At 35.0% G+C, this 122,823-nt stretch overlaps 3 protein-coding genes across 7 annotated transcripts; all 3 read left to right on the forward strand.

Annotated features, from left to right (window-relative positions):
- The first annotated feature begins 15,032 nt into the window (after nucleotides 1-15,032).
- Nucleotides 15,033-20,566, forward strand: LOC142349199 (rabenosyn-5-like). Its single transcript, XM_075400608.1, has 3 exons — nucleotides 15,033-15,657; nucleotides 15,864-16,153; nucleotides 19,914-20,566. The coding sequence occupies exons 1-3, from the start codon at nucleotides 15,108-15,110 to the stop codon at nucleotides 20,481-20,483; spliced, it is 1,410 nt and encodes a 469-aa protein (XP_075256723.1). The 5' UTR covers nucleotides 15,033-15,107; the 3' UTR covers nucleotides 20,484-20,566.
- Nucleotides 20,567-21,619: 1,053 nt separating this feature from the next.
- On the forward strand, nucleotides 21,620-90,833 carry LOC142349610 (spectrin beta chain, non-erythrocytic 1-like). Of its 3 annotated transcripts, XM_075401292.1 has the most exons (33): nucleotides 21,620-21,891; nucleotides 22,942-23,081; nucleotides 23,684-24,009; nucleotides 24,165-24,253; nucleotides 24,583-24,898; nucleotides 25,255-26,022; nucleotides 26,406-26,568; nucleotides 26,975-27,536; nucleotides 27,704-27,820; nucleotides 28,190-28,430; nucleotides 31,531-31,683; nucleotides 32,309-32,524; nucleotides 32,908-33,140; nucleotides 33,413-33,552; nucleotides 46,156-46,379; nucleotides 49,198-49,383; nucleotides 49,817-50,005; nucleotides 50,517-50,627; nucleotides 50,948-51,652; nucleotides 52,184-52,314; nucleotides 52,778-52,813; nucleotides 58,753-58,957; nucleotides 65,263-65,457; nucleotides 69,252-69,431; nucleotides 69,785-69,951; nucleotides 70,304-70,520; nucleotides 70,899-71,180; nucleotides 71,558-71,700; nucleotides 72,161-72,282; nucleotides 74,079-74,207; nucleotides 84,459-84,622; nucleotides 86,126-86,272; nucleotides 89,285-90,833. In XM_075401292.1, the coding sequence occupies exons 2-33, from the start codon at nucleotides 22,943-22,945 to the stop codon at nucleotides 89,432-89,434; spliced, it is 7,146 nt and encodes a 2,381-aa protein (XP_075257407.1). In that variant the 5' UTR covers nucleotides 21,620-21,891; nucleotide 22,942; the 3' UTR covers nucleotides 89,435-90,833. The 3 variants fall into 3 exon arrangements, with proteins under 3 accessions (XP_075257407.1, XP_075257409.1, XP_075257408.1); XM_075401294.1 differs by lacking the exon at nucleotides 74,079-74,207; XM_075401293.1 differs by lacking the exon at nucleotides 52,778-52,813.
- A 3,911-nt stretch (nucleotides 90,834-94,744) lies between these two features.
- On the forward strand, nucleotides 94,745-96,465 carry LOC142349767 (uncharacterized). Of its 3 annotated transcripts, none has more exons than XM_075401528.1 (3): nucleotides 94,745-94,965; nucleotides 95,715-95,896; nucleotides 96,360-96,465. In XM_075401528.1, exons 1-3 carry the CDS (start codon nucleotides 94,784-94,786, stop codon nucleotides 96,386-96,388), a joined length of 393 nt encoding a protein of 130 aa, XP_075257643.1. In that variant the 5' UTR covers nucleotides 94,745-94,783; the 3' UTR covers nucleotides 96,389-96,465. The 3 variants fall into 3 exon arrangements, with proteins under 3 accessions (XP_075257643.1, XP_075257644.1, XP_075257645.1); XM_075401529.1 differs by having other exon boundaries at nucleotides 95,715-95,867; XM_075401530.1 differs by lacking the exon at nucleotides 96,360-96,465 and having other exon boundaries at nucleotides 95,725-95,839.
- Nucleotides 96,466-122,823: the final 26,358 nt, after the last annotated feature.

A 122,823-nucleotide genomic window follows, 5' to 3' on the forward strand; every position in this document is an offset into this window, starting at 1 on the left:
CATTCTCTAGAGAATGTGTGCAAACTCACTCTCTCCTTCAGAATTTCGTTAGTCACACTCCGCAACAACCAAATGAAGATTGCTTTTAGTTTGACAAAAAAACTATAATCGAGCGCTAGTAAAGCATCATTGATGCACTTGCGGTATAAATTACACAAATATTTCAAAAATGTATCTACGCTCAGATGCTTATTCCCTTTCAAAGATTTTTGTTCGTATTCAATCATTTTTGAAAAAATTTTTTTTCCAAAGAACTACTTTTGATCCGATTGAAAAAAATTGGATAATATAAATATTTTCATACCACTATAAATTATCAGAAAAAAAAATTTAACTGGTTGAAAAAAATCCAATTCAGTTATAGAATTATTAATGGAGAGACTGCCATCTACTAATTTTTTTTTCTGATTGAATTAAGAAACGGTTACTAAGAAACCTTATGGAAAAAACATGTAACCATTAGAAATCACGAGTTTTTCATTTCAATTCTCGGAACTAATATTCAGTAGAGTGTTAACCCAAAATAGATGGTTTTTGGTTTTCAGTTGTTTTCTGATTTATTTCATATTGCATTCATACTAGTCCTCAACAAATCTGATGAAAAGAAGCGATTTGAAAGAATTATCTATCTGTACTTTGATCTATCAATATCCTTCTATATCAATCTAATTTTATCTCTTTTTTTTTCAAGCGAGCTCTTGAAATGCGTTTGTAGTTTACAACTTGTCATAGCTTATCTGCTGATTGTGATATAGGGTTCTGCAATGTTAGTGTTGGAGCTTTCTGTGCTTTGAGTTTATGTTTGTTGCAATTCCTAGAACATCCTTTAGGACAAAAAAATTTCAAAGCAACCTCTTTTAATATTTTGATCGAAAATAATTTAAGGCTATCTTTTTGTAGCTCAACTTTCAAAATTTCCCTGAATTTCATTTCACTCGAGCTCAAGTAACCATTTTCACCACATTTTGCCGGAATCTTCTAGATTCCTACCGAATTATAATTGTTCACTGAGGGAAGAGGATTCCCTCCTGACTTTTGGGCTGCAAAACATCTTGAATCGATGCTCACATAATTTTTTCGTCGTGTTGCATCACTTTTGGATCACAATTTTTCATACGATGTTGAAAAACTCTCATAAAGTTTGTGATTGAGAACAAAATCAGCAAATAGTATTTCAAGCACTCTTTCAAACAATATTGCCACAGAGAATAAATTAGTTTTCCTCTTATCAAGATTTTTTGCAGCACTGAAATGCACTTGAGCAATTTTTGTTGAAAAACACATAGGAAAATTAGAATAATGAGTATCATAATATTACAAAGAAGTAATAAGCAAGAAATTTGATTTAACCAAAAAATCAAATTCTGCATTTGCTTTTGTAGCTGAGAAACTATCATCAGTCAATCTCCGTTTGCTGTTTGCGTTAACAAAAGATCACTAAGCAGCCACATTGAAAAATGAAATTAAGTAGTAGAAATTGCAAATTTTGTTGGACAACCGATGGTTTACTGCTGTGTGAAATTGCACCGCGAATAAAGTTTTTGCTATTGAGAGTTTTTTCATTTATAGGGAATCAATAAATGTAAACTTTTAAAAAATTAGCTCTCAAAACCTGCATTTATCAAACAATTTTAAAATGGATTGAATAATTCCAGTTTTATGACCAAATGCTCATTAGAAGGATACTCGATAATAGAAGGTTTTTTTGTTTTCAGCTGTTTTTAATGACTATTGTATTCATGTCATTTTACAATAATCTAATGTAAAGAAGCGACTTTAAAAATCGTTTGACAAATCTAGTTCGGTTAATTTGGTCATTAGTGAATTACAAATTAAAAGCTCTTTTTCTCGAAATCTGGTCATTTTTTACACATTAAACATTATCTGGTTATCATTGTAACATGGTCTCCAATGGTAGTGCTGGAGGTTTCTGTACTCTGAGTTCTAATCTCTTTTTGGAGTTCACCTTTTCTGATCAAAAAACTTTTCAAATTAATCGTTTTTAAGCGCAACGTTCTTTAAATACCTTGATTTGTCCGTTACTGCAAATGAACTTTAAACTTCAACACATTTTCTCGGCATCCTCTTCAATTTTTCTCCAACATATTCGCTCAACGGGAGAGGAGAGTTGTTAAAGGACTAAGTAAATGAAGAAATTATCTTTAGAAACGGTTTCGCTATAAATAGCATCATCAAGTTAAAAGAAATCTAAAATCAAATATTAACATTTGAAATGGTTTCAATTCAATTAGGAAACAAAACAGTAATTTAAGAGCATCTTTAAAGACTGATTTTTGTTAAAGAAAAAATTTTGAATTTGTTTAGATGTTAAAACTAAATTCATGATTGAATTAGACTTCCATTCTCCGAACAAAAATTTTTAAGCCTTTGTACCGTTTCTGTAAGTGTTTGAAACATTTCAATTTTTTAATCGCTAAAAAATAATTTTCAAATGAAGCAACAAGACACTTTTTAAAAAACACTTTATTGTAAGCTGCAGATGTTGGTATTAACCCAGCTTGAACAGCATTGGCTTCAATTGTGCCAGATTTATTGTTTTGAGAGTGAAGAACGACTCTGGCGCAAGGAACCTATGAACTAAAGGCCGACCAAACGCGCGTGAGGTGCCAGAAAAGTCGTCTGTGGACCTATACGCTATTCTTTTTTGATACTCCGGCATCCGCGTGGCTGTTTTTTTGCAAGTTAGCTGAGCATAGGGGGATTGTTTTCAATAATTTTATTTCGTATACAATAGCAATTTTAAATGCTGATCAATAATAGACTTTGATGACAGTAATTAGTTTTTTTTACTTTCCTTGTAGTTTTTAAAATTTTAATATTTGTCATTTGTTGCAGCTTTTCTGTTAGTCTAATGATTAATTGTCCTCCACATGGTAGAAAAAGTGTGGTCACCTTCTTTCGATCTAGCATAACTTTATACTTGTTTTCCGCTGTAACTTTAGCGGTTTTTTAGAAACGCGTAAATTTTTCCTATTTGTCTGATTTACAATGACTGACGACCCATTTTCCGGATATTGATACCATACGTTTTCATCGATTTAAAGGGTTTCATCAATGTATTTCCAGTTGCTTGTCGATCACGATCCTATGGATAGTGTCAACTATAATGGTTTCATATGCTGGACCTGTGTGAAGCCACGGAAATTCAGACAATTATCTTTTATTGCATTTTAATACTATGTACAATAGATTTCTCTGTTCGTCCACATAGACTGCCATACCGAAGAAAACTAGTTAATTTCTACTATGAACTCCATAAATTCAACCAAATTATATTCTACTTGAGGAAATTTTATGGGGTAGTCTTTTACTGTGCAAAAATTGTCATCTACATATCTTTTAAATTGTTATCGGTTACTAGTATTTTTTTCAGTTGGTGTCGTTCTAAATTGAAAACAATTCCAAACAAAAAAAGGCAATTTTTGGTTTTGCTCCTTACATATATTTTGACTTTTTATGTGATTCCAGTTTTCATATTTTTTGCTTTCACGACTTTGCAAGAGCAAACCTTTTTTTTGACAGTCAGGGCTTCTTTGCTTTGCAGTTTTTTGTTTCTTCAGAGTTCATCTTGTTCTCCGCATTTAGTTTATCTTCAAAATTTTGCATCCCATTTGTTTGATGAATCCCAGGATAACTGACAGGGAAGCTACCATTTTTTAAACTTTTTGACAGTACCAGCTATAATTATTTTCAAATTAAGCATTTTTGACCGCCGGTTTTAGTAGAAGCATATGCGTTGATGTTTAAATAAAATGATTGTTGTCGCCGGCGTAAAAACAACGCGGGATGGACCCGATTTTTTTACCAAGACATGAACTTTAGTGTATTAACATTATTATCTTGTGCCACAGTTTGTTCATTCGCCTCAAGCTCAAGAGTTGCAAATTTTTGTCTGGCTATTAGACTTGATGTTTAGATGTTAACTTCTGGCACCATTTCAAAAAATGAGATCAAAAAATTGTTAAAGTTGTGATATGGACTTCCTGAAATAGATAAAATGCGGCTCTTTGGTGTGTCTTCTTCTGATTTTTTGCAAGCCCATAAATTCCGCCAGTTATGCGACTGTTGTTCGCAGTTTTTGTTAATTTTTATCTATAACGAGACTTCGTTTTTTCATTTGAAGTAAAATTCCATTTGTATCTTCTACTTTTAATTTTATGCAGTTATTTGTTGTCTCTACCAGCGAAGAGAATAAAGGAAGATGATAAAAATGGTACTCTGCGAGATATTGAATTGCAAGCGACACAATTGATATGCTTCGCTCTTGAATCAAAATTTGTCACACATTTTTAATAAAATATTGTTTAACACCAAGATGTATTTCAAGCACCAAACCGTAAAAAATTGTTTCAAAATTACTCTTTTTAATAATCTAGCCTGGTTTTGTCAACGGCTTTCCTTAAGAAGTCCAAATTTTACGCCCTTTAGAACGCGAGCCCTGTTTTTAATGTAGAAAAAACTAATTTGTCAATTTAAAATCATTTTTGATATTTAAAACAAACGTTCATCTTCAAGTTAAAAATGTTTCACAAGTTGTTAAAGTATAAAATGAGTATAAATTACATTTGCCGAAGATCACTATTTAAACAATTGTAGAAACCATCCTTAAACGTCTTATTGAAAATTTTCCATTTGTACAATATTTAGCCTACGAACAACGCATATTTACATCTGCTATCGATTTCCATAACAACATTCCTATTCTGGATTTTTCGATTTTGACCATGTTTTTGTATTTCTGGGGTAATTCTGAAATTGTCCTAACCCTAAGTATCCCTCTTGTGAGGTTTTGCAATTTTCGCTCTGTCAAGCACAATAATTTTTTTACCCTATTTTCTTTGCGAAGTCAAAAAATTGATTTGAACTAATATTTTAGCTTGTGTTCCCGTCTCTATATTCGTCGAGTTTGTTTAGTCCCGGCTTCAACTTGCTGATGTACATAGCTTGTCTGGTCATGAGTTTCCCTATTGTGCGACAGGCATCTAGAGTTTTCCATTCAAGGCGATTTGTTGAGCCACTACATTCATAAAGGTTCTGATATCCTACTGGTAGCATGCTGGCTTATCTTCCCTGCATTGATAGATCTGCATCCAATAGATTTTTTCTCACATGGGGTTTCATGTTTCTATAACCGATGACTTTATCGAGAGAGACGTGATCTTAATTTTCGCGTTATGAATACCACTCCACTTGAATCTGCTCTCAAAATTTCTAGTTAGGTTGCCTTTTTCATTGTGGATTAATTTTTGGTTTATCATGAGATACAGTCTTGCTTCTTATCCTCTTTTTGTGTTGCTTTCAATTGATCTTTACTGCCAACATTTTTCTTTTCTATTGTCTGGTTTACGATTTTTAAAGGCTATTCGTCTGGATATAGATTTTGGTCCAGCATGTCTTGTTCTTTTCCAGCGCCTGATCGAAGGACAATCAATTAGATGGTGCGTTCAAATTGCTGTGAACCGTCCCTTGAATCACTTTTTTCATAAACTGACGCGTTGAACAGCAGCGAAAATTCAGTAGTGTTCCTGTTTCAGTTGGTTTGTGATACCAATGGCAGGTACTTTTATATTTGCTGCTCACCTTTGCGTTGATACCATTAAAAGCCAAATCCCGTTCTGTGTTCACTTTTTCTAATGTAAATTGCAGGTTTTTGTGTATTGATTTTGTAATTTTTCAGGCAAAGGATTTTTTTGTTTTCAGTGTTTTTGATGACTATTGTATTCATGTCATTTTCCAATAATCTAATGCAAAAAAGCGAATTTCAATTTCTTTTGAAATATCTAGTTCGGCTCCTTTGGCCCTCAGTCAATTACATTTTAAAAGCAAATTTTCTCGAATTCTGATCATTTTTTAGACTTCATACTTTATCTGGTGATCAATGTATCATGGTCAACAATGGTAGTGCTGGAAGTTTCCGTACTCTAAGTTCTGATCTGATTTTGGAATTCACCATTTCTGATAAAAAACTCTTCAAATTAATCGTATTTAAGCGCAACTTTCTCTAAATACCTTGATTTGTCCGTTTCTGCAAGTGAACTTTACACTTCAACACATTTTCGCGGCATCCTTTTCAGTTTCAGTTTTTCTCCAACATATTCGCTCAACGGGAGAGGAGAGTTGTTAAAGGACTAAGTAAATGAAGAAATTATCTTTAGAAACGGTTTCGCTATAAATAGCATCATCATGTTAAAAAAAATTTAAAATCAAACTGTTTACAATTGAATTGGTTTCAATTCAATTATGAAACAAAACCTTAATTTAAAAGCATCTCTAAATACTGTTTTTTGTTATAATAAAAATTTTGATTTTGTTTAGATCTCAAAAATTAAATTCATGTTTCTATTGGGCTTCCATCATTTAAATACATTTTCTAAAACTTTCTATCATTTTGATAAGGGTATAAAAGAAATCAAATTTTTTAATCGCTAAAATATAAATTTTTTGTTGCTAAAAAGTAATTCAATTAGGAAACAAAACAGTAATTTAAGAGTTACTCCAAAGACTGTTTTTTGTTTGGGAATTTTGGGAAATCAAAGGAAAAAATTTTGATTTTGTTTAGATTTTAAAATTGAATTCATGATTCAATTAGGCTCCCATTTTCCAAACCAAAATTTTTAAGTCTTTCCACCATTTCTGTAAGTGTTTGAAATATTTCAATTTTTTAATCGCTGAAATATGATTTTCAAATGAAGCAACAAGACACTTTTTAAAAAACACTTTATTGTAAGCTGCAGATGTTGGTATTAACCCAGCTTGAACAGCATTGGCTTCAATTGTGCCAGATTTATTGTTTTGAGAGTGAAGAACGACTCTGGCACAAGGAACCTATGAACTAAAGGCCAAACAAACGCGCGTGAGGTGCCAGAAAAGTCGTCTGCGGACCTATACGCTATTCTTTTTTAATACTCCGGCATCCGCGTGGCTGTTTGTTTGCAAGTTAGCTGAACATAGGGAGACTGTTTTCAATAAAATTTTTTTCTTATACCATAGCAATTTTAAATGCTGATCAATAATAGAATTTGATGACGGTAATTAGTTTTTTAATTTCCTTGTAGTTTATAAAATTTCATTAATTGTCATTTGTTGCAGTTTTTCTCTTAGCCTAATGATTAATTGTCCTCTACATGGTAGAAAAAGTGTGGTCACCTCCTTTTGATCTAGCATAACTTTTTACTTGTTTTCCGCTGTAACTTCAGCGGTTTTTTAGAGTCGCGTAAATTTTTCCTATTTGTCTGATTTACAATGACTGACGACCAATTTTCGGGATATTGATTCTTCTGCCATACGTTTTCATTGATATAAAGGGTTTAATCAATGTGCTGCCAGTTGCTTGTTGATCAAAAACCTATGGATAGTGCCAACTATAATAGTTTCATATGCTGGAGTGGAGCGAAGCCACGGAAATTCAGACAATCAATTCTTTTTCTATTGGATTTTATTACCTTCTACAATAGATTTCCTTGTTCGTCCACAGAGACTGCCATATCAAAAAAAAAAAATATTTAACGTTCGTCAATTATGTTTTCCAATATGAACTTAGAAATTTTAAGCAAATTAATTTCTAGTTGAGGAAAGTTTTGGGGTAGTGCTTTGCTGTGCAAAAATTGTAATCTACATATTTTTTATTTTGTTTTCAGTTACTAATACTTTTTTTCAGTTGGTGCAGTTTCACATTAAAAACATTTTCAAACAAAATAAGGCAGGTTTTGATTTTGCTCATTTCTTATTGTTTGACTTTTTTTGCGATACCAGTTCTCATATTTTTCACGTTTAACGGTTTTAAAAGAGCAAACCACATTTTTATGACAGTCAGGGCTTCTTTGATTCGCAGTTTTTTGGTTCTCAAGAGTTCACCTTGTTCTCCGCATTAAATTTATCTTCAAAAGTTTGCATCCCATTTTTATAATGCAACCCAGGATAACTGACAGGGAAGCCACCATTCCTAAATTTTTTTGACAGTACCAGCTATAATTACTTTCAATTTAAAAGTTTGTGACCCCAGCTTTAGTAGAAGCTTCTGCCTTGATTTTTAAATATTGGGATGATTGTCACGGGATTGAAGACAACGCGGGGCAGCACCAAAATTTTTCCGAGACATGAACATTAGTATATAAACATTATTATCTAGTGCTAGAGTTTGTTCACAAGTTTTTGTCTTGCTATTAGACTTGAAGTTTCGATGTTAACTCCAGGCACCTTTTCAAAAATTGAGATCAAAAATTTGTTAAACTTGAGATATGGACTTCTTGAAATAGATTAAATGGGGCGCATTAGTGTGTCTTCTTCTGATTTTTGACAGGTCCATAAATTGCGCCGAATGTGCGGCTGTTATTCGCAGTTTATGGTAATTTTTATATATAACGAGACTTCTTTTTTTATTTGAAGTAAAGTTCTATTTGTATCTTTTACTTTTAGAATTATGCAGTTGTTTGTTGTCTCTACCAGAGACGAGAATGGATGACAGAGAATTAATGAACCAGAAGAGAATGAATTAGCCATAAAAAATTGTTTCATAAAAGTATCTTCTTGATTATCTAGCAGAGTTTCTTCAACGGTTTTGCTTGAAAAGTTCAAATTTCATGCCCTCTAGTAAGCGAGTCATCTTTCTAATGTAGAAGAAACTATTTTGTTGATTTAGATTCAGTTATGATTTTTAAAACAAACGTTTTCGAACTTAACGTTCATCGTCAGGTTAGAACTGTTTCACAAGTTGTCAAAGTTTATAAAGAGCATGCGATTGCGTTTGTTGAACATTACTAATTAAACAATTCTAGGAACCATTCGTACCCATTTTATCGAAAATATTCCTATTATACAGTATTTAGCCTACTTACAACGCAATCTGACCTCTGTAATCAAATTCAACAGCATTCATACTCTGGATTTTCCGATTTTGACCATGTTTTTGTATTTCTGGGGTAATAATGAGTTTGTCCTAACCCCAAGTGTCCACCGTGTGCGGGTTTTGCGAATTTCGTTTCGTCAAGCGCAAAAGTTTTTGCTGCCCTATTTTTCTCTGCGAACTCAAAATAATGATTTGAACTAGTATTTTAGCGTGAGTTCCCGCCTCTATATTCATCGAGTTTGTTTAGTCCCGGCTTCAACTTGCTGATGTACATAGCTTGTCTGGTCATGAGTTTCCCTATTGTGCGACAGGCATCTACAATTTTCCATTCAAAGCTTTTTGTCGAGCCACTACATTCAAAGAGGTTTTGACCCACCTGCGAGTCCTTCTTTTGTTGTTCTGATATCCTAGTGGTAGCATGTTGGCTTATATTCCCCACTTTGATGGATCTTCTCCCAATAGAAGCTTCCACATACACCACATGGGATTTCAGAATTCTATAAGAAGACGATTTTAGCGAGGGGAGACATGATCTTAATTTTCGCGTTATGAAAACCACTCCACTTGCTAGTCACACAGATTTTTCAATCTGCTCGCGAAATTTCTAGTTAGGTTGCCTTTTTATTGTGGAAAAAGTTTTGGTTTGTCATGAGATACAGTCTTGCCTCTTATTCTCTTTTTGTGTTGCTTTCAATTGATCTTTACTGCCCACTTTTTTTTCTTTTCTAAGGTCTGGTTAACAATTTCTAAAGACCAAGACCATTCATTTTGATATAGACTTTGCTCCATCATGTCTTATTCTTTTCCAGCGCCTGATCGAAGGCCAATTAATTAGATGTTGCGTTCAAATTCCTGTGAATCATCCCTTGAATCACACTTTTTATAAGCTGAAGCGGTGAACTGAGCCAAATTCATTATTATTCCTGTGTCATTTGGTTTTTGATACCAATCACAGTTACTTCTATTTTCGCTGCTCACATTTACTTTGATTCCATGAAAAGCCAAATCCCGTTCCATGTTCACTTTTTCTTATGTAAATTGCAGGTTTTTTATGTAAAGATTTTGTGTATAATAAAAATGTATAATGAATTTGCGTACTTAATAAAAATTAAGTACTCGTTCGGGTCACAAAGAACTGACCAGATATTGTCATACACATACCTTTTGAACAATTCAATAACCTAGACCTGTCCCGATGTCTGTTGATTGGTGCAATACAGACAATTCCTGACAGCATCCAACATGTTGGCATAATCGTCTTTTATTATCTTTTGGCATTTTGCATATCACCAGTTTTTGCATGACTCACATTCTACTCCTTTTCTTCGGAAAGTCACTCTCCGGTTGCAGGTTTGCACTTTGCGTTTTGATCAGAGTAAGAGATTTTTTCTCTGATCTGTTGTTTTTGTAGTCATGCCTCAAACGATTTCATCCACACGTTTGCTAGTACTACAGCCAGTGATGGACCAATACCTAGACCATCTGATTGTTCATACCAGATCCAGTTACATGTAAAATGAACATTTGTCACCGCTTCCTTTAATAAAGTTATCATTGCGGACCTTCGGATCTCTGCTTGAATAGAGTTCTTCTTAGAGTAGTCTTAATTCTTGTCTCATTGATGAAGACGTTAAGATTGTTTGTCCTAAAAATTGAACGTTACTGCATTAATCTCATTTGTTTTGTTCATATTATTCAAAAATTTTCTGGCTAATACTTAGATGGGTTATATATGTAATTAAGAATTTCTGATATCTGTCTGACAAATGTTTAACCCAAATGAAGTCAAACTTATCTTTATCGAACAGATTTATAAAAAGTTTCTACCGCAGCAGCAATTTGCGTACTGGAGACCATGAGAAATCTTCTTGCTTTCCAATACCAGAACTGAAAAGAAGAGCAATGAATTCTCGTTCAGATCATCCCGTGTACCCAACAAAGTAAACCAATAATTAATTTTCAAGGAACCGTTCGGACTAAAGAGAGGACTGATCGAGCTGTTTTGGAGAGTTGTAGATGTTACTTAGGGCAAATTCAACTCCAGTACCTGGTTGATTGCATGCAACTGCCACAACTGCAGCGAAACGCGAACAATTTTCTAAACTCAAACTTGGGATCAATTCAACTCTTTTAAATGCTGATCAAAAATAGACTTTGATGACAGTAACCAAGTTTTTTTTAAATTTCCCTGTCGATTATATAATTTTAATATCTGTTATTTGTTGCAGCTTTTCTTTTAGTCTAATTCTTAATTGTCCTCTACACGGTAGAAAAAGCGTGGTCACATCCTTCCGATCTAGCTTACCTTTATGCTTGTTTTTTTCTGTAACTTTAGCGCTTTTTTAGAGTCGCGCAAATTTTTCCCATTTGTCTGATATACAGTGACTGACGACCCATTTCCCAGATATTGATATTTCTGCTATACGTTTTTATTGATTTAAAGGGTTTCATCAATGTTTTTTCAGTTGCTTGTCGATCACGATCCTAATGAATATGTCAACTTTAATAGTTTCATATGCTGGAGTGGTGCAAAGCCACGGAAATTCAGACAATAAGTTCTATTTTTTTTGGATTTTAGTACCATCTACAATAGATTTCTCTGTTCGTCCACATAGACTGCCATATCGAAGAAACCTAATTAACGTTCTTCAGTTTTGTTTTCCATTATGAACTCCAAATTTTTAAGCAAATTAATTTTTAGTTGAGGAAATTTTTTGGTGTAGTCTTTTACTGTGCAAAAATTGTCATCTACATATCTTTTGAATTGTTAACAGTTACTAGTACTTTTTTCAGTTGGTGTAGTTCTACTTTGAAATCAATTCCGAACAAAATAAGCCAATTTTTAGTTTTGCTCCTTACATATTTTTTGAATTTTATGTGATATCAGATTTCATATTTTTTGCATTCACGGTTTTGCAGAGCAAACCACTTTTTTTGACAGTCAGGGCTTCTTTGTTTTGCAGTTTATTGTTTCTTCAGAGCTCATCTTGTTCTCCGCATTTAGTTTATCTTCAAAAGTTTGCATCCCATTTATTTAATGAACCCCAGGATAACTGACAGGGAATTTACCATTTTTTATAATTTTTTGACAGTACCAGCCTTAATTTATCTTAAATTAAGTATTTGTGACCGCCAGTTTTAGTAGAAGCATATGCGTTGATGTTTAAATAATATGGTGGTCGTCACTGGAGTAAAAACAACGCTGGGCAGACCAGTTTTTTTCCGAGACATGAACATTAATGTATAAACATTATTATCTAGTGCCACAATTTGTTCATTCGCCTCAAGCTCAAAAGTTGCAAATTTTTGTCTTGCTATTAGACTTGAGGTTTCGATGTTAACTCTTGGCACCATTTCAAAAAATGAGATAAAAAAATTGTTAAAGTTGTGATATGGACTCCCTGAAAATGATGAAATGGGGCGCATTGGTGTGTCTTCTTCTGATTGTTAGAATTATGCATTCATTCGTTGTCTCTACCAGAGAAAAGAAAAATTATGAGAGCAAGAATGAACCCTAAGAGAATGAATGAACCATAAAAATCTGTTTGAAAAAAAATATCTTTTTGAATATCTAGCTGAGTTTTTTCAAAGGCTTTGCTTGAAAAGTTCAAATTTTATGCTCACTAGTTTGCGAGCCCTCTTTCTAACGTGGAAGGAACTATTTTGTCAATTTATATTCAGTTATAATTTTTAAAACAAACGTTTTCGAACTTAACGTTCATCGTCAGATTAAAAGTGTTTCACAAGTTGTCAAAGTATAGAAAGTATATGTAAATACATTTGTTGAAGATTACTTTTTAAACAAATCTAGGAACCATCCGTAATCATTTTTATCTAAAATTTAACTATTATACAATGTTTAGCCTAATTCAACGCATTTTGACATTTGTAATCAAATCCTTTAACAGCATTCCTACTTTGGATTTTTCGATATTGACCAAGTTTTTGTGTTTCTAGGGCAATACTAAATTTTCCTAACACTAAGTATCCCTCCTGCGGGGGTTTTGTAATGTGCGTTCTGTCAAGAACAAATTGATTGTTTTCACCCTATTTTTTGCGTTTTCACAATAATGATTTGAACTAATGTTTTAGCGTGAGTTCCCTCTATATTAATCGAAATTGTTTAGTCCCGGCTTCAACTTGCTGATGTACATAGCTTATCTGGTCATGAGTTTCTGTGCGACAGGCATCTAGAAGTCTCCATTCAAGGCTCTTTGTGGAGCCTTTACATTCAAAAACGTTTTGACCACCCTGCGAGTCCAACTTTTAAATGTTCCGATATCCTAGTGTTTGCATGCTGGCTTATCTTCCCCGCATTGACGGATCTGCATCCAATAGATTTATTCTCATATACCACATGGGATTTCAGGTTCCTATAAAAAGATGATTTTAGCGAGGGGAGACGTGACCTTATTTTTCGCGTTATGAAAACAACTCCACTTGCAAGTCACACAGAATCTTCAATCTGCTCTCAAAATTTCTAGTTAGGTTGCCTTTTTATTGTGGAATAATATTTAGTTTCTCATGAGATACAGTTTTGCTTCTTATTCTCTTTTTGTGTTGCTTTCAATTGACCTTTACTGCCAAATTATTCTTTTATAATGTCTGGTTTACGATTTTTAAAGGCTATTTGTCTGGATATAAGTTTTGGTCCGGCATGTCTTGTTCTTTTCCAGCGCCTGATCGAAGGCCAATCAATTAAATTTTGCGTTCAAATTCCAGTGAACCGTCCCTTGAATCACACTTTTTATAAGCTGAAGTGGTGAACTGAGCCAAATTCATTATTTTTCCTGTGTAATTTGGTTTTTGATACCAATCAGAGTTACTTCTATTTTCGCTGCTCACATTTACTTTGATTCCAGGAAAAGCCAAATCCCGTTCCATGTTCACTTTTTCTTATGTAAATTGCAGGTTTTTTATGTAAAGATATTGTGTATAATAAAATTATATAATGAATTTGCGTACTTAATAAAATTTAAGTACTCGTCCGGGTCACAAAGAACTGACCAAATATTGTCATCCACATACCTCTTGAACAATTCAATAACCTAGACCTGTCCCGATGTCTGTTGATTGGTGCAATACAGATAATTCCTGACAGCATCCTACATGTTGGCATAATCGTCTTTTATTATCTTTTGGCATTTTGCATAACACCAGTTTTTGCATGACTCACATTCTACTCCTTTTCTTCGGAAAGTCACTCTCCGGTTGCAGGTTTGCACTTTGCGTTTTGATCAGAGTAAGAGATTTTTTCTCTGATCTGTTGTTTTTGCAGTCATGCCTCAAACGATTTCATCCACACGTTTGCTAGTACTACAGCCAGTGATGCACCAATACCTAGACCATCTGATTGTTCATACCAGATCCAGTTACATTTAAAATGAACATTTGTCACCGCTTCCTTTAATAAAGTTATCATTGCGGACCTTCGGATCTCTGCTTGAATAGAGTTCTTCTTAGAGTAGTCTTAATTCTTGTCTCATTGTTGAAGACGTTAAGATTGTTTGTCCTAAAAATTGAACGTTACTGCATTAATCTCATTTGTTTTGTTCATATTATTCAAAAATTTTCTGGCTAATACTTAGATTGGTTATATATGTAATTGAAAATTTCTGAAATCTGTCTGACATTTAACCCAAATGAAGTCAAACCTATCTATCAAACAGATTTATAAAAAGTTTCTACGGTATCGGCAATTTGCGTCCTCAGGAACCAAAGAAATCTTCCCAATACCAGAACTGAAAAGATGAGCATTGAATTCTTGTTCAGAACATCCCGTGTGGCAAACAGAGTAAACCAACACGTAAACTTCAAGGAATCGTTCGGACTAAAAAGAAGACTGATCGAGCTATCTTGGAGAGTTGTAGATGCTACCTACGACAAACTCAACTCCTGCACCAGGCTGATTGCGTGCGACTGCCAGAACTGCAGGGAAACGTGGACAATTTTCTAAACTCGGGATCAACTCCCCTCAGTTTCTTACTGCAAAGCCAAAACAAGAATAATAATCCTGAGGAATGGAATAGACTAACTTTGAACTGAAGCTTGCCATACCGAATGAAAATGACAGTAGAATAAGAGCTGAAAACTTTTTTAACTGAAAAATTTCCGCGAGCCTTACCATTGGGAGAGTTCGTTTTCTTGAAGACCTCTTTGGGAAGACCGATCCACTTTTTGTTTCAGATTTGGAATCATGTGTTAATTTTCTTTGATTGGATTATCGTTGTGGGCTGTAAGGATGCAATCCACAGCTTTGGAGGGATTCATCTGTCCAGAATGTCTGAAAACACTTAGTTCTGTCGGCCACCTTGAAGCTCATTTTAACAGCAAACATTTAAAACTTCCCAAGGTAAACCCTGCGAGAAATGAAGCAAAATTCGAGCCTGTATTGGACTTAACTAATTCCTTAGCGATATACGAGTCCCCTTTCTGGAATCAAAATGATGAGGGTAGGCTGAAACCAGTGACGCGTAGTTATACAGACATGTTCAAAAAAACCAGAGCATCATTTGTCGGACCCAAGGCAATTGAGAGCAACAAAACACTTCTCCGCTTGGAAAAAATTATTGCCGTCGAAGATCCAAATAACGTGGATGGCCGAAAGGATTACGAGAAAAGTGTCGTTGCATGGGCTAAAGATGAGGATGTCCCCCTTTGTCCCTCTTGCGGAAAAGCTTTTAGCATGGTATTTATGCGGCGAAAGCATCACTGTCGCCTGTGTGGAGCAATTATGTGCCAAAACTGCTCAAGAATGATATCCTTCACATTTGCATCAGCGTTAATAAAAAGTAAGCTCTAAATCTTTTGGGACAGCATGGGAAAAATAGGTACAAAGCAGACGGTCAATTATTTGAACTCTTAAGTAACTCAATCACCAATTGACTAGCATAGGAATCAAAGGAATATAGATGCCAAAGACAGCTTCTGCGAAATTAAATGTAAATAAATGAAGGGCGAAATTAAATTAGGGGCTATTTTGTCTATTAAATTTCAGGTTTTCTTCACAAAAGCGATTCAACGGCAAAGCAAGATGATGACCATCTGAGGTTATTCGCAGCTTCAAACAACTTCCAAGTTCTTTCCCAACAATGTTCCACCGAGGATGAACCTCAGATCAAAATCTGCCTGTACTGTGTGGCCATATTAATGCGTGTTACTCAAGAAGTTACAAAGAAATTAGCGAATAGTGGAACTGAGATCTTGTACAAACAGTTAACTCGTAAAATGGGTGAAGTACAGGAGATGCGGCCATTGTTTTTACATGCAGCTTCTTGCTTGAGCAAGGTAATAAAAAAACACTTATTACCAAGTAGTTGTAACAATTTATTTACGGTAACAAGACTGCCCAGGACTGTATAGAGAGCAAATCAAAACGTTTTAAATTCATGTGACTTATTAGTATAAATTTTTAATTGCTCTCGGACGAAGTTTGAAGCAATTATTGTAAACATTTTGGTCTTTTTTCGTTTGACCGTTTTGACCTTTCGACTGACTTTTGCGCCCTTGACTTTTTGCGTTTTGAAGGGTCTGAATTTCTCTATCATTTAAAATTTTGAGCAGCTGAACTGAATTGGCGTTATTTCAATTTTGTCTAGTGTTTATAGTGGTATATAATGACCTCTAATGACGTTATTTGAAGCCCTCAAATAAGTTTAGTTACCCTCCCCCAACTGAAGCAGGCTGCAATAGATTCGTGCTCCCACTAATAGTTCAAGAGCAATTTTTCCGGCGTTAGTCGTTTTTTTGGCTAACTCGACCCAGAGCCAACAAAAATAAAGATAAGGACCTAATTAAGTTTTTTTTTAAAAAAAAATCTGATTTCCCACCAAAAGACGGGTGGTGTATATCAAGTTTTTTTCGCTGTCAAGTCTTACTTCTGCAAAACCCATAATCGCGCTTTTTTGTCGTAGATATCAATTCTGAAGCGATCCAGATATATGATAATAGATTATTAAAACATAACACTTCCCCTCACTGAGTCCCCTCAGTGAGGGGAAGTGTAAATAAATCAGTGATACTGGGTCCCCACACTACTCCCTCCTGCTCTAAATTTCCAACCAATGTGTGAGTTATAATTATTGAGTAGATTAAAGTGATAATGATTGGGTAGATTGAATGATGAGGTTGAGATTGGATAATGAGTGAAAGAATTGGGAATTGACGATGCTTTGGCTGGAAATTAATTACCGTATTATAGTTGTTGTCGCTAATATAAGACAACAAATAACTGCTCATAGATTCCCCAGCATGCAATCAAATACTAACTTTTTTTTCAAATATTAACGATTGTGCCCATTAACTCTCGAATCTGCCTGCTCACTCTTCAAAAAATTGTGATCAACGTCCTCGTTAAACACGTCGCAATTTTTAAAATTTACTGCAATTCATTATAAATTCTCATTCATTTTTAAACGCCTGTCCACACGTGAAAACTTATTAGCACTGTACTTAAAATGATTTTCACTGTTGCTGGCGTAACTAACTGGTATTTTATCAAGTTTTTGATGAGAATTAAATATTCGATTTGAGAAAAGGTAGCAAAAATGCTTAAAGTTGTTTCTAGTTTTTTTTAACAGAACTTTTCATCGCTATCTTTTTTTCAGCTCAACGTTCTGCGAATACCTTGGATCTTAGGCTACGTTACTGTAGGTTAACTTATCATTGCACGGCATCTTCTGGACTCTTTCTTTAATAAATTTGCTCACTTGAGGGAGGAAGATGACCTCCTGACTGTTGCGTTCTGAGATATTTTGAAACGCGGCTTGGTCCCGCGACTGCTGTTTTTGTTGATTTATTCATGTCGACATGTAAATTTATACCCAGAATTGTCGATAGACGGCAAAAGTTTTCAATTTTTCTCAAGTTTTTAGCTTTCATATGTTGTTTTGTCCTGCAATTTTTCGTTTTACCAAATTTTCGTATCTTCAACAAAGCTTGTATTTTTTTCTTGAGAAATGGGATAAACTAGTAAAACCCAATGACATTAAGTCAATGAGCAGATCTTGTGGTTCAGGCCTCGCACTTTATCCTAGTTTAGGACTCCTATCTTAGGATCTCATGACATTTTTCTGCCCCCATCATCTAGTAAAGATAAGCTCTCTCAGCTTAAAGTAGCGACTAATAAGGCCAACCCTTGCCAGTTGTTTGGGAGGAATTTGCCCTAAGTTAGTCGGCAATGCTTTAAGAGCTGCCGTTTTGCTTCTTTGCTACGCTACTCGAATGACTGATGTCTTAGAAAATTGATACAATGTGTCTTGCCATCAATTCAAATGCCGAACTTTAATGTTTCAAAGGTATTTTTCATTTCTCAATAGTAAAAGCAGTCCAGATTTTTTTCCATTTTGATAATCATTAGTTGCTCTTGAACTCAATTTGAAGCAATTATTGCAGTCATGTCTGTTTTTGTGCCAAATTTTTGCGTGTATTTTTGATCTAGAATGTCATTTAGGTCGCTATCTCTGAAGCATTGCGGCTGAACTATTTGCGCTTAGCACCGCGACTGTCGGTTATGTTATAACTTTGCACCAAATAAATTCGTTGTATTCCAAGATTCGAATTTTTTGGTGTTCACTCGATATAATCGTTGACCAAGTAAACGCTGATATCGTACAAGCGGATATTGCATCGAACCGAAAGCCATTAAATTTTCAATAGTTTACATGTTCAACATAATCTTTGAGCATAAAATTTACCTGTACGGCATGTACAACGCAATTTCGTTTATTTAAAATATCTATCTTTTATTTATTTTTTTTAAATGAAAAACGCAGCCCAGTTTGGAAAGTTATGTCTCAAGTAGCAATATTGTGTGATTTACAGGTATCAAATTGTGAGTGAGAGGTTGTTTAGAGATAGCTGTACGAAGTTATGATTTTGTGGAGTTAATTTAAACTTTATTTTACAATAGCAGAGTTATTTTCTGTTATGTGAAATTGAAAGATTTAGGTCGTTGTTTATTGGAATTTGTCTGGCCTGCTGAAGCTCTTCATTTGTGATAAGAACCAGATTATATGGTAATCGTGTTCTCAGTTATGATGCAGTTTGAATTTTTTCAATGGTATGGGATTTTTTCTGATCTAGTGTATTTGATGGACTTGTTTTAAGTTAAGTTGGTGCAATTAATATGCCTGAAAGTAATTCCATCAGATCTATCATGAAGACACTAAACGTGTTGATGAAGTTGATTCATTTTGTTCTGACTGTGAACCTTTTTGTTAACCTATCGACATTGTTTTACGAAGGAGAAACTCTACTTCACACATGTCTAACCTTTCAAAGCTAGTCTAACCTTCTCCAACCCTTTCTATGGTCTCCTGTGGTTTAATAAAAGAGTGCATGATAAGAAATATCATCATGTTACATGTATTTACCCAGTTCAAAAGAAATAAAAATCAGAGTAATTTTAACCCAATCGCTTCATTTTACTTTTTATTTTTAAAACAGTTCTTCATTCCTACCGTTTTCTGGTTCAGTTTCAGCCATAAATTCTACTAAAGGTTTTAATAACTTGATCTTGAACTAAAGTTACGACAATATTCATTCATCGTTCTTTGTATATTATGTATTATTCATTAATTTCACATCAAACATTTTCAACGGATTTTTGTGCCTCACTGCATTCGTTTCTAATTTTGATTTCCAGGCTTTAGATTTTGTTCTTGAGTTGTTTCAAACGAGCTGTTAGTAATACAGACGTCAAAAATTTGGACAACTTTTGGTAAATTATGATTTAGAAGAGCTTCACAGTTTTTTAAACACATTTTGATGTATGATCCTAAAATATTTAAGTCTTAATTTTTTCAGCGTGTTTTTCCGTAGGCCTTTGGACAATTTTCTAATACTGATCTGCCTTAATGCCAGAATACCCATTTTGATGTAACCCCCGAACAATAAGACTATTTGGATTAATGCTATTAATATATTTTAAAGCGACCTATTGTGCATAATGGCAGATAGCGTTAGCAGCATTGGCTTCTTTTGCTGTAGTTAGTATCATTCTCCTAAAAGTTTCTTGCTAGTTTGTGACCGAGTTTTTTAATTTAAGGGTGAATCGGATTACAGCTTTGGCGAGGCGACTGAAATGAGGCACGCGTTGCTTAAGAACTACGAGGTTATTGAAGGCATCAGTAAACGAATTGTCAATGGATCAACTTCATCCCCTCACGAGTACAAATTAGCTCAAGCTATTCGGAAACATTCCCAGCTATTCTTACAACAGAATCTATATGCTTTACAGTCTTTGCCAACCCAGGAACAGTATTTGATACAAAAGGAAAATAGAAAAACGGCCGTTTTGAAGAAATTAGAACAAGATAAATTAGAAGCACAATCTTTGAGTTTAGCCTCATCTGTACGGTCGACTCCCAGTTCAAGTCCAGTGGGGGCGAGAAAAGTTTACCAGAAGCGGGCAAATGGGTTTTTACCCTCAGCCTCAGTTACAGAATCCAAAGGTGCTAATGGTCAAGAAGATGACCCAATTTTGCTGCAGATTAGACAAGTTCAGGGGTACCTCACCCAGGCCAGAAATGCGGGCAGAAACGATGAAGTCCAGATGTTGACCGAGAATCTGAAACAACTTCAAACGATGTTAACAAATCCGCAATCAGCTTCATAGTCATTGTAGTTTCCAATTATTCTTTCGATGTTTATCCAAATTTAGTCAGTCTTAGATTTTAAATTAACTAATTTTGTACGTTTTTCGATTTTAAAAACATTTGAAGCCTAAGATTTTATGTTCTTCCATCAGAAATTGAATTTCAATCGGCGCCATTTGAGCATTTCACGCATGATGATTCCCAAAATAGCGCCTGGAACAAATAAAGATTCACGCTCTAATTTGATTTGACTAATTAGCGGGGGTGAATTTCCTCGAAGTTATTAAGCATTATTATGGAATAAGACGCCTGGTATTTCACTGTGTCCAGTTATCTATCAATTATCGAGCTGAATTTATGAAATTTGCTCAGGCAAAATATTCTTATCTCGAAAGTTGACAAGCATGTGGTTCCAACATAGCATTACTCTTGCTGTACTAGTTGTGGTGGTAGCATGTTGCAACGTAGACACAGAGACGAATAAGAGTTCGAAAGTGTTTGAAATAGATTAACCGTGTTAATAAAGTTGATCGGGGCTTTATTTGATAGTCCACTGTACTTGTGTGTTGTAAGGTTTAATGATGGTAATGTTACCACCACCAGCTGTTTGACCAGTGAGAAAGGCCCATCATGCTAATGTGATTACAGAATCGAGTCGGTTCGCTGCTCTGGAGATAGATTTATATTTGCAGAAATGGTAATGGTGGTTGTGATCATGAATGTTCTGCTGGCCGACATAGAAATTAGCCGACAAAAATGAGAACCACATTTTGTGATTATTATCCTAGCACTGTGCATGTATATAGGCCTCACTTCAAATTAGAGCAAAATTCAATTTGCTAAAAATTACATTTAATTAGAAATAGATGGAGTCAGCGATTCTAAAACTTTGATCGAATTGTATAATATTTTGAGTATTTTAATCCGATATCGCTTAAAATGCTTCCCTGTATATGTCAGTGTTGGGTTTAGATCCGATGAATTATTTCCTATTAATTTTTCCTTTTACCCTAAAATGTATGTCGGGGGAAAATCATAAATGTATGTCGGCCATCCTCATTTATGATGGCGGAGTTGTAATTTATAGTGATGTTGGTGGTGGTGTTTGTATGGTAATGAATAATGTGTTGAACTGTATTTAACTGATTTCAGATCTCGATTTGTCTTGTCTGCTCGTTTGGCTTTACATCTAAAACAAACTCAGCTCCAAACTGCTTGTGGTTGTTGTATACTTCGACTTGACTTGCTGTTTAACAACTAACCAACTCAAATCAAGTCAAACCAACTCGTTCGGTACAATTCTCTCTCGCTCTTTTGGACTGAAGTAGTCACCACTTTTACTGTTATTGCTATTGCGTGTTGGAGAGTAATCAATTCTAGTCAACTTACACCACACCGACACACACACTGAGTCGACTTTTCGATCGAGTTAGTTCATTTATAACCATTTTCATACTTTTTTTTTCTAGTTAGCACATTTTGTAATTTATCGAATCAGGTTTTCTTTCAGCAAAAAATTCTACTTTTTTAATCCGTTGTTACAGCTTTGTACATTTTGTTATTTAAAAAATCGTGTATGTTTTCAGCGCAAGATATAACTAATTTGTACGACCGTATATTGGTCAAATTGATCAGACTTTAATTGTTTTTATGAATTGTCTTGCAGAGTTCGCTTGAATTAGTTTGTGAGCGCGGTTACCTCGAGTTTTATGCACATTTTAATAGTTATTGTAAATATTACAACTTTGCAATATTCACGCAAAATCCATGAAAAAATCCATTAAAACTTGTGTTTTTTGACACCGCAATTTTCAGCTCCAGTTTGTTGGATTAAAATATATGATCTTGCTTTGAGATTTCGCTATTCTGAGCTGAGTGATAACTGTTTAAACTCTCTTCCAATTAAATATTTTTAGTCTCCACTTGGAGTTTTTGATCGTGAGAATAAGAGTAAGAAAATGGAGAAGCAAAATTCAAGAGTTAGAGCAGAGTTAGAACATGAAGTTGCCTAATCTGATGTGAAAAAATGATTCTGCCATTGAATAAAACTGAACTGGTTAAATCAGTATAGCGCCTTTAAAAAGATTGTTCAAAAGATAGCGTCTAATAAATGCTGCTGCAATAAAAGGTCTTTGAAATTGAACCACGATAATAACTTAATCAGGTGGGTTATTGTATTTTCCTTAGATTTTTTGGAAACTTGGATTTTGAAAATTGACTTATTTCAAAGAAAGATTGTTTATCCATCATATTTAAGTTTGAAATGTATCATCAAATATAGACATAAAATGCAAACTGCAAACTTTTTTCCATGGGTTGCAATAGAGCTTATGGGCACTATTAGAGAGCCCCAAAGGTCAACAAAGAAACAATATCGGAACAAAAAATTCTCCTCCTCATTAAGTAACTTGGAAAATCAAAGCCAAGTTATGTTTTGAATGCATTTGTGATGCTTAATGTGATTGTTTTTTGTTCTAGAATGACGACAGACCACATAGTGCGGAGTGGCTACCTCTCTGAGGACTTGGCCGACTCCGACGCGGAGAATGTGGATGACATGTATGACGAGAACAGCTCCGCTCGTCTATTCGAGAGACAGAGGATCAAAGCACTCTCAGGTAAAGTTGCTCATCTCTTAAAATCAATCAAGTAACGGTAAAAAGAGACTTTGAACTTTGAAGACCTGTTGAATTATTTTTTTAAGGTCACAGACCTGTCTGAGTCTTTTTTATCATAACTCAAGCCATCTCTCGATATCTATGTTGTTATAAGGTATATTAGTTTCGAAAGACATACTTAAACACTGAATGCGCTTTCTTTGAAATTAAGTGTCAATTAGAAAGAAATTATTAATTTCTCCAATGAAAAATGTACAAACAACATACAATATCATATTGCATTGGAGAGAACAGACAACGGGGTTATAGGCACCAGTTTTTCAGTCTACCCCAGAGTTGAGTATAAATAAAATAACAATTTGTATAATTCGAAAAGAAAAAAAATACAAAATAACAATGTTTGAGATATAGGCAATGTGACACAAAAATTCGGAGAAGGTCCCAACATTTGGGCGCAACAATACTGTAATGGGCAATTTTTTTGGATTTTTACTACAGTTCTCATCTGCAAATTCAATATTAGCGATTAAAATGCAATCAACATAAAGAGGAGTGTGCATCAGACGTAATTTTTGCATCATTAACAAAGTATCTTGTTTCAGACGAGCGTGAAGTAGTGCAAAAGAAGACATTCACAAAATGGGTCAATTCCCACTTAGCCCACATGTCCACTCGCTGCAACGACCTCTTCGTGGACTTACAGGATGGCAGATTGCTCATCAAACTCCTTCAGATCCTGTCGGGCGAACAACTCCCGAAACCCACTCGAGGTAGGATGAGGATTCACTGTCTTGAAAATGTGGATAAAGCGCTTACTTTCCTCAGCCAGAAGAGGGTCCACTTGGAGAACTTGGGAGCCCAGGATGTTGTGGATGGAAGTCCGAGGCTGACTCTCGGTTTGATCTGGACTATCATCTTGCGATTCCAGGTGTGTAATACTTTAAATACACTAAGATCAACCATATGAATCTTTGCAGTGATATGTTATCACAATTTGATTTTGCGAAATAAAGATGCCAGAATGATTTGGGAGGCATTAAAGCAAAGAGAAGTAATAAGCATTGTGATTTTCTGTGTGTTTAGATTCAAGATATCCAAATTGAAACGGAGACCCAGGACACCATCTCTGCTAAGGAAGCTTTACTCCTTTGGTGCCAGCTCAAAACTGCCGGGTAAGAGATATTCACATGAATTTGATATTGGTAGAAGTTGATAAATTGAAACTGGGTTCTTCAGCTTAGTTAGTAAATTGTTGCGTAATTTGGTTGAAACTGGAGGAGTTAGAGGAAAAATAGTGATTGACATTTGTGTCAGTTTTCTCGTCCATAATCAGTAATGTTAATAAAAGTCAGTTGAGGGAATCAGTCAGTAACAGTTCACTTCATTGCAACCCGCTCAATCATGTCTTCTAAGATAGTGCAGACGTTCGGAAGATCTTGGAAGATTTCGCTCAAAACTAAGATCAAACATCTTTTTGGATTGACACTTGTTACCGTTCTAGGTACCCTGGTGTGAGTGTCAGAAACTTCACCACCAGTTGGAGAGATGGTCTGGCATTCAGCGCCCTCCTCAACAAACACCGGGACGACATCGCTTACCCTCGTGAACACCCGAGGGAGAAGGAGGAGATGGACAAGTGTCTGGCTAAAGCGTTCAAAGAAGCAGAGCAAAAACTGGGCATCCAGAAGTTGTTGGATCCGGAGGATGTGAATGTTGAGTACCCGGATGAGAAGTCGATCATCACTTACGTGGTCACGCTCTACCACTACTTCTCCAAGGCCAGGGATGAGACTGTGTGCAGCAAACGTATCAGAAAGGTACGCGGAGTAACATCTCTTTTTTTCTCCACCCCAACAAGACGGCAGTAGTCATTTTGGCTGAAGTGCTTCAAGGAAAACAAAAGATTTCTGATCGGCTTAAGATAAAATAAAAACATTTTATTTCCGAAACAATAGAAAGATGGTATAAAATGAAGTAAATTAAGAGTTAAAAATTGAAAACATTACATATAGCAAAAATATTACACTGGTGCTATTACATTTAAAAAAAAATTGTGAAAGGCGATCATTTGTCAGAAATTTTCTTGAAGTTGTTAAACTCAAAGTGAAGTTAAACTTAAGCATGTGGATTATATGCCATAAGTGTTTGTGAACTTTGCCCTATTAATTTTTAGGTGATGCGCGCTCGAATTGACATTGAAAAGCTCATTCACAATTACTACAAACTCGTGACTGATCTGCTCAAATGGATCGAGGACCGTATTGTCCAACTGAATGACCGAGTGTTTGCTAACTCCCTCTATGGGGTACAGCAACAACTGCTTCGATTCCATAGCTACACCACAGTGGAAAAACCTCCCAAGTTCAACGAGAAAGGTGCCATCGAAATGATGTTCTTCCAAATCAGGAGTCAGCTGTCGGTACACAACATGAAAGCGTTCACTGCAGAGGAGGGAAAAACTGTGATGGAAATCAACAGCGCCTGGCAACGTCTTGAAAAAGCCGAGCATGGACGTGAAATTGCTCTGAGAGATGAACTGATCCGACAAGAACGTCTGGAGCATTTGGCTCTTCGATTTGATCGAAAGGCTGCGATGCGAGAGACTTGGCTCACTGAGAACCAGAGAATCGTCAAAACGGAGAACTTCGGAAGTGACTTGGCTCAGATTGAGGCCTCCATGAAGAAACATGAAGCAATTGAAACTGATATCCTAGCTTACAGAGAACGTGTAAATGTTATCCTGGAAGTGGCTTTGGACCTCGAGAGGGAAAATTACCACGAGTACAAGAGAATTAACAGCCGTAGAGACAATGTGCAGAAACTGTGGGATGATCTGTTTGCAATGTTAGACTCAAGAAGAGAGAAACTCAATTGTGCTCTTGGCTTGCACAGAGTCTTCAAAGAGATGGAACTTTGCTGCAGTGAGATGTCAGAGCTGAGAGTAAATTTTCTTTCTTTCTTTCTGAGAAGAAAATTTTTCTCTGAATATAAAATATCCGGATATATTTTTTTCTCGAATATTTTTCAGAATGTAAGATTAAAAATTCGTTTTCCCGAATTGTGTTCCAGTATTTAAGTGCGAATCAGTACACAAATTATAGAACTCTGGGTTGTGTTGGCATCGAGATTGGGCTTATAGGACTGAATTTTTACATCAAAAATGAATTTAATAAAATCTGAAAATGGCTAGAAATTAATTTTATGGATTTTTTGAAAGGCATTTTTTTGTTTCTAGTTGATCTTGTTTTGGCTAAAATGCTGTTTGAAAATGGTTCATTAAACCAATGGGATATTAACAGCTAATGCCATTGTGTGTTGTTATAGCAACCTCTGATGTCGGACGACTATGGCAAACATCTGATGGGGGTTGAGGATCTGCTGCAAAAACACGCTCTGTTGGAGGCCGCAGTTACTGCGCAGAATGAACGGATGAACGCTGTCAATCAGAAAGCGGATGATTACTACGCAAGAATTGAGGAACAATCAGGTACAAGATTGCACTTTTTTCGTATTTATTGCTTGTAACTATTGAAGTTTGAAATTAAGGAATTTGTCGTCTTCATCATTAAAAATCAAATTGAACCATGGGTCCTATAAATTGCATATAATTCGCTCTCTCAATTGAATACAGCGCGACAGCATTAGTTGATCATTTGACGGACACTCTTTGAAAAAGTGTTGTGCAGCTAAGATCTTCAACCAGACACGGAAGCCCCCATCCTCGTCTGTCGGGAATTGTTTACCACTATAGCTTTAAAAAGTTATACGACAACCTTTTTTCTGCCCACGTTGAATATCTTCGGATTCTCGTCCTGGGAAAATTTTAGATTTGTGAATCAACTATTTTACATTTATTTGTTGATTTCTTTGCTCTTGTATTGGTCTACTTTTAGGTGAGCCACCGTGCAAGAAGGAAGAAATTGAAGCTCACAAAGAGAAACTGCGACAGACCTACGATGAGCTCTGCGAAATGGCCTCCAGCCGACATGACAAGCTTGAGGAATCGAAACTCCTCTGGCAGTTCTTCTGGGACGTTGTTGATGAGGAATCCTGGATCAAGGAGAAGGCTCAGATCATCAACACCGTTGACATCGGCAACTCTCTCACATCTGTTCAGAATCTCCTGAACAAACACAAAGCTTTGAGAGACGACATTGACAGTCACCAGACTCAACTTGATGAAATGATCGCAGCCGGACAGGCTTTGATTGACCAGCAGCACTTTGGATCAGCCAAGATTCAAGCGAGAATTGACGAGATCAACGCTATGTGGCTGAAACTGAAGGAGTTTGTTGAACTGAGACAGAAGAGATTGGACGAGGCGACATCTCTGTACAGGTTCCATGCTGAGCATGAGGATGCGATGGCCTACATGATGGACTTCTTCCACATCTTCAGCATGACTGATTGTGGTCAAGACGAAAGCAGCAATCAAGCTCTCATTAAGAAGCACGAGTAAGATATTTCTCATACGTTTCCTTGAATTTAACTTTTAAAAAGTAAACAATTTGTGTCGAATACTGAATCTTTTCTTTGGATCTCGATAATGAGTATTGTGCCCAAGGAATATTTGAAATAAACTTGGGCGGGACTGCAGGTTCTATAGATTGAATATTTTGCAGGGACACGATGAGTGAATTCCGCAACTTCCAGTCAGTATTGGAGGACTTGCACAAGCATGCGCAGAACCTGGGAGAACACGAGAGGAACTCACCTGACGTACTCGAGAAACTCAGCCAGTAAGTAAACGATATCAATTGTTTTATCTGGGAAATTTGAAATACAGTATTCGATTTGAAATACTAGCTTTGCTCCTGAAGTACACTGTGGTTCAAAACCTACAGAAGTTTGATATCAAACTTGCAAGATTGTAAATTTTGATTTTCACCACTGCAATGAAGTGAGTCCATGTTCCCGATGGTTTCGACTGTGAGGACTTCAATGGGGTACTTGATCTTTATTTTCATCATAAATTTAGAACTCTTTTCATGAAATTCATACCACAGCTCTTCGCATTCAATTCGAAAGTGGCTCAATTCTTGACCTGCTGCTTTTAAATTTTGTCTCGTTTATCGAATATTACTAGCTAAAATATCTGGTTTGTTCAGGATGGACAAGAGGTACAAAGAACTACAAGTGTATGCAACCAACAGACAGGGTGCTCTAATGGACGCCTCTTCACTCTACAAGGTGTTCAACGAGTCAGAGCTGGTAGAGTCTTGGCTCGCAACCAAACTCAACTTCCTAGAGTCCCTCGTCATCCAGAATGCAGAGGATGTGGACGAAATTGAGATCCTCAAGCACAGATACGACCACTTCGAAAAGGAGTTCACCAACAATGACGAAAAGGTAAGACTTTAATAACAGTTAATATATTTTAAATAACATTTTCTGAAGTAACAATTGTTCTCGAAGGGAAACAATTGTTTTAGAAGGATAGATTGCATGTTGTATAATCCTTTATCATTTGGACGAATGTAGTGTTACAGCTAAAAATACTGATAGGATCATGCAGTCAAGTTTTACTCTGCAAATTGACATTCAAAGTTTTTGACTTTTTTTTAACGTAGCTGATCATTAGCTGTAACAAGGCATAAGGTCCAAGAGATAAGTAGATAAAAATTGGTGTATGCTGTGTGAAGCACAGCAACTGTTCCAATTCAGGCGTTGTGCACTTAAAGGTAAGCGATATCATGAAATAATCAAATCACTATAAGATCGATCTTCAGCTTGACACATGTTGCCGATCGTTGATACTATAAAATTGGTTTCGATTCTTCAGATCTCAAGAAGTTAAATGCTTTTAACTTTTCATATCGCTTTCACTTAAATTTGAGTAATAGGTTAAATTTGGAATAAAGGGCAAGGTTAAATTTAACAGCAGAAATAGGAAGTTTTGTATTGTGATTATAAAATTTAATTCACTTTTTTTGAAGAAACAAAGCGACTTTTGCACGAAACTTTATTTTCGACGAAGTTTTATTTGAATTAATTTATGGTCAAAGAGACTCACATGTGTGAAAAATGTCTCCAATGAAAATCCTTATATGGTAAAAAAAAAATGAACAAGCAAAAGTAATTTATTGATGAAAATTTGTTCATACTTTTTTTTCAATGTGGTGCCGATGACTTCAACTCTTTTCTGTGTCTGTTAGTCAATATATTGCGGCTTGCGAGTATTTTGCAGCTATTCCGTTAATGTTCCGGCTATGTTTTCGTTATTTCAGATAACCGGATATCACAAGTTTTTGTATCATAATTAGCTAAGAAGTTTAAACAGAAATAAAATAGACGAGAATTTTCACTAAAAAATATTTTTCTTTGTAATAGGCCAAATGATTAGATTGAGAGATGATTAGAACATAATTTGCCGTAAATACTATATGTGAGACAGTTTGATTTATTTTGCGGAAATTTGTAGGCTTTTTAATTTTTTCTTTTTTAATTAACTTCTGTTTCTAGCGTCAATGCTCAAATTGCAAGCATGTCTCATGGACTCTCCAATTTTTTCATTCCATTTATTTCAATTTCCTAAGTACGTTCGTTACAATTCATTTTTAATTGCTCTTGAACAAAGCCTGCGGCGATTGTTTTGGTTTTTATGCGATATTTTTGCTAAACCAATTTTTCTATCAATCGTAATTTTTCTATCAATAGTGATTTTAATCAGCTGAACACATTGGCGGAAGTACTGTACTTCAAATGAAAAAAAGCGACGAATTGGGTTTCTTTTCAAAAAAATTCAATTCAGCGTTCTATAAAAATTCAAATCAGCGTTCTATTCAAATCAGCGTTCTGCGCCTGTAGTAACGAATAAATAGCCATTCGTCTGACATTAGTCGGTTGTTTATGAATTGTTGCCGGTTAATGTCATGCCAAATTCGTTACAACGTCAAAGTGTTGAATTTGTCATGGGGAGATTTTTTTAAGTTTTTTAATAGTTTGATTGGATTCACCAGTTTATAAAAGTAAATCAGTCTATGATCTTGAACGTTTGAGCGAAATTGGTTTCTTGATTAATAGCCGCCGTCAGCCTCTCCAACGGCTATTATTTAGGCGCTCTCTTTTTTACAATTCAAAGATTTTGAATTTCAATGGGGAGCTGTCTTTTTTTAAAGATCTGTTCACACATTTTCATGATCTGTTCACACATTTTCACGATTTTTTGAAGATCTGTTCACACATTTTCACGCCGGAACAGGAAGTGGAGCGAAAAAGCGAGTGGTTATGCGGCGTGAAATTTTTCACTCAATTTTTAAAGTAGAGTGAGAAAACGGTGTTTGAACGAAAATTCGCTTTCTCGCTAGTGGTTTTCTGTTCACATGCGGCAATTTCACTTTGATTTGTAGTTTCGACTTTTTGGATTGGATTTATTCTAGATGGTTTTTGCAATCCATTCATAGTTCATTGGAGGCCTATTATTTTTAAACCGAATTGACATTTCTCGCTAGTGGTTTTTGGTTCACATGCGGCATTTTGACATCGATTTTCAGTTTTTTTAAACTTTTTTATCTGTTTTTAGATATGGTTTTCCCAATTCACTCATAGTCCGTTTTCGATCTTTTTTTGTTTAGTCCATGAAAATTTTTTGAATTGTACGCCAGGACTTGTCCTGCTATGTTTTTTAATTCGCTTTACCTTTTGATCACGTTTTTCGTTTTACATAAGTTACGATTTTCACGTTTGACTTCTGACTTACCTCACTCGCTGTTGCAACTGAATAGATTCTTAATTCTATTACGCATTGAATTACGCAATGTAGTGAATACGGTCGTTGTCAAAAGAGCAAAATCAAAATAAAAAGAAATTGGATAAACCGGTAAAGCCCTGTCATTCAGTCATAATGCATCAGGATATCAAAGTTCATTAGAGCGATTGTTAGCTGATATTAGAATTAAGCTTAATATCCTCCAATTTAGAAGCTGAAATAAGTATAGGTTTAGAATCTAACTGAAACTTTACACTGAATTAGAACAATTTTTGAAACATAGGAAAATTTTTTGTCAATTTCTATCATTTTTCTTTTTCTGTTTCAATCCTGATGTGCGTCTAGCGCGTCAGCGGCGGCTTTTTTTTCCGGCAATCTGCCGGCTATGTTTTCAATGTTTTTCAGTGGCCTTTTTACCTATCAGTGAAAACTGGTAAAACGCAAGAAATTGGAAAACTTTTAAACAGTCATATTTTGGGAACGCAAAATTCTGTTTGTTTCAACAGTTAATTCAGTTTTTAGAAGTATGTCAAATGATGCCTCCGTGATTTCTGAGGTAAAGGTAAAAGTTGGCGAAATTTGGCCTGCCGCGAAAGCCAGGCTGCTATAAAGCTCTTAAACCCTTTTTGCGTGAAGCTTTACTGACTAAGACCTATAGACTCTATCATACGTTTTTAAAGTCTTTATTTTGCAAACTGCTGAAGTGATAAAATTGAGACAGGTTTGGTTGTTTTGATATAGGTGAAACTTGTGAATGCACTGGCTAATGAGCTGATCAACCGACCGAACCCCCATCCAGACGCAGACAAGGTGGAGGCAAGACGAGACAAGCTGAATGAGACCTGGGAGAGGATCAGGCTGATGATGCAGGAGAAACGAAAGATCATCTACCAGGTTAGTTGGATTGTACAGTTATTATGGGGTAGGTTAAACCTGCACAATGAAACGAGTAAAGTTATTATATAAGTAGTAGTAGTAGTAGTAAAAGACTTCTATTACCTTTGATAGGATATTACAGCATCATAAATAGAGTAAGCATTGTTAACATGTCAAAAGAAAATAAGGTTAACAATTACAAAAAAATGAACTAAAACATTAAAATAATGCCTATCCTGCGCAAACACTACATCTACATTTTAGAGCCCAAGTACACGTATTATAAGCGGTCTGTTTTATAGTTAAGATCGACGAGTGAATTTATGCTGTCATAAAACTTATTTAGAATGAAGGGTTGATTGATCCGCAGACGTTTCCCCAAAAATTTTTGTAGAGTAGGCGCCTTCTAGAATTTATAATGAACAGTGACTGAGAATTAATGTAAGGCATATTCAAATTTTTAAATCCTCAGCTGTCATTAACTATTTCATTGTGGTAATATGACAGTCGCTGGCAAGAATGTATTGAAATCTTTGCAAAGTTCGTCGTTGTCATTGCAACAATGCATCTAGAATTGTCCCGAAATGGAGAAATTTGAAGGTTGTTTCGCAGCAGTAAACATGCAATTTTCCGTGTGTTTCAGGCATACGAGACTAAGCAGTTCGTGATTGAGTGTACGGAAACTATCACTTGGATCAAGGAGAAGGCTAAGCTGATCCAGGACACCGAGGCTCTGGGCAATGACTTGACAGCCGTGATTGCTCTCCAGAGACGTCTTGCTGGCATGGAGCGCGATTTGAGTGCCATCGAGGGCAAGATCAGAGGACTAACTGACGAAGCAGACAGACTGTGTGCTGAGGTGAGTGAACGGAAGATTGGTTCAGAATTCAGTAATAAGTATAAAAGATTGCGGAAGTTATTTAAACGCTCTTATGTGATGTCGGTTTAAAATTCTGGCCAAAGTCCAGAATATAGAAGGTTCATAAAACATTCTTCGATTATTTGACATCAGAATTTTCACCCGGTTTTTGTTCATCAGACTACAGTTTGGCACGTATTTGAATATGTATGAGCAAGTAGTGCGAGCAAATTGGGAGTTATCTAAAATCTAAACTGACGTCAGAAACTTTCGAAGAAACTAGGTAACTGCAATTGAAAATAAGTAACTGCAATTGATGTCATCAAAAAAATCTGAAGCACCGTATGAAAGAAGAAAGTAATTGCTGATAATTCATTTTGCAGCACCCTGGTGTGAGTGACGAGATCAAGCAACAGATCCATGACACATACTCAAGCTGGGCAGATCTGAGACAGATTCTGAAGGACAGAGACGAACAGCTGGACCAGAGCGGACACCTCCAGAGATTCATCCGAGATCTGGACGACTTCGAGAAATGGCTGCACGCCAAGATGAACGAAATCGTGAACGAGGAGACTCCTGAGACTGAGGCAGACGCCCGACAGCTCCAGATTAGGTACTGTCTAATTTAAATACATATATTGGGGTAATAGGGAAAATGGGTTCTCAACATTGGGGGTCACCAGAAGATTGGCCAGCATTTTTGCAAGCGTTGAATTTCGCGTTGGTCTTTCACGTCAATGATTTTTACTCAGGTTGTCGTCATAGTTGGTTAACATGCAATTTATCATTTCCAATAAGTTTCATTTTTATGTATTTAAAAAAATGTGTGTTCTAGGTAATTTGATAGTTTTTTAGATGAATGTAGAATGAGATGCTGTTTTTTAGACTGAACCTGATCAAGGGTGAGATAGACAACTATGAGGAGCAGTACGCACTGCTGAAGAAGACAGGCCAGGAGCTGACTGAGGGACAGGAGAACCCAGAATACAGACAGTTCAGACAGAGATTGGAGGCTGCTGACAAAGGCAAGATCACTCAACTTAACCAAGCTTTTTGTATGAAGAGAATTTAAAACACTCATGTGCACATTTTAAAATGCCGAAAGTCTGCAGTGCCAGAAGTTAAAATGTCAGAAGTTGCTACTTAGCCAGAAGTTGCCATCCGCATCCGCTATCTTTTGTCATTTTAAAACGTGCGCGTTTCGTGTTTTAAGCATGGTTAAGTGACTCTGCAGAAGTCACTTCGAAATTCTGATTTAATATCTCGAACCGCGTCGCGATTCTCGATAAACGCCAGAAGTTCTCAGCGAATTAAAGCAGAGTCAGATAACCATTACTTAAGTAGTGGTAATTTCTTTGTACTTGATCTCCAACACGTGCATGCAGCTGAAAAGTTAAGAGCTCAAACCAGTACACCAGCTTGTCGCAAGTTTGCCATCTTGGGGTTTTCGTTGGAAACCTGGTTTTTCTCAACGTTTATCTTCTAGAACAAGTAGATGTTCTACTCTTAATGCCAATATTTTGAGTGAAATTTACTCATAACCTAGCTCAGCAAAATTGGGTTTTTTAATTGCTCGCAAAATAAGTTTGTAGCAATTTTAATAGTCCTGTTGGTCTCTTTTAATGCGATTTTTCGCTTGACCGATTTTTCGTCTGACCCATGTGACTTTTCGTCCTCAAAAATGGGATAAACAAGTAGCGCCCAGCGGTCCTTAAGTGCTGTTAGAGCCTATCAGCTCACTAGTCTCCAAGTATGCGATCCACAGAAACTGTTTTGAAGGGTTTGGTGTGAAGGGCGGTTCTTAAAGGTTGACCCCAGCCCCCCCCCACATCAACCCCATCAGCCCCCACCCCCCACCTCACCCCCCAAATCCTCAATCCCCACCCCTGCACATCGTTCAGACCGTAAGGGCCCCGTGCAGCCAAATATCCCCTCCCACAGTTGCAATTCGCCTGACGTTAGTCGGTTATGTTTAATTAATTATCGCTTTCTCTAGTCAAATTCGTAGCTGCTTCGTCTTGGATTAAAAAGTCTGTTTGAGAGATATATTTCTGTGAGAGATGTTTGAGAGTTGTAACGACTTTATATTTCAGCGCTTTTTTTTCAAGCTGTAAGCTGACTGTAGCTCTTGGCTTTTCTGTTTTGTCGTCTGACGCTCTTTTTCGGTTTACATCTGTTATAGAACATTCTTTCGCTCGACTTTTTAAGTGACTTTTTTAACGCTTTCTTTCTGGCCTTTTGCGTGACTTTCATTGCTCGCTTTCAGAAATTACGTCTGTTGATAAAACATTTTTGATTTTAAAATAGATGGTGACATGGGCTTGATAGCCGATTGGTAAATGCTTTTGTTTTTTTTCTGCCGGGGACTGGCGTTCGAATGTCTCCGATGTCAAAACTTATTGCACCCAAAAGTATTCAATTGATGCACACTCTTTGAATTAAAGTTTCTAAGGCGTTTTTGCAACTCATTTCTGTATCTGTTTCTATCTGTGTTTTCCGGCAGGCAAGTATTTTTCGCGGCTATTCCGGCAGTTTGCCGGCTATATTTGTAGATTAAAATTAAGTTTTTTCTCTTGAATTGGGCATAGGCTTATTTGATAGCTTTGAATTTCTCAGAACACTTTGAAAAAAATCTGCTAATCAAATAGGAACACTTTGAAAAAAAATTGAGTATCGCCCCAACGCCCGAATCTGTGAGCGCTGAGACCCAGATGGGTACTACAGAAGCCAATTGCTCGCCGTTCAATTCGTCCGACGTTAGTCGGTTGTTTTAAGGCAGTGGAATTCAAGAGAGTCTACTGCATGCTCCGAGTTTTTGCAGATTTTTTCAGGGTTTGCCAGCGCTTTGATTGTTTGATAAAAGTTTTAGTTTATTACAAACTACTAATTGTAGGTGCTTTTTGGCTTGTAGCATCGCAATGTACGTTTTATGCGTCAATCAATTTTGCCGGCTTTTGTCTAATATGTGGATAATTCCATAATTTTGATCAATGAAAGGTAAAGAACAGCTGACCCTATATTAAGTTCTCAACAAGAGGGTTTGTGAGCTCAGTTGGGCGTGCGCTGTTTGCTCTGTTTGTTGAACGATCATTGTCAGCCATATCTTCAAAATATTTGATATTGTTTGAGTTGGAGATCAAACGGCATCTCAACATGACTATTCGCGTGAAGCGGCGATTTGTCAACAAAAACATGTTCGTTGATGCTCTCAAATGAACTGATGTTAACTAATTGAAAATACAATTACTGTTTATTCTGTCGCTCAGTAGCTGATCATCTGAATAAATGCAAACCTCAATTGGCGTTCCTTAAGACTAAAAAAATGTAGAAGATCCTGAGGTAGAATGCTAGAAAATTTTCCGGCTGAAACATGCCTAGCTCACGACGGGCACAGTTGCTATTAAGTTCTATTCAATCCTGTTTCATGTGTGAAATATCATGAGCTTAATATTAATATGCAAGAGATGAATAGCGAACTAAATGATAAGATACTACTATATCCCTTTCTACTAATAGTTCGTGTGATTGCAATGGTAATAGTCTGTATAGTGCAGTGGTTACCAATACTCTCTGATAAAGCAGTAGTATTGATTATACAGAAGTAACCAGCCTACAGGGGTAAATAAGCTTAAGTTGATCACAGAGCCTTTCTATCTAATCGATTCTCTTCAGTTCTGAATGAACATTAAACACAAATTGTGCCATGTCTTTGTATTGATCGTTGCCGATGAATTGAAAAGTAGATATAAAAATAGAAGATACTGTCCTGCGGTGTTGAGAAATTAAGAAAGAACGGGAACGGCGCTTGAGATGTTTTGAGGTTATTGGTTTATGAATTACGGGTAGATGAATAATGATTACTAATTTGGAGTCAATTTTGATGCTAGATTCTAACCTTGGCAGTCGTTTAGTCGCCATCAATGTTGGCTTTTGCTGTTTTGTATGCGCGTTTTGAAATACTGCTGATAGATTGTCTGACCATGTCTAAGTTCGATTTTAGTGTTCCGTTCGAATAAATATCAAAGTTTTCCTTATTCGTTTCACTGATTCACAAATTAATTAAAAGTTAAGCCGATTGCTCAAATTTACGGTTCCGTGTGTTTTAAGTCATCTCATGCTTGCAACGGTCTTTTTTATTGGCATGATTTTTACAGACATTATAGGAATTGAGTAATTTTTGTGAAATAGATCGAATTCAACATCGGATCTCTCTAAAAATTCAACATTTAAGTCATAAATCAAATTTTCGTTCATTGATGGTTTATTTAATTTTTTTAAGCAAGTCAAGATCTTTGGCAATCTCTTAATTAACAGTTATGCTAGATTGCTTTTTTGAGATGCTGCGAGGCTTTGCTCAGCAGAAGGTTGAATCTCGTCAATTGAAATCAGTCTATGCATAATGAGTTTCGGCCTCTGGTGTTTATATTGAACTACGGATGATTTTTCACATGGGACCAACCATACAACATGTGATTTAACAGAGGTAGATGAAGAGAATTCACGTTTAGTCTATATATAATATTTTTACTTTCAAATATCCTGTCTGCTTCCGCTTTCCTTTTAGGGGGGAGAGAGGGAAAAGAAAAGTGTAAATTTGAGACCACCCGGGTTCCATTTCACGGATGCTCAAAGGGAGCTTTTAAAAAGAATGCGATGAATAATATAGCCGAACCATAGGATAAATTTTTAGCAGGTTGATGTTTTTCCTTGGACTTAAGATGATATCACCGACATTAAGGAATATGTAAAGAAAAATGCTTTTCTGTATTTAATGGTTCGATTTATTAAATAATCGTTCAAAATCGCGGGAGCCTTTTACTGGGTTTTTATGTTTCCTGATCATGAGGTCGGTTGTATTTCGCCTCACCTTTCGGTTTGTTTTTGAAAATTAGCAGACTGTTCTGTGTGCTGGGATAAAAGGCAGTGGTAATTGCACCCGTGTATGTATATCTGCTCCGCAGACCCCACATTCCCCTTGGAACTGCTCTTCCCTTTTTCTGGACTATTTATCCCTGCTTTGAGCTCTACTTTTATACCCCACACTCATACTATGCTACTGTGTTTTCACAGACTCTTTGTATTGGTAGAGATATTTGGTGCGGGGACCTCTTTTAGAAATACAATCTACAAAACCATGCACTAGTACATTGTAAATCCATGCGTACTATTTCGTTTACATGTGTGTCTCAACTTCATGCTTTGCGCACTTGAGTTGCGCTATTTTGTGTTGATACAATGGCGTGTTTTGTTCGGTGGTGAGTCTATGGTTTAACATTTGAAGCGCATTTATTCGATTTCTCTCGAAGTCGAAGTGTATTTTCTGTCATAGCAATTTAAATATGAATACATTTTGGTAGATTTTTTCGGCTAAGCGCTTTTTTTTGCCTTTTTTCGGTTGATTAAAAGGTGCAGCGAGTCATCGGCTAGACTGCATTTTGAAGGAGAATTGTTTCCTCGTTTTTTTTTTCATATTCTCTCGTTTTCTCTTTTGGTGGTAGCTTACTCAACGTGTGTAATCTCTCTTCTCTCCTATGTTGCTAAATTGGAAGCAAAACGGAGCTGAACTAGTGTATATGTAAGCATGGTGTATATGCGAACGTGTCTATATAGCTAGCAAGCTAGCTAGCTGTGTTAAATGCACCAAGTTGCAAGCACTCAATGGAAATAAACTAGACGGGAGAGAGAGAGAGAGAAAGAGAGCTAGGAAATCTGAAGGGAATAAATAAGCAGGGAAATAATGGGAAGGAATTTTTGAATAGAAAGGGGGGATAGAAAAAGAGATTGAAATGAATTTTACATGCTCTAGCGGCTTGGTGTAAAGCGTAGTCTGAGGTGAACGCATCAGTAATATGTTTTGCTTTTTCCTTTTATCCTGTTTGTTTCAGTTTTAGCAGACATAGGTATTAAATTGTCTGCTTAAATATATGCAATCAAACCCTTATTTAAAAATGCAGTTGATGGCACACGGTTTAAAGCATATTAGCGACTGCATAGATGCTATTTTTTTTACTGTGCTGAAACTCAAAATTTGATTAGAAGATGATCTTTCTTATTGCTGACATGTATGTTTTGTAAAGTGACTAGTGTATTAGTGTCTTTAGTCGTTTTTTGTTTTCCATTTTTTTCGCTTTACTAATTTTATTTGTAATTGACAACCCACGTGTTGATTTTGTGGGATAGCTATTGATGTGTGATGTAATGAATTTTGTCTGGCTAGCTGATGGTGTTTATGTGATGCATGCATTCTATTCGTTTTTTACACGTATGATGCGCTTGTTGTCTGGATGTATTCATACATGAGAGGTGCAGACTAGGCTGGAATGTGTATTGCTTCCTGGCTGCTTTTAAGTTTAAAGAATACATGCCAGTGCGAAAAAGTCGCTAAATATAAACTCCGAAGATATATCGATGATGGTAGCGCTTGAGTAAGAATATCTATTTTGAAGAAAACAAATAGTTGGTTGCGTGGAGCTGAAATGCCTTTTAGTACTATTAAATTTGATAGCTTATAAATCTAGACGATTGAGGCAGTGTAATTAAAAGATAAGTGACTGACTCCACAAAAGAGCGGCTGAATATTTTAACAGCAGAAAAATACGCAGTCTTTTCCTAGCATTTTACCATAAAAGACGAGTATTTTTAAACAATGAGCTCAATAGTTTCTATGATTACAAAGAAAAGAAAAATGACAAATATTAACAAATGAGAAAGGAAAATTTCAGAAGCCGTAGTGTTTTCTTTCATTTTTAATTGCTCGAGAACTAAGCCTTTTAATACCAAATTTTCACTTGACCGACATTTCCAGTGACTTTTTCTGTTGCGTGATCCAAATTTCTTTTATTCTCAAGCATCGCCCGCTGAACTCTTTTGGCGGCAGTTCAGTGCTGCAAGTCAAATGAAAACTACGCCAAAATTGTGCGTAATTTTTTCTTTAAATTTTGTGTTTATAGTGTATATCATAACTTCTAATGACGTCTTCTGATCGAATTTAGTGAATTTAGTTAACCCTCCTCCTCGACTAAAGCAGGCTGCAATAGATTGGAGCTCCACCTAGTCGTTCGAGAGCAATGCTTCTGACGTTAGTTGGTTGTGTTGTAAGCACAGAAAGGGTGCTCATCAATTTTGATCAGTGCGCACGTCAAATCGAGTAATTATGCTAACATTCAGAAAACTACTTTTTTGGTAATTAAAAATAATTGCAGAAGTCTACTGTTTTCATTTTTCAGTAATAAGTTATTTGCAAAATGTGATGTAATATTTAAGTGCGATAGGTACGTTTTAACAATTTTTTTTTTTGCGTATAATATCATACCAATTCGGTGATAATAGTTTCTCTTGCTCTGGAGGTTTTCTTTGAAATATCCTTTGAATGAGAAAATTATTAGTCATTTAAAGGGTCCGCTCAGTGGCTATAGCACAACGTATTATGGAGCAGCTCTCGGCGAAAATGGTTATTGACACTTATCTTTTCAAGTGAATTGTCTTTTTTTTTCAAGCAAGTCTAAACAAATTTCATATACATAGTCAATGGCCGCTTGTTGTACTTAGGCAGCCATTTTTGTCCTCTTGTTTTTTAGTCATCTCTTGGATTATTAGTCCTCTGTCATCTTTTGTAAGATCAGTTCTTGATGATTTTTGAAGTCACTTCGCTGTCCATCTTGAATGATGATTTCTGTAGGCTCAAGTGGAGAAGACAATAAATTTGAGGCGTACCTTTTCTGGTCTGCTTTTGAAGTAAGGGATAATTTCTGATCTGATTCGGCAATGATTTCTTTCACCGGTTTGTCGGCTTTTCTGACCAAATTTTAAAAATGCTAGAAGGGGACATGTCTTCTAACTTTGCCTGGCTCCAATTATTTCAAGAACTTATTGGGTGAACTGTGATCTCAATTAATGACAGGTGTTACGCGCTCATGAGACATGAGTCAATGAGTGAAATGTTTCAGAAATATTCTTGCACTCGTCGTTTTTCTTTATTGTGTTTATCATAAGTTGTAGCATTTGCTTTCCAAAGGTAGTTTCAACGTTTAATCCTTTTGTAGCTACTGGTTTTGATCTGTTGCACATCGTTACTTCTCTAACAAAAGGAGTACTTTGAGATTTTTCCTGTTTCTTTAATGGAAGTTTGTATGTGTTGTTAATTTTCAACGGCCCATTTTGTACCGGCTAGCAGTGGCTAAGAAAAGCTACCTGAAATTTATGGAATCCTTGCAAAACATTAGAGATCAAGAAACGATAATGAATAATGTCCAGTTTTAATTGACCGTTGCTTGTCTCAATTCGTTCTACTAACCAGGTCTAATTCTAATTGGTATTGGCACTTGTACCTTTTTATTATCATTAGGAAACATGAATAGGCCTAACTTAGACGTAATCTAAACACGTACTTTGAAATTGGCTCCTAAGAAAACAATCAGTATTATCTCGTTCTTTGATTGTTCGGTATTTTCTTACTGTTTAAAACGAGGCTCTTTTCGTACAGTCTGCGGGGGTATATTTTAGACTTTTTAACAGACAGCTGTTCATAGCTGCTAAACATTTTCTCCTGGATTTTATGAGCAAGGCGTTTTGTCAATCAGTTGCATCAGAGGAGTAGCCGAATTATACGAAATAGTTTTACCAAGGCTGTTTGCTTCACACTTCGACCTCTATTTAATGTCAGAGCATCATTAAAATTAGATATTTGTACACTTCAAATTTCATTTGTTGTTCCGACCCCTCTTGAGGGGGGAGGAACTATATACTCAACTGGTTTTTTTTTGTTCAGTCAAATTTGGCCGATCGATATATTCATCGTAGAGAGTTGAGACTAGTATCATTAGAAAGCTTGTCCAGCGTAGAATATGAAATTCAAAAGATTTTTTTGAATTTTGTTTTTGACAGAGATATCGAGGTTTAAACTTTCGAGAAAATAGAGTGAATTCCGTTGATTTCATTCACCTTTTCTCGGAATTTTTGAGTAAAATTTCATCAATTTTGATAAATATTAACAAAATTTTTCATGACAATGTTGTTGATTTTACGTTTCAAGACAAAATACATTGTCGGCTATTTTCATTGAATTCTTTTTGTCTCAAATTCAGGCTAAAAATTTCACAAAATTCAGACTTTTTCATCAAAAACAGCACGAAATAAGTTTCTTTAGTCCATTCCGATTAAGTTTGCAGGAAGTGCACACCCAAACACCACTAACACAATCTTTGTAGACTGAAAAAGGGGCTAATTCCACTTCAACTTCCGTTGAGAGTGCTCTGTAAACAAAACGTTGCCGTTTTTTGCTATTTTTATTCGTTGATTATCGAAAACGCAGCATTTACTTTTGATTTTTTAACAAACGAAATATCTATATCAATGACATTCCATAAATTAAAATATCCCAAATGGACAATCAACATTAGCAGCACTATTTCTGTACCAATCTTGGGCCGTTGCACCAAAAAAATAATTCGGATTGTCATCTGTCGGTTTTTTTGAATTCTTTTTGTCTCAAATTCAGGCTAAAAATTTCACAAAATTCAGACTTTTTCATCAAAAACAGCACGAAATAAGTTTCTTTAGTCCATTCCGATTAAGTTTGCAGGAAGTGCACACCCAAACACCACTAACACAATCTTTGTAGACTGAAAAAGGGGCTAATTCCACTTCAACTTCCGTTGAGAGTGCTCTGTAAACAAAACTTTGCCGTTTTTTGCTATTTTTATTCGTTGATTATCGAAAACGCAGCATTTACTTTTGATTTTTTAACAAACGAAATATCTATATCAATGACATTCCATAAATTAAAATATTCCAAATGGACAATCAACATTAGCAGGACTATTTCTGTACCAATCTTGGGCCGTTGCACCAAAAAAATAATTCGGATTGTCATCTGTCGGTTTTTTATTAAAAAAATTCAATCTTTTTTATATTAATTAAATAACCGATTATTTCAAATCAAAGCTCACTAGTGATAGGTCCTATTGGCTTCCTAGTTAGCTGGAAATTAATTTATCTAGTTGATTGCTTGAAAGCTTATTGTCGTTTTGACTTTTAAAATATTTGATTTTTAAATAAAATATTGCTTATTGAACGTTGCCTCCATTTTTCTCTTACTTTGGTCAACTTGTAGCTTCGTGTCAGCAATCAAAGAGTGCTCCTTCTTTAAGCTGAATTCAAATTTAGTTTTTTTTTGCTGTTTTAGGCCTTAAGTTATGGTGTTCTGGCTTTGATACTACTAGATTTCACAATTTTTTTTTAGTTTTTAGGTATTTGTCCATTTTTCATGTTTTCTAATTTTGTCAAATTATCACGTAATTGTCAGTTCATGTATCACACTTTCGCGTTCAAAATAACGCATAATTGATAATATTTAAATCCTTAAAGATATAGATTGTGTTTTTTACCGCTTCGATAAAACTTTCTCGAAGAATTTAATTGAATTTTTTAATTTTGTCTTTTAACTGTCGTTTTTACTTTGTCTTTTTAGTCGTATGTAATTTCCTGTACAATGACCCGGTTTGATTGGCTTTTCCTGAAAGAGTAGATGAGCCGATGTCCCGATATTAGAAGATAGATAATGGCTTTCATGACTTTGAAAACAATTGTTTTCCAAATTGAAAAAAAGAAACATTTCAACTTTGCAATTTTGTTCCTTTTATTGTCTGTTTGTCACCTAAACTCGTTAATTAAAGGTTAAAGATGAAATTTTTTTTGTCAAGGTAAGGTTTCAAAAGGGATTGGTGTCACAAAATCTAATGTTTTTAAAGAATTCGTTATGAATTTACTGGCTTGGACACGGGTTTTTTTCCAAAAAATAAATTAATTTTTGATTTTTGTCATATTTGACGTTCTTTTTGTAGACGTAAGACATGTTCTGAATAATTGCAGGTCTCGAGGGCTTCCTTTAGAAGAATAAACGAATAATTTGTAATTAATGGCTTTCATGTCTTTGGAAAAGAATTTTTTTTTCCAAAATAAATTAATTTTTGATTTTTGTCATATTTGACGTTCTTTTTGTAGACGTAAGACATGTTCTGGATAATTGCAGGTCTCGAGGGCTTCCTTTGGAAGAATAAACGAATAATTTGTAATTAATGGCTTTCATGTCTTTGGAAAAAAAAATTTTTTTCGATAAAAACAAGTTTTAAATTATCTCGTTTTTTATGTTTGGTCTAATTGTTACCTGGTTTAATTACTGAGAGGTCACATAATACATTTCAAGCGAAAGTGTCAATAGGGATTGGTGTCACAAAATCTAATGTTTTAAGAGAGTTCGTTATGACTTTACTGGCTTCCACGCGGGTTTTTCACAAAAAAAAGAATGAATTTTTGATTTTTGTCATATTTGACGCTCTTTTTGTAGACGTAAGACATATTCTGGATAATTGCAGGTCTCAAAGGCTTCCTTTGGAAGAATGGACGAACCTATTCAACTTTTTCATTTTGTAATTAATGACTTTCATGTCTTTGGAAATAAATTTTTTACGAAAAAACATAATTTTGCATTTTTTTCTTCTTTGTCTAATTGTTGCTTATTGTCATTAATGAGCGGCCAAATAAAACATTGTCGGTGTTCGACGAAGGCGCAAGCGGACATATTTTGAGGGCCAAAGTATGGCTTTACGGCTTCCAAAGCAATTTCTGGCAAATTTTAATTGATTTTTAGTTTGTTGTCTATTTTTTGTTCTTTTTGTAACTGCATAAAAAATTGAATACCAAGAGTTGTTAACTGCCTTCTAAAAAACATTGTTAATTGTAAACCTATGGGATATTTTAGTTGATTCCTAATGGTTTTCATCACTTTGAAATAAATTTTTTTTTTTGAAAAAATTCGGCGAATTTTCTAACTGTGAAGTTTCTGTTCTTTTTTGTCTAATTGTTACCAAGCTTTATTATGAACTGGTGAATAACCATTTTTTCTGGTGAATTACAAGTTATTTTGTTTATTTTCAGTTTTATCTGACGCTATTTTGACTTTGTTTTTAAGTTTTGTTTTTTTTTAAAACGGACATAAACTTTTTGATGTAATTATTGTTTGTTGTTTTTGTTTGATTTTGCCGTTCGTCTTCGCTCGCTTTCTTTATATCGGCATGTCTCATCAATCTAATGCATCATTTTTTACTCCACTGAGTCATTTGCTTTGGAGGCTATCTTTTCGTTCATCTACCAAATTTTTTTTGAAAAATACTTGAATTTTTTGTGTTTTTCTATCTGTTCCTCATTTGGTAGACAATTATGCCAAAATTGTGGATGAACGGGGTCGGAACCTTATGTGCGATCTCACATTACCGAGCCGCCTTGTTCTGTTTGAAATAAAACAAGAGTAATTAGTTAAAATTTTTTGAGAAAAAATTCCGTAATATTGCTTTCTAGCTTTCTCTCAATTGGAAATTCGCCTTCTGTCTTCTAGTGGTTAAAAAATTTTAAATATTGGGATTGAGAGAGTCAGATCCTCCCTTTTTCCAAAAATGGTGATAACCGATTAATGTCCGACAATTAACTTGCTCGACAATTCTATTTCTTAGCTTCTTTGCGCCCCAAATTGTCTTGCACTGTGGCTTTATTAGTGCAGGTGTTCGCTCCTCTTTCTCTAGTCTAATCATTTTTAATGAACAATCATTTTTAAAACACCACCCTGTTCAAATTTGAGAGGCCATTTAAAATCGGGTAATTTGAAATCGCTCAAAACATTAGTGGGATATTCTTTGCAAACCTCAGTTCATTTCCAGTATAATTTGGTGTGGTAGGGAAGGAAAATATTTTCCAAATGTCTATGCAGTTCTTTCTGTTGGTTTTATTTTTGTGTTGGCATTCGTTCTGTGCTAAAATGGGCCCTGCTTGAAATGACACAAATAGTTGTATGTGGATAAATGGTAACCGATTGGAGTAAATATGTCAGTGTAGAATTCCACCACCGTATTTGAATGCACAACTAGTAGTCACGCAGCCTTAGGAGCTCCTACAAGTTTGATAGCGTTTATTTGCTCAAAATAGCCAACTAACTCAACTAGTTGGAACTACAATGACGGAATTGTGAACAAGTTCTGTATGCATACGTATGTATGTGTGAGGTATGTGGTATGCTGCAGAAAAGAGTTTGCACTTTTCATGCTCGAACTGCAGCATTTGGTAATGACGAGGTCAACTCGTTTACTATCAAATTCGCCATCTAAATTGCAGAGCTGCTTCACTGGAGAGCTTTTTTGTCTACTTGATTCTTTACAGCTAATAGTTTTAACTGAAATCTAATAGTTATACAATTTGAGATGTTATTTACGAAATGCAGACCTCAAGGGTTTATTCATAATATCCTATGACCATGTTTTTGAGATAGCCACAAAATTGGTGCAAAAATTGAGTTTTTTTACGCTTTTTGATGCACTCGTCCGTTTTCCGGACGATGGTTGAACTAGAGTACGGCAGATTTAAGCATTTGAGAGTTCAGTGTTCTTCTACGATGCGAGTGTTAAATGTAGTTCATCATCAAATATTAAAGAAGATTTGACTCAATCCTGGTTGAAAAAGAAAGATTTTATTCATTGCATTCATTTAATATGTGAGTGATGAATGCTAGAAAAAATCGATCATTAAGGTCATTTGTACATTTTTAGGATTTTAATGCAGTCTTAACCCATCTGCTGTTTCAGAATGGGACGAGCTGCACCAGATCTGGAACAGGGCAGACGATCGACTGAAGCAGCTGATCCAGTACATGCAACTGGAGAAGGAGGGCAGGGCAGTGGAGAGTCTGTTGAACAAACAGGATGCCTTCCTGGCCAAAGTGGAGAGACCTACAAACATCGAACAGTGCAACGAGCTTATTGGCAAGTACAAGGACCTCCTCAGTCAGATGGACAGACATGACGAGAAGGTCAGTTGGGAGAATAAAAGAACACTTGACAGGAATGGTTCTCGAAAATAAACCAACCCCCCACGGCAAATAACCCACAGTCTGATTCTTATAGCAAATAAACATCCAAGGATGTGATTTGTTTGGTTTTGATAGTTTTATATCAAGTCCCACGAGCCAATATCAAGTCCCAGTAGGCATGGCCATATGTGCAGCTCTTTAACAGCCAAGTGGGGTTTACGTGGGGTTTTACTCGGGGTTTTCCCATCCGAAGTTGGTGGGGGTTTTCCCCCGTGTTTTTTTATAGCTGCGAAGCTGTAAGCTGAGCGTAGCTATATTGCGGTGCTCTTGGTTTTTTACGACTCGAAGAGGAGTATTGGTTTTCTTAAGGTTTTTTTTTTACCGGAAGTACTATTCGTTCAGACGCTGTTTTGACCTAAAAGCGAAAGTGAGAAAAATTGCCGTGTGAACTAATTTTTTCTGAGCGAGAGAAGTTTTTTGATCATGCGCTGCGTTTAGTGAATGACTTTTTGACTTTGAAAAGTAGTTTTTGACTGAATGGCACATATAGATAACCGTTTTTAGCAGTTTTTTCGTCTAAGTGGCTCATTTTTTGCTTGTAATTTGGTTTTTTGTAGAAAATGGTTTTTACTCGATGCTGTATTCAAATTTAAACCTCGGAAATTAATAGAACAGTGTTTTGTAGAGCCTGAAAACAAGTTTCAAGTTCAAAATTGGCATAAATTTCTTGATTTTTTAATTAATTTTGGGCTTTTTTCCTATTATTTTCATTTTTGGATCTTTAGCCGTTTTTTTGTCAAAGATAAGTCAATATGACAACTTCCCGTTGACAATTCAAATACTCAATGCCTTTTTTTGCCTCGATGTATTTTGTTTTATAAAATTGTACATATGCTAATCCGATTTTGGTAGTTTTTTTTTCCTATTTTTCTCAGTTTTTTGTGTATTTTGGTTTTAACTACTAGAAATATTCTTTTTGTGCAACATGAGGGGCTCTAATTTCGTTTCAATAAAACGTTAATGATTTTTTTTGAGCGTTAAATTTTTGAAAAACAGTTAATTTTTTTTTATAAATGCAGTTCTAAAAGTTTTTTGACCTTTTTTTGCAAAATGTTTCAAAGTTTAGTATGTTTGATTTCTGCTTTTTCTTTTTTTGATCTGTTCAGGAGGATAGGTTTTTGTCTCTGATGAATCGTTGTCTTTTCTATGTCTCGAATGCTGCAAAATGAAATGGTGTTTGTTTTTCATGTTTTTTTAAATTTGAATTTTAAACTTTCAAAATTTGGATTTGAACTTTCAAAAATCAAGAATTAGTCTTTGTTACGGAGTTCCTTAAATTGTGTCCATATTGTTTACATTCTAATTTTTATTATTCTAGCTCTGTCCTGGCACATACATTTATACTTGTTATATTGAGTTTTTCAGTTATTAACAAATTCAATGATTCGGCTTTTTCTTAGATTTTCGTCATTTCTTTGTGTTGCAATTGATTTCATTCAACATAAGGCGGTACCAAGAGTTTACTAGATAGCCTTTTCCAGAATTTCCACTTATTACTTTTTATTTTATTTTTTTTCCGACTTTGGTTTTGTTCTTAATCATTTTTTGCCTTAAAATATTACTCTGTTGCTTTTCTATGATTATTGTAATTTTTGAATTAGTTTGAAATCATGTTGTCTAGCATGTATTCTAGAAGAAAGAAGTATATGATATTTTTTTTCCTTATTGCAGTGATGAGAAATCTAACTGTAGTAGTTTACTGATTCTTAACTTTGAGCATTATTTTTTGAAAAATTTAATTTAGTTTCTAAGTTATTATTATCTGCCGTTTGCTTTAATGATCTTTTTGAGATTAGAATCATGAATTATTTGAGGGCACTCGATAGCCTTGTCAGCTTTTTGAGACTATCAGTGTTTTGACTATCCTAATTATTTTGCACTTATCCTTACCAAACGTTTTCAATAATAAATTTTTGCGGCATTTTGTTTCTCTTGGTGACAGTGGTTTAAATTTCACCAATTTTTAGATCAGACCGGGGGTGGGGGGGGGGAATGAGTTTATGGTTTATTAAAAAAGGTAATGGTTTCAGCTGCAATTAACGTTTTTTGTCAAGTTTACGCTTCGAGTCGCTTCCGGAATTCTTCCGGCTATGTTTTTTGTTTCGTCGTCTGACGCTTCATTTTCGTTTTACATTTGTTCTAGAACATTCTGTCTCGTCACTCCTTAAATGGCTTTTTCGCGCCTGATTTCACGCTTTCTGCGTGACCTAAATTGCTGTTCCTAAAACAAAGTTGATTGTAAGAAAACAGATTGTATGGTCCGACAGCCGAGTGGTTGAGGCGACTGGCTGTTAATCCGGAGATCGCCGGTTCGAGACGCGACAGGGAGACTTTTTTTACACCCAAAAACAACCTCCTTTGAAATAACTTTTAGGTTTTATAGGCGGCGGCGATAACTATTATCAACTCACTTGTATCTTTTTCCATCTGTATTTTACGGCACGCAAGTCTATTTCGCAGCTATTCCGGCAATCTGCCGGCTATGTTTTTGAAACAGGACAAATATCTCAGAAACGGAGGCTATAGGGCGTATAATCAACATTTTAAAATCCAGAAACAGATCCATCTTTGTTGAGTGTGCAGCTGCTCGTTATGAGTTGGTTAGAATGGTAATAAGAGGTCCAAATTGAGGTGCATGAGTTTCTATACGGGAGATGATGTGATTAAGATATCAATTTTAGAAACTCTGCTGCTGTTTACTGTAAGATATGCTGTTCACTGTTTGGTAAATTTTGGCCAGCAATCAAATATGGTTTAGGTTGTGCAATTTCTGAAACTGGCAGATGACCTCTACGCTGCTGACAACGAGCACTCTCCCGCTGCAGTGGAGAAGGCCAATGAGATCCAAGAGAGACGGGACGAGAACAGGAAGAAGGCAGAGGATGACTTGAACAAACTCATCGACTCTCTCGACTGGCAGAAACTCAAGAGCGAGTTCCAGAGCGTAAGTTTAATTAAAGCCAGATTAATTAAAATGAATCATTTTTCAAATGGATTCATAAAGAGACTTTTCAAGAGACCTGAGCTGGCAGTTAAAACAGCTTATGTGCTTTCGACGATATCGTAATGCAAATTTTTGTTTCCAAGTTTTCTGTTTACATTGGTCGCATAAACTTCCAAAGTTTTATTTTTTTAAAATTTTGTTACTCCTTGAATTGAAAGAACAAAAACTATCGTTGAATGATAATAGTTAGAAATAATGCGACCAAATCTTGTAAACAGTTAGATTAGATTAGATTTGAATTTCCGAACGCTGCATAAAAAGTACAATGTATTAGTGCAATCAGCGTTTGAGAGGCATTCAAATAGGTTGGAACTTGTCGAGTGATGTCTCTTTTCTGTCATTATTGTCAACAGTTATTGTCTGGTGGTTTCAGTTGCACTTCTCAGTTGAGGACAAGAGTTACCTGGTGGATACTATTGTGGATAGTCCCCTGGAGGGTAAGAAGAAATTCACCAAGTCCACTGCTGTCCAACACGAGGTGGAGGCACTCGAGAAACAGCTGGATGACATGAAGGACCATGCTGAACAGGTCAAAGAGAAACACCCCGAGTTGGCCGATGAGGTACTGCGCACACTTACCTGTGTTCTCTGTTTAGTCACTGATGCTCATTGTCAAATGTGATATTTCATGCTCTCCATTTTGATCTCGGATGCTCAAATTTGCTATTAATTTATGGGAATTAATACTAATGATTCTACTTGATGATATGACCGCCGTTTGATAGTATTTTGCTGCAGTTAGGATCCTTTGCCGTTTAATTAAGATTCAAAGATTCATTAAAAGAACTCACTGCGAGATCGATTTCTTAATTGCGAGAAAATTGTCGTGATTTTAAAACAAAAACTTTCAAACGGTTTATCAGTATCAACATTTTTTGAGCTGAGAGTGAAGTTCTATTCGAAACAGTCATCTGGTTAAACTTAAATTTGGTACGCAATCATTTAAGTCTAATTATCTCAGTAAATGTAGCATTTGCAAAGTATTTGAAATATATTTAAAATTTAATATGGAGACTGTTTTTCCCCAATTTGATGGGAATTCATGATTGTTAATGATGGGTGGTGTTGTTAAGGTGGACGAGGCAATCACCTCCACAGAGAATCAGCTAGCAGAAACTAAACAGAAGGCGAAGGACCTGGTAGACAAACTATTCGACAAAGAGAAGGGATCCATCTTTATGTCGGTAAGTACCAACCCTATTTCGATCAGATGTTAGTCTTGCAAGATGATTATTTTTCTGTTGAGCTAGTTTGCACTGAAAAGTTTTCTTTTGTATTAGGATGTTATTGTTGCAAGATTTTACCACGCAAAAGTCGGACATCAATGTCTTGCAAGATAAGCGTCTTTATCATGAATCTCGCAAGATCGAATGCTATAAATAACTGATCTCGACTCTAGATCTCACAACTCATGAAATCTTTAATTGATATTTAGTTACTTGAGGACCTGTTGGCATCTCTTTAATGTATAGGTCACTAATTTCTATTTTAAAATGTTGTTTAGACCATTTCTGAATTGGACGAGAACATTGGCGAAGTGGAGGAGGATGAGATTGGCGAAGACTGTACCAACCTGGTGGAGGCCCAGATCAAAATGGACCAGTTCAACCAGATCCAGAAGAAACTGGCCGACACTCAGTCGTCTCTCAATGAGCTCGAGAACCAGCAAGGCAGAATGGCTGATCTTCCCGACACTGAACAGGAAGAGATCAAAGCTAAACAGGAGGATGTCAAGTCTCGATTCAACAAGGTCGCTCAACCTCTCCAAGCAAAGCAGAACAAAATGGCAATCGAAATCAAAAAGTTCAAGTTCTTCCAGGATGCTGCCGATGAGAAGACATGGATGAATGAAAAAATCCCATTGTGTGAAACCCGACCGGTTCCAGGAAGTTTGCAAGAGGCTGAACAACTTGAAAAGAGAAACGAGAGTTTGAAGAACGATATCGCCAGTCACAGACCAGTTTTGGACGCCGTAATTGAAGATGGTCATGCTTTGATCAATGAGCACAACTACCACGATCCCCAGGCAGTCAATGATAGAATTGATGAACTTGAGAGCATCTGGGCGTCTCTTGATGAGAAACTGAAAGAGAAGGTTGCGGAGCTGGACATCCTGAAGAACTCCCAGAAGTACTTTGAAGATGCAAAGGATGCCGAGGTCTGGATGTCTGACCAGGAATTCCATCTCATGTCTCAGGACAGAGGAAAGGTTGGAATCCATTTTAAGTAATGAATAATTATAGGACTCAGAAAAAACAAGAGCTCTTTATACTGCTGTAATTTTAATTTTTGAGGAATGAAATGAAATGGAAACTCGAAGATATTGTTCAACCGCATGTCCGTCTAATTGGTTCCTGCCACCTACTTTTTGGTAGTTGTTCTTGTGTATGTATATAAAAATCACATTGCAGTATTTTGACGATAAGCACCACGCGTGAAATCGTTTGAATGCTTTTCACATTTTAGCGGTTGTTAGAATCTTTGAAGGTAAACCACCGATCTGTTCAACGGACCTGCTTCCAGAAATGTTTTTACTTTTAAAAAAAGTTTCAAAACTTTCAAATTATGCGCTTTGTTGCAGCATGTTGGTTAAAATTCAGACCAGTAAATAGGAAGCAGGTCCATTTTAAGTTAATAGTCAAACCTACTCTACTCTATCACCAGAAAAACGTTCACTTTCTTTGAGTTGATTTAGTCTTTGATATGTGAGATTATGGTATTTGTACTAAATGATTTCTAGGACGAGCCCAGTGCGCAAGCTCTGCTGAAGAAGCACCAGACTCTGGAGAAGTCGATCGATGACTTCGAGGACACTATCAAGTCATGTGCAGACACTGCGAAGGAACTACTGGAAGCCAATCATCCAGACAGGTGAGAACGAGAGTCTTGTAGCTCATCATTGTATAGGAGACCCCCTTCCCCTCCCTCGCTCCTCACTGCCTTAATGGTCTTTCTCATGTGGATTTGTTAGACAACGACTGGGTTTGGGTAGGATGACTTATCCATGTTGATAATTATTTAGCAGAAGAGAACGACTGATCTTGTTGTTATTTGTCAATCGGGGTTTCGAGTAGTTTCCTTTCATGCACATTTGTTAACTATAATTCCTACAATTTGGTTGAAAGTTATCTGGCATGGCAAATAATAAAATTGATAAATTCACTTGGAAAGGGAACCGTGATCGTTATTGTGGTTGCGCATTTAATGTTTAAGCACCTTCTAATTATTGAGTGAAATTTTTACTAGCGTAATTCCTTTGGTGATCTGTTCTTGTACCACAATTTTGTTCATTTATTTTTTTAACCCTTCTTCACTGTTGTTGTGTTCATTTTAGCCCCATTTTGCAAAATGCATACTCCAAATTGGACCGGTAATTAGAGAAACATCTCAACATGAAATCCCTAAACCCCTCTTTCAAACCCTCTGTTCACGTGTTGATAAACTGAACATTAATCAGCCAATCAGTTCATGTATTTGAAAGTTCAGCGACCTGAACTTCATACGTACATCCAAAAGTATCTGTTGTTACTGCATCAACTATCATATCTACATCGGAAATTAGATATTTGGAACAACCAATTTTATCGTGAGCCTAAACGTTATCTCTCCAATGTAACATGTTCTGTGCGGTGCATAGAAAGTACCGACAATTTGTAGAGCGGATCAGATTTAGCGATGAGCCACTGAAAGAGTTGGTGTCCACAGAAACAGCAAACTGCACATCTTTATTTTCGTTTTTGATGTAATCATGTTATATATATTGACTTAATGCACGCAGTTATATTCCCACTAGTGGTCTGTCCGACGTACCTATTGTCCAGAAAAGGATTTGATTTTCATTTAGTGTCTATTGAGCGTAGCCGTATGGCTGTGAAAAATTGAATTTGCTGCGTTGATGTTCTACCTAAAGAGCACCTAATTCTGGAGAAATAGCCATTGTTTTAGACAGTTTTCGGCTCCGTCAGTTTTGTGCTATATCCACTTGTGTTATTAATAGCCGCCCTCATCTTCTCAGCCGGCTATTATTGCGCTCGTATTTTTTTTTACTTCGTCAAACTTTTTTTCGCTTTACCATTTTGCCGCTTTTTCGACATTTTGCGTGAAATCTTTTTGACTTCTCTAGGCTAGTTTCTCTCTTCTCTCATTCTGCTAAAAGTGAATTTGAACATCAGTTGCTAAGCAAAGCAATTCAAAATGAACAGAGTCGGTATAAAAAATTGAAGTCAGAAATAGAAACGGGATAAACCCATAAAGCCCAATTTTAGATGCCCGCTACTTGAACGTCATTCCTATAAGTCTTAGTTACCACCTCTAATGCTTATTAATAGCCGCCCTCATCTTCTCAGCCGGATATTATTGCGCTCGTATTTTTTTTTTACTTCGTCAAAGTTTTTTTCGCTTTACCATTTTGCCGCTTTTTCGACATTTTGCGTGAAATCTTTTTGACTTCTCTAGGCTAGTTTCTCTCTTCTCTCATTCTGCTAAAAGTGAATTTGAACATCAGTTGCTAAGCAAAGCAATTCAAAATGAACAGAGTCGGTATAAAAAATTGAAGTCAGAAATAGAAACGGGATAAACCCATAAAGCCCAATTTTAGATGCCCGCTACTTGAACGTCGTTCCTATAAGTCTTAGTTACCACCTCTAATGCTTATTAATAGCCGCCCTCATCTTCTCAGCCGGATATTATTGCGCTCGTATTTTTTTTTTTACTTCGTCAAAGTTTTTTTCGCTTTACCATTTTGCCGCTTTTTCGACATTTTGCGTGAAATCTTTTTGACTTCTCTAGGCTAGTTTCTCTCTTCTCTCATTCTGCTAAAAGTGATTTTGAACATCAGTTGCGCAGCAAAGCAATTCAAAATGAACAGGGTCAGTATAAAAAATTGAAGTCAAAGTAGAAACGGGATAAACCCATAAAGCCCAATTTTAGATGCCCGCTATTTGAACGTCGTTCCTATAAGTCTTATTTACCATCTCTAATGCTTATTGTTATTGGTAGGAGCCCCTGTAGCCTCTCTCTAAGAAACAGAAGTATGTTCAACTACGAAATGCCATCAAAATAAATCGGACTTAAAAAATATTTTTGTACAAAAATATTTTTTTTTCAATATATTCTATTCGTTCAATCCCAATCATGCTTATTGGAATCAACGGCGGCTATTTTCCGGCAATCTGCCGGGTATGTTATCTTTTTTTCTGTTTTTGAACAGTTGGTTTAATCACAGTCGACTGAAGGACTAGTTGTTTGGTTAACTCAATATTATTTCTGACTTTGATCATTGTATGTTGAGTGATTTTGACCTTATCTATGTTCTCTATTTAAATTGCATCGAATATTCAAAGCATTTTTTTCGAGCAGGTCGTCGGATATTGATAATTGTTGAGCTCAGGGGAGAATTATTGAAAGCTATCATACGCGTTTTTTTCTAATAGTACTTTACAGTCTTTCTGTTAGTCTTTTTGGTATACGATGAGCCACCTTTCCGCATTTTTTAAAAGGTATTCTCATTTTGTTCTGGAATATTTTTCCTCTTTCCTGCTATCTGACTTCCGCGTGATTCTCCGCGTGACTTCTTGAAATGTTCTTGATTAATTGCTCTCAAACTAAGTTTGTAGCAATTATATTAGTACACTGGTCTTCCTTTTATGCGATCTCACCCCCAGAGCACTCCTCGTTCACCCTCCTTCACCTGGCGATTTGCACCCCTCTCGTCCAGCCCTCGCCACCCTACCCCCTTGCTTGACCCCCACCCTTCGCTTGATGACTAGCTCTGCTCAACCCCTCCCCTTAATGCTAGCAGCCCTAAGCCCCCAGCTTGCTACTGCCAGCCAGCTTGCCGGTCGTTTGAGAGCAATTTGTGCGACGTTAGCCGATTGTTTCAAACTGCTATCGCATTTACATTTTTGATAGGTTGAACTCAATTGGCGGAAGTTCACTAGTGAATATCAAAAATAAAAGTGCGACAAAATTGATTTCAGTTTTCTTTTAAATCTTAAAAGGCGGTGGACTAAAATAACTCTAACATTGTACGAAGCCTTTTAGTGCATATATCTAGGCGTTTAACCCCTGCTCAATTGTACTACATTTAAATTGAACCCCCGCCTGACGTTCGACAGCATTTCTTCCTACTTAAAACGTTTTTTTTTCTGATTGGTTAATGAGGAAAACAGCTCTTTAGTAGCTTTTTCTGGCTTGATTTTCAATTATTATTCTAAGTGTTACGTAAACATCACGATTTAGCTCGGCATTTACTCAAATTTTTTTGGGTGTCTATCGGCTGCCAAGTTTTTTATAGCTGCGAAGCTGTAAGCTGAGCGAAGCTATATTGCGGTGCTCTTGGTTTTTTTTTGTTTCGTCGTCTGACGCTTCCTTTTCGTTTTACATTTGTTCTAGAACATTCTGTCTCGTCACTGCTTAAATGGCTTTTTCGCGCTTGATTTCACGCTTTCTGCGTGACCTAAATTGCGGTTATTCAGAAACAGAATCTGTTCCTAAAACAAAGTTGATTGTCAGAAAACAGATTGTATGGTCCGACAGCCGAGTGGTTAAGGCGACTGGCTGTTAATCCGGAGATCGGCGGTTCGAGACGCGACAGGGAAAATTTTTTTGCACCCAAAAACAACCTCCTTTGAAATAAACTTGTAAGTTTTATAGGCGGCTGCGATAACTATTATCAACTCACTTCCGTATCTTTTTCCATCTGTATTTTACGGCACGCAAGTCTATTTCGCAGCTATTCCGGCAATCTGCCGGCTATGTTTTTGGATTTTTGCATCTTCTGTGATCCTTTTTAGCTCTGTTACTTAGTCTCAAAGTGAACAGCGCTAAGTGATTCTCTTATCAGTCTCATTTTAATTAATTAAGGTTTTATGTCAAACAGTTTTTACTACTTTGGCACCACTTGCTTTCATTTTTGTCGGACTTAACCCTCTTTTGTATTTTCTTCTGTCATTCAATCTGATTAAGGATAGGTCTCATTGGCGTTTTTATTAGGCACACACCACTTTATTGAGTTTTTAGGATTCAAAGCTGCGGGGTTTAATGGCTTCGACACGTCTTGTTTTCAAAAATTGTTCGTTTTATTTTTTTTTGAATATGATCGTTTTAATTGCTCTTGAACGAAGTTCATAGCAATTATTGCAAACGTGTGTCTTTTTTTATGCAAAATTTTTGCTTGACAATTTTGACTTTTCGAGTGACTTCTACGCCCTTGACTTTTTGAATTCTTTTTTGAACACTATTGAATTTATTAGTCCCATTTAGGCTCCCCCTCCTTCCCTCCCCCCGACTGAAGCAGGCTGCAATTGATTAGAGCTCCCACTAGTCGTTCGAGAATAATTCTTCCGACGTTTAGTCGGTTATGTTTGTAATTGTTTTTGTTGTCTTGTCGGCTATTCTCATCAATGATTGGTGTCATTTGCTCTTTAGGATCACAATTGGATCTTTTTAATGGTTTTAGGTGCATTGCTGGTAATTTAATTGGCTCCGGCATCATTTGTTTTTGACTAATTTTGAACTTTTGGTTGTTGTTTGCATTTGTTGCTACTTTTGTTCCGTGTTTGAAGAATTCAAAATTTAGATGCATGTTTCATTAAATTTCGTTCCTCTTATTTTCGTAAAAATCGTTTTTTTGCCTAATGTCGGCCGTGTTGTCTTTTTGTTTTGTCGGCGGTGGTTCTGTGCAAAGTTGGTATTTGCCGTCTAAATTTCCAATGTATGAAACTCGTTCGACTTTGTGGGGAATTCGAACTTCGTTAACACTATTTTTCTAAAAGAAATGAATTAAAATAGTTTTTTTGAGTTTTGTAGTGTTTCGTTTCCTTTCGTAGACGTCTTTGTATGTTTTTTTTTGTTGTTTGTTATCGCTCGCTGTTCTTTTAAGGAGTCTGATATTGTTGTTTTCAGTTGCTTCAGTTCTTTGAATTGCGATTAAAGACTGGGCCTGCTATGCTTTTTTCTATACTTCTTCGAATAAAACATTGTTTCGATTTACCTCATTTTACCGTTTATTCTACATTTTGCAGAAAATCTTTTGGACATTTCTAGGCTTGTTTCAATCTTGATTTAGAGAACCAGAAATACTCCGTTAATGGAGGCGAATTTTCAACTACCTTCTAAACTCTGCCTATTTTTTTTTCTATTTTTGTTTGAGCTAACTCGATCTCATATTTATGTTTCGCACCAGTTTTGCCAGCGTCATTTAACGGCAAACTACTTGTGCCAAAATTCGAGTCACTAGTTTTGCTATAAATTCTTCTATCGCTTTTTAAATCAGCTAAGGGGGGCATAACTAGACTATTTTTTTTAAAAAAAAAACTCGACAGCCAGGTGACTATTGAATAATCAACCCAGACTGAAATTCTCGGCTTGTGTTGGTTGACAGAAATTTCTTGTTCGAGAGATGTGTTTCGCTACTTAAGTTGACTTTCCCCAACTTTTAAGCGCTTAGTCGAATTTCCCTGTCGGTACTAGCATAGAAAAGCCGTTTATGTTAATTGTTAGCTTTACCCCGATAGAATATCTTAGCACCTTGTAATTGAGTATTTACATGCACTACTTTGATCATGAACCTCTTAATTAATGTCCAAGAGAGTTTTCGACTTATTCGAGTTCTTCGACCATTTGTTCGAGATATTTGAGTTTAATTGACTGGCTTGCGAGCATTTTTAGTTTGAAAGCAATTGTATTCAAAAGCACAAAGCACGTATCGCCTCTAAGTTTGGCGTATAATTTCTGCTGTTCCTCAAACGTAGAATTCCTAGCGAAGTGAATTATAAGGAAAGTAAGACTCCCAAGTTCACTCACACATGACATGTTTCGCCCACCACGAGATATTAACACCGTTTCAAAACCCCATCACTATTAAAATCTTCTAAAGGACATCATTTTGCACAAACTATACTGTAGGTAAATTTGAACACGACGTTGGCGATGAGATATTCTTTATAAGAACATCGACTGATTACATGTTGACCTTTTATTTTCACGTTCACGTCAAATGCTAAGAATATCCGCGAGGATTCGTTCCATATTAAGCCGATGTCAGTCTGAAACTGTTTGCGAAATGTTTGAGTGATGCTCTTGTTTTGGACCAGCAATTGGTGCTTTTCTCGTTGGTGTATGGTCTAGTCTCAGTAACTTCTAAATGATGATGCAAAAATAATATTCTATATGCATAATTGCAGCAAAGAAATGTAAAGCTTAGTGAACGTTAATGGAACGGGTTGCTCTAACTAGACAGGATCTTTCATGTTGATCAACTTTCGCCATCGATTCTCGTTTGTAATCCAAGAAAGTATGTCGTTATAGTCCCAAGATCCAATCCGAACAGGAGAAGATTGAACACAGCTACGCGAATCTGAAGGGACTGTGTGAAGAGAGGAAGAACAGACTGGAACAGGCAGTTGAGCTGTTCAAATTGAACAGAGATGTGGACGATTTGGAGATCTGGATCAACGAGAGGGAGATTGTGGCTGGATCCCACGAAATGGGACAAGATCTGGAACATGTCATTGTAAGTAATGCCAAGGTTTAATCCTTTTGTTTGCTGCCATGGTTTTGTAACTGAAATCTTGCGTGAGAATTCTGTATGCAACATTTGGTTGCAATGGTCAGGTTTTAAGTAGAAAAATGAAAATTTACACAAGCAATGCCATTCAATGGCTTCGAAATATTATTCCTTTTGAAGAAATATTGTTATTAAGGCATTTGGACTAATTTTTCAGGTAACAATGTGATTTTTGAAAAAGTTGGTAAAATTTAAAATGAAATTTAAAATTAAGTTTTTAAATATATAAAAAATTGGCATTGTGAGACCGGAAGCAAGATAAACTAGTGAAGCCCTCGGTTTCCTGTTTAGTTGCTCTCCGATGTTCATGTATTGACAAATAGTTGTAATGAGTATATCGTCTGGGCACGCATCTTAGGCTTTACATTACTCTGACAGCATTTATTTATTTACAAGAATAATTGGTTATTTTTCCCCACGATTTTTTTTCTAATAGCTGTGATTGACAGAGCGGGCAGCTATCACTGACTTTATTTCATTTCGGGTTTGCGATCCAAAGAATATGGATTGTATTGGTCCTTCATTTTAATTTTAATATATTCACGCCTTTTGATTACTTTTGAAGATAACTTATAATGTTTTATGATTTTTGCTGCTATGATGCAATATAGTTCCTCCTTTTTCCTTACTGAATTCGGTTACAGATGCTTATAGCAGGCAGTATATGTCTTGTAATGGAGCCTAATTCCAATAACTTCTAGTGATTATCAGATAACTTTCGATTTTTATGACTTTATTAGACAATCTCAAAAAGGATAAGTGAATTTCTGAGTTTGTGAGCATTTCTTCTTACCTTGTCATTTGGACGCATTTATGAGAGGTAGCATGTGCGCTCTAATTATCCAGATCATATCTTGATCTGTTAAATTTTTCATTGTGTTGCTAGTGATTTCAATGAAATTTATAAACTTTCAAAGTTTATGTTTGAGTTTCCCGTTACTTAGGCTCAAAAGAAGACTGTGGCTATTATATGCCTGTGGTATTTTTTGCAGTTGTGCGCTTGATCGAATTTTCGTCTGAGGTTTTTGACATTTCGTCCTCAAAACGGGGTAAACAGTTAAATCCCGGTTGCCACTAAGTCTCTGAGCAGATCTCTAAGAGCTTTTCTAGTCTTTCTGTGTACAATGAAGGGCACTTTTTGGGGGTGTTTACCCCCTCTCCTTCCCTCCGCCTAATCGTCCGCCCCATCCAATCCTACACCACTCTAACCAGCCCGCTACCCTTGATTCTCTTCGCTTTACTCTCGCATGATCCTCGCTCCAATCAGCCCCACCAATAAAAAACCCTAATGCGTCTTTTCACTTCCTTTCCACTTTTTTAAAGCTTACGCTAGCTGATTTAAGGCAAGCCTAGCTGCGCCAACGCTAGCTACTATTGAAGCCAACTGCTCGTCAGTCATTTGAGAGCAATTCGATTGAAATTAGTCGGTACTGTTTTCTTGTTAGAAGCCGCAAAGCGATAGCTGGGGCTGTTATCAGCCTTCTCTTGTTTAATTGCTCTTGAACGCAGTTCAAAGCAATTATTGTAAACGTGTGTGTCTTTTTTTATGCAAAATTTTCGCTTGACGGTTTTGACTTTTCGAGTGACTTTTACGCCCTTGACTTTTTGCATTTCGCGTGATCTAAAATTCTCTCTCAATCACAATTTCATGCAGCTGAACTCAGTTGGCGGCAATTTAATACTAAAAGTCAAATAAAAAGTGCGCCGAAACTGGCGTCATTTTTTTACTTTAAATCTTAATAGTGGTATATGTTAACCTCTAATGTGGTTATTTGAAGCCCACCATAGAACTTCTTAGTCCCATTTAGGCTACCCCTCCCCCCCCCCCCGACTGAAGCAGGCTGCAATTGATTAGAGCTCCCACTAGTCGTTCAAGAGCAATTCTTCCGACGTTTAGTCGGTTATGTTTCTTTTTGTTATTCAGGTTTTTGTTATAACTATATGAGGTCACGATCACTTCATAACTTCTTTTGGTTTGCTTATTCATACAATTTCGACAGAATTCCGTGCGTTGACATCGTTTTACACTCTTGGTAGAGCCAGATTGTCCGTTCATTTGCACCCGTGACTTACCTCACTCTCGAAAATGACTTTTTTGACTAGCAAAAAGACTGTTCTTCAGTGTAGTTGAAGGAGATAAGGTCACTTGATTCTGTGCCACAGATTGACGGGTATTTACCAGCAGCTAATGGAAGCAGCGATGTTATAGATATGCTTAATCAAAAATATAACTTCTCTGTATAGTCAAAAGTACGAGTAGTCTTTTACGGTTGGTTTTTATTGTTTTGTGGCTGCGGATCTACGAAGCTAACTGGGCTATTTTTAGCAATCTGCCAGTTATGTTGTTATCGTTTCCTTAGGAGTCTCGTTAATTCTGTGGAAAGAAGTTGATTTACATCTAACCGAAAAATTTTCCGTACTTTTTCAATTCGTACAATAATCACAGAATTGTATATACTGCCTACTAATGATAATTAGTTCATTATGAGTTAGTGGTACATTTGGTTCATTTTAATTGCTCTCAAACAACTTTTGTAGCAATTATTTTAGTCCTTAGGCCATTTTTGAAGTTTTTTTTGCTTGACCAATTTTACTATTGAGATTAGGACCCTCGTCTCATTCCATCCCAAACCGCAAAAGCGTGACGCCTCCCGCGATGCACCAGCCCCACCTTATGGCCACCCGCTCGTTAGTCCTTCCAGAGCCATTTGCCCGGCTTTAATTAGTTATGTTGAAAGTTTCCGGTTAATGTTTGTATTATTTTCGAAAATGACTTTTTTGACTAGCAAAAAGACTGTTCTTCAGTGTAGTTGAAGGAGATAAGGTCACTTGATTCTGTGCCGCAGATTGACGGGTATTTACCAGCAGCTAATGGAAGCAGCGATGTTATAGATATGCTAAATCAAAAATATAACTTCTCTGTATAGTCAAAAATACGAGTAGTCTTTTACTGTTGGTTTTTATTGTTTTGTGGCTGCGGATCTACGAAGCTAACTGGGCTGTTTTGAGCAATCTGCCAGTTATGTTGTTATCGTTTCCTTAGGAGTCTCGTTAATTCTGTGGAAAGAAGTTGATGTACATCTAACCGAAAAATTTTCCGTACTTTTTCAATTCGTACAATAATCACAGAATTGTATATACTGCCTACTAATGATGCTTAGTTCGTTATGAGTTAGTGATACATTTGGTTCATTTTAATTAATTGCTCTCAAACAACTTTTGTAGCAATTATTTTAGTCCTTCGGCCATTTTTGAAGTTTTTGCTTGACCAATTTTACTATTGAGATTAGGACCCTCGTCTCATTCCATCCCAAACCGCAAAAGCGTGACGCCTCCCGCGATGCACCAGCCCCACCTTATGGCCACCCGCTCGTTAGTCCTTTCAGAGCCATTTGCCCGGCTTTAATTGGTTATGTTGAAAGTTTCCGGTTAATGTTTGTATTATTTTTGTCATTAAATGCTCTCAAACGAAGTTTGTAGCAAGTATATTAGTCCTTTTGGTCTTTTTTAATTTGATTTTTCGCTTGACCAATTTTTCGTCTGACCCATTTGACTTTTTGTCCTTAAAAACGGGATCAACAGGTAGCCCCCAGCGTGCATTAAGTTTCATTAGAAGCCTTTAGTTTCATTTAGTAGTCCTTCAAGCGCTTAGTCTGAGTAATCTACTGGGAAGGCCCTAGTTTAGGGTTAAACGGTCATTTTTAGGACTTTTTGAGCCCAAACTGTTGCAATTTTTCGTGTTCTTCGATATTTTTGTTGGACCAGTCTAAAATTGAATCTGGTTAAAGTTAATGAAGGTCTTTTGCAAGTTAAGTACTTTTTATGACCATTTTAAAAGTTATTTTTTTGGTACTCCAAAGAAAAACGCAAATTTTTACTAATTTTTACATTTCAATTTTTTTTTTGAAAATTTTGTCATCTTTCAGGTTTTTCCAACCTCAAGAGCCAAGTAATGTCCTCTAGGGTTTTGATAATAGGATACTGCATAGTTTATAGATGTAATGGAATGTTTTCAAGATTTTAATATCACGAATTTAGAAATTTTAAATGTTTGCATTTTTTTTAATGTTTTTGATTTTTTTCCGGCACCAGGGGCCCAGGGACCTCCTCCGAGGTTTGATAATAAGCTGTTGCATAGTTTGTAGATATAATGGACTGGTTATCAATATTTTAATGACTCGAGTTTTAGCAATTATTTTTAATATGATTTTAGTTTTTTTTTCAAGTTTTCGGAAACTCATTATGTTCCAAGTTTGTGGATCTATATGAGCCCGTGAAACTATTTTAGTGCTTGGAATAGGGTTACTGGATAGTCTATTGTTACAGTGAAATGGTTATGAAGATTTAAATACCACGAATTCTAGCAAGATTTTGATAAAATGTACAATAGTTTTTGAAATTTTCGAATATTTTTGTATTTTTCTGATTTTAACGATCAAACTTTTTTGGTCTTGCAGATGGGTTACCTGACAGATCTCCAGAGCTAAAAATGTTTTTTAAGATTTTTTCTGCTGCGAAATGTGGAAACTTTTCTTTTGAATTTTGCTTTTCAGTTTTTCTATATGGTTTAATTACTAACAAGGCTAGAAAACTGAAAGTTGCAGAGTCGAATCTCATCATGGAAAATATTCCTAGCTCTCTCCCTATCTCTGTCGGTTGGGAGAGTTCTACGCTTTATTTCTCTTAGTTTTCAATTTACCAAAACTGTTTTGTGGTGACAATTTTATGATGTGAAGGGCGGTTCTTAATCTTAAGGGTTTGACTTTCTCAGTCCCCCGGTCCGCCCTCCTCCACCTGACAATTTGAACCCCTTCTCGTCAGTCCTCCAACTCTGCCCCATCGCTTGACCCCCCATGCTAGGTAGAATCCGTGAGTTCCAGTGGGATACTACCAAAGCCAACCGCTCACTGGTCGCTTGAGAGCAATTCGCCCGACGTTAGTCTGTTATGTTTGAAGATTTAAGTATAAATTTACGTGTTTTTTGTTGCTCGGTTTTTTTGCGGAATGTTTCTTTGTTATTCATTAATTTGTACAAAGCATTCCCCCCATCACCTCCCCCGTCCACCGTCCGACACCTGATGACTCGTGTCCATTCTGGATTTATATCTGGCTGCATTTTCGAGAGAGCTCTTTGGCATGGGAAGTGTTCTTTGCTTCATCGGAAACTTATGTTTCCTGTGTTTACAGATGTATCTGGATCAATACGATTAGGCTGTTGCTCATCGGACGACCCATTGAGCATAACGCAAAATCAGCCATACATTAATATCCTCATCCTGTGCTAAATATCCATAAATATACTTATTTGGAAAGTGTGTTGTGTTGTTTTTGTATTTGCGAAAATTGTTTGGTGGGAGTTATGACTAAAGATGCTTTGAGTACTTACAGAATGAAAGGTTTACATTTGTTTTTAGAAAAGTAATCGATTTGCAAATTATCTTGTGCTGGAAAATTGCTCAGGGAATCCTTGTTTGGTGCGCTGTTTTAATAGAAAGTATTGAATACTTTGTTTTCTTTTGGCTGAGATACTTGGAACTGTTTCTTACTCTACCACTACCAACCAAACCTTTGTAATTTTTGGATAACAAAACACATGCTATTCATCTCTGAGAATGGAACTCAAGAAATTTTTTACGAGTTGGGCTTGTTACGAATTGTACAGTTGTTAATCAACGGCGGCTATTTTCCGGCAATCTCCTGGTTATGTTTAGATTGCTCTAGAAGTAGACACGAAGCGGCTTCAGATCTATTTTAACTATTATGGGATCTTTTCCGTTTGTGCACCCCCCCCCCCCCCCCACCCCCACCCTCCAGTACGCTATGCACCCCCCCCCCCCCCAAGATGCAGAGCACGTGCCATTACATAGTAAATCACTGTGTAAAAATATGATATGTGCGTCTGGGGGGGGGGGGGGTGGGGGTCTGCAAATAATATGCACCCACTAATAATAACAAAACACGTGCCTAATTTGAAACGCTGCTTGCAGAAATACCGTATTTAGCTATTCAGGACATGAATTAAGTATTTCAAGACCGAAATGGACAGTGAAAGAAATCGCCATATAGATGTAAACAAAAATGCGGTTAGTTCTGAACATCTCAGTTCACTCAGCGAGGTTAGTAGGACAGGCGATGTATAAGCGACAGTTTCGGTCAGAATTGATATAAAGGCCCTGTTGACATGAAATCGCTCAGAGAGTCCAATTGAAGTTGAGTGCATTGATTTATGATGTGGTTTGACTGCTTTGCAGATGTTGCTGGACAAGTTCAAGGTGTTCACAAAGGACACAACTGAAGTTGGACATGAGAGGGTGAGTCAGGTGTCAGATGCGTGTGACGCCATGATCGAACAGGGACATGGAGACGCAGTCCTCATTGCAGAGTGGAAGGAACACCTCAATGAGATATGGAATGACCTCTTGGAACTCATGGATACCAGAACTCAGGTCAGATAACGAAACAACGACCACCTTAAATGATGATTCTTAAATGTTCTTGTTTTGATGCACAGTTCTGAGTTTTGTGAACAGTCTGGTGATAACTGACCAAATGCTACCTTAATTTTTATCACTATCTTGAACTTTTTCGTTAAAATTTAACTTATGGTCTCGTATAATGTGTTGAAATGTAGGAAGCTTTTTGGCTTTCTACTGTTAAATTTGTAGTTCTCATGTTTAAAATTAGTTTTACTAAGTTTCATCAATTTCATTCATTGTCATAATTTTTTTCCAATTTTTGTTTATTATGATTTATGCTTATACCTTGATAATTGCAAACGCTAAGTATTAGTAATTCATGTATTTAGGGTAGAATTCTAGTGAGCATTATTGCTCCGTTATCTGTCCTTTCTGTGTGGTCTATTTTGTAATTATTTGATGTTTTTAACAAGGAGGCTCGGTAATGTGCGTTCGCACATTAAGTTCCGACCCCGCTCATCTACATTTTTCACTTAATTGTCTACCGAGGAAGAGATAGAAAAAATTAACATATCAACATATCGTTCAACAAACTACTAAAAGAATAAAACAATCTACTCTAGAGGGCCTATGGGACCTGTGGCTACCATAATATGACTACCAGAAAGGACGGCAATAAAAATCAAATTGTTACAAATGTTAATTACGACCAAAACTCCTTGTCCATATTTTGAAAACCACTAATAACCAAATCAAAATGGCATCAGATAAAAATTATACTAAGAGGATTAACTGGTAGTTTTTGGAACAAAATATAGGACTTTTCCTCAATGCGACTTGGCGACAGTGGCAAAAGTTTATTAAAACCTTGCTTTTTAAAAAAAAGAATTAAATTCGAACTGATTAGAAACATGACGCATCAAATGAAATCATTGAGAGAGTCTTTTATACCTCAATAGAGAGGGACTGAGGCCTTTCATTATCCAGGATATGTCATACGAATACAAAAAGAACGACAAATACAGACAAACAACGAAAAATTTGCACAAAAAATTATGCACGAAAACGATGTCCCCCCAATCAATTTAATTATAAGCTGATCACTAAAAGCAATAAAAATCTTCGTTTGCATTTTTTGCAGGTGACAACATTTGTAAGTCAAATGACGCCCATTATTGTGATACTGAAAAGAAACCAAAAACCTACAAAAAAGGGGGCAAATTTGCAAAAATCACGAAAATTGGTTTTATGAAAACTGGTTGCTCCAAGAAGAAAGACCATTTGAGGAAAATAAAACCGTTCCGTTATTGAGAGCAAATTGTATTTCAAAAGATAAATGATATGAATTGTATGAGATGCTTAGCTACAATTTAACAGAAATAAAATTGGCAGATCTCAAAAATCTTTTTTTTATTAAAAACAATTTTTTTTCAAAATTCATCGCCAACAAAAGCTTTCGACAGTTTGTCTTGCAACTACTTGGAAAACTAATTGCAACTGTTTTTAATGAGACTAAATCATAAGACTATAAAATAACATTAAATACAAGCTGAACTAATAAGTTTCACAAACAACTTTACGAAACCACAGTTTTGAAGCCATTAAATTTAACCGCGATTAACTATAAGATATTAACCGCGAGAATATAATATCTTTATTTGCGTCTCCTTTGATCATCATAACATCTTTTTGTAAAGCGACCATTACAAAATGACAACAAAAAGAACCACAAAAACTGAAAAGTATCTAAGCTTCACAAAATTCTTCTGAAACAAATTGTCTAAGCCCTGAAGACATCATTTAAAAAGTTTAAACAACAGAAAAATTATTATTTGATTCAACAAAACATTAAAAAGAGCTCTAAATAATGATGCTAATTTACGAAAATGATACAACATTGTAAAATACAAAAAAACAAGTTACCAATATCAGTTAATCAAGTTCACATGTTCATCTAGAGTTGGCCACTGAGACCTTTAATTACACAATATTTGGCATATTGCAAAAATTAACAACAAATAAAAGGCAAAAATTAAAAAATCTACCAATTTCTGCAAGAGAACGGTGTCGCAGCCCTTCAGACCATATGTTATGAAAACAAAAATTTTGTTCAGTTTCAAATAATGTCAAGTTTTTTTCAGTTAGATTGTTAAGTAATGTGACATTTTACTAAAGAAACAAAAACAACATCAAAATTGGGCAATTATGCACAAAAATCAGAAAATTTTGTATGAAAACTCGTAGAAAAAAGAGCAAGAAGACCTGTTAAAACAATCGGCCACACAATTAGTTTTTATTATATAGGGAGGAAAGATTGACCTGTACTTACTGAGAATAAGCAATATGTTTACTAAAGTAATATAAAAAAAACAAGTTAAAAAAATCACAGAAATTTCCTTAAAACTAATACATTCAATATGATAAGAGACATTAGGTAACAACCGAATGAATAGAAAACGTTCACTTGCACCTCTTGAGGAAGAGATTTAGATCTTCGAGTGGTTAAACTGAAAAATCAGACTAACAAAAGAATAACAATTTAAGGCAAAGACAAGAATTCAGTTAAATTTTACTAAAACTCTTCCTCAAAGCCATAAAAACCCTTTGGTTCTCTTGAAACAAACTGTATCTACATTTGGCCTCAATTTTACGTAAATCGGAGCTGTCGTCAACGGCGCCGTGAATAAAAAATATTTTCAGTAATTAGCGTTAAAAAAACAAAAGCAAAATATTTTGAAAAAAGGCAGCATCAAAATAAAAACCGAAAAGTCTTTGATTCTAAGAGCCCGTGATATTATCAATCCTGTCTCTGATTTTTTCGTGCGCCCAGCAAACCGACCACCAAGTGTTCCAGTTATTTGCGAATTAGACCAATTGTTGAATGGAATTCTTCAAATATTGAAAAAAAAAGATGCATTTTGTATAATTATTGAGTTAAATCTGTAAAAAACGGCAAAGTTTTAATTCCAGAAGGCTTTCATACGGCGCCTAATTGCAACTAGCGCTCTTTTTGAAATTAGTGAGTCTGTGTTAAGGTTTCTTGGTCACTAAGTCTGCCAAACTTTTACAAAGTGGACCAAAAAAGCATATTTTGTGCCATTTTTGATGAAAAAGGTTTGAATTTTGAAAATTTTATCAGAAATTTTAGCCAAAAAAACTTCAATCAAACAATTCAGCAACTCTCTTCTATCTCTAACGGTAACAACAACACGTTACCATTAAAAATTTTAACTTATTTTGAATTATAATAGCGAAATTGTGCCAAATTTTAGCAAAAATTACTGAAAATGTGAACAAAAACAGTCGAATGTTAACAAAACTTTAAACCTCGATAACTCCCTGTAAAACATGAAAATCAAAAAAATCTTTTTAATTCTGTATTCTACGCTGGACGGGCTTTACCACTCACAATTCTCTACGATGAATATATCGGTCGGCCAAAATTTACTGAACAAAAAAAACCAGTTGAGTATATAGTTCCTCCCTCCCCACTAAAGTGGGGGTCAGAACAATAAAGGTGTAAAACCACTCTTTCGTTAAGGATTCAATTCATAAACGATCTAAGCAAAACAACGTATAAGCATTGGTGATAGCAACAAGAGAGTTTAGACGGCAAGGTTATTTATTGATACCAATCAAATGTGACATCTGGGTTGAGTGGCTGCTGGGTTGCGAGTTTTGTCAAAAGTCTGGTAATAACTGGCCAAATGCTACCTTAATTTTTTTATCTTGAACTTTTTTTTCGTTAAAAATTAACTTTTGTTCTTTCTTATCTGATTGAATTGGGGTACTTTTGGCCTAATAACATCAGTAATGCGTTATAGCTGCTGATGGCCTCATACGACCTGCGCAAATTCTACAGTGACTGCAAAGACACTTTGGCCAGGATTAAGGACAAGATGAACAACCTGCCTGATGACCTTGGCAAGGACAAGAAACAGGTTGAGAACCTAGAGAGGAAACACGATTCATTCATCCTCGATGTTCAGTCACTCAGAGACCAGGTATACACTCTATTTCCTTTCGTTCTGTACTCTGATGCAACAGTTATCTGTTCTTACAGGTAAAGACTGCTGTAATGCGTGCAGAGGAGATAATTTCAAAATATCGAAAAAAGAATAAACGGGAAGCTTGGGCAATCCGAGAATAAATTAACTATGTGATTCCTTTTATACTAAGCTCAATTTTTACAGTACCGTATTCACCAGGTTTAAAAACTTGGAATCCAAAATACTCGATGCTGTTTTTGGTAGGGCTATGGCTTATAACCATAAGGCGTGAAGCAAAAAATCATTTGCAACAGAATAGAGATTTTTGGCTGCGTTTAGTATGTTGATTAAAATTGTTGTAAATGTAGGTGCACCGTATCACAGAGGAGGCTGGAAAGTTCCAACAGTCTTACGCGGGAGACAAGGCCAGAGAGATCCAGATGAGAGAGAAAGAGGTTGTGGATGCTTGGAACCAGCTGTTGCTTGCATGCGATGACAGGCGAATCAAACTGGCAGACACTGGCGACCTCTTCAGGTAAGTTCAAATCACTGGCATTAATTTAATTTCAGATAGTGATGAACCTCTAATGGAATGGCTTCAAAACTAAGCACAAAAAATGAATTGGACAACTTTTTTGGCATTTTTCAAGCTGTTTGAAAAAAGTGGCAATGATTGCTTGACAGTCACCTTAACTTCGGAATCTTGGGAAATTGAAATTTTTATATGGAGCTTTTATTTTTGAAAGCTTATTAAAATTGAGTGGGTTATCATTAGACACTTGTCACATCCGCTATATTGACCAATACGGTAGGTGTATGAATTTAAATTCGTGCACGATGAAACTTGTATTTTTGAGTTGTTGACTTGACTTGTTGAATGACTGCAGATTCTACACCATGGTGCGTGACCTGCTCAACTGGATGGATGACATCAACAGACAGATCAAGAACCAGGAGAAGCCCAGAGACGTATCTGGAGTGGAACTGCTGATGAACCTGCACCAGGCTATCAAATTGGAGATAGACGCGAGGGACGAGAGTTTCGCTGACTGTATCTCACTTGGCAAGGAACTCATCGCCAAAGGTCACTACGCTCTCAAAGAGGTCAGTTGCCACCAAACCAGCCGGTTTTGTTTTGTTTCCCGTGGAAAAAATTCGCATAAAATTGGTCGTTAAGTTTTTTTCTTCGGCGCCGTAAATAAGAAGCTCAAATACTGCATTCAATCGATTAAGTGAAAACTCGGGCGAACGTTTTTTTTACAGAAATTTCCTGCAAAGTTGAGATTAATTGTTGTAGGCTAGTTGATACGATCATGCAAAGCAGGCGTTGCATACTGTTAGCGCATGTGTTAGCTTAAACGGTAGAATCGGAAACGATTTACTGGATCTCAATTACCACTAGGCTTCTTCTTTGTTTCAACCGCAATTTGCGATTAGACATTTTGTCATACGTATCCATTAGAATGCATGTCTCTATTTCAGATCAAGAAAAAGCTGCTTGAGATTGGCTACAAACGGGCAGATCTCATTGCTGACTGGGAGCACAGGTGGGAGTACCTGCAGCTGATCCTGGAAGTGTATCAATATGTGAAGGATGCTCAGGCTGCTGAAGCATGGCTCAACTCACAGGAGAGTTATCTCAAGACTCAGGATCTGGGTGACTCCGTGGAGGCAGTCGAGAAGCTGCAGAAGAAACACGAGCTATTCGAGAAATCTCTCAACGCACAGACTGACAGATTCCACGATCTGGACAGAGTCACCACGGTTAGGCTCATTTTGTTAATTCTATGAGGTGAAATTAAACAACTATTGGAAAAGGTCATTGTAAAATTTATACTCAAGTCGCTACTGAAATCTAATGGAGAAGAGTCTTATTAGAATCTGATGACTTTTTGAAAATTTTGCCGTTGAAAGGCAGTTTTTAATGGCTAAAATTTTCAATATTGACCTTGAAAGGTGTATCACTGACTAATACTGCGTCATAAAGAGATTTAACTTTTTCTGATGAGATCTCTTCTGAGTACAAAAGGTGAAGCGACCAAACAGAACCAGGGATTATAATAATGAATGATGATTTTATAAATTTATTAGATGCTAATAATAGTTCGCGTGTGTATTTAAAAGTATGTGCGTGTTTGTAGATGGAGCAGCGTGAATTGAGGCGACAGAAGATTGCAGAGTACATAAAAGATCACCCTGACTTCGTGGATGAGCCCACTCCTATCAGCAAAAACAGAAAACAATTCATTGACGAATACGTCGCCATGCATCAGCTACAGGAGAAGTTAGCCATAGTCACACTAATCAGATTTTAGGTCTTTCTCATTATAGCCCCCCCCCCCCCAGCTTAGTGCTCAGATAACCTATAGCCCCCCAATCATGCTAATTATACCATAATGGGGGGCTATAATTCCATGAGGGGGGGGGGGGTCTATAATGGGAAAGATCTCAAATTTTTATAATTACTATTTTCTTTGGTTCGAAAGAACTTTTGTTCAAGCAGATTATTTCTTAGATCACACGCGTGAGATTAGCGTTTCTAAACGGTTACTTTGAAACATGATTTTGAACAGAATATTGTGAGAAATGAAAAAACGTGATCGCAAAGTAGTATCAAGTAATCACGGGTATGCTTTTAAGACCAATCCTGACCTATTGGAACCTTACTCGCAAAGAATTGATTGATGAACATAGATTTAATTTTACAAATTTCTGATAAAAAGTGTCCATACAACGTTTTGAAGGGAAGAGGAGGAAGAGGCTCAGCCTGTGGCGCCCAGACCAGTCTCGGACGAAGTGAGTGAACAAGTGCCCAGTGCAGCAGTCCAGCAACCTGTCCAGTCCTCCTCAGCACTCCCAGAAACAGGTAGGCTGTAAACTAATCAACTAAAGGCGCTTATTTTGTCCATACTTCTGAAACTTAAGAAACCAAGACTGCGGTACGGGTAACACAAACCTGCAAATACTAGGGAGGAGCTAACATTAGACGAGATTTGATGTATTATCCTCATCAGATTGACACTGTAAAATTAGAATTCTTAAGGGGCTGTTTAACGTGATACCGCTCAATCTCGTCGAATAAAGCCTAATGTCTGTGTATTTCTTTCACATTTTAATCAGAAGCTTTCGTCCCAAAGGCTTAAATTTGCTGTTATGCCGTAACGTTGATAGTAAACGTTGATGTGTTGCGCTTACCCCAATAAACTAACTTAACCCGAACATTTCAAAAAAATTGAAATTTTGAACAGCGATAATAATTCTATCAGATAGAAGCCAGAAATGTCAATGAGCTGCATTCTGTATAGATTTTACAGATTTTATGATAATTGCATAAGGGTGTTGTTGTTGTTAAATGTTATGACGTAATTTCACCTTTCATGCCTATTTTTTCAATGTTAACAATGAATACAACACAAACCAAACGAACATCAGCTATGCACCTCTCGCGAATTAACTTGACGCGAATGTCTTCACAAAATGATCTGGGTTTCCCAGAGTTTTAGTAAACTAGGCTTTCATTTGTTTATCCAATCAACTAACATTGCGTGACATAGAACAAAAGTGAGAACTGCAGTTGATTAAATTCAAATGGGAATTAGTGAACCTATTATTTTGGTGAACTTTTTCTCTCAAATACACTATGGTACCAAAAAGCTACGTACACCTAAAGATTTTTTAAAAAGCAACACAAACAGCAAATAATATTCAGTTCAAATGTTGTTCTCTGATAATGCTTCATTACACCTTTAGCTTTTTTGACGTTTAGCAGACGTTTGGTATAGTTTTCATACAGGTTTCTCACGACTTCTGGGTCAATTTCATTCCAAATTTCATACACTTTTTCTTCTAAATTTTTCCAAAAAATTGTCTGTTTTCGTAATCGTTGCTTCAAAATCGACCATAAATTTTCAATAGGATTCAGATCTGGACTATATGCTGGTCATTCCAGTACCTTCCACTCGTTTTCTTGGAAAAAATTGCCGATAATCTTTGATTTATGCACAGGAGCATTATCTTATTGAAAAATAATGTCCAGGAATTTTTTCCTCGTAAATTTTCTTCGAAAAACTCTAACAACTCTGTCGCTAGAGATGCTCACCCTTGTTTCATCGGTAAAAACAACATTCTGCCAGAAAGACAACGGCTTCTTTTACATATTGACACACCATTTTGAAGGAAAACACTTGCTTTTCAAACTGACTTTTTTGCAGCCTTTTTTGAAAAAACGCCATATGTTTTGAGATTTCGTCTAACTGTACCTCTGGAAATTGTATCGTAGCAAGAAAAAGCGTTATGAGCCACTCTAATGCTCTCCAGTGAGGTTTTTTTCAAGTAACGTTTGTATGCATACGGTGCACTGGATCTTGACTTCAAGTTGAGTTGCGTTTGTATTTTAGACCATGAAAATCCGACTTCTCGTAGCGTAATCCGGCATCTCGTAGCGGTTTAACCATCTTTTCTGTTTAAGCGGAGAAAAGGAGAACGAAATTTCTCTGAAAACTAAATTTCACGCCTTTTTCCACGCCTTAGCGCAACTCATGCTTTAAAAGCAGAAATCATGCTGTACGTAGCCTTTTGGTACCATAGTGTAGCAATCAAGGTATTAATCTGCACTTGCTAATTAACTAAGAGAGAGTGTGTTTGTGTGTTGCTAACTTGCAGCAGATGCTAGTGATTCGGGTGCTCAACCCGCTCCTGGCTCTTCTCAGCCTACACCGGCTGCCACTTCCGAAAGTGGACCAGCGGTGGCTCCGGCTCCTTCTGGACCGCCGGCTGTTAAGCCACCTGCGGGTAAGCTAGGCTGCATTTTTGTGTTAGCGATTGGCTGCGAACTTTCCTTTCTATATATTTGTGTGGGTCTCTACTTCAGTGTGGCAACGACGGAATGTAGATTTGAAGTGTTTGGCTTCAAATTGTGAATTTTTAAAGATTTAAAAGACAGGCGTGCTTGACAATGCTTCTGTTTCAAATGCAATAAATGGAATCCTAAAATAGTTGTTATATGCGGTCACATTTTAGTTCAATAGGTCACGTATTACACACAACTAATATGTCATTATAGCTCACCTCGGAAACACTGGCAGTCGAACGATCTAGATGAAAAAAAAAACGTTTCTGAGCAGTCGCTGCTTTCGTAGAAGACTTAGCTAATAGAACGATAATAAGAACGGTTATTTTCATAGCTGCATTTAAGATTTTTTGACGTGTTTATAGAGCTTTAGGATCTCTTCCGTTTGTGCCCTTCCCCCATTTACAGAGCATGTGCCATTACATAGTAGATCATTATGTAAAAGTATGGCACGTGCGTCTGTGGGGTGGGTGCAAATAATATGCGCCCACTAAGCTGGGGGGGGGGGGCACAAACGGAAAAGATGCGAGCTTTACTGTCAAATAAGCTTGCTTTTTCAGATGTAGGAAATCAAAGCCCCGCACAGCGTACAGAGTAGTACAATGTTTGTGGGTTTGATTTTCTACAGTATATAATGCAGCTGTCTGTGGATCTGTTTCAATATTATTTCTGCTTTTGCGAATGATAATTTGGGGTGGGTTTGCTTTGTTGATTGACGTGCGCATTAATAGCTAAAGGGGCTTTAAAAGGGTTTAGCTTTTCTTTGATTTTACCTGAGCAAAATGTATCCAGCTTTTCATTTAAAAATTTTTTGCATAGTTTGTAGTGATTATTCCTTGTGCAATTTTGGGATGCCGTTGATGAACTTGAATGGCTTCCATGCCTAATCCGGTGCACTTTTTCGTTCAAATGATGTTAATTTTGAATAATTGGCCTGCAAAAGTTGCGCCCAATTTCTTTAACTTGCCCCCCCCCCCTCGTTTTTCAAGTTAGCTTGGGGAGCGTCTTTCTACGATACAGAGAGGAATTATTGTGGGTAACCTTTAAAATCGATTAATTAAGTTTTCACGGTATTCAAATTAAAATGAGCGACGGGAAAAAGTTGATGCTCATGTGTTGAACTTAGTTGCGGAGACAGAGAGAGGAGGATGGTGCTATTAATAATAGCCGCTTCAGCTTCTCAGCCGGCTATTATAGCGCTCCTATTTTTTATCTTTTACTTCGTCGTACTAAAATTGTTTCGCTTTACCTTAGTTTACAGCTTGTTCAACATTTTGCCTGAAATGTTTTTGACTTCTCTAGGCTAGTTTAACTCTTCTCTCATTCTGCTAAAAGTTTCTTTAGACAGCAGTTGCTCAGCAAAGCAATTCAAAATGAACAGACAACATCAAAAACGAAATCAGAAATAGAAACGTGATAAACCCATAAAGCCCAATTTTAGATGCCCGTTACTCGAACTTTGTTCTTAGTTATCATCTCTATTGCTTTTCGGTATTGATACTAGCATCTGTGTCGTCGCTCTGCGAAACAGTTAGCACTTTTAAAATTGTTTGTGTACAAAAATCATTTTTTTTCTTTAGTTTTTCTCTTCTTTCAATCACAATCTTGGTTATGGGAATCAACGGCGGCTATTTTCCGACAATCTGCGGGTATGATTGTTGTTTATTATAGCTGCAAAGCTGTAAGCTGACCGTAGCTATATTGCGGTGTTCCCGGTTTTTTTATAAATCAAAAAGTTTGAATCGCATGTGTACAGTCTCTTTTTTCAAGATATGTTAACATTTTTTTCGACCTCTTGTCAATGAGAAATCAAATTGGAGTGGTGATTTTAATCACGCTGAAGTAGTCAGAGAAGCTTACTATGACGTTTTTTAATGACGTTTTTGTTAACTTTTTAAGTGAAGTGAACAATTGGGCGTTCAAAAAGATTTTCTTTTTCACGTGCGGGAATTTCACTTGTTTTCGCTGTTTTTCTCTTCGTTGTCTATATGAATACTTTTAAAGGCGATACGTGTGTTCTGATAAGGCAGAATTGCAGTTTTAAACCCCTCAAAAAGCAACTAATGTTTTCGCAAGACTTCATGTGTCTTCTTGAAAGTGGTTTTATGGATTCTACCTGTGTTTATTCTTCGTTGTTTAGTTATTTATTGTCTTTAATGATACGTCTTAAACGGCAATTGCTCTCTTTGGTAATCTATTGGTTTTTATCGGTTTTCACACTACTGGTTATAAAAAACGGGTTTTTAATAACCTCAAAGCGATAGCTGGGGCTGCTATTGGCCTGCGTGACGTAATTTCTCACTCTTCGTGGAGCGAATTTCGTTCATCGCAAGTTATTGGTCACAGGTGACTTACCTCACGCTCAAAAATGACTTCCTCACTCTTAAATTGACTTTTCCTTACTTTGAATTCTAAGAGATAAGGTCAACTGATTGTGTGTCACTCTTATTGAAGCTAATTTGAGAGCAGCTAATAGAAATAGACGCAAGGTAAACAATAAGGTAATCAAAATAAATTTTCAGCATTTAATAAAAAGAAATTTCATTTTTGGTCTGTTTCTTTCAATAACTTTTGGAGACTGCAGATCTACGAAGCTATTGCGGCTATTTTCTGGAAATCTGCCATAAGTCAGTTTATCTTTCTATCACTTATAGATTAGTGGACAAATGTAATTTGCTCTCTTGTGAGTCAAATTTTAATTAATTTGAAGGTTTTATATTAACGGTTTGCTCGACTTTGACACAACTTGTCTAAAAAATATGGGTTATTGACTTTGCCGCTTTTTGTCCTTTATTTGTGTAGTTATTTAGTTTAAATAATGATTCTCATTGGAGCTTTTATTATAATTTTTCAAGCTAAGGTTTAAAAGACATTGACACTTGTTTTCAGGAATTATTAATTTTTTGTTTTGCCGTTAGTTGTTTTTGTTGTTCTGTCAATTAGTCGAACTGTTGACAAGTATCTGGACTCTTTTGTGGGGTACATTTGAGTCTATTTAATTGTTTCTACTTATAATTAGCAGTTGTCACGACTTCGACATTACTTGTTTAAATTTTTCGATTTTTCCAGTTTTTGTAATTGTTTTTTGTCATGTCGCGTACTCATTAATGACAAGTCTCATTTTTTCTCTAATTGGGTTTATTTGAATCCTTTTAAATGTTTGAGTTTATTGAACTTTTTCTCACATCTTTTGTTATCAAAAATTTGAACTTTACAGCTATTTTCCAGATTTTTGATTTTCAGCCATTTTTGTCCATTGTTTCGGTTTCCTCCAGAATTGGAAAGCCTACTATTGGTTAAAAGACTGTTTAGTTGACAATCGAGTGCAGTTATGTTGGCAAAGCAATGTTTTGCAGAGAAATATGATTAAATTGAGAAAGTTGTAACTATGTTTTTGCCAATTTCTTTGTTTATATTTTATTATGCATTCATTGTTACGTTTGATACAAAGCTGTTCTTTTTATAGAGAAATAAATTTTTCAGCGGAGACGACTTTGATTTGTTTCCGGATTTCTTCCGGCTTTGTTTTCTGTTTCGTCTGACGTGTTTTTTTTTCGTTTTACTTTTGTTCATACAGCAAATCTGATAAAGCCAACTTTTCTGAACTACTTTTTCATCTTGCTAATACTATTCGCTCTTATGAAATCCTTTCTTACTCTCTGTAACAAAAGTATTCTGGTCATTTGTGTGATTTAAGTATGATCATACGTTACATATCTAATTCAACAATATGACTTGAATTTTGAACTACAAAATTTAGGTTTAACTGGAATGTATATAGGGTCAAATAAACTCTTATGTGTTAAAAATGTTCCTGCATAAAAAGGGCTCTGCGAAGAATTTTAAGAAGCCATATTTATCTATGGCTGGATTTTCAATTATTCTTTTTGTAGTTGCAACTTCCAATAATTGAAATAAATCAGGTTAACAGGATCGTTTATAATATCGGCCTAAACCAATTTATTTTATGTTTTGATTTCTTAGGAATCTGAACCAAAAGGCGAGTAGATTTTCAGCGTGAATGTTGTTCGCTCCAATTTCAAAGTAAGGTGAGGAAACGGTGTTCGAATAAAATTCTGCTTTCTCGATTGTGGTTTTTTGTCACATCCGGCAATCCGACTTCGATTTTTGCTATATTCAATTTTTTATCGCGTTTCTTCTAAGTGATTTTCCAAATCCATATTTTGTCCATTCTAGGTGCGGACTTTTGTTTAGTCAATCAAGATCCTTTGAATTGTGTCAGGACTTATCTCGCTAGGTTTTTTTGTTTCGTCCACTCTTTTTTCGTTCTCCATTTGTTCATGCTGCAACGCTGTCAAACTCAACTGTTTTGAACAACCTGCTCATCTTGCTAATATTATTTGTCCGCGTGACGTCGTTTCTCACTCTCTCTAGCAACCGTTTATATATCTCTTTTTCATACATGACTTATCTCACTAAATAAAATTATTTTTATGCGGTTTAAAGCTGTTTAATTTGAACTAGTTTAAGGTCACATCCAATCATTGGTGTAGTGTAGTAAAGGTGCATATTGGGAAGGCTCCTACGGAGGAAATGTTAACAGTGTTATTATTATGTCTTTGAATGGTTATTACATAGATTTTTGAGCGACGTCGATAACTTTTTCAACTTATCCTTATCTGTTGCTGTCTGTATTATACGGCATGCATGTCTTTCGCAGCTGTTTGGGCAATCTGGTGGCTATTTTTTCGGTTGCTTTATGGGCAAGAGTTCTTTATTGGGCGTTAATCTTAATTCGTGAGGCTTCTTCAAAGCAGGCTTCAAGACGCTATAGCGAAAGTATCTTTTAAGCCGGCTATTATAGCGGCCTTACTTTACCTATCAAAGAATGTGAATTGAATTGGAGCGCAATCTTTCTTAAAGATGTGTTCACACATTTTCAGAATTTTCGAAATCAAATTTGGTTAGGGATTTTGGTAATACCAAAGCAGGAAATTGAGCAAAAAAGTGAGTGGTTTTGTGACGTAAATTTTTACTATAATTTTAAAGTAGAGTGAGAAAACGGTGTTTGAACTAAAATTCGCTTTCTAAAATGTTTTCACGTGCGGCTTTTTCAAGCAAAGTTTTTTGTTTTGACCATTTTTTCTAAATCAAAAGATTTGGTTGGGCTAAAGTAATGCGTTCAATTTGTTTTGAAAGTCATTAGAAGTTTTTTGGTAATTGATACATGTATAATTGATACAGGTAATTTTACAGCATCTTTCCAGATTTTAGGCTTTTTAGCCATTTTTGTTCATTGTTTTTTGATCTCTTCCGCAATTGGAAAGCCTGCTATTGGTTAAAGGACTGTTTAGTTGACAATCGAGTGCAGTTTTGTTGGCAAAGCAATATTTTGTAGAGAAATGTGATTAAATTGAGAAAGTTTTGTAACCATTTTTTGCCATATTCTACTTTGAATTTGTAATAATTAATTTTTTTGAGGTTATTATGAATTTATTGTTATGTTTGTTACAAAGCTATGTTCTTTACAAAGATAAATAAATGTTTCAGCGGAGACTACTCCGAATCGTTTTCGGATTTCTTCCAGCTTTGTTTTTTTGTTTCGTCTTACGCGTTTTTTTGTTTTACATTTGATGCTGCAAATCTGATGAAGCCAACTTTTCCGAATTATTTTTTCATCTCGCTAATGGTATTTGCGGGTGTAAAATCATTTCTTACTCTCTGTAGCAAAAGTATTTGGGTCATCTATATATTAATTCAGTGTCGACATAAAAGGCACCATGTTTAAGCTCCTAATCTTTACATGTTTTAACAGCCACTAAACATGCTTTTCGGCAAACAGCGACTGGCAACAGTCGGATTCGAACCGGGGTCCGTGAGTTAAGAGGCAAAAGCGCAATGAGTTGAGCTAAGAAACAGATGAGCCGCGTATTTATCGGGATTTTTGTCCATTAACGTCGCATCCGTTTCTCTCCAATTCCCTCGTTTTTTCACAATTTTTTGTGCTTCATGCCTTTCTCCTGTCACTATCTATCTTGTATCAATCTACATATTAAAAATAATTCGAATACCTATACCACCACATTTAAGCTCCTAATCTTCACATGTTTTAAGGCCTCTTAAATATACATCAAAGCGTTTTGATTCGCATGTATTTTGAAAAAGGTCAATGACCGAAAACTTGACCTTGCCAAAAAGTAAATGACCGAAAAGTTATCTATGCCGTAACGGTCAATGACTGAATACTGAATGTAAAAATGGTTCATTGTTCGAAAAGCTGCCTATGACCGAAAAGCTGTCATCTATATCTATTTATTATTTCAGTGTCGACATAAAAGGCACCATGTTTAAGCTCCAAATCTTTACATGTTTTAACAGCCCCTAAACATGCTTTTCGGCAAACAGCGACTGGCAACAGTAGGATTCGAACAGGGGTCCGTGAGTTAAGAGGCAAAAGCGCAATGAGTTGAGCTAAGAAACAGATGAGCCGCGTATTTATCGGGATTTTTGTCCATTAACGTCGCATCCGTTTTCACTTTATCCAATTCCTTCCCTTTTTTAACATTTTTTTATGCTCCATGCCTTTCTTTTGTCACTATCTATCTTCTATCAATCTACATATTAAAAATAATTCGAATACCTATACCACCATGTTTAAGCTCCTAATCTTCACATGTTTTAAGGCCTCTTAAATATACATCAAAGCGTTTTGATTCGCATGTATTTTGAAAAAGGTGAATGACTGAAAACTTGACCTTGCCGAAAAAATTAAATGACCGAAAAGTTACCTATGCCGTAAAGGTCAATGACTGAATACTGAATGTAAAAATGGTTTATTTTTGGAAAAGCTGCCTATGGCCGAAGAGCTGTCATTGTCAAAAAGTCAGTGACCGAAAAGTAATTTATGCAATAAAGGTCAATGACTGGATAGCCGCGGATGTTTTTAATCGGACTTTTTTACGCTGACCAATTTTTAAACAATCTTTTGCTTCTTTTGTTTTCAGTTTTGCTTGATCTCAGTCTCATAAAAGTTTTGAACAACTGAAGTTTAATTAAATGAATCTTTTGTTGCCAGTTTATTTTCAAAAATTAGGCTGTGAAGATTTTGGTCTATTTTTCTTTTTTTTACTTTCGAGGTAAGATCTTTTCTCTTCCGTTTCTTTCTTTCTTTGCTCCTTCTTTTTATTTTCTCCTTCATTTGTTTTGTTTTTGGTTATATTTCTTTTTCTCTGTCTCTTCTGCTTTTTATCTTTCCTTTCACTTTCTTTTCTCTTTCTGTTTTCCTTTCTTTATCTCTCCTTTTCTTTTCCTTTTCTCTCTCTTTTCAGTCGTTCTGCTTTTTTTTCTGTCTTTTTCTGTACTTGTCTGCGTTTCTTTTCTCTTTTTTATTCTTTCTTTTCTCCTTTTAGCTTCTTAATGGTTTTTTTCTTTTTCGTTCCTCTCTTTAGCTTTCCTTTTCTCTCAATTCTCTCTGATAGTATTTTCTGCCTCTTTTCGTTTTTTGTTTTTCTTTTCTGTCTCTCGTTCTCTCTTTTTTTCTTTGTTCTTTCTGCTTTCTTCTCTTTTTTGCTTTCTGTCGTTTTCCTTTTTCTTTTCTGTATTTCATATCTCTCTTTTCTCCTTTGCTTTTTCTGTTTTCTGTTTTTTTCCTGCCTTTATTTGTTTTCATTCGTTTTCTCTTTCGTTCCTCTGTCGTTTCTCTTTATTTTCTCGTTCTTTTCTCTTCCTTTCTGTTTTTCTTTTTTCTACCGCTTTTTTGTGTTTTTTCTGTCTTTCTTTTCTCTCTTGATTCCTTTTTCTTTTATCTTGCGTTTCTCTTTCCTGTCTTTCAATTCTGTCTCTTTTCTCTCTTTCTTTTAACTCTTTCCTTTCTGTTCTTTTTTCCTTTCTTTTCTCATTTGTTTCTTTCTGCTCCCTCTTTCTCTTCTTTCTCTCCTTTCGCCTTTTCTCTCTCTCTCCTGTTTTTCTTAATACTTCTCTCTTGCTTTTCTCTTTTCTTGCTTTTCTGTCTTTTGTCTTTCTTTTCTGTCTTTCGTTTCCCAATTTATTTTCTCTCTTTTGCTTGTCTTTTTTTCTCTTTCTTTTCTGTCCTTTTTTTCTTTTCCCTCCTTTCTCTCTTGCTCTTTTTTTCATTTGTTTTTCTTTCTGTTTCATTTGTCTTTTTTGACATTTTCCTCTTTCGTCCACCCATCTTTTCTCTCTATTTTGTCTTTTTTTCGGTCATTTTTTCTCTCGTTTTATCTTGCTTTTCTCTTTTTCTTCCTTTCTTTTCTGTCTTTTCTCTTTCTTTTGTCTTTTCTGTCTTTCTTTTCTCTCTTTTTCTTCTGTTCTGTTTTGCTGCCCTTTTTCTTTTTTCTGTCTTTCCTTTGTCTTCTGTCTCGTTTCGCCCTTTCGTTTCTTTCTTTTCTCATTCCTTTCTGTCTTTTTCTTTTTTCTGTTTTTTCTCCCTCCATATCTTGTTTCTTCTTTTTTACGCTCCTTAAAAGTGCAGCATAACGTATTACATGCGTTACGCTACGACACCATGTAGAATTTCGTTATCTGTACAAGTGTTAGCGCTCCCTAATTATAAGGGTCAGCAAAGCCGAAAAAAGTTGAACACAAAATTGCTGGGACTTGGAGGTATTATACTAAACCAAACACATCGGTAACGTAACGTAATACCTATGGCTGTTGAACGAGGGGCATGTGTTCCAGCGCGAGGTGGTAGAAAAAAATGAATTTTAAAACTTCTATTTTTCAATTGATCTTGTTATACTTTTGCGGGCCTGCTAGTTTGTGTGATTTGAGCATGATCATACGTTACATACCTAATTCAACAATATGATTTGAATTTTGAACTACAAAATGTAGGTTTAAGTGGAATGATTTTCCTGTCAAATAAACTTTTATGTCTATTAAAGGTTCCAGTGGAAATTGATCTCTGCGGAGAGAATTTTAACAAGCCATATCTATTTATCGCTGAAAGTTTTATTCTGTTTGCAGTTGCAACTTCCAATATTTTGAATTAACTAAAACAGCTGTATAACATCGGTTATAAAATCCTCCTAAACCAATATATTTTCTGTTTTTTTATTTCGGCAGAACAGAAATTTGGTCTTGGCTTTCAGCAGATGCTAAAAAATTGGCAAAATTAATTTGTGCTTTCTGATCATATTTTCCAGATTTGTTTTCCCTTTACTCCCATTTATTTGCCGCATTGCTTGTAATGTTTAAATTGACCAAGTATTTTAATATTTTCTAGTTGCCAGACTTAGAACAGTACTTAGAATCCTAATAGAACGGATGTTTTGCATAGCTGGTGGTGACAGAATTAGTAGGCAAAGCATGCAGTCAGTCCAGCCTATCGAGCTAGATGTGAAACAGCACAGAGAGTTTGAAACTGCTGCTAGTAGTATGAGTCATAATGGTAATACATCACCTGGTAATTAAATATCTATCCTTTCTTGTAATCTATCTCAACTAAGCTTTTTTAATACGTACCATCTTTTGATAGTCTATCCATATACACATAGGAGCCCTTGAGCTTTTATTTCCTTGATATGCTGGCATCTGTTGGTTAATTTGGGGGTTTGCTTGTACCAATTTCAATCTGAAAACCGTTGGACAATTTTTGTTTCACTTTTGAAGCATTTAGTTGCAAATCTCGATGTCGAAGAGGAATAATTGAAAATGGGTTATATATTTGCACTTGATTTTGCAGCTACTTGTTTCATAGTGAAAGGCTTTGCGTTCTGTACCCTTCTGTAAATCTTCTATTCATGTACCTGTGGGCTTTTAGTTTTGACACTGCACAAATATAAACTATTTAGAACCTATTCTCCGTAGTTAGCAAAAAGTTATTTTCCTTAGATCACATGCTCATTAGCGTTTGGTCCTTCCAAACGTTATGGAATAGTCTTGAGATATTACCCTTAGCTAACAGACTCAACGGAGCAATTCTCAAAATTTTGAAAAAGAAAACACTTGAATGCTTTTGTGTTCTAGTGATCGAATAATAAACAAGCTATTTAGAGAACTACTTTTTGGTAAAAAAAATCTAAGTGCATTTGTTATTTTGGGCTTGGGGGAAAATTGCCATGGGGCGTTGATAATACAATGGTATAGCGTATCACCGAATCTTTAAATGCTGTGGTAGAAAGTTTTTATTTGCCTTTTGTAGATTACGATGTTATTTCAATTTTTTGGGAAAACTGTTGTGATATGATAGCTATTTGTGGGTGCGTTTTTAGCTCCAAAACCAGCGGATGACAGTGTGACTAAAGAGGGAGCTCTGCAGAAGAAGAAAGAGAATGATGAAGGTGGAGTGTCCTCCAAAGACAGAGGGTGGAAGGGAGTCTATGTTGTGCAGAAAGGCACTGCTCTCAACACATTCAAAGATCAGAAGACATTCAAGGTACCACCTCATTCATAGTATTAATAATGAATCGTTTCTGTGCCCTTATCATTTATTAATAGCCGCCCTCATCTATTCAACCGGCTATTATAGCGCTCCTATTTTTTTTTTACAATTCAAAGAATTTGAATTGTATTGGGGCGCTGTCTTTTTTTTTTTTAAGATCTGTTCACACATTTTCATGATTTTTGAAGTCAAATTGGAGTGGTGATTTTGGTCACGCCGAAACAGGAAATGGAGCGAAAAAGCGAGTGGTTTTGCGGCGTGAATTTTTTTCGCTCTAATTTTAAAGTAGAGTGAGAAAATGGTGTTTGAACAAAAATTCGATTTCTCGGTAGTGGTTTTTTGTTCACATGCGGCAATTCCACTCTGATTTTTACTGTTTTTTCGATTTTTTGGATCGGATTTTTTTCTAAATGGTTTTCCCAAGCCATTCACAGCTCATTCCAGGCCTAGTTTTTTGTTTGAATTGAATTTTCATTTCTCGCTAGTGGTTTTTTGTTCACATGCGGCATTTTGACATTGATTTTCTGTTTTTTTTTTCCTATTTTTTTATCTTATTTTTTTTAAAATGGTTTTCTCAATTCACTCATAGTCCATTCTTGGTCTAGTTTTTCTGTTTAGTCAATGAAAATTCTTTGAATTGTACGTCAGGACTTGTCCTGCTATGTTTTTTTACTTCGTCGAATAAAAAAATGTTTCGCTTTACCTCATTTTGCCGCCTTTTCAACATTTTGCGTGAAATCTTTTTGACTTCTCTAGGCTAGTTTCTCTCTTCTCTCATTCTGCTAAAAGTGATTTTGAACATCAGTTGCGCAGCAAAGCAATTCAAAATGAACAGGGTCATTATAAAAAATTGAAGTCAAAGTAGAAACGGGATAAACCCATAAAGCCCAATTTTAGATGCCCGCTATTTGAACGTCGTTCCTATAAGTCTTATTTACCATCTCTAATGCTTATTGTTATTGGTAGGAGCCCCTGTAGCCTCTCTCTAAGAAACAGAAGTATGTTCAACTACGAAATGCCTTCAAAATAAATCGGACTTAAAAAAATGTTTTTGTACAAAAATCTTTCTTTTTCAATATCTTCTGTTATTTCAATCCCAATCATGCTTATTGGAATCAACGGCGGCTATTTTCCGGCAATCTGCCGGGTATGTTTTCATTTCATCAATCCATTAAAAAAAGTATTAAATGAGAGCATCAGAGAGATCGCTTTTAGACCGTAAAGATCCGTTTTCAAACGTGTCATTCTGGAAGGGGAATCGTTTTCCTACTTCGGTTAATGTTTAATTCAGGGTGATGACGATAAGAGTATACAGAGGAAATGTACAAGTTAGAAACAGTTTGAGAGAGGCTATAGGATTATGCCAATCATGCAAACCTTTCAGTTACACTTTACATCTATTTGGGCAATGTTAACCGAATTTCGAAAAATTTATGCGATTTCTATAAAATTGTTAACTGTATCAATAAGTAAGATGTTATATCATGTGTTGTTTAGCAAAATGGGGCATCTCTCCCTGGACACGTAGCGATTGAGTTGACCACGTCCGAGTGTACGATTGCAAGTGACTACACGAAGAAGAAGAACGTCTTCAGAATCAGATCCGATAACGGAGCAGAGTGCCTCTTCATGGCAAAGGATGCGGTAAGGTTTCCGACTTTTTAAAGGTTTAAAGGTTTTTAGGACCTGAGAGAACTCAAAAATTTCGAGAAATGGAGCTAGCCATTTTCTGTTAACTGACGTTAAATTTAAAGGTTTTTAAAATTCGTCAGCGGAAAAATATCGGATAATATGAGATATTGGTCAGTATTGTTGGACACTTTTTTATTGTATGCCTACATTGTTGGACCGAAAAATCACGTGAATTTGTAAATTAACGTCTAATGAGATCAAACTATCAGTCATTTCCTGGCTAAGCTGTGTTGAATGAAATTTCATGCTTATTGCTCTTTGAACAAAATTTGAAGCAATTATTGTAAATGTGACGGTCTTTTTATGCAAAATTTTTGCTTGATCATTTTTGCGCTTTGTTCTGGAACATTCTGTGACTTTTCAGGAGAAATTTTCAAGCTTCACTTCATTTTGAGAGCGGTTTCAATTTCTCGCTTTCTGAAATTAAGTTTGTTCTAATGTAAAAGTGATTGTTGGCGTTTGAGTAGTAGAGTGGTTGTAGACTAATTGTAGAGATGTCTATCCTGGAGGTCGTGGGTTCGAACCTCTATCAGGATAGAGTTGTTTCAGGGTTGCGAGATCTTTTTTGTTTTTGCACCCTTGTAGCCGAGTTTTTTTAATAACAGTTTTGATTGGCGATGGGGAATTATTGAATTGTTGAAGCGGATTAAGTGAACCCAATCTTCTGATTGACATGGGCACTTTTTGTTTTCGAAAAAAATGATTTCTGCCCTGTGCCTTGTCACATTGAAAAAAAATTATATTACTTTGTTGATTTTTTTAAAGTTGTAGTGTAGCCAATAGATTTCACGAATTTGCTGCAATTTGTTTGGAATAATTTCAATAAATTAATTTCCCCTTATTTAAAGTTCTAATTGTTCCTCGTTAGATAATCGTAAATTTAACGGAACTCATGCTGTTTTCAATGATTCATATTGGGTGTCCTTGAAGCGAAATGAAGGCTATCTTTAGTCTCATCGTGGTTTTGCGAATTCGTTGTTCTTTTATTGTTGTGACCATTTGATCACGAGCCAAGAAGTCAATGCGACTCTCTAATTGATTTCGACTCCTCTGCAGTTGAGTGTGTGTGTGTGCGAAAATTATTTTTTCTCTTTGATGTGAATTTTATGTCTATCGTGAGAAAAATTATTCAGTCTTACGTCATTCAAGAAAATGACTGTGTTCATTTACCTTAGCGCAATTGAGAATGTAAACACGTATTGAAATTGAATAGAGGTAAACTGAACTAGATTAAAACGTTCTATTACTTAAAAGACATCGTTTTGTTTTTAATTTTTGTTATAAAATTAAGGATATTTGAAATCAGATTTTTCAAGTTCCCTTTTTGTTCATATTGATTGTCTGTGGTTCCAGTTTTTTTTTAAGCTAAAGGTCTCAACTGTCGATTTCGAGTTAATTGTTTGATTATCTGGCATCTTTGTGTTGCCGTGTTTCAGTGTTTTTAATCAAATTGTTTCAGTGACTGCGATTCCTTGTTTTTAATTGCTCTCAAACGAAGTTTGTAGCAATTATATTAGTCCTGTCGGTCTTTTTTTTATGCGATTTTTCGCTTGACCAATTTTTCGTCTGACGCTTTTGACTTTTCGTCCTCAAAAACGGGATAAACAGGTAGCGCCCAGCGGGCATTATGTGCTCTTAGAGCCTTTCAGGTCTGTTTCAGCTCAAACTGTCTTGGAGACTTATACTTATACTTATGGTGTGAGGGGCGGTTCTTAGAGGTTGACACCACACCCCCCCTTTGTTGACCCCCCACCCCCGCTATTGGCTCCACCCCCCCCCCTCCACCGCGCTTTTGCCCCCCCCCCCCACCCAGTGCTGCCCCCATCAGCCCCCGGTGCACCCCCCCCCCGTGGCTAGCTACTGACCAAGCCAACCGCTCGCCGGTCGTTTGAGAGCAATTCGCCCGACGTTAGTCGGTTATGTTCTAATGATTTGTAGCGCTTTTTAGTGGACATTTTCTTTTAGTGGTTTTAATTCAACATGGTAGCGCGTTTTAATGGTGGATTATTTACTTTATTGGAGGCTGTAATATGTAGTTACCTGTTTTATTGACTTCGACAACGCTGGTTTATTTTCCAAAATATTTGAATTTTATCAAATTTATTCAAAGCTCATTGGCAAGTTCGTTACTCTATAACTCATTGATTTTCATTCCGGTTGTGTGAACGGTTATTTAGCATTTAGTTGGACTCAGGTTTGTGATTTCAGTTTTTCATGTTTTTGTGAAGCGCCAAATGCTTTGCTGCCTTTAAAAAACTTCCTGTTGGAAGCGTAGTTAGGCCTTTAATGCATAAAATTCTGCCAATTGTTTTTCAGGACTTGTCCTTAGAATGTTTTGCAATTGAAATCAGCTTTGTACCTATGAGTTTAGTAATGTTCTTGAACGATGTTTTGAGCGATTGTTGTTAACAATTATTGAATCTTTTGTAATGAAAAATTTTTGCTTGACGGTTTTCACGCTTTTGTTCTTCCGGTTTCACTTCTGATGTAATTTTTTCACGCTTGAATTCTGTAGTCTTGTGTGATCTAATTTGCTCTTATTCAGAAGTTAAGTCTATTGCTAAAACAAAAGCGATTTTAAGGTAGGAATTTAGAAGGTCATGATGGGCGTCTGGGTATTAGAATCCAACTGAAACTGCACGTCGAATTAGAACACTTTTTGACACTGAGAAAAAAATAGAAAAGATTCGGTCAATTTGCTTTTTTCTTTTTCGGTTCAATCCCGATGTGCATCAAGCGCGTCAGCGGCGGCTATTTTTCGGCAATCTGCCGGCTATGTTTTCTGTTGCCGCTTTTTCTGTTTTTTTCATGATATTTTTCTCGACTGGTTGCGTTTTGCTCAAGCGCTGTATTCAAAGAGGAGCATATCTTTGTACAAAAATTTGTAGAATCGGTAGTCATGATCAGAAATGATGTCCAAAACAACAAACCGATAGGACCTTGGTTGGCATGACTCTGTTTTAGAACGACATGAATTCTTGGGTGCAAAGCATTAACACAGTCTGCCCCACTCGGGAGAGTGCAACCTTCCCTCGATCTGCGGGTGGAGATGCCGGGGACAGTGGGAAGAAGGGCAAGGACAAAAGAGCATCCACACTCAAACCCAAGAAATAAACCGATCATGCTTCAACTCACGTGAATTTACACATCTACCAGACAGACAGTCGAGTTAGAATGTTCTAGAATATAATTAATCACGTGTCGAATTTCAAAACAAAAAACTTCATTTCACAAAAAGCGTTTAGATATATTTTTGTTTGCGCTGTTTATTCAATGCTAAGCTGAGACAAGACAAAAAGAGCGTCCATGCGAGATTTGCCTGCATATTAATAAGAACATATTAATTACTTACGAGAAGATATAGATTTATTTAAAACCACTAGTACTACTTTGAAAGCTTTTAACTGTTTTTCCTGTTCATTTAATGCCTGTTATGAGTATGACATACATGCAAGGTGTTAGGTGTCGTCTGATTATTCACGGGCTCATTTTTAAGTTCAATATAACCTCGGCTGATAATGATAATGATGGTGGAAATTAAGATTGTCATTATTAATTGTGAAATACTATCATGATTTAACTTGCTATGTTTAGTGTCCTTAAAAGCAGCGTGATAAATCCTAATTTATAGCACCCAAAATATTTCTCCCTTAATGCTTGAAAATTCCTTAGAAATCGCAAAAAATATTCTATTTGTTCAAAATATATTCCGTGGCTGCTGCATTATAAGTTGATTGATTAAATTTTTTAAACGGAGCTGACGGAATATATTGGTTGATTTTTCTGAATTTGTAATTTTTGTAATCTTGAATTAATTTTGTGCTGTTGTACAACACTGGGAAGTATACTACTATTGTTATTAATATTCACTGCTTTGCTTTGATGGTTTAACTGTGGAAGAGACATGTGAATTTGGAAAGATAGGTCAGAGTTTCATTTTCGATTGTTCGAGCGAAATTTTATTTTGCCCAATTGCATTGACGAGTCGTGAAAAAAACCATTTCCAATTTCGCTGGAAGCTGAGCTGTATTTGGTTGTTGACTGGAACAGTTGCTAACTTGACTAATTACATAAATTTTATTAATTTTTACACGTCTTTGCATGTAGCTTTATATTACTACTGTCGGAATTAGTGTTGCTTTTAAGAAAAAATAAAGAATAAGCTCTATTTTCAGACGGTGTATTGAAATAATTGTCAAGTTTGTTGAGAAGCTTAGATATCTGCAAATGGAAGCCTAGATCCTGCTCTGAAAATGGACGATTAAGATTGTATTTCACTTTGTGCTACTGTTTAAGTTGGTGTTGTGGTTTAATTAAGAATGAATGAGTATTAAAATAATTAGCTGGGTTTAAATTGCGGAAAAGTTCCATCTAATTCAGCCCAGATAGAAGACAATTTGTTTGCTGATGATCAATGGATGTCTGAATTACTTATTGCTATTATTCAGCTGAGGTTTATCATTCAAATAATTACTTGTACATTTTCATTTCAAATTAAATTTTGATACTTTAACTTATTTTTCAGAAAATTCAAGTCTGGTTTTAAACTCCAGATGTCATTGTCAGATTGTTCAACGTTCAATAGCTGTATGAGATGCAGCATTATCATTCGTAGTGTAGCTTGATTATGCCTAACAGAGAGGTTATGTTGACCACGACATCCCTCGATCACGATCTCCCGCTGGTCGGTAGGACCAACTGCAATTTTGTAGTCGCCATATTGAACGTGAAGATCAAAAGAACGCAATTGTTTCTCAATTGACTTTATGGCTTTGAAGGGATTGGTGCATAATGAATCTTGGCAATACGTAATATAGCACACCCGAATGAAAGGATCGTCACTACTTTTAAAAAACAGCGGATACCTGTAATGGTACTATGATGACTGCGGTCTTCTAAGAGGAAAACATACATTTAGTAGAAATTGATTGTTTAGTGAAAAGGAATTGGGTACTGAATGTGTATCTGATGCGTTTTATTCAATTAGCCACGGAAGCAGAAGATAGTACCCCTAATGTACTATATCGGCATCGCCAAGTTCAATATTAGAGAGTTACTGGACGCTTCGAGTCTCCAGGGACAGGTGACAGGGGATTTTTAATGACCAATCGTTATTGACGATCGGCAACTACATTTTTTAGCATTAACTTGAGAATTGTCGATTGCTCTCAAACGAAGACTAAAGAAATTGCTGTAAAATTGCCCTATTTAAGGTAAAATTTTTGCTTGATCGTTTTGTACCACATTCGTTCGATTAAATTTCTCCCGTGAATTTTCCAGGCTTAACTTCCGATTTTTGAGTGATTTGAGCTGCCCGCGTTCAGAAACTAATGCTGTTGCTAAATAGCGATTGAGAGCTGACCGTATAACCCGCATAACGTGGTGGTTAATGTCTCCAACTATCACCAACTTGTACGAGAGTGCGAACACATTTCAAGTCAGTGTTTAATCCATAAGGTTTTCTCTAGCCTATGCCCCTCTTCTAAATTATTTGCCTCGCCAGTCGTTCGAGAGGACCAGTGGAAATTTGAAAACTGGAAATTGTCGAAATTAGAGCCTCGAATATGGCGCATTCTCATGTTACTTTCATTTGCGTAAGAGTTATATCTTTCTGAACTTAGCAATGAACTGTTAGGTCAGCTTTCATCATTATACGATACAGAAAAATACGGAAACAATGAAATTTGAAGAAGAAAAAGGGGAAGAGACAGATCGAATGAAATTATGTTCACCTTGGCGACTAGACCGCTTGTCCTGGTGCTATAGTTCCAATTGGTGACTTCTAAATCAAGATCTGTTATGAATTCAATTGAAGCTGTAGTTCGGTTTTTAAAAATTCTGTGACAACCCAAAATTAGTTTGCAGAAAGCAAAACTGAAGATTTGTTTAAAGGCTTAAGGAAGTACTGGAATCACAACTAAAGAACTTTTCAAGACTTGACTATGGGTTAAAATGAACAAAATTATACCTATACAAAATGAAAAAATATTTTTGGGCTAAAAACTATGACTTGTAAACAAAATTACCTATCTTTATGTACCTGACGATAGGAGGAGTACCTGACATGTGTCTGTTTTGTCCGCTTAAGCTTTTTATGCCCCCAATTATAATTTACGTATTCACTCCAAAATAGTCTTTTTGAGCGGACGACAAAAATTATCAGCACCATAGACAATGAAATGCAGCTGAAAAAATTTATTGAAAATGCTAATGTTTGGAGCAAGGAGGTTCAAAAATATGCAATTTTCCAGATATAATTGTTTTTGGCCCAGCCTTTGTTTTTACGCCCCCAGTTGCAAATGTGTTGTTATATAGCACGTTACCATGGAAAAAATAGCCCGTGTGCGTGGGGGGGGGGGGGGTAAAAGATATAAGCCCAATAAGCGGGGGGTGAACCAGAATAGGTCCAATTTTCCTAAAAGAAAACAAAACAAGCACATTTTGCTTCTTCCCACCAATGAAACCGTCTCACAGGGAAGACACTTCAAAAACCTGGGCATATTTTTTCCAGAAAATTTATTGTGGGGTTTACCTTTTTTGTAAAACAACAAGCAGAAGATAACCCCACGATAAATTTTTTGAAAAGTATATGTCCCGGTCTTTGAAATGTCTTCCCTGTGAGATGGTTTTGGTAGGAAGAAGCAAAAAGAAATCAGAATTTTGCACATCTAAAGAGATCAATTCCAAGTGGAACAAAAAAGTTGGTAAAATGCAATCTATTCAAAAGTGACATGATATCGGTCTTGTTTTATGGATCAAACATTTGGTTTGCCAGTAAAAACATCGCAAGGTAAATGGAAAAGCCTCAGAAAAAAAATTAAAATGGATACAAGGAAGCAGTCATTTTACTGATGAAGAATACAATTATTGTGTTCGAGCAGTAAATTTATTTCCAATTTCATACCAACTTGTTTTCATGGATCTCGTAGTTTTAAACAAAATTTTAAATAAATTGACAAGTAAATTTCCCATTCGAGGAAACTAATTTTGCCGAATGAGAAATGGATATCCCAAAACACGCTCTAACGAGAATTTTTTTTGTAATCAGACGATTACATAATAATATTTTTGTGATCAAACGAATGTAATCGTCAGCGTTGCCGATGTAATATTTTCTACCGAAATACAAGCTTCAACAATTCGTTTTCATTAGCGCTTGATTTTCCTGATTTAAGTTCACATTTATGTCCTCCCAAATTCAAAAAAAAGTGAAAGAATATCTATTTGATTTTGCTAAGAAGAAATTAAAGTACGAATCATACCATAATGAGAAATGTGAGAGAAATCAATTTCAAGCCTTGTTAGTGACTTACTTAGCTTGGTGAAACCAAGCTTAGTGAAATTTCGGGTCTTTTTTTTCCGTTTGTGCCCCCAGCTTAGCGGGCGCATATTATTTGCACCCCCCCGACGCACGTGTCATTTTTTTATGTAATGATTTACTATATAATGGCACGTGCTCTGTAACTGAGGGCTTATAACTGGGGGGGGGGCACTAACGGAAAAGATCTGAAATTTCTTATTACTATTATATTATAATATTGTTATATAGCACGCACGTTACTATATAAAAAATAGCGCGTGCGCTTGGTTACGTTAACTTATTTGCCCACTAAGATGGGGGTGGACATTGAGGAGGGAACAGAAATAGAGCCCAACAGAGAACAGGGATCTTTGTGAACACTTTTTCTCACCAATGGTGTTAGATAAACTGGGTCACCATGAGAATGACATGTTTAGCCATCTTGACTGTATTTTGGGATCTATTCTGTCCCCCCCCCCCCCCCCAGCTTAGTAAGCATAATTTTTTATGACCCCCAGGCACACGTGCTATTTTCTTACATAGTAACGTGCTATATAACAACATATAGATTGTAACTGGGGGTAAAAAAATGGGGGGGGGGGCGAAAGAGAGTAGATCCGTATTTTGTGTTGGATTTGATATTTTCACTTGTATACTTCAAGATAAATGCAATGGATCAAACTTCTACGCGTATCTTTCTTCAAAGGTATATGGGATCTTTTCCGTTTGTGCCCCCCCCCCCCCCCCCCCCAGTACGTTATGCGCCCCCCCAGTTACAGAGCTCGTGTCATTCTATAATAAACCATTATGTAAAAATAATGCACGTGCGTCTGGGGGGTGCAAATAATATGCGCCCACTAAGCTGGGGGGGGCACAAACGGAAAAGATCCGATATATGGAATTGAGGCTGCTGTGTTCTTTTTTACCCCTAGTTGCAGAATACGTTCAATTACATATAGTGATAACTCATTATGTTTCTACAGCTCGTGCACTCTGGGGCTACAAATAATATACTCAAATTAATCTGGGAGTACAAACGGAAAATGCAACCTTTTCGATCAAATATATAGTATCGAGACCAGTTGGATCAAAATAATCGAAAGATTAAGTAATCAGAATTCTGCACGTGCTGAATATCGAATTTGATAATATCAAAATTGGAAATGTCCACACCAGGCAATGCTGTAGTTGGGACTGCAACTGGTGGTGATAGTGTGGTCTTGTCGATAATTAAGTACGGAGAGCCCAAATGTGTGTCCAGTGGAACAGCACCCGCAGCCAGGTCCTCCCTCTTCACCCACCCACGCGAACTAGATGACCCCTCCAGTCACCCACTGGCCCGCAGGCAAGGCTGGCTCTACCTATTGCTCTCACTTCATTCACTACTCCAGAGAAAAATTGGATCTATTTTGTTTCACACCTCAATTCACACCTCAATCATTTCACCCCGATTTTAATCTCTATAAACTGGCCTAAATAGAATTGATTGAGGCTTAATTATCCTCAATTATAAGAAGCTTAAAATCGGGTTGAAACAATATGGGGTTAAATAATTGAGGGGGTAAATGATATAGGGGTTAATAAATTGCGGTTAAAGAATAGGGGGTTAAAAGAATAGGAGTGAAAAAAACAGGACATCTGTCAAACATACCATAAGGGGGCGGATATAACTTTGTGAGGGGGGGGGGGCTTTAATGGGAAAGACACGTTAAAATATCACGTGCATGAGTGGAGCGTAAACATTGGATATGTTTTGGCCACCTATACGGACATAAAGAGTAGCCATAAATGGCGTGGGGGCAGATAGGGAAAAATTATCCGACCTACTCCATTGTTGCCCCCCAACCCCAGTGCAACAACCAGCTTTAAACACACAAGGGGTTGGCACAAACTGAAAAGATCTTGGAATTCTATTCTGTTTCGGCCCCCCAGCTTAGTGAGCATAATTTTTTTATGACCTCCAGGCGCACGTGCTGTTTTCTTACATAGTAACGTGCTATATAACAACATATAATTTGTAAATGGGAGTCATAAAAACCCTTGGGGGGGGGGGGCAGAATATATCCAAAATATTAGTGAGTGAGAGTTATACAGGATGACGAAGCACGGGATTCCACGTGAGTTTGGGAGACGTCCCTCTGAGAAGAAGTCGCCCAGGAGACACTCGGAGATTGTGCCGACTGAGTGGGAGTTGCTGGCTCACCTGAACGAGATCTGTCCTCCCAAGGAGTGGACCGAGAACTCACGGTTAGTTCCCCCTTATAATCATGCAATATGTAAGTCTTGAGTTTAAAATCTAAAATCTAAGTTTTGAAAATCCTGTGAGCCATCGTCTTCGAAATATATTTCGGAACTATAAGCAAATTTGGCCTATTATAAAAGATTTTTTAGGTCACTCGTCGCGATAAGTATTTTTGGGTCTTTCCCATTAGGGGTCAGATAATCTTAGTGGTCAGACTAGTGATCAGATAATCTATAGCCCTCCCCCCTCCATAATAACCCCAGCTTAGTGGTCAGATAATCTGTAGCCCCCCAGCATGGTAAAAACCATAATGGGGGCTATAATATCATGGGGGGCTATAATGCGAAAGACCCCTATGCTTTGCGTAGTTAAACCAAAATTCTAACCACCCTAGCCGTTACTGTGAAATCAGATTTTTTCACTAACTTTTGGTGCATTTGCATCTTTCCATGACGTCGGTTACTAGAAGATGCTGTTTTTTGTTCTGTTTATTCCAGGTAATACTGTGGACAGGCACCGGCAGTAGTGGATAAAACAAGGATACCAACCAACAGCAAAATTTGTCCCTTTCTCCAAACGCTAATCGCGCATGTCGAATCGGGCCAAATTTTACTGCTTGTTGGTATCCTTGTTTTATCCTTGTACTACATATTACCTTTATATTCACTCAAAATCTATCATTTCTTGTCTCACTTAGTGCAAACCACTAGTGTCGAGTTAAGCTGGTAATTAACCGTTATCAGAGGGATAGTTCGGGTTCTATCCCCACTGACTCCAGTGTACGTCCCCAGATACTAGTATAAAATTAGTGAGACCGTGTAAAAAGCACGTAAAACCAACTTGCGAAAAAACTAGCTTAACTATTTTATAATTTTTTAAAAATTTTGCTAATATTTTGTGAATCACTCTTTAAGAGCGAAATCGCCCCTATCGGAGTGATGCCCCAGTACAAAATCACTATTTATGGCGCTTAAAGAGTGAAATCCCTCTTTTTTAAATAGTTTTTAAAATTATCTAAATTTTTCAATGAATTTTTTTTACTTTTCTATATTTTTTATTTTAAATTATCTATACTCTTCAATAAATTTATATTCTCTTTTAGTTTTTCTATATTTATTCCATTATTAATAAGAAATGATACAAAATTATAATATTTACACGAACAACTTTCCCCCGTTTGGTTAATAACTAAACTAGGATCTAATCTTGGATCTAATCTAGGATCTGATCTGAGATCTGATGGACTTCCAGTCATAGGACTTTGTCCATGCTTCACCCTGCTTTGCCATCTAGGTTTAACTATTCTCTCACTCAAATTTCTAGTAAATCCTTTAGGCATATCTACATCTGGATGTTGTCTTTTTACATGAGCTCTTATCCCATCATATCTCACAACAGAGGGACAATATGGACAATTAACTTTAGCTGAAGTACAATTTCTACCCGTATACTTACTCTCATCAAAATTAACTAGTGATTTTACATAATTACAATTATTACAACTTCTAGTTAAGACTTTGGTGTAAGAGTTAGAATTAGAATCAGTGAACGAACTTTGTTCGCGGTTTACCAAACTGCTTCGCGGATTATAGTCATAGATATAGTTAGAGTTAGAACTAGAGCTAGAGTTAGGGCTAGAGCTAGAACTAGAGTTAGAGCTAGAGTTAGGCTTAGAATCAGTGAAACTGCTTTGCAGATTAGAGTTAGAACTAGAGCTAGAGCTAGGGTTGGAGCTAGAGTTAATGTCGGGGTTAGGGCTAGAATCAGTGAAACTGCTTCGCAGATTAGAGTTAGAGTTAGAACTAGAGCTAGAGCTGGGGTTAGGGCTAGAATCAGTGAACGAACTTTGTTCGTGGTTTACCAAACTGCTTCGCAGATTAGAGTTAGAGTTAGAACTAGAGCTAGAGTTAGAGTTAGAGCTAGAGTTAGAGTTAGAGTTAGATTCATCTTTAAAAGAACAACCCCACGGAGAAAAATTATTGGCACAAATACCACTTAATGCTTTATCGCCACACACACACATTCACCAATTTTATCTTCATGCTGTAATGTACAATGAAATTTTAAACAACCAATGGTTGCAGATTTATGGATACACTCTAAACATTTTAAAAGCATTTATAATAGGGCAAAATTATAAATATTTGCCCATCAGGGAGCCTGCTTCGCAGATGTTTCACCATTGGTGTAGCCTTTTCGTGGATAGGGCAAATTTTAATCACTCTCATAAAATTTAGCCAAGATTTCAATTACATCTTTAGTATTATCTTTAGACAGGATACACTTAGCTAAATAATCCATTCCTGAGTTATTGAGTTTATTAGTTTTACATCTTCCATCTAAAATTTTTTTAAGGTCTAATTCTTTTTTATCTCTAACAAAATTTATAATTGAATCTCTAAATTCTTCATTTTTTTCATATAGCCCGGTTAAATACTCTAGTCCCTATTTATTTAAAACCCCTCTCTCTCTTCATCTATATATTCTTTTTGTATCGATGTAACCACTTTGCGCATTGCACTAACTAAACTATTTTTTAGATTGGGTTTTGCCCATGTTTCACTATTGGGGTAATCACTTCGTGGATTGGTGTAACCGCTTTGTGAATTAGCAAAGCTACTTCGTAGATTGGGCTTTGCCCATGTTTCATTTTCGCTGTAATCACTTCGTAGATCATTAGTGTAATCACTTGCTTCACCACATGCGGTGTCTGATCCCAAATCAGTGTAACTGGTTGGTTCACCACGAGCAGAGCTCGTTCCCAGATCTTCTCCATATTCAACGTTAACCAACGTTCTTGCCCTATTCAATATATTACTTGCACCCATTGCTATAGCCCCAGCAGTTTTTTTACTAATGTATCAGGATAAATATAATTAAATATAAAAAACCGAACTTATAATTCCAACAATAGCTGATGCTTGCCTCCAAAAATTTGCTTTAACCGTCTCTTTTGTTAAAACATCATTCTGACTTTTAATATTATTTAATACAAGAAGTTTATTAAAATAGAACTGAAACTTATCATGATTAATTGTTTTTCTATCTGTAGCATTTATCATGAGTGGTTTCATATATGCTATAAGTTTACTTATGTCTTCACTTTCTAATTTATCAGCTCTTAAGTCCATATGACCAACTCTCGAGTCATATATCGTAGTTCTATTACTATTAATAATAATAAAAGGATTCTCTTTCCTATTATATTTAATTATACCATAGCGAAGCTCATCTGATATTCCATCTGTACGATTATAATGGTTATTATTTAACTCACTAATTATTTTACTAAAGTTATGCTCACATTTATATATTTCATTAAAATTTTTAAATAGATCAGCTCCATTATAAGTTGTTAAATAATTAGTATCACAACTGAATCTTGCTGTATTATTTATTTGAGCTGGTTTATAACACATTACAATCATTTGAATTTTATAATGTCTTCCTTCTGTGAAATAATAAGCTATATCCTTATTTAACTAATCACCCATATCATCAAGAACAATTACACAATCTTTGAATTTAGACTTATTTTTTGATGTGATCATATTTATATCACATTTATTAAATCCAATATAAAACTCACCAGTCTCAGGATCTATCCAGTCTCTATCATCTTTACATACTATAACTATATTTTTAGGCTGGTTTCGGTCTTCGTCCAAGTATACTTTTAAATTTTGTCTAATAAAAATTGTTTTACCTGTTCCAGTTCCACCATAAACAATAGTATGTAATGGTGATTTTTCATATTCAAATCTAACTAGACTCCTATTCATAAATCCACCAAAACTTTTGTCTAGTTTTGTATATTTACTTGGTATTGAATCATATATCATGAAACAAATTCCAATTATTAAAATAAAAATTATAACTGCGCTATCTGTCTCCATTTTTATACCTAATAAAAATGCTTATCCTAACTTTTGAGGAATTCAATAATAAATTTAATATTGATAATAGTGCTATGAGTGATATCAGAATAAAAGATATAGGAAAAGATATAAGTCTAACACCAATTGAAATAGTGATGAGAGATCAAAGTCCTAAAACAATCTGTGAACCTAACTCCAACATCGTTGTAAATTTAGATCCAACTGTTGGTACACATTGGGTTTTAGTTATAAGAAGAGAAGGTGGTCCTGTGTTTTAATTTGATAGTTTTGGTGTTGAGACCCCATCATTAATTTTAGAAGAAAATTTTGATCTAGGCTGTAATGAAAGAATACAACAATATGATGAATCTTATTGTGCGGCTTATTGTTTATATATGATCTATCTTTTTGATCAAGGATTTAAAAATAAGAGTGTTTTGGATCTTCTCGTTAATCAAGTTAAATGTCCTGACGGATATAAAAAGTGTCAGTGTTTGAGTTGTAAAGTTAAAAGTAAAATTGAAGTTTATCAGGGAACCTGCTTGGCTTGCCACGAGCAGAGCTCGTTCGCAGATGATAATGATAATGTTAATGATCTACGAAGTAGCTTTGCTAATAGTGTTAATTATAAAGATAATGATAATGATAATGATAATGATAATGATCCACGAATTAGCTTTGCTAATAATGTTAATGGTAATGATAATGATCTACGAAGTAGCTTTGCTAATAAAGATAATGTCATTGATAATGATCTACAAATTAGGTTTGCTAATAATGTTAATGATAATTATAATGATAATGATAATAAGGATAATTTCATATATCTATTTGATGAAAAACATCAAAAGGGTAAACCTAATAATAGCCCTACTAACAATACTAACACTATCTCTGTTAATATAAGTGAAGATCTACAATCATGGCTAAATGATGATAATATAATTACTGAAGCTACATTCCCAGATAACTTTAGATGTATAATATCTGGTCCTAGTGAATGTGGAAAAACATTCGTATTAATGTATAGTATATACTTTGATAAGCTATACATCATTAGACCTACTGGTGATCCGTACAATGGATTAGAAAGAATAAACAAGTTATCCTGTTTATTAAAGATATAAAAGATTTACCATCTCCTGATAAACTACCAAAAGACTTAAAGAAACTAATGATATTCGATGATGTTAGAGCCAAAGAACCAGTTATTAATGAACACTTTTGTAGAGGTAGACATAATAATTGTAATATGATATATCTTAATCAAAATCTATTCACAATAGATAGACAGAGTGTCAGAGAGAATTGTAATCTATTTATTTTATTTGAACAAAGAGGTAAAGCCCTCATATCTATATATCAAGATTTCTTTAATAATGTTCAACTTAGTTATAATGATTTTGCTAATATATGTAATAAGGTATCGAAAGAGCCTTATAATTATTTTGTCATTGATATAACTAAAAAAAAAATATTAATGGTAAACTAAGAATTAATTGGGATCGGAGAGTTTTGTAGTTAAATTATTTCTATGTCCATGGCTATTATTACAGATAGAGATTGAACTATAACCATATCATTAACTATAAACATATTCTAAATTAAATGGGGGCTTCGCCCAGCTAGTTACACTAGAATTAAAGTAAAACTTAATACATCGCCATTAAAGTCTATAGGTCTTCCATGCTCATCTTTAATATGAGATTCAGTATATTCTATTCTATCTTTAGTTACATTTTGATATAAGATATTAGTTGGTATAATATTTATCAAGTAACTTGGTGGTTCTGTTAGAGTAAAAGTATGTAGTATGTCTGTTTTATTCTCATTATCTTTAACACCAGATATCACACTACAATGAAATTTAATAGTACTAAAACCCATAATATCAACAATTTTCTGAGATGTATATTTACCTTTTTTAACTATTTTTCTAAAGCCCAGTAATGGGGCTATTGAGTTTTCTACATCAAAAATGAGTGTTCCTTGTTTTATTTCCATTAACTTTTCATTGTATTCTTATCAGATTCTAACATTACCATTAGTTTCTCCTTTTATTAATTCTGCTGTGTCAGTTAACTCATATGCTCCTGGTGTAATAGTTGAATATAGCAACGGGATTCCTTTTTAATTATAATTAAGGACAGATGTAATGTTTGAGTCAGTGTTATTGTTTTTGTTAGAGCTAAGAGGTTCTGCTATTGGCGAAGCCGGTTCACGGATTGGCGAAGCCAGTTCCCGGATTTCTTCACATTCTATTACAGTACTAGCGTACAAGAAGTGATTACTTCTCCTATTCACATTAAACACCGAGTTATAAACTGATAATCTAATTAAACCTAATTTTGTTGTATTAAGTATAGGTTCATTAAAGTTAAACTTTTCTGTTGGCTTTATCATTCTAAAGTTAAGTATATGTTCTTCTTTAGTTTTAGTTAAAGCATCATGTATCTTTTGTAGTTCCCATAAGATTAAGCTATCCGTCATTTTCTGACTTTATTTTAATGGATACTAATTTGCATTTTAATTTGGATACAACTTATGGTTATAATAATGATATACATAAGAGTAAGATTATAAAATATAAACCAATTAATCTGGCAACAATGAATACAATCAATACTAACATTAATATCATACTCAATGAGAAGTGAATCATTTAAATATACATGATTTGTATCTAGAGATAGATTTTGTTGTATCAGATGATGCTGGTGGTGTATTTGCTAATGATTCTAATATCATATTTGTAAATTATGGTATGATGGCTTTGTTTGGTTCAGTTAAGCTTGAAACTAGTGGTGGTAGGACTATTGAATATATAGATCATTGTCATCCTAATCTTTTGATGTATAAGTTATTAACTAGTACTGTTGATGAGTATGAGAGTGGTTTTGTTAGAAATCAAGGTAATAGAGATAGTCAACTTAAAGGTGACCATATTGCTGCAGAACGAGGTCATATGTATATGATGATTAATATGAGTGATCTATTTGGTTTCGTAAATGATTTAGAACAGCTAAGGAAGGTTTGGGATTTAAACTAATATTAAAAAGAAATAATAATGATAGAGCTCTATATAGAATTAATGCTAATCCTGGTGCAGTTGCTAATGATGTTATAGAGAAATTAGAGATATATCATGGTGTGTGCCTAGTATTGATCCTAGTAATGATAATAGAATTATTGTGCAGAAAGGATTAAATAAAATGAATAATATTGATTTTAGTTACTATGAAAGGAATACATTTTATAAGAATGTACCCAATGCTATAAACTTCTTGTTTGATCTTGGTATAGAAAGTGGGATGGAAAGACCACAATATTTAATAATTGGTTTTCAAAATAATAATGCTAATGAACAAACTCATGATGCAAGTACATTTCATATAATGAATGTTACTGAATGTTATTGTAAGATTGGTAGCGAGTTTTATCCTGAGGATAGAATGAATATAACTTATGGTACCATTAATTATAATGAGGCTTTTAAAGAGATTGTTAGCTTTAAGAAAGATTATAATGGGTTACCACATAATATAAAACCATATATAAATCATAGAACATTCTATATACAAAAGTAGTTATAGAATATATGTATTCGATACTAGATATCAAAGTGATAATATAGGTCCAAACCAGTACAACTTAATTTTAAATTTAGTGCTGCAGTTGCCGATGTTATATGTCATGCATTAGTATTAACTAGAAAAATTATTAGTGTTAATAGTGATGGTAATAATATGGTTGATATAGTATCATAATTATATTATATTTATAATAATTGTTATAGTTATAGTTAATGACTAAATCAGTCATTAAATCAATGACTAAGCCAATGACTAAATTAGGGACTAAATAAGTGACTAAATCAATGACTAAATCAATGACTTAGCCAATGACTAAATCAATGTCTAAGCCAATGACTAAGCCAATGACTAACTCAATGTCTAAGCCAATGACTAAATCAATGTCTAAGCCAATGACTGAATCAAACTATTTCTTACATGTCTTAACAAAACCCTTAGCATAAATAATATCTAATTTTTTTTGTTCTCTTGAGATAGGACTCCGTCCATGCTACGCCATAGGCCCTTAGCTTCAAGCTTTGTCTTAGGCTTAGCTTTAGGTTGATGTTTATTCATAACAACAAAAGGGTTATACTTTTAAACTTCCATCATTTTTTTTATAGAATCAGGTAATCCTGTTCCTGTTAATGCAACTGATGTTGATGTTGCAGTTGTTGCTATAGATGATAATACTATTTCTGTTATCTCAGCTACGTTAATATAATTTTTATATCTACTTAACTTCTTATTATAGTTATTAGTTTCAGTTTCATTATATTTTCTAATATCTTTTATTTTGTTAATATTATTATTAAATTTTTTTATTGGCTTGAATCTTTTCATTTACCTGTTTCTCAGCCGCTTCGCGGATTAAGCGTTCTGATACTGATGACAAATCTGGATATAGTAATCTCACACTCGGTGCTGTTGGATTGGTCATGGACTCCGTGATAGCTTTGCTTATTTTCATTTGTAAAAAATCTTTCTATTTGTTTCATTATATCTTCTTGTTTAAAACCATAATGCATCTCAAGTCTTGCTTGCTCTTTATTATCAACTAATGTACTTTTTAAAAGTATAGCAATTATTTGTTGTACTATAATTTTCTAAGAGATTTATTGTATTCTTTCATTTCTCTCAGACCGTTAGTAAACATTTCATCTAGTTGTATGTTAGTTATATTCTGATTAAACTTATTATTATCAAATTCTTGCTTTAATTGATTATATTTAGAGATAGTATCTGCAGCAGCTTTATTACAAAACTTAACAGTATTTCTGACTTCATTTGTTGATTCAATAAACTCATTAATTAGTTCTTCATTAACTTGTGTTCATAGAGCTCTATCATTATCATCAAGAAATAATAATGATAGAGCTCTATATAGAATTAATGCTAATCCTGGTGCAGTTGCTAATGATGTTATAGAGAAATTAGAGATATATCATGGTGTGTGCCTAGTATTGATCCTAGTAATGATAATAGAATTATTGTGCAGAAAGGATTAAATAAAATGAATAATATTGATTTTAGTTACTATGAAAGGAATACATTTTATAAGAATGTACCCAATGCTATAAACTTCTTGTTTGATCTTGGTATAGAAAGTGGGATGGAAAGACCACAATATTTAATAATTGGTTTTCAAAATAATAATGTTAATGAACAAACTCATGATGCAAGTACATTTCATATAATGAATGTTACTGAATGTTATTGTAAGATTGGTAGCGAGTTTTATCCTGAGGATAGAATGAATATAACTTATGGTACCATTAATTATAATGAGGCTTTTAAAGAGATTGTTAGCTTTAAGAAAGATTATAATGGGTTACCACATAATATAAAACCATATATAAATCATAGAACATTCTATATACAAAAGTAGTTATAGAATATATGTATTCGATACTAGATATCAAAGTGATAATATAGGTCCAAACCAGTACAACTTAATTTTAAATTTAGTGCTGCAGTTGCCGATGTTATATGTCATGCATTAGTATTAACTAGAAAAATTATTAGTGTTAATAGTGATGGTAATAAGATGGTTGATATAGTATCATAATTATATTATATTTATAATAATTGTTATAGTTATAGTTAATGACTAAATCAGTCATTAAATCAATGACTAAGCCAATGACTAAATTAGGGACTAAATAAGTGACTAAATCAATGACTAAATCAATGACTTAGCCAATGACTAAATCAATGTCTAAGCCAATGTCTAAGCCAATGACTAAATCAATGTCTAAGCCAATGACTGAATCAAACTATTTCTTACATGTCTTAACAAAACCCTTAGCATAAATAATATCTATTTTTTTTTGTTCTCTTGAGATAGGACTCCGTCCATGCTACGCCATAGGCCCTTAGCTTCAAGCTTTGTCTTAGGCTTAGCTTTAGGTTGATGTTTATTCATAACAACAAAAGGGTTATACTTTTAAACTTCCATTATTTTTTTATAGAATCAGGTAATCCTGTTCCTGTTAATGCAACTGATGTTGATGTTGCAGTTGTTGCTATAGATGATAATACTATTTCTGTTATCTCAGCTACGTTAATATAATTTTTATATCTACTTAACTTCTTATTATAGTTATTAGTTTCAGTTTCATTATATTTTCTAATATCTTTTATTTTGTTAATATTATTATTAAATTTTTTTATTGGCTTGAATCTTTTCATTTACCTGTTTCTCAGCCGCTTCGCGGATTAATCGTTCTGATACTGATGACAAATCTGGATATAGTAATCTCACACTCGGTGCTGTTGGATTGGTCATGGACTCCGTGATAGCTTTGCTTATTTTCATTTGTAAAAAATCTTTCTATTTGTTTCATTATATCTTCTTGTTTAAAACCATAATGCATCTCAAGTCTTGCTTGCTCTTTATTATCAACTAATGTACTTTTTAAAAGTATAGCAATTATTTGTTGTACTATAATTTTCTAAGAGATTTATTGTATTCTTTCATTTCTCTCAGACCGTTAGTAAACATTTCATCTAGTTGTATGTTAGTTATATTCTGATTAAACTTATTATTATCAAATTCTTGCTTTAATTGATTATATTTAGAGATAGTATCTGCAGCAGCTTTATTACAAAACTTAACAGTATTTCTGACTTCATTTGTTGATTCAATAAACTCATTAATTAGTTCTTCATTAACTTGTGTTCATAGAGCTCTATCATTATCATCAAGAAATAATAATGATAGAGCTCTATATAGAATTAATGCTAATCCTGGTGCAGTTGCTAATGATGTTATAGAGAAATTAGAGATATATCATGGTGTGTGCCTAGTATTGATCCTAGTAATGATAATAGAATTATTGTGCAGAAAGGATTAAATAAAATGAATAATATTGATTTTAGATACTATGAAAGGAATACATTTTATAAGAATGTACCCAATGCTATAAACTTCTTGTTTGATCTTGGTATAGAAAGTGGGATGGAAAGACCACAATATTTAATAATTGGTTTTCAAAATAATAATGTTAATGAACAAACTCATGATGCAAGTACATTTCATATAATGAATGTTACTGAATGTTATTGTAAGATTGGTAGCGAGTTTTATCCTGAGGATAGAATGAATATAACTTATGGTACCATTAATTATAATGAGGCTTTTAAAGAGATTGTTAGCTTTAAGAAAGATTATAATGGGTTACCACATAATATAAAACCATATATAAATCATAGAACATTCCATATACAAAAGTAGTTATAGAATATATGTATTCGATACTAGATATCAAAGTGATAATATAGGTCCAAACCAGTACAACTTAATTTTAAATTTAGTGCTGCAGTTGCCGATGTTATATGTCATGCATTAGTATTAACTAGAAAAATTATTAGTGTTAATAGTGATGGTAATAAGATGGTTGATATAGTATCATAATTATATTATATTTATAATAATTGTTATAGTTATAGTTAATGACTAAATCAGTCATTAAATCAATGACTAAGCCAATGACTAAATTAGGGACTAAATAAGTGACTAAATCAATGACTAAATCAATGACTTAGCCAATGACTAAATCAATGTCTAAGCCAATGACTAAGCCAATGACTAACTCAATGTCTAAGCCAATGACTAAATCAATGTCTAAGCCAATGACTGAATCAAACTATTTCTTACATGTCTTAACAAAACCCTTAGCATAAATAATATCTAATTTTTTTTGTTCTCTTGAGATAGGACTCCGTCCATGCTACGCCATAGGCCCTTAGCTTCAAGCTTTGTCTTAGGCTTAGCTTTAGGTTGATGTTTATTCATAACAACAAAAGGGTTATACTTTTAAACTTCCATTATTTTTTTATAGAATCAGGTAATCCTGTTCCTGTTAATGCAACTGATGTTGATGTTGCAGTTGTTGCTATAGATGATAATACTATTTCTGTTATCTCAGCTACGTTAATATAATTTTTATATCTACTTAACTTCTTATTATAGTTATTAGTTTCAGTTTCATTATATTTTCTAATATCTTTTATTTTGTTAATATTATTATTAAATTTTTTTATTGGCTTGAATCTTTTCATTTACCTGTTTCTCAGCCGCTTCGCGGATTAATCGTTCTGATACTGATGACAAATCTGGATATAGTAATCTCACACTCGGTGCTGTTGGATTGGTCATGGACTCCGTGATAGCTTTGCTTATTTTCATTTGTAAAAAATCTTTCTATTTGTTTCATTATATCTTCTTGTTTAAAACCATAATGCATCTCAAGTCTTGCTTGCTCTTTATTATCAACTAATGTACTTTTTAAAAGTATAGCAATTATTTGTTGTACTATAATTTTCTAAGAGATTTATTGTATTCTTTCATTTCTCTCAGACCGTTAGTAAACATTTCATCTAGTTGTATGTTAGTTATATTCTGATTAAACTTATTATTATCAAATTCTTGCTTTAATTGATTATATTTAGAGATAGTATCTGCAGCAGCTTTATTACAAAACTTAACAGTATTTCTGACTTCATTTGTTGATTCAATAAACTCATTAATTAGTTCTTCATTAACTTGTGTTCATTTAGTTGTAATGTTTTAGTTGTAACTTTATCAAAGTCACCCTTACTTAGTTCAGTTATGTTTCTACTTAAAATGTCTATTTTATTAGAAGAGGATAATAATTTATTGTCACAATACTCTTTATTAACAACATTTCCATCTGTAGGAGGATGTACATTCGTAATTTTATAGGTATCCTTCATATCAATATCATCATTATCTTCTAGGAATATCCCAAGAGCCTTACTTAGTGTTAAATTGTTTGTTGATTGATGATACCAGCGCCCAGTGGATCTCTTGCTTGGTTAAATCTATTTCTGGTTATCTTTGTATTTGTTTACTGAAAGATTTATATTTAATGATTCTAAAACTTTATTATTAGATTCAAAGTCAAGCTCGGATTTTAATAATTCCTGTTCGTAATATTTACCTTCTATTATCTCACCATTAGTATCTTCTATTTTATATGTTGGTGGTTGTGTTTTTAAAATCTCATTAACTTTAAACAATTCTCCATTCCAATTAGAAGTGTATCCCTTAGAGAAGATATTATCTGCATTTCTAACATAATCACCAACTTTAAATTTTGGTGTTGCTGTGGTAGGTTTAACATAGTATTTAACCTTATCGGGATTATTAGAAGCATCAACAGGTGTCATATTAATAGTAGAGTTAATGTTATTGTTATATGTAATGACTGCATCATTTAATATATTTACCCAATTACCATCACCATTGATGAACATTGGTTTATTATTTATTAAATAATGTTCTATTAAATCTCTCTATGAATATAGCCTTTAAAACGCTATAAGTAGAATACAGTTTTGTTTCATTTTCTTTAAGTAAAGGTTTAAATGTTTTATTGTAAAACTCATTACCTCTATCTACACATAATTTTTCTGGTTGTTGACTTTCAGAGCCACCCTGTGGACCTTCTGATAGGATTGTTTTAAAACCATTAGTTATAGATAAACCAGATTTATTCTTTAATGGAATAGCCCATGCATATTTTGTGAATATATCTATAACAGTTAATATATACTTACAATTATTTTTGTTCTTACATAGAGATGACTTATCAATTAAATCAGCTGACCATGTTTTATCTTTATATAATGGTATTATTCTTTCTCTTCTAAACTTTGTTATTTGAGGACTGAATACTTTTTTAGCTAATCCGTGAAGCGGGGTCCCCGATAGTTGTTGTTTTTCCACATTTTTGGGACGTAGTCATGGTTTCACCTATTTACCACAGTTAAACGCAAAATTATCCAGTTGCTCTTGATTAATAATATTCATGGATAATAGTTGCTTAGATATATCTAGCATTTCATTATATAATTCATCATGACCAGCTTTTGTTTCTAGTATTAATAATTCTAGTCTTTTTTACTAATCCATTCAAATGGCAACTTCGTTGATGGTGAAACATGGTCGAAGACCTATCTGCGAAGCAGCTTCCCTGATTGTTGGGGTCAGTCTTAGTAAGATCACTAGCTTCTATTTGTTTATCAGTCTCATAATCAGTTTCTCCCTCTCCTTCTTCTACTATCCCTTGTTCATAAGTATCACGACGATATATTTCATCTTCAATGGAGGTTAGTTTTGATATAAAATGAGAAGTGGGTTCACCGATACTAGCAAACATTCTTCTTATAAGTTTTGATCTATTACTTTTAGTATCTCCTCTTTGTTTTTAACCAATATCCCTTAGAAACTGTTTTATTTTGTTTTCATCACCTTTTATATCTCTTTCTGTTACATTTTTATTAGTAATAAACATAAGGAAACCCTTAGAAAAATAATAGACTTTACCTTTCATTTTTATTCCATTAGGGACTAGAGATACATCTACACCATTTATTTTAAATTTGTTTGAATTTGGATCAACTGATATTAATTCGAATTGTTTATTTGTTTGCTTACCCATTAGTAATAAAATCTCATTCATATCATTGTCTACAGTAAATGTTTTACCTCTATCATCTTTTAATTTTACAGGTGAAATAGGTGAGGCTTGATCAGTGAAACTGCTTCGTAGATTATCAAGAAAGCTACTTTGTCTTTGTCTTTAGTGCTCCACACTCTTTAAAGTATTAGTATTGTCCTCGAGTGCTGCTAATGTTTGGTTTTGAAAAGCTTGCATTGCTTCATTGTTTACATTTAAAGTTTTAGTTAAAGGATCAAATAACTTCTATTTCACCATAATATTCTTGATGTTTTAATTTATCTTCTAATCTATTCTTTCTGTTTTGTTTTTCTAGATAGTTTAATTCTATAAGTGTTTCTAGTTGAGTCATTTTTTATATATATATAAATATTATTATATTAAGTAGGTAGCTGATTATATAATCTAAAAGCGGCTTCAATAAACTTTCTATCTTCCTTAACTGTTAAATCTTTCTATTATTTATTAGTGCTTCTAATGATTTTTTACTTACATCTAACCCTAATTTTATTAATAGCTCTAAAGTAGTGTTATTAATTTTATTTACTAGATCTCTTTTAAATAGAAATAGATTCTCATCATGGGGATAGCTTTTGATGTTATTTACGTAGAATCTTTATCATCGAATGTATTTAAACCAATCTTACTTGTTTTTGTTGTTCTCATGCTATCCCCAATTTTTTGTATTTTACTTTCCTGTACAACCCTTCCTTTTATTATACATAACTGCTTCATAATATTCTTTATTTTTAGCGTTGTTATGCTTCTTTACACCTTTCTCCTTAGTTTTGTCTGCATAATTTTTGAAACTATATGTCTCAGGTGTTAGGACCACAAACTCTTCAATAATCTTCCTCCCCAATTCGTGTTTAAATTTACCGGGGACTTTGTTATCAGTTTTTATTGGTGGATAAGATTACTCAGATCCATGTGCTCATTGTCGACATTGCCCTCGCTAAAACTTATCACGAAACTATGCGTGTCCATGTAGTGTAGTTGAAGATCTTTTAGTGTTGGTTTCAGTACATTATAAAATACATAATACATATGTAGTTTACTTAATTCAAGGATAGTAACACCTACATATACTGGAGAGTCATATTCTATTTTTTGTTTATATAGTCCATTTGGCTATAATCTCTATATCTGGTTATATTCTTAAATGTTGGTTTATTTATACTTTGCATTATCTTTTCTTCATCGTGTAAGAATTTACTTTGAAGGAAGTGTAGAGGATTCATGCACATTCTTCCATATAGGGAGTTGTCCGTCAATTTCCTCACATCCTTCTCTGCTTCAGTTTCAGATGTTGCTCTTTTATATGTATTGTTTTGTATATAATCTCAACATATATGATCTTGTTTAAATTTAATTACTCTATGAGTTTTAGTTACTTTTACAACCATCTTAACATAGAACTTTAACATCCTATAATGAACCATATATTCTGTTTTGTTATTTTGATCTAAGATTAATTTCTCTGTTTTTGTTTTACCTTTCTCTCTTTCTCGATATCCCAATTCATTATCATTTATCTTTCTCTTATTTGGCATTAGTGCTAACTGTTCTGTTTTCTCTTTACAACTATTATTATAATCAATATCGCAAACTTTATAGTAACCATGATCACTCTCATCTGGAGTATTCAATATATAATCTAGAGATGTAGTAGTAAACTGGAAATCCTTATAAGGTAGCTTTTGCAACATTGCGTAGCCGTATAGGTTATTCGCGTCTATGTACCATATAGATTTACCATTACTATTATTAATATATCTATTACCCATTATTCCACATATACCACCTCTCTTTGCTTCAACAAAATCATCTAGCATTTGTTCATCTTGTAAAGTATCTAGTGTAACACCACTTGACATTAACCAAAAATCAAAACTATAACCCGGGAGACTAACATAGTGTAGGGGATTGAGCTTGAATTCTTTCATACTTTATTTAACATATTCATTCATGCAATAGTCTAACATTTAGACATCATTCTGTGATACTCTATAGTTAGATCTTTACCAGTTTTATGACTATTTTCATTATTAAACTTATCTACTTCTTGTGTTGGTAGTTTATTATGTAGAGAAGATTTGAGGTCTTCTATGTTTAGATTACCTATAACTTCTTGGTAGTTAGCTTTGCTACCATTGGCAGCTTTGCTGTCATAGTCATCTAAACCAAAGTATTCATATGGATATAATGTTTTAGTTTTACATCCGTATATTTTTGCCATTTGATCTAGAGGCATAGCTAGGAAGTTATAACTATCTAAGAATTTGAGACAACCAATACTAAACATTTTAGACTTGCCAGCAGCTAGTGGTGTGTATTCTACTTTTCTTTTATCATTATTCTGTTTAAAGAGTTCACTGTATAGTAGATTGAAGTCATAGCCGGAGCCATTGTGGAATATTACAGGAATGAAATTTTGTTGTTTATACCTCAGATTACATATTTTACATGCTGGTCCTCTATATTTACCAGTTTCATGGCTGTGATCTCTTACTTTATTAATACATGTTTTGCTGCATATATGACAAGTGTTATTGGTTTTATGATATAGTTTTTTTTCAACATTGAATACCATTTGTTTGTTGCGCTTGAAGTTATTCTCAGTTTCTATTTCTAATAGATCTCTAGCAAATCTTTTGATGCAGTCAAGACCAAAGTAGTATTTGAAATTACCTTGCCAGATGTAACCCACACTTATTGGAATATGTTCAGCTATTACATATGTGCAGTAATTAGTTGGGACTTCAACAATGCAACATTCTATACCGGCAGTTATAATATTTTTTATATTCTGACGTTTGTGTTCATTTTTAAAAGTAATTTTTTTCTTCTCAGGGAAAACAACTTCGGGTTTGAAGGAGTTGTTACATGCATGTTTGTCATATTTAATTTGTGAATCAAACGAATATAAACTTCTATCACAATAATATTTAATGTTATTTTTATTTGGTCGTTCTAACAATGTTTCTATGTTTTTAATTAGAGCACAGTGTTCTGTAGTGCCATCTCCCCAAACCAAAATTCTGACATCTTTTCTATCTTTGTCAAAATCATCCACTGGTTTAAACAATTCTACTTGCCCCCACCACAAGGTGTGTATACCCAAATATTAATATTGTACAATTTCTGTATTCTTAATATATAAGCAAAATCATCTTCATCTCGTTGTCGTGCTTCAATTAGATTGTTTACATATTTACTCTCACGTGTTGCGTGGTGCATAGCAGGATATAGCCAAGCAAAAAAATTTAGTTGCAAGCAATTGTATTTATAACTACGTATATTTAATATCGATTTAGAGATTTTGAGTTCGGGAGGTAAATCTATAAAACTACCAATAGATGCCTTAGTTGTTTCAATGTTTAACTGAATACTTCTCAATCCAAGAAATTCGAAGTCGTAACCATATCCTTCATATAATTCCTTTTCAAATTTAAGCCATTCTTTGAAGTAACCATATTCATATATTGCGTTATTATTGATATAGTCGGTGATGAAGAATATTTTAGTAGTTTTAACTTCATCTTTGGTTCTCTTCTTATACTCACACTCGGCTGTGATTTTATATTTAAAACTCTTAACTTTACAAAACTGGTAACAGTTTTCAATTTCATCTAATGAGTAATTAGTTGCTTCGTCTATATCTTCAATGTAATTCCCACCTTTATCCGTAATATAAAATTCTCTCATATTCTGACTAGAGTTTATATCGAAATATTCTGTGTTTCCTAGATACTTGCGATTATGGCTATATGAATGAGTAGTTAGAGCTATTTTATTCCTAAATTCTTCATGACATTCTTTACATTCATACTTATTTCTAGAGTAGATGGTGTCTTCGGTTTTAGGTTTAGTTTTAGCTTTAGTTTCAGTTTCAGATTTAAGTAGTAATAGAGTGAGTGATAGTCCCGGGGGGGGGGGGGTGGGGACCCCCATGTATTAAGATTGGTTATAGCGGCTTTTTCCAAGAAATGGGGTCCCCGCCCCCTTTTTAGGATTTGCATGTTTTAAGATTAGGTATAGCGGTCTCAATGTATTAAGATTAGGTATAGGTTGCATGTATTAAGATTAGGAATAGAATCTCCATGTATTAAGATTGGGTATAGTCGCCATTTATTAAGATTGGGTATAGCCATCATGTATTAAGATTGGGTATAGCCGCCATGTATTAAGATTAGCTATAGCCGCCGCCATGTATTAAGATTAGCTATAGCCGCCGACATGTATTAAGATTAGTTATAGCCGCCGACATGTGTTAAGATTAGTTATAGCCGCTGACATGTATTAAGATAGGGACTGAAATTGCATGTATTAAGATTAGGTATAACCAACATGTAATAAGATTAGGTATAGCCTACATGTATTAAGATTAGGTATAGTCTACATGTATTAAGATTAGGTATAGTCTACATGTATTTAGATTAGGTATAGACTACATGTAGTAAGATTAGGTATAGTCTACATCTATTATGATTAGGTACAGCCTACATGTATTAAGATTATTTATAGTCTACATGTATTAAGATTAGGTATAGCCTACATGTATTAAGATTAGGTATAGTCTACATGTATTAAGATTAGGTATAGTCTACATGTATTAAGATTAGGTAAGATTAGGTATAGTCTACATGTATTAAGATTAGGTATAGTCTACATGTATTTAGATTAGGTATAGACTACACGTATTAAGATTAGGTATAGTCTACATCTATTAAGATTAGGTATAGTCTACATGTATTAAGATTAGGTAAAGTCTACATGTATTAAGATTAGGTATAGTCTACATGTATTTAGATTAGGTATAGACTACGTGTAGTAAGATTAGGTATAGTCAACATCTATTAAGATTAGGTACAGCCTACATGTATTAAGATTATTTATGGTCTACATGTATTAAGATTAGGTATAGTCTACATGTATTAAGATTAGGTATAGCCACCATGTGCTGAGATTAGTTATATCCGCCATGTATTATGATTAGTTATAGGCGTCGCAATGTTTTAAGATTATTCATCATATGATATGTATTTAGATTAGGTATAAGATCAGGGGTATCTTTTGAGATTTTTGTACAATTTTACGCTGTTTTTTTTCAATAATTTCTGAATACTCTCTTCTGATTGGTTGAAAATACCAGTTTTAAAAATCAAATGAGTTGAAACAGGGCATAACCAGACACAGATGACACATTTAGCGAAAAAACAATATAAAAACAAATAAAAGTGGTCAACAAATTAAAAGTTGACTAGTACTATACAACTTTCGTCAGAGTGAGCAGTTTGCTATGTGGTGCAGTTTTTAGCATTAAAATACAATAAAAAGCTCAAAATTACGCTCAAAAGATGTCAAACAGCATAAAGTCTGCTAAATCGAATCAAACTTTACAAAAAATTTGCTGAATTTTTGCAGAATTCTTGCAAAATTTTGCCTCCTTTTTGCTTTTCAAGCTAGGTTTTGATCAAATACCTAATTCTGATTGGTTGAAAATACCAGTTTTAAAAATCAAATGAGTTGAAACAGGACATAACCAGACACAGATGACACATTTAGCGAAAAAACAATATAAAAACAAATAAAAGTGGTCAACAAATTAAAAGTTGACTAGTACTATACAACTAACTTTCGTCAGAGTTAGCAGTTTGCTATGTGGTGCAGTTTTTAGCATTAAAATACAATAAAAAGCTCAAAATTACGCAAAAATGATGTCAAACAGCATAAAATCTGCTAAACCGAATCCAACTTTACAAAAGTTTTACTGAAAACTGAAGTCAAAAATTCACAATTTAACCTAGATGTTTTAAGATGATGTATAGCCGACATTAAACAGCAAGATGGCGCAGTGGTAGCGTGCTGGGCTCATAAGCCAGAGGTCGGTAGATCGAAACTACCTCTTGCTAATCTGACATTGTCACAGTACTAGTGAACTCGTTATCGCTGAAAACTTGGAAAAACGTCAAATAATAGTAAAGCAAATGAACTAGAATTTAAAAAATCACAGACACAAAATAAACCAAACACATAAAAATATATCCTCAATCTAAGACTGACATTGAAAAAGTATCAGGAAACTGAAAACTGAGGCACAATTACCCGAGTGGGTTAATAAAGTCGATAAAAAGAACAACTTGCGTAGCTAACTGTGTAATAGTCACAAATGTTAAAAAAATAATATCGACTTTATTAGTCAGCATGTTCTTTTTATTCTGTTTCTTGCACTCAATTTACGTCGAAACATGAGAACTACTACCCGCACTCAATAAAAAGCTAGTTTTAAAACGTGCTTAGTCGATTAACTGGTTAGAATCTATGCTAAATATTTAGAAAAAGGATATTTTGAGCAATTTAATGTATTTTTGTCATAAAGTGCTCTTTACCATATGTTCTAGAATAAGTTAAGTACTTGATTCTGATTGGTTGAAAATACTGACTTTCATAAAACAAATGAATTAAACCAGTCCAGATATAGCGAGATTAAAATATGAGCAAAATACTATATTAAAACCACAGAATACTGATCAACAACTTATAAGTCGACTCACGCAATATAAATTTCGTCAGAGTGAACAATTTGTTATGTGATGCAGATTTTCCCAACCAATATACAATGACAAGGGTCAAAATCACGCAAAATTGATATCAAATAGCATAATCTCTACTAAATTGAAACAAACTTGAAAATTTTTAATTCTTTACAAAAACGAATGCAAAATGAAAATTTTTTTTCATCCATCAATTTTAACGAATTCTGTTACAAATTAAAGGCGATCAGAAAAAAGACAGGTGAAAGACTAGTGCACACAATTTCTTGTAAACTAGTACAAAATGCGTTTATTGGAAATAAATTTTGTGAAGAAATGTGATTCTCCACGAGAATTTCTCAAGACAGGCAATGAAAGCAAAGGACTTTGCGCGCCTAGTTCAACCATTTGTCTAAGTGATACAGATGAGCTGCAAAATTTAACAGAAGAAGTACAACACTCATACAATAAACGTTGCATATGACATAAAAGTTGTCTGTTCGTCGCATAATATCTGTAAAAATTATAATCTGTTTTCCAAAATATCTCTGGAAAGTCAAAAAAGCAATAGGAGCTTGCCTACCAAATTCAACAAAATTTTTCTTAAGATTAGACTGTCAACACAAAGTTAGAAGAACATTGCTAAATTTTTTCATGCTAAATAACAAGGTCTGGTAGTGTTTTGGATACAGAGCAATGATATTGATAATTTTTTGTTTGTTTGCTACCGTGTTTAATCTGTTATAGAGATGAAAAATTTTGGGGATAACCAAAGTTTTATCGATTGATTACCAACGCAGGAATAAAAACCTAATGTCATTTTACAAAAGATTTTTTTAAGTAGAACGATTTTACCTATCAAGAAGAACAATCTTCCAATTGACACTGTTTTCCAGCTAAAATCGAGTAAAATTGTTGAAAATTTGCTTTTTTTTGTTCAGGCTAGCCTAACAACCAAATCATTGAAATGAAATGTACGTACTTATTTCATACTGTTAAAATAAATCAGGAAAAAAATACTCCTACAAAGGAGGATTTCGAATCATTTAAATTATCTTTAGCAGAATCCTAACATTTTTTCTGATGTAATTTTTCTCTCATTGATTGCTGCCAATAGTGTTACTGAAGCTATTGTTTAACATTAATTTACACTAAAAATTCTTAAAGTCACTTGTTTTCAATATTAGGTGGCAAAAAACTTAGAGCAGAAAATTTACAAAATCAGTTAACAAGATAATTTAGGAATAAAAAATAACAATAATTTTACTTTACAAATGCAACCAATCGGCTATATGAAACTCATTTTCTTACTCACTAGCAGTGCTCAAAGCAGTTAACACCTAATATTCGTAGTATAAGATAATTGTTATTGAAAAACATATAATAATTAGATATCAATAAAAATCAAGTACAACTATTGAAAACAATATTTTGCTAAATTTAGAATGCATCACAAAGTCAACAGCAAATATTTTGTTTTATTGCATTGAGAAACTCAGTTTGTACTTGAAATGTCAAAAAAGGGTACCATAATCAGCGACGACTCATCGTCTAGAAAGATTGTAAGGATCGTCAACAGAGGAAAGCACTAATCACCTTATTTGTGTTTTCATCCAGTTCTTGTGATCCATATAGTTTAAAAGCCAACGTCTCCAATATGAAATTTTCCAAACCCATAGCTTAATGCGTATTGTTCTTTGTTGTCTAATGCTAAGAAAGATGAATCTTTACTCTTCTTCGTAAAGATTTGAGAATATACGAGAAAAGATAAAGTCTCACTAATCAAGAGTTTTATTGTTAATCATGATATATTCAGCAATCAAAATTTGAACTTTTAGCTTTTGCAATGTGAGATTTAACAAAACCAGTAAATAATTTCAAGTTAAATTGAGTAAAGAGTAAAAAACAACGCGGAACAAATTATTCTTCAAGATGAATTGAGTAAATTTCACGTAAATTGCGGAGCAACTCAATCTGAAAAAACAAAAAGTATAATGATTAAAAGCTGATATGTAACTTTGAGCTACTCGACAATGACTCATCACTTCCATATATGGAATAGACGTCATTTCTTTTTTTAGAAACAGGCGTCATGACAGAACATTCTAGAAGGAATATATGATCCCGATTGCGACAGTTCTACATATAATTTACTAACTTTCAGCTAAAATGTACAAACTCATTCCGTGGCGAAACATTCCAACTATACATTTTTTTCTCATTTTTCTCTTGCTCATATTTGTTAACTTTTACTTGAAATTTTCTTTTTCAACACAGATTTTTTCACTAAAGATAATACAACAAGAAAATTACTCTTTAAAAATTTCCGATTGTTGCAGTATTTTGAATAGATGTAGTCCAAAATTGTGTATCTCAAATATTGATAAAATTTACTGTCTGAGATCAAATTTAGTTTTTTTTGTGAAAATAGAAACTAGCGCATAAATGTGTTTTCAACACAAACAGAGAGAGATTAAGAAAAATCTTCCATCTGTTATTGAAGAACAAGTTTACGTTGTACAACTTAATGTTGTTGTAATAGAACCTCCCTTCCAATCAGACGTCAGCTTTAGAAATCTAATTCTCAAGATAAATGATATCATTCTATGTATTCCTTTTTTTATTTTAATTTTCTTTAATATTAACAGGGTTTACTTGATACCGTATTCATTTGTGAAAAATGTTCATCAAAAATCACTTACAATTTTTGGAAAAAGTTTACAAAAGAAAGGAAGGAATCGCTGATGCTTACAGAGTAGATGAAATTGATGTTGACTCTTATTTCTTTTACAATTTCTTGGACGTTTTTACTCAAAACAACAGAATTATCCGATTTAGTAAAGGATTTGAATATGCAACCTTTTCTATTAAAAAAATTCGAGTATGATGACTACATAACAAAACAATCTTTTGATTTATCGTCAGAACTACACATCAACAAGTATGAAATGCTTTTCATATTGAATTCTGTCCCAGAGATAATGGATCAGTACAGAAATTTGTCTCAATCTAATTATATCCCAATTCCTGAACCGGTAACAATTACTTCATCTCTGCAGAGTGCTCTGTTCTTTCATTATTACAAGGACTACAATGCAGAGGGGGTAAGAGTACGATTTGGAATACGACTCCCCAACATTTATATACAAAAATTTAGTTCCAAATTTGGAACATTTTCCGAGATCTATTTGAGATTCAACGAGATGGAGAGAATTTATCAAAGCTTGACTTTTTTGGTCAATTACGTCAACTCATTTCCTCTAACTTATCCATCTTTGGCTGTTAACTAGGGTAACACGTGTAAAAGTTACCTTTTTTTGGTGTTTATTCGGTATTGAGCTTACTTGTTTCGGATAGTAATGTTAGAATTTCTATGAGTTGATTCCTTCTTTGGTAACTTTACAATTGAGACATTTCCTTTTCTGGAAAACAACGTCACTTTTTTCTGCTAAACATTACCCTTTTTGGAAACTTTGTTCTCATTGGTTGGAGTTTAGTATAAATAGAGCTGAAAAATTCACCCAGCATCACTTGCTTTCTCTTCTCTAAAAACAACATCACCTCTGTCTCAACTACCTTTGACTCTAGTCTCACCACATTGAGAAATGGAATTTACAGTGCAGAAAAACAGCCTTCTCTACTCAGTTTCTTTCACAGAAGAGACTGCTCGGATCAGCATCAGAGAACTGTCGAATTGTCTCTACGAGTCCGTTGTAACCCTACCTATCACAGTGTGGCACATTATTGAGCACCAGCGACAACAGTTTGACACATCATCAGGGGCAGGTTCCAATCACGGAGAATCAGCTTGGAACTCACGCAATGGGTCACGAAGTTGCTGTGATCAGTGGGCATCACTACCCTCACGTTAACGGAACAGATTTTCCCGACAACTACGTTGCTGGAAGCATTCAGTACACATTTCCATGGGAGGAAGGACATATTCCCAACAACTGGTATAATACACCAGAGACAAGTCAAGTATCCAGTCCAGAACCGCAAAACGGCCTTCTCCAGATAGTGAGCAATGCTGGCAGCAGCGAACAAAGCGAACTGAGTGTCGATACTAGCACCACGTGGTCATTTAATGATCTGGAAAACTTCGATCCAGCTCAATATTATGATTCGACTGATATGTCGACTACACCGTCAATGACAACCCCCTCCATAGAGGATGGAACAGCTCACAACCCCATTGTGCTGACTGATGAGGCTCCGATAACTCCCATCAGTGTTCGACCTACAGAACCGCCAGCAATTGTTGAAAGAGTCCGTCCATTTGGCAATGAAATTAAAAACTTGCCAGATCACGTTGTGAGAACTCTTTTTGAATAAGTTTGATATTGTATATTTTATACTTGAATTCTTTGTGATGTATTTATACTTTTGTTTTAATTCATTTATTTTTAAGTTGAACTTTCTTTTTACTCCGAACACTATGCAGGCTATGTTCAAGCAAAAACACAGCAACGTTTGTCAAAATTTTATAATTACTTTGATTAAAAATCTGCTTCTTAACAAAAAAGTCGATTTAAAAATTGAAGTTTAAGAAAATAACTGAATTTTTTTTGATTTTTAATAGAAATCTTTGTTTTGAAAATTGATATTTAATAAAACAAAACAAATTCGAAAGTTGCCATTTAAAAATGTGAAAAAAATTTCTTTTTTTGCGCAATATCATACCGTAAAATGAAGAAAAATTAATATTTTTTGCGTTTTTAAATGACACATTTTGAAAATTTTTTCGACATTTAAGAAACTTTTTCTAACTCAAAATTTGATATTTAAGTGAAAATGTTGAAATTTTTTTTGATTATTAAGAGAACGTTGAAAATTTTTTCGATTTTTAACAAAAAGTTGTTTGAATTTTTGATTTTTAAGAAAAGTTTTTTTGTAAAATTGATTTTTAACAGTTACTTCAAATTATAAAGACAAATACAAATCACAAAACACAAACAAGAATTTAATAACGTTATTTTCTAATTTCAAGATACAGAAGAGGATAACCAATTATGCCATGGCCATCTAACAAACAATCACTGATCTTTATAAGTTCACTCTCATACTTTGAGTTTCTAAGGGAATGCACTCTATCTAGAAAAGATGATCCAAGGGTTTGAGTACTCGCATTTCTTTGCTCAGCGCGTAGAAGGTGACGCTTGAACTTCTTTCTGCTCAATCGTTTTTTGGAGATACTGGGCACTTTTTCCACGTACTTATTCTCCAAGTTGTGCTCTACCGCTCTGGTTAACTGAGTAAAGACCACTCCTGACTCTTCTGTAATGGAACCAAAGAACTGATGTTTATAGAGTGTGTACAAGCAATCAACTGTTTGATAAACATAAGACAAATTTTCCATTTTCTCTACTATCTCTTTCACTGAGGATGAAATGAGAATAATGTGGTAGCGACAAGTCTTTAATGGACAAAAGTTGTCATTATGAGTAGCAACGGAGTATTTTTTAGTGAGTAGATAAGGTTTATACTCCTTAACTGATACAGAAATGAATATTATCTTGTCATTAAAATCTCTGTAAAATTGAGGTAAAACCTGACACATTATTGCTGCCATTTCTATACCGGGATAACACTATGGAACCTATATATGGAAACAAAATTTACGGTAACGTAATTTCTATTTTTAGAGGTAACAAGTTCTGTTTCCATAAAAACCCATTTCGAAAATGGGTTTTTATGGAAACAGAACTTGTTACCTCTAAAAAGAGAAATTACGTTACCGTAATTTTTGTTTCCATATATAGGTTCTATGGTGTTATCCCGATATAGAAATGGCAGCAATAATGTGTCAGGTTTTACCTCAATTTTACAGAGATTTTAATGACAAGACAATATTCATTTCTGTATCAGTTAAGGAGTATAAATCTTATCTACTCACTAAAAAATACTCCGTTGCTACTCATAATGACAACTTTTGTCCATTAAAGACTGGTCGCTACCACATTATTCTCAATTCATCCTCAGTGAAAGA

The sequence above is a fragment of the Convolutriloba macropyga genome, chromosome 11, assembly GCF_964194025.1.
Source record: "Convolutriloba macropyga chromosome 11, txConMacr16.3, whole genome shotgun sequence".
In the NCBI taxonomy this organism is placed as follows: domain Eukaryota; kingdom Metazoa; phylum Xenacoelomorpha; order Acoela; family Convolutidae; genus Convolutriloba; species Convolutriloba macropyga.

Bases quoted from the DNA above. Each gene is read 5' to 3' on its own strand.
- LOC142349199 (XM_075400608.1), top strand. From the start codon at position 15,108: ATGCAATCCACAGCTTTGGAGGGATTCATCTGTCCAGAATGTCTGAAA. The intron at 15,658-15,863 runs GTAAGCTCTAAA...ATTAAATTTCAG, and splicing joins TGCATCAGCGTTAATAAAAA to GTTTTCTTCACAAAAGCGAT. The intron at 16,154-19,913 runs GTAATAAAAAAA...TTTTAATTTAAG, and splicing joins CAGCTTCTTGCTTGAGCAAG to GGTGAATCGGATTACAGCTT.
- LOC142349610 (XM_075401292.1), top strand. From the start codon at position 22,943: ATGACGACAGACCACATAGTGCGGAGTGGCTACCTCTCTGAGGACTTG. The intron at 52,315-52,777 runs GTGAGAACGAGA...TGTTCATTTTAG, and splicing joins GAAGCCAATCATCCAGACAG to CCCCATTTTGCAAAATGCAT. The intron at 71,701-72,160 runs GTTAGCCATAGT...AACGTTTTGAAG, and splicing joins ATGCATCAGCTACAGGAGAA to GGAAGAGGAGGAAGAGGCTC.
- LOC142349767 (XM_075401528.1), top strand. From the start codon at position 94,784: ATGTCCACACCAGGCAATGCTGTAGTTGGGACTGCAACTGGTGGTGAT. The intron at 94,966-95,714 runs GCAAGGCTGGCT...AGAGTTATACAG, and splicing joins AGTCACCCACTGGCCCGCAG to GATGACGAAGCACGGGATTC. The intron at 95,897-96,359 runs GTAAGTCTTGAG...TGTTTATTCCAG, and splicing joins CCCTTATAATCATGCAATAT to GTAATACTGTGGACAGGCAC.